At 40.4% G+C, this 118294-nt stretch overlaps 11 protein-coding genes and 1 long non-coding RNA gene across 33 annotated transcripts; 6 read left to right on the top strand and 6 right to left on the bottom strand.

Annotated features, from left to right (window-relative positions):
* Positions 1 to 610: 610 nt before the first annotated feature.
* On the bottom strand, positions 611 to 16061 carry trmt44 (tRNA methyltransferase 44 homolog). Its single transcript, XM_044184712.1, has 11 exons — positions 15481 to 16061; positions 15275 to 15392; positions 13423 to 13642; positions 13229 to 13297; positions 12746 to 12853; positions 10987 to 11058; positions 10058 to 10164; positions 9502 to 9685; positions 7528 to 7876; positions 2321 to 2437; positions 611 to 1290 (listed from the first exon to the last, which is right to left on the bottom strand). Exons 1-11 carry the CDS (start codon positions 15815 to 15817, stop codon positions 1058 to 1060), a joined length of 1914 nt encoding a protein of 637 aa, XP_044040647.1. The 5' UTR covers positions 15818 to 16061; the 3' UTR covers positions 611 to 1057.
* Positions 16062 to 18560: 2499 nt separating this feature from the next.
* tnk1 (tyrosine kinase, non-receptor, 1) lies at positions 18561 to 31507 on the top strand. Of its 3 annotated transcripts, XM_044183313.1 has the most exons (15): positions 18561 to 18636; positions 18720 to 18887; positions 21415 to 21593; positions 22381 to 22442; positions 22563 to 22754; positions 24934 to 25086; positions 25218 to 25495; positions 25598 to 25724; positions 25897 to 26043; positions 26203 to 26297; positions 27597 to 27830; positions 28554 to 28618; positions 29125 to 29597; positions 29681 to 29776; positions 30494 to 31507. In XM_044183313.1, the coding sequence occupies exons 3-15, from the start codon at positions 21431 to 21433 to the stop codon at positions 30668 to 30670; spliced, it is 2262 nt and encodes a 753-aa protein (XP_044039248.1). In that variant the 5' UTR covers positions 18561 to 18636; positions 18720 to 18887; positions 21415 to 21430; the 3' UTR covers positions 30671 to 31507. The 3 variants fall into 3 exon arrangements, with proteins under 3 accessions (XP_044039248.1, XP_044039250.1, XP_044039249.1); XM_044183315.1 differs by having other exon boundaries at positions 18589 to 18887; positions 29681 to 29716; XM_044183314.1 differs by having other exon boundaries at positions 18589 to 18887; positions 21419 to 21593.
* A 965-nt stretch (positions 31508 to 32472) lies between these two features.
* On the bottom strand, positions 32473 to 44718 carry LOC122869911 (phospholipid scramblase 2-like). 8 transcript variants are annotated; one of them, XM_044183319.1, is made up of 9 exons: positions 44585 to 44675; positions 42809 to 42840; positions 42015 to 42102; positions 38947 to 39248; positions 38201 to 38243; positions 37768 to 37988; positions 35327 to 35488; positions 34598 to 34759; positions 32473 to 34456 (listed from the first exon to the last, which is right to left on the bottom strand). In XM_044183319.1, the coding sequence occupies exons 3-9, from the start codon at positions 42025 to 42027 to the stop codon at positions 34397 to 34399; spliced, it is 963 nt and encodes a 320-aa protein (XP_044039254.1). In that variant the 5' UTR covers positions 42028 to 42102; positions 42809 to 42840; positions 44585 to 44675; the 3' UTR covers positions 32473 to 34396. The 8 variants fall into 8 exon arrangements, with proteins under 8 accessions (XP_044039254.1, XP_044039253.1, XP_044039257.1 ...); XM_044183318.1 differs by lacking the exon at positions 44585 to 44675 and adding an exon at positions 44234 to 44379; XM_044183322.1 differs by lacking the exon at positions 44585 to 44675 and adding an exon at positions 44234 to 44379 and having other exon boundaries at positions 42015 to 42112.
* An 8081-nt stretch (positions 44719 to 52799) lies between these two features.
* Positions 52800 to 57510, bottom strand: phf23b (PHD finger protein 23b). 2 transcript variants are annotated; one of them, XM_044184994.1, is made up of 5 exons: positions 56948 to 57510; positions 55653 to 55684; positions 55441 to 55533; positions 54723 to 55338; positions 52800 to 54543 (listed from the first exon to the last, which is right to left on the bottom strand). In XM_044184994.1, the coding sequence occupies exons 1-5, from the start codon at positions 56973 to 56975 to the stop codon at positions 54350 to 54352; spliced, it is 963 nt and encodes a 320-aa protein (XP_044040929.1). In that variant the 5' UTR covers positions 56976 to 57510; the 3' UTR covers positions 52800 to 54349. The 2 variants fall into 2 exon arrangements, with proteins under 2 accessions (XP_044040929.1, XP_044040928.1); XM_044184993.1 differs by lacking the exon at positions 56948 to 57510 and adding an exon at positions 55786 to 56800.
* Positions 57511 to 57595: 85 nt separating this feature from the next.
* elp5 (elongator acetyltransferase complex subunit 5) lies at positions 57596 to 60233 on the top strand. The gene is made up of 8 exons (XM_044184995.1): positions 57596 to 58003; positions 58118 to 58178; positions 58315 to 58395; positions 58758 to 58969; positions 59256 to 59431; positions 59515 to 59610; positions 59720 to 59820; positions 59943 to 60233. Exons 1-8 carry the CDS (start codon positions 57949 to 57951, stop codon positions 60049 to 60051), a joined length of 891 nt encoding a protein of 296 aa, XP_044040930.1. The 5' UTR covers positions 57596 to 57948; the 3' UTR covers positions 60052 to 60233.
* Positions 60234 to 61159: 926 nt separating this feature from the next.
* LOC122870650 (CTD nuclear envelope phosphatase 1A) lies at positions 61160 to 71926 on the top strand. 3 transcript variants are annotated; one of them, XM_044184997.1, is made up of 8 exons: positions 61161 to 61944; positions 64776 to 64842; positions 67402 to 67520; positions 67628 to 67699; positions 67988 to 68104; positions 68220 to 68331; positions 69243 to 69327; positions 70696 to 71926. In XM_044184997.1, exons 1-8 carry the CDS (start codon positions 61840 to 61842, stop codon positions 70724 to 70726), a joined length of 708 nt encoding a protein of 235 aa, XP_044040932.1. In that variant the 5' UTR covers positions 61161 to 61839; the 3' UTR covers positions 70727 to 71926. The 3 variants fall into 3 exon arrangements, with proteins under 3 accessions (XP_044040933.1, XP_044040932.1, XP_044040931.1); XM_044184996.1 differs by having other exon boundaries at positions 61163 to 61944; positions 70666 to 71926; XM_044184998.1 differs by lacking the exon at positions 70696 to 71926 and having other exon boundaries at positions 61160 to 61944; positions 69045 to 69319.
* On the bottom strand, positions 71419 to 75334 carry LOC122870654. Its single transcript, XR_006376638.1, has 2 exons — positions 75083 to 75334; positions 71419 to 73576 (listed from the first exon to the last, which is right to left on the bottom strand). It is a non-coding gene; the product is annotated as an uncharacterized LOC122870654 (long non-coding RNA).
* Positions 75335 to 75480: 146 nt separating this feature from the next.
* LOC122870653 (gamma-aminobutyric acid receptor-associated protein) lies at positions 75481 to 78777 on the top strand. Its single transcript, XM_044185004.1, has 4 exons — positions 75481 to 75719; positions 77322 to 77400; positions 77507 to 77625; positions 77775 to 78777. Exons 1-4 carry the CDS (start codon positions 75630 to 75632, stop codon positions 77853 to 77855), a joined length of 369 nt encoding a protein of 122 aa, XP_044040939.1. The 5' UTR covers positions 75481 to 75629; the 3' UTR covers positions 77856 to 78777.
* A 602-nt stretch (positions 78778 to 79379) lies between these two features.
* Positions 79380 to 86590, top strand: gps2 (G protein pathway suppressor 2). 6 transcript variants are annotated; one of them, XM_044184986.1, is made up of 12 exons: positions 79380 to 79568; positions 80019 to 80136; positions 82040 to 82210; positions 82748 to 82857; positions 83036 to 83151; positions 83284 to 83363; positions 83480 to 83559; positions 83820 to 83991; positions 84298 to 84381; positions 84565 to 84641; positions 85000 to 85095; positions 85775 to 86590. In XM_044184986.1, exons 2-12 carry the CDS (start codon positions 80043 to 80045, stop codon positions 85865 to 85867), a joined length of 1173 nt encoding a protein of 390 aa, XP_044040921.1. In that variant the 5' UTR covers positions 79380 to 79568; positions 80019 to 80042; the 3' UTR covers positions 85868 to 86590. The 6 variants fall into 6 exon arrangements, with proteins under 6 accessions (XP_044040921.1, XP_044040923.1, XP_044040927.1 ...); XM_044184985.1 differs by lacking the exon at positions 79380 to 79568 and adding an exon at positions 79623 to 79926; XM_044184987.1 differs by lacking the exon at positions 79380 to 79568 and adding an exon at positions 79628 to 79926 and having other exon boundaries at positions 83036 to 83148.
* A 246-nt stretch (positions 86591 to 86836) lies between these two features.
* LOC122870651 (eukaryotic translation initiation factor 5A-1) lies at positions 86837 to 95075 on the bottom strand. Of its 4 annotated transcripts, XM_044185000.1 has the most exons (6): positions 94691 to 95075; positions 92540 to 92715; positions 91857 to 91961; positions 89647 to 89778; positions 88362 to 88434; positions 86837 to 87399 (listed from the first exon to the last, which is right to left on the bottom strand). In XM_044185000.1, the coding sequence occupies exons 2-5, from the start codon at positions 92705 to 92707 to the stop codon at positions 88372 to 88374; spliced, it is 468 nt and encodes a 155-aa protein (XP_044040935.1). In that variant the 5' UTR covers positions 92708 to 92715; positions 94691 to 95075; the 3' UTR covers positions 86837 to 87399; positions 88362 to 88371. The 4 variants fall into 4 exon arrangements, with proteins under 4 accessions (XP_044040935.1, XP_044040934.1, XP_044040937.1 ...); XM_044184999.1 differs by having other exon boundaries at positions 86837 to 88434; positions 92540 to 92712; XM_044185002.1 differs by lacking the exon at positions 94691 to 95075 and adding an exon at positions 94128 to 94240 and having other exon boundaries at positions 86837 to 88434.
* A 4030-nt stretch (positions 95076 to 99105) lies between these two features.
* Positions 99106 to 103468, top strand: LOC122870555 (Y-box-binding protein 2-A-like). The gene is made up of 10 exons (XM_044184826.1): positions 99106 to 99282; positions 100337 to 100400; positions 100538 to 100571; positions 100651 to 100740; positions 100841 to 101083; positions 101339 to 101427; positions 101525 to 101726; positions 102115 to 102246; positions 102343 to 102419; positions 102831 to 103468. The coding sequence occupies exons 1-9, from the start codon at positions 99204 to 99206 to the stop codon at positions 102385 to 102387; spliced, it is 978 nt and encodes a 325-aa protein (XP_044040761.1). The 5' UTR covers positions 99106 to 99203; the 3' UTR covers positions 102388 to 102419; positions 102831 to 103468.
* Positions 103469 to 105396: 1928 nt separating this feature from the next.
* On the bottom strand, positions 105397 to 116132 carry LOC122870058 (solute carrier family 2, facilitated glucose transporter member 4-like). 2 transcript variants are annotated; one of them, XM_044183742.1, is made up of 11 exons: positions 115898 to 116126; positions 113766 to 113861; positions 111364 to 111524; positions 109802 to 109926; positions 109568 to 109683; positions 109149 to 109311; positions 108120 to 108307; positions 107866 to 107970; positions 106771 to 106872; positions 106477 to 106680; positions 105397 to 106311 (listed from the first exon to the last, which is right to left on the bottom strand). In XM_044183742.1, the coding sequence occupies exons 1-11, from the start codon at positions 115928 to 115930 to the stop codon at positions 106087 to 106089; spliced, it is 1518 nt and encodes a 505-aa protein (XP_044039677.1). In that variant the 5' UTR covers positions 115931 to 116126; the 3' UTR covers positions 105397 to 106086. The 2 variants fall into 2 exon arrangements, with proteins under 2 accessions (XP_044039677.1, XP_044039676.1); XM_044183741.1 differs by having other exon boundaries at positions 106477 to 106872; positions 115898 to 116132.
* Between the last annotated feature and the right edge of the window lie 2162 nt (positions 116133 to 118294).

Raw genomic sequence — 118294 nt, forward strand, 5'->3', positions numbered from 1 at the left:
TATCCTTTAGTGTCAGAAAACTGCACACAGCGCATTGTCGAGCAACCTGTGAGATAGGTAAAATGTGATGAACAATATTCTCAGTCTTCTTTGTCAGACTTTGTTCATCTGTATGTGTTTGCAAAATTGAATAGATTTAAATTATCTGTCCTTTATTGCATCAATGGTCTGATTGTCGTCGCACACATAAACAAAGAAACTCAGAGGAGGCGCTTCTTATCACCCTGCTGCCGTCCCTGGGTGGGCCTTAGTGTCTTTGACATTTGAGCCACAGGGTGATGGCAAACTGTGCTAGAGAGACACAGCAGTGAGCACCCGTCCAGAGGGAACGACATGCAGCTCACCCCTCAACTCCTGCCAACAAATCATTCATATCGCTAACATTTACTTTGTTCAAACGCCGTCCAGTCTTTATCCACCGCCCTGTCTGTGAACCTCAAAGTACCTGTCTGAGGTGAATTAACTGACTAAGCGAAGCATATAGGAGCTTTTAAAGTTTTGCTGCAGTGGAGTAAAAAGTTGACAAATACCCTGAGCGCTCAACAAACCCCTCACCAGGATGAAAAAAATCCATGATAGACTTGATAATCTTTAAATAAATAAAAAGATGTAGCTTGAAATACACTTTAATATACAGTAAGTATACAGTTTCCTGAGATTTACAAAAGTCCATTTCTTAAATAAATACAAAGAAAGACAAAATAATCCTTTGAAATTAAAGTAACCCAGAGGTCCAACAGTGAAGCCTAAAGCTGCACCAGGAAGCATCACATTTTGGCAGCCTCACACAGAAGAGAGAGAGAGAGAGGATACTGTGAAATTTCGAGACCTCAATTCCCAGAAATGATGTAACGTCGCATCAATAAAACTCACACTGCTTGGACCTGAACTTCCTACTCTTTGTGGCTGCACGGCTGGATGTGGGGGCTTTTCACAGCAGGTTCAACCACTGATGGACAGAGTGAATACTGTTAATAAGAAAAGTAGTTCCTCAATTTAAAAAAAAAATCAACTAAACAAATGAGTTCAATTAAAGTGTACAGGAGGAATGAGCCATTCAAAAGGCATAATTTTTTATCTTCTTCAGAGGTCTGGTCGAGGGTCGGAGGTCATCAGGTCCATGAGCGAAGCCGCAGTGTTCAGCCGGCAGGGGGCAGCGCTGAGGGTGGTGGTCGTGAAACCAGCAGGGACGAGTTTTCAGGGCACCAGGGACAACGGGCTTCCTCTTGGGATCCACCCTGGAGGACTTCCTGTCCCGCCAGTCTCTTATGTACACCCTCCCTCCTTCCACTGAAAGAGAAGGAACGACAGGAAGATACAAGACCTCTTCAGAATAAAGTGCTCCTTCCAAAAGTTATATAACGTAATATAATATAATAAATCTGTTCCTACAGAGCTGCGAAGTGGAGGAGTTATTTCAGGGATGGCCTGAAGTAAACAATCTGTTTATTTTCTGCACATCACAGACAATAACAGGTGACTGGCAGTTGGAGCGCTCTAAGGCTTGAAACTCTCCTGGTTGAATCATCAGTACAAAATATGAGCAACTGTGATAGAAAATATCTTAGTTTTATGGGGGGGGAGGTGGGCATTTTCTGCCTTTATTAGATTGGAGACAGTAAAGAGATGGCAGGAAATTAGGGTACAAGTATATGTACATAAAAACTTAAAGGGGAAGTCCACTACAACTCCCAAGGTGCATTTCAGCAACAAATGGATGGATGTTTTTTGATAAATTTCGGAAAATGAGAATTTAAGTGGTAAAAAATAAATTCCGAAACCAGCAGGTTCTCCCATTTCACTCTATAAATCTTTGTCTAATTGAAGCAATTAAAAACTGTTTTCAAATTCCATCAGAGAAATTTGTTAAACATGAGAAGCAGAAGTTAGCAAAAAGGGCACTTTAGAAAGAAAAGTGAATATCAGTAATTATTAGGATTATCTCCTTGATGACATTTAACCCTGTTGTCTTTTATCTCAAATCCTTAAAGTCTTTTCTGTTTCTCATTTACTTTTGTATCTAGTCCAGTGGCACTGATGTGAAGGGATAGTGCCAATGTAAAAAATGAATAAACTAGTTTTTCTAATGAGCGTAAAAGTTCATTCTTGCGCTTGAAATTGTAGTCATCTCCATGACAACTGAACAAACTCATGAGATGAAAGCTAGTAAGTGAACTTTGAACTTTATGAATCTAGTTTTCCTAATATTTTGCCCATTCAGTGAAAAGTTACCCTTAACTACATTTGGGAAAACACCCCCGCCCCAATTTCATGTGGACTAACTATGAGGAGGTATATAGATGTGTAGTGGTCCAGCTACCTCTAAAAACTTGGTGGTTGTTCTTGAGCAGCGTCTGAAGGCCTCCACACTCCTTCTTCAGAAGCCGCAGGGTTTCCTGCTCCAACAGCCCAGCGACCTCGCTCACAGAGAGGCTTCCTGAAGAGGAGCGAGGAGGGGAAGAAGAAGAGCAAAGAACAGTGACAAAGGAGCAGGAGGAGGTCTATTGACATTACATTTGTCAATATATTAACACACTGCTTCAGGCATGCACAGAAAGAATTTTTATCCACCATTACAGAGTAAGAAAGAAGCATTCGATGCAGTCGATGTCACCAGTTATTTTGAGAGAGGCAGTCTTGACTGCAGTCTAACATCCTCTCCGTGAAAATGTTTCAGGAGTGAAAGGGTGATCAATGCTATATACAGAACATTTTACAGAGAGACGGGGGGGGGGACACCTCAGTCACTGTCTTTCAGCGTTAGTCAGGGCTGTGAAGTGTGCTCAATTAAAGCTGCTCCAACAAGCTGTCAGAGCAACCACCATGCATTTCACCGCTGCATCTCCCACCGGCCGTTCGAGAGCGTGAGTCATTGTCGTCACTCCCCCACTGGGACAGTAATTTTAGATGCCAAAGAGCAAAAAAAAAAAAAAAAAAAAAGGAGAAAGGGGGATATTGAAATACACAAAATCCTATGCTACAAGTTTAGCAAATAGTAAGCGGATAAATGACGCAACCCTTTGTGTTCACAGCGCCCCGCCTTTAGGCTGCATTTCATGAGATTTTCTGTATTTCTGGCTTTGCCCTTTTTCCCCCAGAAGAGAATTCAATCAGGACTGACCTTTGGTTTGTACAAATGACAATCCTCCTCCTCTTCCTCCTCATATTGGAGAGGGACACACCACAGGATTTCTAATGCTCCTTTGTGCCATTGCATAACAATGTTTGACCTAAATCTGCAGACATCTTAATGCGATCTCCATCATACTTTTACACTAAATCTCTGGTGCCACATCAGGCAATCCCATAGAGATAATTGAATAGAAGAGAATTTCACTGTGAAATATGTTGTCTTTGCCTCTGAACCAAGTACAGTTGTATTTCTTTACTATTTTAGAGCTAATATATAAAAGTTTAATCTATCATTTTACAGTAAATCTACAACTGAATTTAGAGCTATGATGGTTTTCAGTTTTCTAAAACTTGTTTTTCTGCCACTGAAATTTGTGAGAAAACATATTGTCCACCCAAATACATCCTAAATTTAGCTGGTCAAATGCTGAGTTAATACCTAAAATATGCAACACACTCCCACATTCACAGACACTCGCAGGGCCAAACACAGTCCTCTGCTGCAGAGTGTGAAGCTGGGCAGACTGCCGTCCTACAGCCCAGACGCCAGGGAGCTTCAGGCCTTAATATAATATCAATACACTGTTTAGAGCTGCTCTTTACTGCCTACAATGTTAATGGGGATTAATGGGATAAGGTCAGTATTGACAGCGTAGACTCAACTTGGACTAAGACCAACGTAGACGATTATTAATGGCATGGCTTAGTGTACAGTTCAAAACGCTAAGATGGCCAGCGATTGATTGCTTGTTGTGGATGATTGTTTTTGCTGCTTAGGCCATTTCAGAATCAGGCTGAGTGGAGTAAATTAGCTCTAAAATTGCTGAGTGGTAAATAAAACATTTGAAAGGATAATTTTCAGTTACCAAGAGCACAGATGTAACACAGGATTTGTTTTTGTTTTATTGTCCATCAAAACCTGAAAATGCTCAAAAATAGTTTACAATACTTGCCTAACCTGCAAGTCAGAACTATCCAAAGGGGTCACGAGATGATTAATTGGGAAAGAAGACGAAAAAAAAAATTCTGCCACACAAAATTGTTTCGACGTTTCTCAAATCTTTCCTTTCTCAAATCTTTCTTTTGTGAGATACTGGATAGTTTTACCTCTTCAGGACTGTTAAAAACTATTAAAACAACACCAATCTGATGCAAGCCAAAAATCCCACTCATAATAATAATGTTAATAATAATACTCATTATTAGAGGTAGAGCTGGTCATACACTGATCGGAAGATTGGCGCTTCGATCCCTTCCCTGGGATGACTGGCGGCCATCCCTGCATGGCCAAGATACTGAGCCCTTGCTCCCGAAGACTGTGCCGTCGGTGTGTGAGTGTGTGTGAATGTGCATGTTGTCATGTAGTGTAAAGCACTTTGAGTGGTCGGAAGACTAGAAAGGCGCTATATAAATGCAGTATTTACCATTCATTCAATCCATTCATAATAACAGAAATCGGGGCGCCCTGGTAGTTCACCTGGAAGAGCGTGCGCACCATGTACTAAGGCTGAGCCCTTACCACAGCGGCTGCATGTTAAAAAAAATATAATTGCAGCCATCTCCTGACTAATTCTACTGCCTCTAAATAAATGGCTCTATAAAGTGAAAACAGGAACAAAACAAATAACACAATTGATTAGGATGTAGGGCTGCTACATAATGAGGCAATTACTTTCTAGATTATTCTAGCATTCAGGTTGGGCTATAAAATGTCAGGAAATAGTGAAAAATGCCAATTGCAATTTCCCAAGCCCAAGTTCACATTAAAATTGCTTATTTTGTCAAACCAACAATCCAAAACACAAAACTATTCAGTTGAAAAATCACTGAAGACTAAGGCCAGCAGCAAATATTCAAGTTTGAGAAGCTGAAACCAGAGATTCTTTTCCATTTTTTCATAAAACTGACTTGACAAGGAACAGTTCACCCCAAAATGAAAAAAAAATATTTTTCCTCTTGCCTGTAGTGCTAATTATCCATCTAGATTGGTTTGGTGTGAGCTGCAGAGTTTTGAAGATATTGGCCACACAACAGATTTGTTTAATGTAGGAACTATTTACTTCCTACCGATAGTTCCTACATGAAACTGCTCACAACCAAGGTCTGTCGATTATCTTGAATAACCAGGTCTTGATTTCTGGAAAGAGACGTTGCTGTGGAGTTTTTGGCGCTTTGAGCACCACAAGCCGAGTGCCATATAGTCCCATTATATTAAAAAAAAATGCAGACATCTCTACAGATATCTCCAAAACTCGGCAACTCACACCAAAACAATCTAGATGGATAAATAGCACTACAGGTAAGAGGAAGAAAATGTATTTTTAATTTTGGGGTTAACTGTCCCTTTCAACAATTGTTGCCAATTAACTTTCTGTTGATCGACTAATCGATAAATCGTCTAATCATTGTGGCTCTAATATTATGAACAATGTGTAATCCTACGCACAAGTGCGGGTTAGTGTAGTTCAAATCAGTGAAGACTGCAGGTGTGGAGGATGAGGATGAGGATTCTGGGAAGTACAACTTACTGCTGGGTCTTCTGGAGGGTTGTGGGCCTAAATTTCTATTTGTGTTCACTAGAAACTGACTTTCATTCTCAGCATGACTACATAACTACATGAGCCCAGTCAGCAGTACAGCATGCATGAATTAGTAACTTGACTCAAAGCTACAGTGGCCAGTCAGTGCTTCTGTATGAAACAAATATTTTTTTGGTCAAATAGGACAAATCTACAGGCTCATAAAGGTGACAAGCTGTTCTTTTTTTATACATTGCAGAAACCTGTTTGTTCCTGTTAGTTTAGTAGCTAAACGTGTGTTTTTGAGATCTGTTTGTACTTGCAATGAGAGACTTAACAAAGAGTTTAGGAGCAACTGACAAATGTCTTCAACTAAATTTGGACTTACACTAAACGCAGGAGGCTATAAAACCAAAATTCTACATGAGTATCACTTTCAATATCAAAAACTAATAGAATAAAATATCAATCCTCATACTCTTTGAAGATGGATTAAAAATTGAGAGAAACTGAATCTCAAAGCCCTTTCGATGACTCTGAGGCCCTCCTGGATCTCTTCAATATAGGCTGGCTCACCCTGAATTTACCCTTTGTTCTTACACAGTACATAACTGGTAGGAATACCTCAATACAAATGCATACTCATGCATAAATCATAGATGATGGTGCATTATTCATCCAGTCATCTCTATACAGAGTCACAGACTCCCTTTATTCGCTCTCCCTCAAATTTTCTACCTCTAATTTCAGCACTGACATCCTGACAGAGAATTTTCTGTTTTAATCATAGCAGTCCTCCTCTCCTTATCTCATTCATATTGTGCGTGTCTGTGTGGCAGCGGAGGTGTAGAGGTGTTGACAAAGGTGCTGCATGGGCGGTGTGTGTGATTGAAACTGTGTGTATATGTGTGTGATGCGTTTGTGGCACTCTTCTGTACCATGCGGAGCAGGAAGTGGCTGGCAGAGGGTGAGATACAGAGTTCAAAGTGGCGTCGCTCTGTGTCACGAAGGCCTTACCGACCGATGCCGACAGGGGACAGGGTGTTGACGAGAGAGGTGGAGGGTTAGCTAGGATGATGGAGGGGGGGGTCAGATGAGAGGTTCAGGGTGCAGAAGCTGCCTACGTGCCATGAAGCACCTAGAAATATAATTTAAAAAGGTACTGATGAAAATTGTGAGGAGTGATTCATCTGTGTTGTGTTGGAGGTATTCAGGTTACATTTATAGCTTCCCAACAAAGGCAAACAGAGTAACTACATATTTAGTCTGAATGGAGTAGTAAATAGTTTTTGATTGGCATACGCTTATTTGCTTTCTGGCGGAGAGATAGATGAGAAGATCAATATCACTCTCATATCTGTCCACTAAATACACGGCTACAGCCAGCAGCCTGTTAGCTTAGCTTAGCACAAAGACTAGAAACAGGGAAACAGCCTGACTTTGTCCAAAGGTAACAAAATCCACTTGCCAGCAACTCTAAAGCTCACTTATTAAAAACGTTATATTTCATTTGTTTGAGTTCCAAAAAACAAAGTGTAAAAACAATGTCAACTGTTGGACAGAGCCAAGCTAAGTGAGCTTTTTCCCCATTTTGCAGTTTGTAAGCCAGCCTGAAAACTTTGACCCTTTTTTTCTCAACTCCTTCCATAGCTACCGATCTCTTCCTTTGCAGTATAGCTAACAAATATTACAAAGTAATTCATTCAGAAACTCCCAAAGTGCACAATAATAGACAGGATCAGTGAGCTTCACAGATAATGTGTCCTACTCTGGATTTAATCTGAACCTGTTCATCACTTCAGTGGCAGCTCATGTCCAGGGAGACTTGTGTGTTTTGTTTGTTTATCTCTGGTGTTTTATGGGTGTTGCGGTTTACCTCCTCGGTTCCAGTCACTGGAGGACCCCACGCCATCATCCTCAGTCATTCCCAGAAGAACGTTAGCAACCTGCAGGACAACACCGTCAACAAAGTCCCGCGGGAGAGCAGCACAGTTTCGAACCGTTTCAACCTTGTCTCTGGGCTGGAACCCGGCTCCCCAGCTGCTCCCGGGGGTCCTGTCAGTGTCTTTGTTCCCATGGCAACAGTCCCCGTCATTTCTGATGTCTGACCCTTGAACTGTGACCCCAGAGGGGGTCTGGCGGCTCTGGACGTACTGAGCTCTTCGCTGCTCGGCCTCAGCCTCGGCAGAGGGCTGGTAGTTTCTTGACTTTCCCACCAGACACACCTGCAGAAAGAGGAGCTGAATGTCAGGGTGACTACCATGGGTGCCGACAGCCAAAACTGTAAAACCAGAAACTCAAAAGTAGAAATGACAATACAAATCCTCTATATGTGTGTCACTATGGACAAAACAAACAGCATTATGCCAACATAAATCATTTTGGATATATGTACTGATTTTGGGAAAAACTATTTCTAAGCTTTTGCTTTTATGAACAAACTGATTATGACTGATAACAGTACATAAAAAGCCCAGTAAATACTTGTTCTTTTTATGTGTTTATGTCTATTGAAGTCATTAATGGCTGCCAGCTGTGAAAGAAATGTCCCTTTGGGGATGATAAAGACTTGATTTATTTCTGTCCGTCTTTACAAAATGAGGCTCAGGTGGAGAAAAGGCAGGGAAAGACACAGTGAAGAAAAGACTGGAAAAATCAGAGGCAAAAAAGAGATGACATGCAACAAAAGTCAAGTATGAGGTAAATGTGCATTAGCTAAAAAAAAAACCCAGCGTACTGCCTTAAGTTTTTAGTACTGTGAAAAGTTACAAAAGTATGAACGTGTAGTATATATATATATATATATATATATATATATATATATATATATATATATATATATATAAACAGATTAGACTCATCTTTTTTGTTATTGTGTGCATTTTCTAAAAGAAAATGTCCTAAAATGTATCCAGGTACAACGCATGGTGTTTTCTACCTTCAAAGCAGTCTGACAGGCAAACAATGTAATAAATCCTTGTAAAATCTAACAATCAAAATAATCCATTTGGTTTATTGTGTTAAAAGGGGCACTCCACCAATTTTATACATGAAGTTGACTTTATTCGTCAGGTAAAGTACTACTCATCCTGTGAACAGTTGTATAATGTCTTCTGTGGCTCTGGAGGGAGCTTACCAAAGTCTAAGAAAATAACCCTAAAATTGTCATCAAGGTTATCTCTGTTTCGGCATGAGGCTTCAAATTTATAGGAAAAAGTCAGTGTTACAAACTGGGGGTGTGGAGTTTAAAAGAAGTTTGAAGTCTAATGACACTATCAAGTTGCATTATGGGAAGTGTAGGATCCAGGACTTTTTGCAGCGTTACGCATAATAGGGACTAAAAGGTCAGGATATATTGGGCTCTGCAACTTCAATTTTAACCATTCTTTTTTAATTCTGTCTCTCACAAGCCCCTCAACTTTATGGAAGAGCAATACTAAATTGCTGGAGTACACTGTTAAAATAGGATTTCTGTCTTTATTTCTTTTTGATATTAATTTATTTGATAGTTGACAGTAGAGATGGACAGGAAACATGGAGAAAGAGTGAGTGAGAGGACATTCAACAAAGGTCCCCACCCAGAATCAAACCATGGCAGTTGCAATTACATTATATGTGCCTTAGACACATGGACGGCTGGATTTAAAGGAGTTATTCGTATGTTCTCATTTTTATGAACAAAGTAACTAGTCAGGAATATCTTAAATAGTGCTCGGTAACTTGTTTTGGAGCATAGATTAAAAGAAAAAAAGATTTTAAAAGATGTAAATCACACAATATGACACATTTTAATACAGTCAAGCACATAAGCTACGGAGTACAGTTCTGACTCTGGACTACGTAAGCCTACCCGTTTGGTGGACGGTATTCTCAGGCAGTCCTCTTCAGTGTTGAAGCCACTGACTTGGCTGATCTCAGTGATGAAGTCGATGTATTCCTTATACTGAGACTTCTTACACTGCCGTCTCTGGTATTTTCCATAGAAATCGAAAAAACAGCAGGGGAGGACGAAGTACTGGCAGGAGTAAGAAGACCTGCAGAGAGAGCAAAATGCTAATTCTTACCCAGTGCCAAAGAAAATGATGATAAATCTTCAGAGGTAAATGTACTGAGATAAAGTTCCCCAATTGTTTTTTAAGTTATTTTAAGATTCTGAAACTGTTTAAAAGACAGGAAACATGGAAACTATCCATTACAAGAGATTATCATCTGTAGTCACATTAGAGAAAAGATTTCTCAGACTGAGGCTCAACGTCGCCATCAGGTGGTCGTTTTAGAAAATACACATTGACAGGATCAAACACACATATTCACACATCATCCCTCTGACCATAATGTTATTCCAAATTGGAGAGATCAGCTGGCACTTGAGCTGCTGAGTGAGATTGTGTCTGCTGATGACTCGCCTGGCTGCTATAACGGGGATCCACGGTGTGAGCTCGTCTGAGTGGTTCCCAATCAGCCAGTCCGTACCCGGGAATAAGAAGCTCTCACTGGGAGTAATTGCCTTTTCCTGAAATAGCCAAGGCCCAAAAAGCACAAGAGCTCCTTAGAGGAGAGAAGATGCACGCCGGCATGATTTGATACTGAATCACTTTATGGAAATTGTCTAAAAAGGGAAACTTTTTATATCTCCTCAAACTTTTAATATATCACAGAACACCTGTCAATGTCGTATGTATGAACACTTTGGGCTGGTTGGTTGTGTGGATTCAACTACTTTCTCAGTTGGTGGAATCAGGAACACATTTTTCTTGACAAAACGATGACTTTTGGATGATCAAAATAACACAATGCCAGCAAATCCAGCTGAGAATTTATATAAAACCTTTCATATTTGGCTCATTTCAACAGGCAGGCCCATCACCACCATCACAAATGATGCGAGTTAAGAGCACTGAGGCCTGTGAGGTTCAGAGAGAGCTTCCAAATGAAGGTTCAGGCTCCAGAAAGATTGGTCTGCCGCTTTCTGCAAAAATCAGTCAATAATAGATGACCTGAAATGGAAGCAGTCAGCAGCTTGTTGTCAAATGAATAACTGAGGCCGGGAGGCAGACAAGAGAGTGCCATGTTTTTGGGGCAGGTTTCCCTGCAAATGTGTGTATGTTTACATGAATTTGTCTGAAGCCAGCGTTAGTCCCATGTGCAGCGGTAGTGTTTTCTTTTTGTAGCTAGCAGCAATCATTACAACCAGTGAGGGGGCGACGCCAGCTGAAAAAAAACACCTCCAGCCTGTGATATGGATTCCACTTTTCATGTGAAAAGATTATAACACTAATTAAAAACCTAAATATGGTTACAAAGAATCCGCCTTCTTCATGCTCAGCTCGCTCACCTCTAGCAGAGTCTGGGGGCCGTACATGTCCCAGATCTTCCTCCTCCGAACATCGATGCCCTTTCCAGGATGCTGCAACACAAGATGGCGTGACGGTGAGCGGCTAATCACTCTCAGCCACATTCACACTCTGACTGTCGACCGCTGTGTGTAATTTCAATTACACCTGTACTAGTTTGTGATTGGCCATTAAGGCGACATGGTACTGTAGATTTAATACATTCAGAGACATGAATCCCCTCACCTTACAGCCCCATGTCATTGATTAAGCTGCCAGTGAAGACTTGGCTAACTGAAAGACCTCTGATTTGAGGGGCCAGAGTTTAACAAGACAGTTTTTCTAGATTTTATAGTGGTCACTTTAACCAAAGGTAAATTCAACAGCAATTTATTATAAATCTGGTTAATGCATCTTATTAGAGTGCATTTTGTTTTAGCCAATTAAGCTAGTAGCATCGCTCTGGGATGGCAGTGAGCTGCAAGAGCTGCAACAATTATTCGATTGGTTGATCGAAAAAGAAAATGAATCAGCAACTATTTTGATAATCGATTCGTTGTTTCAGTCATTTTTCAAGCAAAACAAGCCAAATATATGCTGGGTCCAGGTCATGAAATATGAGGATTTGCTGCTTGTTCTTCATGCATTATCATTGTATTATCATATATAATAGTAAATTAAATATGTTTTGGTTTTGGACTGTTGGTCAGACAAAACAAACAATTTAGGGACACCACTTTGGACTCTGGCAAGTTGTGATGGGCATTCACTACTTTTTGAGGTTTCATAGACTAAGCGATTTACCGATTAATCAAGAAAATAAGCATCAGATTAATCAATAATGAAAATACTTGTTAGTTGCAGCCCTAGTCCAGACTAAAATATTTCAACAGCTTTCGGATGGATTACGATGAAATTTGGTACAAACATTCATGTTCACCTCAGGATCAATTGTAAGAACTTTGACGAACCCTTAACTTTTCCTCTAGCCCCATCATCAGGTCAAATTTTTAATTTGTTTAATACTTTGTAATACATTGTGACCAAATACCTGCAAAACGAATAACATTCCTATCAGCCTCAGTTGGTTTTCTGCTAGTTAGCAAATGTTAGCATGCAAACACGTTAAACTAACATGGTTGACATGGTAAACATTATACCTGCTAAACATTAGCATGTCTAGTTAAAATAAACGTCTTTTTGTTAATGATTTCAAGTAATTTACACAGTGAATTCTACTTTGACCAACAAACAACTTCTTCTTTTGTCAAACTGTTCAAATCTGACTGTTTGAATTATTATGGCCTGTGTTAACCTGTTAGGTATGATACAATCTGTTTGGTGCTCTGTTTGTTTTTAGCTAAGCGACTGCATCCCCTTTCAAACGCACATTATTAAAAGATTTTGTCGTTCAAAACACATTAAGGCACTGCTTCTGACTGTCCTCAGCTCAGTTTTAGATTCTAACTAGGTTCAGTCTGTTGCGGATTGGAAGTGTTACATTCAGTTCAGTACAAAACTAGGCCCCTATAATATAGTTAGAGTTATTTTCTGTGGCTTTTGGTAATCTTTTAACCAGGACAGGACGCAACATACTGCGTATCACAGATGAGATTAAAATAACTGTCATCAGTGAGGGGAGCGCCAATGCAAAAAACAACAAGAGACTGAGCTTGAAGATTCAGTGTTAACGGTTCATACATTCAGAAACTAATCATCTCTAGAGGAGGGAGGCCAGCATTCAAGCAGCACCTAACTTACCCCTTCATTGGCCAGTATGTGAACCAGGAGGCCGTTTCCACAGCCCAGGTCCACAAAGGACTGTCGGGCAGCCAGGCCTTTCTCTGCCCGCTCCTCAGCCCACAGCACCTGCAGTACAGTGACAGGGACTCAATACTACTGTTTGTTCATGAGCACTTCACCTGCTGCTGCTGAAACCCTTTCACCTGCCTCTGGCTTTAAATTGATTTACTGGGTCAAAGCCATTTTCCACACTCAAACTGATTGACCCGACTATACGTGACAGATAAAAATGAGTTTCACCTTCACGCACATGTACGGACATGTTTGTACACTTGGCAGTGGTCACACACAATTAAAGTAAGTGCAAAAAAAAGACATATGAGGCATGAGGACTAATCTTCATTTCACATATCGATCTTCAAGACCCAATTCAAGCATCACTGATCAATCAATCGTTGATTTTGGTATTACAGCAACAATAACAACCAGGTTTGAACTCACAAGGAGATACGTAGCAATGGCAACATCCTCATAGACAAACTTCTCAGGATCTGTAACCTCAGGCCAAACCTAGAGAGCATATGAAAAAAAATGTCAGTACTCAGTAATAAAGATCAATACCCAACCTAAATATTAATAGCATTAAACCAGTAGTTTGAATATAAAACAACAGCCTGACACTGAGAGGACTCCACCTTGACCATGGCCTTGTACTTCTCCTTCAGCTGCTGGTACATGAGGCTGTACTTCTCCACCGGCAGCAGAGACAAGGTGCTCCTGAACTCGCTGCTCTTGCACTCGGTGGCCCAGCGCACCAGCTTAGGCAGCAGATCAGTGGACAGCCAGGGCAGCTTCGGGTACGCCACGCCATCAGAGAACCACGAATCTGGAGTCAACGCATGCAGCTCCAAGGCCCTGCAGATAAAGGCAGAGTCATGGCAGTTTATTTTTTACTTTTAATGTTTGCTCATTTTTATGTCATAATATACCAACCAGGCAAAGTGAGCAACTGAGCTCTAGGAGCCCAGAAAGCTCCAGGCTTACTGTGCGTCAACTGGTTTGTGCTCATCTAAATGACAATTTGTTTGGGAATATGTGCTACTAAAGCACAGTACTGACAAGATAAGGGCCCCTAATCTTAGAGGGCCTCTCTTTAGGAGTCCCTGTCTCAAAATCAAGTAGTAGGATCCTCAGTAGTTTAGTTTTGTGATGTTGCATATTTCTAAATTAATGTGCTTAATCAAATTGCCAAATATGAACCCCGTAGTATTCTAGCAGAGTGAGAGGAATGGGATTAATAGAGGCCCAGCAGCAAATGTTTGCGATAATACAGATCCTGTTCTCCAATAACCAGAGTATCTAAGTTATAATTGTTACACTGTTATATAATGATAAAGTCTTCTTGTGCTCCAACAAGCACACTTTAAATGCTGATATCTCAACATATATCACAAACACATTAATACATACTGTACATCACTACTACTACTGTTAATATAAACAACATAGCACCTCTATCACATGTTAGGGTTGTGCACAAGATTGTATGCAGTTTAAACATTCCTCAATCTTATTTTACTGTGATAGCAGAATACGTTTTGCTCTGCATGTGTCAGCGTTCCTCCATGTTGAACTGCACTGAATATCTGCCCCACGGGTTTTCTTAAAAATGAAATAAAGATAAGTGCATTACTCAGTGTGCAGGTAGATTATCTCCATTAGTAATCCTTTATTTTAGTCCACGTGAAGACATAAAGTACTTTACTGCCAATACTAACATTGAGAAGAGCATTCAAAGACTTTCTTCTTTGTTATTGATTAAACTTGTATTTATATGAGAAGAAACAAGAAACATTTGGTAACGCTTCAGCCCACACGTGCAGCGTAATTACACCGGAGTTACAGTCTAATCTTTTGTACTAACGGTGTACCAGTACAGTACGTACCAATACATATATGTAGGTACTGGGGAACAAGATGTGAAGTGGAATAAGGGGATAACAATTCGGGATCTTACAAAGAACTTATATACTGATACTGTAGTTATTTTTTAACTACTGAGTACCTATTCTATTATTACAGGGTATGTATGACCTACTGAGCAATAATCTGGATTGGGAGGAACTTAGAGAGAATTTATAGTTCCAGTATATGCGGTGGTAGTTCTCCCCTTGCTACATAATATAGCTGATTTTGTTTTGTTTTCCTTGCTCTTGAAGGCTGCTTTGCAATCTATATTATATTAATCAGACAATGAACGCCTGCCTCCATCTTGCTAAATGTTGGTCGACTGTGAAAAATGCTGGAAATAAAATTTTATCGTTCTATCCCTGAAAATAGTCTGATGTGTTGTATTTTATAATGTTACCAAAAAAAACAAAGAAAAATAATGACCCTATGTAAATATTTTCAAAAATAAGGTTTACAGACAAAAAATTGAGAAATATTATCTTGTCAGTATTTCTATGTTCTTGCATGCAGTCATGTTGACCTCCAGGCACTTAATATTTGGACTTTCACAGCTGGATAGATTATGCTCATTCTCACCATTCCTCACAGTCCTGATGGAGGAGCTGAAACTGATAAATGTTGCCCCTCTTTAGAGACACCTGCCCTTCTGAATCCTCTTCAAATGGAAGAAAGGTCACTTGTTGTCTGCCAAAGTCTTAAACACACAGGACACAAAACATTTTTTTAAACCTATTATAAGAGAACAGAGTTTGGTAGAGCATTTCATTAAAGTGCACTCTCACCTTTGAGTATAACCTCTTTATGCAGGTTTGTCCCGTAAGAGTTTACTTTAGGGATAATTGTCCTGACACTAGAAGACCAGGGTTTTTCCTTTTCGTGCGTCTGTCCCGGTGAAACCCGGCTGGTCAGGAAGGACACGACATCATGAGAGAGTTCAGGATCATCCAGCAGGAAAGGCAGAGCCTCTCTGCCCACATCTTTACTCTCCGTCTCCTTAACTCCGCAAAGACGCTTGTTTACGACGTGAGGTTTCTTTATCCACACGTCTACGGCTGACCAAAAGCCTTCGGGAAGAGTTTTACATTCTCCTGGAAACTTTATATCGAAGAGTTTTGGCATAATTGAGTCTCAGACACGACTAGAAGCCATGTGTTTACAAACGGAGAAAGGACTTCCGGGGACGTTTATTTTGTATTCAAGATAAATAGCGTGCTTTAAGATAAAACTTCCTTGTAAAATTAGTTCGCATAATTTTCCAAATCACACCCTATCTTAAAAAACAAATGTTGAGCCTTATTTTAAACATTAGCCTATGAAGAGAAGATAAATGTTGTCGCTATATGATGACGTTTCCACAGCAGACAAATATCGTTATTACAGTAGAGGGCGCTGTTGTTCTTTGTCTAGATTTAATCAGCAGCCAATATCTGAAAAACATTGATCTTTTATGAAAAAAGGACAGATCTTATTTTACTACTCTTTAACTTCTTTTTCTAACCAATAAACGAATTACCAACAACATTACGTGGTTATTATTATTGTGATCATGATTATTATTACTTTTTTAGAATGCTCCATCATTGATGTCTCGGCTGCTACTCTTCAGAGTCCAAATCAATAGTAATAACATTAATAATATCTATCAATAATTAAGTAACATGTAAACTGAAATTAATGAATGAAAAATGTCCTTTATAATATTCACATTATTTCACATTATTTTCACATTATACGTGATTATATCTCTTATACATACATTTTTATTTATTATATTTATTCAGTTTATTTCTCAGGGACAGTGCATATTAATAAACATTTACTGTAAATATGCCAGAATTAGCCAAAAGGCTAGTTTTCATCCGTAGTCCCTAGCCATGGGTGAGATTTAGTTTAGTAAATATACACTAATACAAATGTATGTAAATAAAAGCATGTATTCTACTATCTGCGTCCCTTATTTCTTTTTCGTTCATTTCACAATGTCCACGGTTCATTTCTGACTGTTTGGTCAGTTCTCCTAAAACCAGACTGTAGATATTCACAGAGTGACATCCCATTCCTTTGACATTGTTGGTTCATACTGTATCTCATGAAAAATGTTAATACTATGTCATATTTCTCTCTCCTCATTCTCAGTATTGTCTCTGCTCAATTCAAACAATTATTACTGCTTTTTCCCAGCAGTGATTCATTGGCCTTGTCCACCTCCGGCCAGGCCTGTCTCTCAGACCCATGAAATAAGACAGGCAGAGCTTCCCACACGGAAAATGACGCTAAAGGAACTTCAGAGATTTAAGACAGCAGAAGGAGTGTAAGCATTCATCCCACACACTCCTTGTTAGCCCTGGAAACTCAACAGCTCATCAAATCCTGGAAATGGTTGTTGTCTAAATACCTGTCAGGTGGGTTAAGGATGAGTTACTTTAGATGGGAATTGTTCTGACGCTTTAATACGTCACCTAGTTGTCATTTGTGTTTCTTATTATTTGTATTGTTTGTTAAGCTCTTGGCTGTAGCATTATCAAAAACAATTTGTGACAAAAACAATAAGATCTCATACGCAAACAAACTGAAGTACATAAAAGAAGTGTAAAGAGATCTCCACAGCAGCTCCTGTTTGCAGGGTCCTCTGAGCGGCTGCTCCACTGAAATCTATTGTGTGTGTAATTCAGGGAGGCAGGCAGGGAGGAGCAACTATGGGAGATACTGTACCAGGAAGTGCAAAGTGCAGGCAGGTCCTCCACAGTGCTGCCAGGTTTGCATGCAAATTAACAGACACATGGGAGGCTAAAAAATCCTGTCGAACTTGCTTGGCCACAGCAGGTATGAAGGAGAGAAAGACTGAGACAGGAAACCATTTGAGTTTCTTTATTTAACTCATAGCTCATGGCAAGTTTCGTTTGAGTCCAAACATAAAAGTTTAACAATGGAGAGACTTAACAGTGTTGTTTATAGTAATTATTTAAACCTCAGCCATGACTAATAGGAAGTTTTACATCATGGTGCCAGTTAAAAAGATGTTGTTGTCCTCTGATCACTTAAGACAAACACAACGTATCATAACAAATAAGGCTGCATAATCATAGGATAATTAACTTGTTTTAATTGCTTTAAAATTTCCATTTCATTACACTCAGTTTCCAGTTATTATGTATACCTAGCTAAAACTAATGCTGTCTAAAACAACAACCCTGCAATAAATCCTACCTGAAGGTTAATGTTCAGTTTTTGTTGAAACTGTTTTATATAGGAGTTGATTCAACTTTATAGTTGTTTTAGAGGCTGCTGTTTGTGATAATTTTGACACCCATTGATATGAAAAATATTAATTCAACAGCATCACGATACAGCCTCCAAAATCATCATAAACTTGAATTAACTGTATCAAACAAAGTCTAAACATTGTAACCTTTGTGAAGGAAGGATTTATTGCTGGGTTGTTGTATTTAGTCAAATTAAAACTAAACCTAGTGTACTCAGCTAGCTGTACCCAATAAACTCAACTAGTTTTAGCTAATAGGTGTACCCAATAAACTAGCAGTTTAGTTGTATTAGTTTTAGCTAAGTACAGCAAGCTAAAACTCCTGTTCTAGCTAGGTGTAACTAATAAACTACTTTTAGCTATGCAGCAGCAACTGAATTTATTAACTATAACTTGAATCCACTTGATATGACTGTGTAAAATGTATGTGTACAAATATGCATGTTTGTGTTTAACTGCACTGTTCAGTTAAACATTGCCACATGGTTATTGATAATTGGTGACCTATTGCTGTGCTGATGACTTATGACATTTGGTAAAGTTAATTACCTGTGCTGATAATTTGCCGTCTGGAGTTTTTTTTTTTTTTTTTTTTTTCAGGTGAGAAAAGTCAGGAAGGGGTGTGGTCAGGTGTGAACCTGTGAAGAGGCGGAGAAAAGAGTCCGAAAACACACAGGTAGATGACAAAAGCGCTGGAAGTGACATGTAACATAAAAATATAGACTGCATCTTTGCCGATAACCTGCCTGAATCTATCAGATGGTGAATTGTTTCGAGGCACTTAAGGAGTCGGAGTTGTGATTTGTGGAAAAGCCCTCCTTCGACGTCGCTGGAGGTTTCAGTGCCAACATGGATCCCTTGTCTCGGGGCGTGTTTTGTTAAGAAATAGCTGTCAACTACGGGAGTACTGAGCAATTTTGATTAACGGTAAGTATCGGAGGTTTTATCGGTCTGTGACCGGGTTTATAGGGACGCTGCAGTCTGGGGAAATACCTAATGTCCGAACGTTTTATGAAATAATCAGGTTTCACAAAGTTCCTAATGAGAAAATTAGCAAATGTAGCCTATTCTTTAAAACATTGACCAAAAAATGGTCATTAAATCATGTGCTTTTGACCGTAATGTTCCGTCCTTTTACAGAATAATTGAGAATGGCAAATATCCCAAATTACCATATTGTGTCTCTTTACAAACTGGTACTCAAGTACTGTACTTAATTGCAATTTTAAGGTACGTGTACTTTACTTGAGGTTAAATTTTATGCTACTTTTCTACTTGACTACATTTCAGAGGGAAATATTGTACTTTTTTTCTCTCTGCATCTATTTGGCAGCTATAGTTATTAGTTACTTTTCAGATTCAGGTTTTATATACAAAACTTGGGATCCGTTAATAAAGTCTGGTGCATTATTATAGATTAAACTGCCCAACAGTTTATAAAGTGGTTCATAGACCTTCAACACGAAATGCTGCTTAGACAGTAATCCACCAATGATAATAATCCAATAACATAACACTGAGAGGGGCTGTTGAATGAAGTGTACTTTTAGTTTTTATACATAAGTATTTTGCTGATAATAGTTATGTAATTTTCTTAAGTTAGATTTTGAATGCAGGCAGTATTTTACATTGTAGTACTGCTACTTTGGCTTAAGTAAAATGTCTGAATACTCCTTCCACTACTGCTCTTGACTGCACTCATGTTGTCTGTACGTATTTGATAATAGATCAGAATATTAGCGTGATATAATATTATAGTTTATCTGCAAATGAAGCTTTGTCAGAGCCGCTCTGTCAACTGAGGGTGTCAATCTTGATTTCAATCTTGATTTGTTCTTGGGCTCAGCCAGGGGAGGCAGGCATCACCAGTGTAAACAAATGCTCTCCTACAGAAGTGCTGGATCAACAATGCTGTTACTGCAAATAATGGCTTGCAAGATAGGCCAGTTTAACCAGTGACCGTTCAGCCACATTACGTTTTTAACTAAATAGTTGGACACTTGGTCACACAGAGGTTGTTGGGGGGTTTTTTTCAGTAGCTGGGCAGGTTAAAGATTCATCACTCTGTACATAGAGAATCTGTGTGTGTGTGTGTGAGTGTTTTTTCTTTTGAATTTGAATGTGACCTGCAGAATATTTGCCTCATGCTCGCTCAAGTTAGGTGCAAATTAAATGGGAGTTGTCCCTGGTAATGAATGCAAGCCCAGACTAGTGCCCTCTTGCTTTCTTCTGGTTTTTGAAGCATCAGATGGCTGTACGAATGAGCAGGCTGATTACTGAAGACAATGTAGCTCTGCTACGTGTTTAGTGTAGATGTAAATTTTTTTCCAGGGTAGCTGACAGAGGAATGTTAAAGGCCTTCCCTGACTCATACCTGCTGGGCCCAGTGTGCTGATAAGCAGGTGATTTATGGCTGTACAGCCCTCTAGTAACATTAAGAGCAGAAGCCAGAGATTATATCCAACAAAAGAAGAATTTTCTGTGTTTTAACTTTTTGTTTTGTAGCAATAAGAAAGTTATGCAAACGTGTTATTGCACTCATGGCTCAGGACACTGTAACTGCTTATTTGTCAAGCTTAAAGATATCAAAGAAATGCAAATTAGAAAGCAGATGCACGCCCCAATCAGCCTCATAAGAGCTGATTCAAAGTCACGCTGCTGTCAACACTCAGCATGACTTCAGCAGTTACATAAATACTGTGTGAACAAGATCCAGTCCGACGGGTCCCCATAAACCACACACAAGCTTATGTTTCCAACTCTCAGTATTTCACATTGCTTCAGGACTCCCTGCAGGATCAAAACGAGTCACAACCCAGTAAACAGCACTGATACTGGAACTACTAAAAGAAAATCTTTTATGTCTGTTTCCTGTCCCCTCATCCACCTGTTCCTCTTTGCGTGCCTTCACTTCTATGCTTCTTCTGTCATCTTTCACCATTCCCCATATCTGTTTTTACGCTCATTTGGGTAGCTATCTGCCTGTTTGGAAGTGCGAACATATGCAAATGACACTACTGTCTTGTTCTCTTGGTTCTAAAAAGCTGAATGATGTACTCTTCTGCCACACTCTTGTGCCAGAATGTTGATACAGCAAACATGACAGTTCATTAGTTGCCTTCCCTTCTCATAGGACAAGTTGGCACACAGCTAAAAGCTGAGCGATCCCCCTGCGGCATCTCACGCAAAGGGCTTTTTGTTAGGTCTCCATGGTAACCTAACAAGGCCCAAGTGGGAGTGAAGTCACCGTTAAACAGGCTGTTTAATGAGATGAGGAAGACCCAGACAGAGCACTGGTTCATAATTGTGTCTTTGGGTTTTGTCTTACGTCCCCAGACTGGAAAACAAATAAGAGGTTTAATGAGATTTAATGTATAGGAAAACTGAACAAAAAAACACACACACACAAAAGGTCCCTGCACTGTCTTACAACCTTTGACCTTTGACCCTAAAGACAGGTTGGCCGGGTCATGCTGATGGACCAGGACACTCAGTGGCTGTACCAACTCCTGGCTGAGGTCCAGTTGGAGAAGTTCTACCTGCGCGTCAGAGATGGCCTCAACATCACCCGCATCGAGCACTTCAACTATGTAAAGGAGAGCGACCTGGAGCAGATAGGAATCAGCAAACCTGGTGAGCCTGATCGTCTCCTTTGATCATTGTTGTTCTGCATGATTACGACTCAATCTGGTAGATTAGATTTGTTAAATTACAGTTTTTGGGAGCGGTTAGTACAGTGTGCAGATCTTTTGTCTGACTTCTGCCTTTATATTAGAATCCCACCCTTTTCCTGCAAAGCATTGAAGTATTTTTCTTTGACACACTGAAGACTCAAGGGCGTGTATAAAAATTTCATCCAATGAAATGTGATCATATCTTTTGGGGCGAGTCAGCACCACAACGTAAAACCTTTGCCTGTAGGCAAGCAGCAGTCTGATTTATTTTTACAAAAATTATTGTTATTCGTTATAAAACTAATTCTAAAATGTCAGAAAACATTTTTCAGAGATCAAGGTGACACCTTTTAAAAGGCTTGTTTTGTCCGGCCAACAGTCCCAAATTGAAAGATATTCAATTTACAGTGATATGAAATAGAACAAGCAGCAAAGCCTCACATTTGAGAATCTGGAATCGGAGAATATTTGACTTTTTCATTAATAATTGACTTAATTGAAACAAAACGAAAAATTATTGTCAAATAAATTGTCCCTTTTTTAATACAATTTTAGTGAAGTAACGACAGTAGAAATGTTGTGCCGAAGGATACATTGCAGTAATTGTCAATTGTTGGTTAATACATTTTTACAAAACAATACCATTTATTGTAGATTTAAAGGCTGTAAATAAAACTGAGATTTTGAAATCAGACAGATATGTCCTGTTGGGTATTATTCCATTTTCTTTTTTTCTTTTCCTCCAGCACAGAGAAGATTATGGGATGCTCTGAAATGCTACAAAACTTCACGATCACGAATATCCAAGGTCTGAAACATGTAGTTACATTAACTTGATCATTGAGTTCATATCTATTGTGTGAGAACTACATGTAATCCGGCATGGCAGTCACTAATACGTTTTTTATTAATTTATTGATGCACACAGGTGTTAAGCGGTCACAGTCTGAATGGGGGGGAGCAGTGGAGCGGAGGCAGCTCAGCTCAGGGTCAGGACAGCGGTGGCCGGGCTCTTCCTTGTCTGATCCAGGACAGCGAGCTGCTTCTGGGAGAGAAGCTGGGCTCCGGGTCCTTCGGGGTGGTCAAGAAGGCAGAGTGGCACACGCCCACTGGGAGAGTGGTAAGGGACGGTTTTACAAGTTGTTTTTTTTTTCTCATAAATGTTGTATATCATCAAATCAAATACATTTATCTAGGGACAAAGTGATCGCTGCTTCTATTTTACTTTACTGTGCCTTTTGTGATTTTAAACCCACCTTGAAAACACATTGTTGGTATAAGTGTATGTGCAGGATCAATATGGTGTTGACAAAGTAGCAAGATGGAACTTAAAGCTGCCATAATAAATATTTTTATATTAACAACAGGTCAATTGACTACATGTATGTGAGAGGGGTCACTTATAGTAACCAACCCACAATAATTATCACCCAACTTTGCACGTCCCCTCAGCTCTACGGAGCATTTTAGCCTCTTTCAGTTAATTGTTTTGGTTTTACTGCCCACAACTTTACTGTTTTGGTTCACTTTCACTTCTTTTTCAGCCGCAGCCGGCAGCTGTTTGCACAGTACACTACCTGCTCTGCACCAAACAGCAGACAGAAAAAGTTAGTGATTAGCTGGTGAACATAGTAGAGCATTTAGCAGCTAGAGAGCCCGACATTTCCCTCAGAGGGGTGTACTACAATGTGAGTTTAGTGGCTTAGCCAGCTATGTTGAGCCTGAAGTCAGAGTTTTCGGTGTCACAAAGGTGGCTCTCTTTTAACGTGGCTAGATCACCATGGTAACTTGTCCTGAACACATAACCTGCTCCGTAGGAGGTTATGTTTAGAATTTCACCTTGGATGGGCTGTAAAAAGCGCCACCCTTTCACAAATTATTTTCCTGACAATATTCTCTCTGACCGCTACAGATTCTCAGCTGAGGGAATACGTTAGATATGCAAACCTGTTGAGCCGTACGTTAGTAATGCAACCGAACGAAGCCGCGCAGTTATAGTCGGCCTATCGCAAACTTTATGCATCGCGTTGTCATGGGACCCTACATGCATTCAGTTGGTGATGCAGAAAATTTGTAATATTAACACACAACACATACACTAACAAATGTTACACAGCAGATCATCCATGCGCTAAAAAGAATGATGGCTCAGCAACTACAGACCACTTTGGATTAGGCTATGTTATTATGCTTGGTCCTGATTAGCTGCCAAGTCCGTTTTACACTGCTGGTAATGCAGCTCATAGAGTATTGATTAGTCTATTGGTATTGATCAAAGATAATATTCAATCAATAAAATTAATTTCACTTTGATTTAGCCATGAAGTGATTTACACGTATCCTTCATTCTGGAACAGTGTCAGACCTGAATGCACTTCTTGAGTATAATGTTTAAATCTGGTGTATCACGTTTAAAGTTTCAGAGCGACCGTGCAGCTGCCACGTTAGAAATGAACGGGAGGCACTGAGAGTGCACTAAGTGGAAAAATAAATACATTAACTTATTTGCAACAACAGTTTTTATAGGCATATTCTTCATAGCTCTCCATTACAACGAAAAGAGGAACAGTCTTGACTGAAGTAGGTGGCACACGATCGGTATAATCCAGGCAGCGATTACGTTTCCCTCAAAACGTATATACTGTTGCAAATTAGTCAAATGACACTTAAACGCCCTCTTTTATGGGAACGCGCACAGAGCCTCAAGCCTCAAGCCTGGGTTAACAAATTAAGTTGATAACTACCGTCATGACAAAGGTTATCTCTGATTGGAGCTTTAGGGTTTGTTGAGCCAGCTCACGCAAAGAAAGCCGGGCTATGTCGAACTTGCTTCGTAGTACACCTCTCAGGAGTTGGAGGAGACCAAAACAGAGCTAATACGAGAGTGAATACTGGACTTACATTCATCAGGTGGCCAGTAACACGACTCCATATACATGCCATGTTGCTCATATTTCTCAACTGTTTGCTAACAACTTCGCCATGTCAACTTTTTAAGGTGATAATGTCTTTGTTGTATTCAGTTATTGCAGGTTTAAAGTTCTATGTAAGTTTATATCATAAGTTTCCTCCATTATCCGTTGCTCGTACTTCTTAATAGGGATAGTGAAGAATGACAAGTCAGCACTGGTGAAGAATTGCTGTCATAGGGTTTTATTGTCCCTTTACACTCCACACTATCTGGTTTGGGACTGCCCTTTACATGTCGCACCCTCCATGATAACAAACAGAGGCTGAGGGTTTAGAGGCAGGATTGGTATTGAGTCTCTGTCTCTCTCTTTTTTTTTTTCTCCTCTCAGTTGCCTGTAGCAGTAAAGTCACTAAGGAGCAGCATGTCCAGGCAGACAGACACACTGACAGACTTCCTCCAAGAGGTGACCACCATGCAGTCACTGGACCACACCAACATCATCCGACTTTATGGCGTGGTGCTCACACAGCCCCTCAAGATGGTAAGATGTTTTGTTGTCTTTTGATGTTAGAAAATGGAGAGCAGGGATTAATTAGGGATAAGATATGGCTCTTCAAACTAAGATGTGTTTAGGAGATGGAATACGCAATGACCTATTGTTCCTTCCTCTAGGTAACAGAGCTGGCCCCATTGGGCTCACTATACGACACCCTGCGCTCACGTCAGTATGAGTACCCTCTGGTCCGCCTCTGGCTCTTTGCTACCCAGATCGTGGCGGGTATGGAGTACCTCGAGACCAGGAGATTCATCCACAGGGACCTGGCTGCCAGAAACGTACTGCTGGCAACCAGGGAGATGGTGAAGATTGGGGACTTTGGCCTGATGAGAGGCCTGAGCCAAGAGAAGGACCACTACGTCATGACAGCACACAGAAGGATCCCGTTTGCATGGTGAGGGCTGTTGGGAAAAGTTAAGGTGGAGGAGGAAATAATATTTAAAATTCTCACTAATTACTCCTTTCCTTGTGGTCCATCTCCCTGTTTCTCCTCCAGGTGTGCTCCAGAGAGTCTTCGTGTCGGCTCCTTCTCCCATTCCTCAGACGTGTGGATGTTTGGCGTCACCCTGTGGGAGATGTTCACCTACTGTGAGGAGCCCTGGTTCGGTCTGTCAGGCAGACAGGTACACGCTGCGTCTGAACATTTGTGCTATGCTTTCAGTGTTTGTATCCGTGCCAATCAGCGTATTTGTCTTCATGTTTGGAATGTGTGTCCCCGCCCTGATGCCATTTGTTTCTGTGATATGCTCTGTGACTCAGTTTTAATATCTCTGACATTCACGCTCTTAACTCCAGATTTTGTGGCGTGTGGAACGGGAGGGTGAGCGTTTGGAGAAACCGCAAGATTGCCCCCAAGAACTGTACGCTGTCATGAGGAAGTGCTGGGCCTGCAATCCTGTTGATAGACCCAGCTTCGCCCAGCTCACCACAATGGTGGCAGAGGTCTGCAACATAAGTTGAAGCTTTTATTGACCCCGGTGATTAAATCAGAGGATAGACTATCGATCAAGCCTTATCAGTATTTCTTAAAATGCTGCGGAAATGCAGGATTTTTCAATAAATCTTTGGATTTTGTTTCCTCACTTCTGTCTGCCTTTGCAGGCTAAACCAGTTGAGATGCAAGCAACAAGAGACTTTGCTGAACCCAGAAAACTTGCACTTGTGGCCAACGACCTTGTGACCGTCATAGACCATGGGTGGGTGAGAGAAAGGAGGGTGGAACTAAAAGAGTAAACGTTGACCAACACAATGGGCCTTTTGTTAAGATGAAATAGAGGTTTAAATGCGCATTCCAGCTGTGATCTTAGTCCCCAAACGCATTCTGCTTTGTTTTTGTTGGAACAAGTCTAGCAGCTATGACGCTGTCTTCAGTGTTTTCTTTCCATAATAGATCCATGGTCAAGATGATATTTGTTGTGTCACCGTTTGCAGTATTTTTCATTTCTCATTATACATTTGTGATCTAGACACACTTTAAAGAAAACACAAGATTTGTATCAAGCATCAAAAAATGCACCTAAATCCATAAAAATGTACATAAAATAGATATTTTCTTCCTTGTGAATTAGCATCTACAGGTAATGCATTGAAACCCTTAAATGATATTAAAGTCACAAAGTGTTAAGCGCTCTCTCCAAAAAGTTGAATGCCAGTAAGATGTACAAAATCAGTGTAAGAATACATCATGCGTTAAGTCTGATGGTATTATTAATGCTTGTCAATCGCATAACTGGAAACAAAATTAGTGAAATTCACACTGCAAATCCTACTGTGTGATAGACTCATCCACAATTCGAAGATTTCCATCCCAACCATTTATATTTTGCATTTTTTTTATGAAATGAATAATATATTTTGTTTTTTAGCATAAAGTTCATTCTGGACCTTTGGGAACAGTATGTGTGATCTAAGTTTAAAGGCCCACTGACTAGCTTTTCAGAGCTTACCGGCGCATCTTCTTCAGCAAATGTAGCTTCAGGTGTTATTTAGATTTAGATTAGAACTTATTCACCTTTCTCTGCTCTTTACAGACAGTAAAACAGTAAAGATTAGAGAGAAAATAAGAGGCTGGTAACACTAACTACTTGCCTGTATCCTGTCAGTAACCAGACAGTTTCTGTAAGTTAAAGCGAGACTATGTAACTTTCAAAAGAGATAACACATTCTTCCTCTTAAAAGTTTAATTCATAAGCAATCAAACGCATCATTGACCAATTTAATAAAAGTTTTGCTTTTGCCTCTGCAGTCTGGTATACCAGTAGCATATGGTGGCTAATGTTTGCTAACTTAAACAGTAGTTATTTCTGTATAACAGACTTGACAGAGCCAGTTCACTGACTTTATGACTCATCCCTACTTGTGCTACTGTTACACAATGTGTTAGCATTGACCATTATGCTGTTGCTCAGCTAAAGTTACATGCTGTAGTCTCAATTTAAACAATGGAAGCTCTTTGGTTTCTAATCGACTGAAATGTTCGTCCTCTCTCTGTGCAGTCTGGAGCTGTGTGAATGGAGGGGCCAGAACCACAGGACGCTGGCGGTCGGCTGGTTTCCTGCGAGCCTCACTGTGCCGTCACTCCCTCCTGCTGCCACTGCCGGCAACTCCGGGCCCAACCCTGCTTCTAGCACCACTTACATCTCAGCCCCACTAAAGGGCAGCCTGCACCACACCGGGCACGGAGACATCAAACCTGACCGCTGCTGGGGAACACCTGAGAGCCTGGACGGGTCAGTGATACTACTCATTCATTCCTCTCTATCTTACCAAGGCTCTTTGGTATATTTGCTTCTTCCATGATAATATCTGCCTGTGTGATGGTTAAGTGATTAATCTGGGAAGAAGCTCTTGCTCTTCGCTTCTGAAGGAAAACAAAACCTCACATTTACCATTGTCGTTTTTAGTGCGTAGAATTGTCTGCTGTCAAAAATAAGTATGCAACAAACTGAAACTTGCAGTAAAGTGACTCAGGAATTAATAGTTTACTGACTGAGCTAAATCGAAGTGATAAAGCAGTCAGGATGTGTGACAGTGACTTGAATTACCTGCTGCTAAAACTAAACCATCAAACACAGGGAACTGGCCCAGAGATACAAAGTTCATCTCTATTGGCTGTTTTTAACAATATCATAGTGTTGTAGGGTAGGCGTCTCTTTTATTGCCTTGTGGCCTTTGCAGCTTTTCTCCTAATTTGTTGACCTTTATAGAATACTACAAAACAAAGGAAAAGAGTTGTTAGTTGTGATTTTCCAAATGACAAGTTCCCCATATTTTAAATTATGCCTATATCATGTAGAAAACCATGTAAACTTCCATCTCAGGTCCCTGAATCACTGACTTTTATCACAGAATGGTAACCGCAGTGCAGCACAGAGTTTTCACCTGCTGTCAGTCAATACAGTCTGTAAGCCGATGCTGTTCGACTAATGTGTTCACTATTCTGACCTGTGCAGCAGTGGCAGCTGGAGGTTGGGCCCTGCCAGGGAAAAAGAGGGCTCCAATCTGCAGAAAATGGCAGGTAGGAACTAAAAATACAAACCAGCTGCAGAATGTAGTGAGTTAAGCTGCACGATATACTTTATATCAGGATAATGTTAACATCATATGACTAGATATCTGGGATTTTGAATATTATAATATTGTACTTTCTTTGTACTATTATTCTTTACATATGTTAAATATTGTCTTTCCCTGATCTGAAGGCTGCATTACAGGGACATTTCTTAACATCTGTAAAATTTATTTCTTTATAAATTCTATTTTAAAATGCACCTTATCCTTACCCAGGAAGTAGCTCAATTTATGTAGCCATTCATTCTCTCATAATTTGCTCATCCCCAGTCTGCCCTCTAGTGGCTATCCTAGCGGTGCCTCCACACTGAACTAGGATCACTTGCTCTATTAAATTGTGCAGGCTGCATCACACCGAGATATATTTTATTCCCTCATTAATTTCACTTGACAGACTAATGTAATGTTTAACTGTACATTGTGCATTAAAAAGGCCTCTTCCTGTGTCGTCAGGTATGTCTCAGAGCCTGGAGTCAGTTTTGAACGGACACCGGTCTCGGGCTCAGTCTGTAGGGCTGGTCAGAGTAGATCAGCAGGGCAGACTCATTCCCCCTGTGATGGCAGCTCATAGTGCGGTGCTGCAGCAGGACCCACGACGGTTCAGCGAGGCCAGCATCGTCCCGCCTCCGCGGCCACCGCTCCCCAACCTGAAACATTTGAACATGAAACACCAGAGGAGGCCCATAATCCAGCCGGTCCCAGGCACCGTGTGGCCTCCGCAGGTGGTCGTGTCCCCTCCGGCGCAGACGCAGCCTCAGCCTCAACACGGAGGCTCCAACCTGTCAAAAATGGCCCACATGGCACGCTCAACCCCACAGCTGGATGAATACACGGACAACAGAGAGAGAGATCGAGAGAGGGAACGAATCAGAGATCGAGAGAAGTCCCCTCATGTGCAGAACACGAGAGATAGTCTCACCACACAGGTAAGAGACTGATTTATTATTGTTTTCTCTTTCTGTTTGAAAACTTGTTTGATGGATTAAAATACAAGCTTCTTTGCTCTCAGGTTATGGAAGCAGTACATGGAGTGACCATTGAAGAGGTTTGTATTGCACTTCAACGTAATGACTGGAACCCAGTGCGAGCTGAACAACAACTCAAGGTCAGACCATGAAGTGACTGTAGACAGAATTGGGAACAAAAACACCATATCTACCTGTATATGTTGCAAAGGGTCATATTTTAGTTTGTAAAAGTGTAGAAAAGTGTGACTTAGAAGCAAGTGGTTTGTCTCAATGTCATAAAAAGGCATTAAGACAAGATTTAAAAGAAACACAAAGCAATATAAGAAGACCCATAAATAGCATTGAAAAAATAAATAATAATAAACAAAATAATAATATGCTTAAATGAAATATAAAACAGAATAAACCAAAGAATAGAAAATTACAGGGCAATGAGAGATAATCGTCCCAGGTTTAACTTGATAAAATGTCAAACAGATCTCTAGCACATCTTTAATGTAGACCTGTCTGATCTAAAAATGAGGCCCAGTGCAGCTTTAATCAGTCATCACTATGCATTTGCTAAAAATATTTTTGTACACTTCTTGAAGGAACACTGAGTCACATTTCAGAAAATTGCAGTATGTGATGCAATAAACAGCGAAGCATGTTACACTGTTTTGCATTTGAATGCAGGTGGTAAACACCTGCTTTAAGGTGTCGACAGAGGTGTAACTAATCAAATAACCTGCAGTTTTCTAACCTCAAGTTTTCTTTGTCTCTTGTTTTGTCTGGTTCTGCATAAATGCTCGGTGTTCATGGATTTTGTACTTTGCCTCTTCTGATCCCTGTCTTCTTGTTTTGTGTCTTTTCAGCTGGAGCAGCTGTACTCGCTGAGCCTCTGCTCCAGAGAGGACTGCATGAGGATCCTCTCCAGATACCAGTGGAACCTGCAGGTGGCCAGCCGCTACCTGATCCGATGGTCACGCGACGACAGGCCCGGCTCCGGCGAGAGGGAGCGACCTCCAATCAGCACAGAAAGACGAGTCTGAAGTGATTTTCTGGCTGATTTTACCTTTATTGATGCATGGATAGTTGACTTTTTCAGCAACACCTTGCTTCACATTGACACTGGAAGCTGCCCTATACACCTTGATATGGGAACAGACAGGAGGTCCAGTGCGTATGAAAGTAGAAGAACGAAGATGGCTGGATGTAAAAAGGAAAAATATTTTGAAACAGACTGTTTCTGACTACTGTTTTTATATTTTTAATGAGACACCGCACATTGTGTGTTTTTTGCTAACAGTTTTTGTATCTTAATGAATTTGTATATATTAGATATTGTTGTTTTATTGAATAAAATTGATGATCTGGCCTTAATGCTGAGCTGCCATGTGATAATATGAGCAGTTTATTCAGTTGGTTCATTGCAAAAGTGCACCATGATTAGTGTCTGCACTTTATACTGTAACTACCAATGGCAGGTTCTCAATAGACTTAATTTTCTTTCTCCTTTCTGGATTTTAAAATCCATGTAACAGTGTCGCAGACACATTATGTCATCTGATTATGTCAAAGTTTACAGGTCTTGAGGAGTAGCCTACTACTGCATATTGAAAAGACTTTTGAGTCAGCGTCGGTAGAGGCCTGAAGACTGCTAATTTGAAAATGAAAAATGATTTGGGGATGTGAAGTTAACTTACCAGACCTCTGCAGCCCGCTCCTCATCGCTGCTTGAGGCTAATGGCTAGAGGCTACATTAGCCGCTACTAGCATAACACACCTGAAACACAGACTAAACTGTTATTGGTTGAGTTGCATCGTGGGTAATGTAGGTGCCAGGTTTTGATAAGAAAATGTGTGAAATAAAAAAGACGATATCTCTGCTTCTGCTGCTATATCGATTTTGTTGAGTCCGACAATGTTATAAGAGCACAATGCTAACTCTTATAAACCTTTTTGTATTCACAGTACCCACAATGATGAGCTTGCTTATGACTGTATAACACACTCTTTAATTTAATAGGAACTTTTGTGTTTTTGATGCCTGCTGGTCTTCAGGAAGATTCTGTCTTAAAATGTATTATATTTAAATTCTAAGCCTGACTGCAGGATCAAAGCTTTGTGAGCCTTCAATTTCTATTTTAGGAGAGGCAATGGTCTCAACCCAATTACTCACACTTTGAATGTACAGTATTCTGTTGGTTTGATCATTTCCATGTTTACATTACACAGCATGTTTGTTGTCTTCTTCTTAATCTGATGCAATTTAAGAAGACAGACATCATGTAAATAGACACACTAGTGTGAATATTTACACAGCAGCAGCATGCACTTGTATGAGTTGCTAAGCCACTGAACTGTTGATTCCTGTAAAGTAAGAACAATAGGATTACATATGAGAAGACGAAGAAGTTATTTCCCGGAGCATAGAGGCATGGATGGACATGTGCTGACATGTTCCTGTAAATGCTATGCTTGTATTTCCCACGTTTCCAGGAGGTGGAGTGGTGTGATATTCAGTATGTGACTAGGGAAGAGAGGTTTTGTCTCCTTTTGTTGCATCTGAAGTAGGGCATGGATATAATCGTTCTGTTAACTGGATGCAGATAGATAAAGGAAGGTGATATTGACGCCAATAAAGTGCATATTGTTAACCAGTAACTAAAACCAAGCCAAGGACTTTGGCTCATTTTGTTCCAGAGAATGAGAGACTGGATGTCCCTCTGAAGCAGAGATCATTTTTCCCAAAGTGAAACCAGATGTTCCACATTTAGACTTTAGGTTTCCAAGGGCCTTCCCCAAAACTTTCCTGGACAATCACTGGGGCAGAAGAACACAAGACAAGACGTAATATGGCATTTGTTTATTTCTTAACTACAGGGTATTTTTTTGTTTCTGTAAAAAAATGTAATTCACAATCACGAGACACAAGAGTTACAAAAAAATGGAACGAAATAGTTTTGAAAAAAAACAGTAAACTGATTTTAAAAAGCAAGTTTCGCAGATTAACATCAATAAACAAATAATTGCATTAAATGTACTGTACATCCTTTGGCTACTTTCTCTTTCCTTATCAGAGGTCAGATTGCACAAAGGCTGGTGGTAGCAATAAGACATTTAGTTACTGACAGTGTAATAGAGAGTCTGGATTAGAGAGCACTAGTGGCAACCAAGCATCACAGTAGGCACACCCATGTTATCTCACAAGAACGATAAAAACAAGAAGGATTATTAAATACAGAGCAGAGAGTTGCATTCAACAGCAACAGGCAACATTAACCTCCCATTTTTTTTTATTAATTCTGAAACAGCGATCAAATGAGCTTAACAGACCAAATTTCACATGACAAGTTCACATTCAGGACTCTTTCTGCTACAAAAACTACAGAAAGTTTGTGTTTTCTTAAACCCATCACTGGTGTTTCTCAACCACTCTGAGGTGAGGTTAACATTCACTAACCTCAACTTTCTTTCTATTCCTGCTTCACTCAGATTTTTCCTCCTATTCAACCTACATTCTCTGTGTAATCATTACACTGGCACATGTTCAACACCATGGAATCTGGAGAAATTGGAGGGCGAGGTTTGGCTGTGGCGTCAGTCTCCATGGCAACCACTAAACAACAGAGGGAGCATGAGAGCATTTACACTGTAGCCTGTGCTACAGTTTTGTTAGATTAGGTACACTAGGCTATAAGACACGGAGGGCTTCGAGGAAGATAAAGGCAGCTGAGAGAGAGACAGAGCACTTTGGTAAATACTGTCAACTCTGTCAACTTCGACTAAAAGACATTACACACTCCTCTTCCTAACACAACCACCACTTTCCTATATAAGCTAAATAATGCCTGTTTACTAGAGTCTAGAGCCATGCTAGCGGCTCTGTCGGGCTGTACTTAGGCACAGCGGTGCTTTGAGCTAAATACTAATGTCAGTATGCTAACATGCTCACAATGGCAATGCTAACACGCAGATGTTTAACAGCTATGTTTACCATGTTAACCATCTTAGTTTAGCTTGTTTGCATGCTAACATTTGCTAATTAGCACTAAACACAAAGCACAGCTGAGGTTTTACAGGAATTTGGTCACAAAGTACTGGACAAATCAAACTTTTGTGATGGCGCTAGATGAAAGGTTAAAGGTACGATTCATGGCTAAAAAAAAACAAAGCAATGAATACAGTTTCTAAATCCACACCAGTATTGCATTAAGTATTGCACTTATACTAGATCTATTGGGATTTCTAAAAGTGTGATAATCATCGATAAACATACAGCATAAATATGAAATGTTAATGCCAGTGTAGCATAAAGCACATTCAAACGTGTGTTCACTCTTATTTCTGTGTGTGGGCACTGAAAAAGGCATTGAGGGTCAGGCTGACTTTCTTTGGCAGGGATTAAATCTCAATTTGAGGTACATTCACTCACTTAAAATAGATAAAATGTCTACAGACTGTCTGGAGTGTAAGGAACATTGGCAACATGGCAGCTGGTATCGGTCAGCGAGTTTGGATAGATTATAAAAAAAAAAATAAAAAAAAAAACAACAATCCTTGGTGGACATCTGGAATCAAGAGTTCATTAACTCATATTGACCTGTGTGTATAAAAGGATGGCACCATATTGGCTGGAATCTGGTGAAGGACAGATTTAAAAAAAAAAAAAAAAAAAAAAACTTATGGAAAAATGCAGTACATGAACAGAGAATGCATAACTGGAAAAAAATCTTTGCTCTCATGCTGTTGTTTTCCCCTCCTTTTTTCCTCTGTTATGAAAACACCGTGCTGCGTTGGTTGGCCTCCCCAACCTTCTCGAAGAACATGAAATCCTGCAAAGTGACAACAAAGAAGAAAATGAATTCATCCCCTGATTAGTTTGAGGCAGCAAGTACAGAAAAAATTAAATTGGTGTTATTCAGAGAAAAACTCAGGAAAAAAAAAAAAAAATATATATATATATATGGTCTTACAATGAGGAAGCAGGCTCCCATGAGCACAGCTTTCATCTTCACGTCCATGTCCAGTGGGAATTGGATGCCAAAGTTGTCCGTGTCTGTGAAGACTTCCTTCAAAAGGCCACTCCACTGCTTGCTGATGCGACCAATGGGCTTGTCACTATCTTTGCCCTTCAGCTGCAGAGCAATAACAATAACAATGTCTATAAGAGGTTTTAGAAAGTATACTATACTGTGATGTTACCGTGTTAGAGAGGAGAGACAGAGGGAAACAGTCTATCCAGATATTGAGGTGTTTCCAAAAAATGTTTATTTACTTTCTTGTCGAGAGTTAGATGAGAAGATTGATACCACTCATGTCTGTAGGATAAATATGAAGCTACAGCCAGCAGGCAGTTAGCTTAGCTTAGCATAAAGACTGGAAACAGGGGGACACAGCTAGACTTACTCTGTCCAAAGGTAACAAAATCTGTCTCCCAGCACCTCTAAAGCTCACTAATTAAAATGTTTCCAGTCTTTGTACTAAGCTAAGCTAACCGACTGTTGGCTGTAGCTTCATATTTAATGGACAGATATGAGAGTGGTATTGACCTTCTCATCTAACTCTCGGCAACAAAGCAAATAAGTGTATTTCCTAAAAAGCTGAGCCATTCCTTTAAGGAAGTTCTTGGCTGGTTGAACCACATGAAATGTACCAAAAGGAGTTTAGTTTCACCCACAAACACAACAATCCTCTGACCTCACCTCAAAATTGACATCCCCACAGCAGTTGCAGGCAAAGCAGGGCCCCTCCAGCTTCATCACAGTCTCCTTGTTGGCTCCCTGGATGGAAAACCGCGGCAGGAAAGGGTGCCAGTCCTGTTTGACGTAGCCTATGGTGGTGCCCGGCGGTGCTTGGACCTCCATCTGTAGGTCACATAACATCGTTACATACACATACTAACATGACACAAAATTAGAAAGTTATCTTAGGGGTCTTAAAATCTGTCCTCATGCCTTGACACTGACAGCTATAAATAAAACATCACGGGGTTAGCATGTCACACAGGACAGCAGGAATGATAAGTGAGTCTCTGACCACTCCATTGTGGCACCACATAACAAAGGTAACGCGTCTCACATGGCTCCTGTCTGGCCAGTAAACAGAACTGCAGTATGTGAGAGGCTAGCAGCTTGGGTTGGGGCCAATGGGAACCTACTGTAGCCAGATTGCCAATGATGTGATTAAACAGAGAGAGAATGGTGGCATGGCAAAGGATTGGGGGAGTCTAGGAGATAGTTTGGACAGACAAAGGGCCATTCATAGTCTTAACAAACCCCTGCTTGAGTAGACTGGTGCACAAAGACATCGAAGCGCCACTCAGCAACTCAGCAGTAAGACCAGGCGAAGGGAGGAAAGACAGAAGCCTCTAAATATGAGCCACTGAGAGCTGTTCAACTGCAGATTTTTATGCTAATAAGTTTCTCCCCTCTAAATGAAAGTGGCTGAATCTGTGAAATTTTACTGGTATCTAGACACGCAAATAGTTTTAGATTTATTTGGCCAGATATTGAGATATCCATCATCTCTCTGCAGAAACAATGAGCCCGTTACTCTGGATAAATCAGTGAACACCATTTCAACAGTTTTCATAGGGACTACTTGTTCACTAGAAAGTACTTCTAGTTCAAACTGATTATCCAGAATAACCAGGACATTGTTTCTGGAGAGACATGTTGCTGCTGCTGAATTTTCGAGCAAACATTGTATTGAGGTGGCGGAAGCAATCTCTGCTATCTCAAAATCTGGACAAATAAAACCAAGACTCTTTAAGAGAGGCTCAGTAATGTCCTAAAACAGCTGGGCACTGTAGTTATTAGGAGACATTACTCAAATAAGAGTAAATGGTGCATTTGTTGGGGACTATTTTCAGCTGCGGATTAATACACATTTAAAGCTCTAATGACTATTTACAGGACGGTGTATGTGGAACTGACCCAAAATAAATATTGCCCATGTTATCCTTTAACTTGATATTATTCTGTTTTTGCTGTCAAGTCTTTTTTATTGCTGCTTCATAAGATTTTAATTTAGCACTTCCATTTTTTTCCACTTTGGTTGTTTTTATTGTTTCCTGTTTTGTTTTTTTTGGGCGGGGGAGCACTTTAACTTTCTTTCCAAAAGCAATGCCCAAAAATGATTATTGTTGTTGTTACGTCTTAAGCAGTAAAGCTAATCTGTGAATCAACTGCTTTAGCAAGTAATATTTCATTCTTCTCCATCAGAAACAATCAATATGGTTAAATATTAATAACATTAATAATCGCACACATTATCTTGGAACGCTTAGGGCAAATATTATAACAGATATCAGCGTGTTTATCCTTAGCTGGGGTGAGTACTCAGGGCTATTTGTTATAGGTGTGGTAAATCAATTTAATATGAGGCTATTAAAAACTGCTTTTGACACTTAATGACTCATTTACACACCAGTTTAGAGCGGTGGTACTGCTTAAGAGTTCTGTTTTCAGTTTTCTTCAATTTTAGTGGCAGCCTGGATGTTTCATATCGTCTCATAAGAAGCAAGCCTTCATTTAAACATGATAATATACATTCACGTCAATATACGTCCTCTAAACATGTTTTTAAATGTGTGAAATTTCTGCTCTTCTCTGTTTATATTATTGTAAAATAAATATGGCTGGGATATTTGCCACCCTGCTTTCACCACAGCTCATCTCTATAACATAACTCTTGAATCAGCTTTAAAATTCTACTTTTAGTCTTTAAAGCACATGATGATTTGCCTCCCGAATACATTTCCCTGACTACAGTCCCTCTGACCCTCATGTGTGGGTTTTCTAACTGTACTGTGAATAAGATCTAGATCTGTTGAAGGTGGTTTTTTTGTTAGTTTTGGTTTCTGACGACCTGAGATCTGTCACAACTCTTTCTACATTTAAAAAACAAACTGAAAACTTTTCTTTTTTCTCAGGCTTGTGACTGGTTAGTGTAAATGTGTGTCCGCATGTGTCTGTGGTTTGTCTGTGGGGGAGATGTGGGTGAGTGTTTATCCCTAGCTGGGGTGAGTACTCAGGGCGATTTGGTGTAGGTGTGGTAAATCAATTTAATACGAGGCTATTAAAAACTGCTTTTGACACTTACTGACTCATTTACACACCTACACCCATCCACACACACACACCTCTTGCAGGCAGCAGGGACACCAGCAGGAGACGCAGCGGAAAGGCCGTATGAGACGGATGACCTCCCTGTCCAGGTTGTCCTTGATCTTCATGTCAAAGCTGCGCAGCGAGCCGCAGCAGTTCCTGGTGCAGCAATCGTTCTTCTCTTTGGCCTTGTAGATCTTTTGGCCCAGACTGTTCTTTATCTCATACTGGTTGTTGGTCTCAAACCCGATGAATGCTGGGCAGAGTTGGAAGGAGAGGAGGGAAAGGAAAACGAGTGGAAATGGTGAACAACAATGTGTAGATAAGTAAAGAATTCCAGGGGCATTATGATTTATATTGAGAGGTTTAAAGCTCACCGGTGCACCAAAAACTGACAAACTGCAGCTGGTTATTTGCTGTTTAGTGCCAAGTGTAAATATGACTGGATGAACAAAGAGCACGCCGTACCTTCTAGGAGTTCCACTTTTTGGTGGATCAGGATCTGGTCAATCTAAAAACACGAGAGAAAGAAATGTGAGATGGATCACTGCAAAATATATCCATCCTCAAGTCTAAAAGTGTTATTCCTCTGAAAACAAGGGGACACGAAGGTAAAGTTTCACTTGTTTGCAATGCAAAGCAATTCCCTCCTTGAATTTTCATGAAAACCACTGACTATCTTGATACTATTTGCATTACATGAAGAGTTATTTGCTGGAGGGCCATAAAAGCGAGTCAGTTTGTTTGTTACTGTTTTTAGAGAGAACAATGTTGGATATGATCTTTACAAGTTTAAAGGCTGTGATGACTCATACTACATTGTTTTAAATTGAAAAAGTGCACAAACTAAAGCCAGATTACATCTTTTTCCTTCCCTACCTGACTATCCACTGTAACTGGCTCCAATTTCTGATGCAAAGCAGACACGTTTACTCTGTAATGGATTGGACTTAAGCTCTAAAGAAGTACAATAAACTAAAAGGCTGCTACACGGAACACCCTCAAGGGATCTCAAGTGTAGCTTCTTATCATTAATCTCTGCCAATAAATAATTGTCCATCTTAGTACAAGATAAAGACATTATGAAATGTTAAAACAGGTGGAATAGCTTTTGAAATCGCCTGACAGCACAGCCTGACTTTCCTCTCATGCTATGGAATTTCAAGACCCAAAGCAATTTTTTTGCAGATCTTCCTTTGATATCTCCGTCCTACCTGTGTGAGGTACTCGAGCCCCAGTGGGACCCCAACAGGAACCGCAGCTGGAGCCCCGACCGGGGCCGGGGAGATCGCTCCAGGAGGGCCGCCATACTCCGGTCCTGGAACTGGGCTTGGGCCCACCGGACCAGGCTGATACATGACAGGAGCTGGGCCTGGATTGTAGCCCATGTTGAAGCCTGGTGGTGGGGCTTGACTGGGCTCTCCGTACCCCCCCGGAGCATATGGATATGGGGCTACGGAGTGGCCACCCGGCTGAGGCATGGGGTAGGGTGCCTGGTTTGGAGAGCCTGGGTAACCTGGGAAAAACGACATTAGTTCAAACATCATCTTCCACAGCTTTATTCTTTTATTAAGACTGTTCATTATAATATAATCACACAGGTTTTCTTCACAGTACAAAACCAGATGACATTCAAACTGGAAGCAATAACTCAAAATAAATTCATTCATTCATTCATTCATTCATTCATTCACAGTGACGTCAACAGAAGAAGTTATGATCTGTGTGTGTGTCTGGCTGATGGCAGCTGCTCTGTGCTCGTAGGTGTGTGACAGAGTGTGTGTGTTTACTGTGGATCATCCTGCTTTTCCCTGCTGGGACAGCAGAGCCAATAAGCTACTTATTAGTCAAGCCACAGAGCAGATTGAAAGCTCTTACCTTGGAAGCAAATAAACAGCCAGTACTAGACTATGATATACAGTAATAGCCCTTGTGGTTTTCACTTTTTCTTTGTCATGTTTTCATGGTAAATACTCTCTATTAACAGTACAATTACCACATAACAGTATTTATTTGAGCATGACTTCAACAGCTGCAGATTCGCATCTGACCAGAGCAAATTACACTAATCACCGAGGTTTTCAACGGGCAGTTTAGAGCGGTGGTACTGCTTAAGAGTTGTGATTTCTTCAGTTTTAGTGGCAGCCTGGATGCTTCATATCGTCTCATAAGAAGCAAGTCTTCATTTAAACATGATAATATTCACATTCACGTCAATATGCGTCCTCTAAACATGTTTTTAAAAAAGCTAATAAAAGACTTTGTTTGGTTCAAGAGAGTCCAAAGCAATTAGAGAATACTGAATTACTCACTCAATACACAGTCATTCGAACGTGGTTTAAAAGAGCCACAAATAATATGTGGATCACACAGAAAAGAGCTTAAATGGCAACCTAAAAGAAGTGGGTGCAACAGAGAAGTGCATGAGGATGTCTGTATTTAATTAAGTGGAAGGTTGACTGTCATGTGTTCACTCACTAACAGATGTCTGCAATGTAGTATGTCTTTCTCCTCAGCCAGTATCAACGACATCTCTCATTTCAGATTGTTCATCCAAAACAATTCACAGGATGTTCTCACTTTACCAGAAGAGGTACCAACAACGGCTTCAACGCGGCTCTTTGTGTTTTCTTTGTTAAATGGATCCTTTTAAAATAAGAGGAAGCAGGGGCGCTTCTCCTGCATTGAACTTTAGTTGGGTGCCCTGCCTCAAAAAATTAACTACAATACGTTTGTTTCCCCAAAACTAATTGAGGAAAAAGGCGATATTCAAGCAGTTAAAAAACAAGAAAAATGTCACCTAATGTCTTGATAATGCTGCTGAATATTTTATTCAGCTAATAGGCTGGCAAAACCACTGATACGTTTCACTGTTTCTGAACAAACACAGTGCATATTTTAACCGCTGTCATCTGTAATTAGCGTAACACTGAAATGATTCGTCAATTCATTGATTAGTCAGAAAATTAATCGACTACAACTTTGATAATCGATTAACAGTTTAAGTCATTTTTCAAGCAAAAATGCCACTCACTCTCTGTTACCAGCTTCTCAAATGTGTGAAATTTCTGCTCTTCTTCTATAACATAACTCTTGAATCAGCTTTAAAATTCTACTTTTAGTCTTTAAATCACATGATGGTTTGCCTCCTGAGTACATTTCACTCACTACAGTCCCTCTGATCCTCATGTCCGGGTTTTCTAACTGTACTGTGAATGAGATCTAGATCTGTTGAAGGTGGTTTTTTGTTACTTTTGGTTTCTGACGACATGAGATCTGTCACAACTCTTTCTACATTCAAAACACAAACTGAAAACTTTTTTTCTCAGGCTTGTGACTGGTTAGTGTAAATGTGTGTCCGCATGTGTCTGTGGGGGAGATGTGGGTTTGTTTCCTGTGGGTGGCTGTATGCACTTAGATGTAAAGCTCATTGAGTAAACAAAATGTTCACGCGTTGCTTATAATAGAAACATAGTGTCATTAACCCCATGTCATTAGTGTTGAGTCAAGACGGATCTGTGTGGCATGTACAGGTGTCATATTTGCGTCAAAGCTGACCAAACTGGTTTTTGTTAGGATGACAGGACAGTCTGAAAACAGGTTTAAGCATATCAGATGAACAGTATAAAATCTCAAAACAGGTGGACTAAAGTCAGAAAGCAACCGATGCAACTTCTGCCTCTCGAACAACGGCCAAAAAGAGGACGTGAGTAACGTGTGTGGTGAACTTTGAGGCTTGTTGTTGCTCCACCTCCTTCTACATTTTTTTCTCTACTTGCAGGAAACAAAATCCAAAAATTTGAACCAGCGTGTTTGCAGGAAGGCTGCCCTCATGTACACAGACAGTCACAACGGGGCCTTTCACCTACTAAACTGCTCTGCCTAAACTTGGCGGAGTATGCTGGACCAATGAGTTTTCACCTCCGTTTTTATGCAAGCATTCAAGGAATTTCTTTCAAATTTCACCACCTTGGGGAGGACAAAATTTCTCAAGGGTACTGAAGCATTCTGGGGGCAGGACAGTGTTTCGATTCACTCCACAATGATATTCAGGGGAAAGTTTGCTACAGGAAAGTCTAATGGAAGCCTAATAATTTCACAATGGCAGCAAAATATGATATAATGGAGGAAGCTGATGTGAAAGGAAGTGGTAAAGCCATTAAATTAAACTGTTGTGAAATATGAAGTGGAAAAAAAAAACCTCACATCACAGCTCTTAATTAGTCTAATCTAAATCAGTTTTTCCCCCCCACTTTCCTAGTTGCTGCGTTAAGCCACTTACCAGGAACAGACATGGCAAGGAGATGGTTGAAGCTTTAATGGGCACGGAGTGAAAGGAGGTCACACTTCCTGGTCCACTCCCAGGGTTTCTATGGGAAACCGGAGGAATGACAGGGAAAGAGAGGGAGGGAGCGGTTGATAAAAAAAACAGAAGGAAGGGAGGGGGTTTCACACAAAGTGACGATAACAAAAAGAGTCCAACATCAACATTTAGCCTCTTTCAGTCACAACTTCTCTGTGCCTTGTTTGTCATCACATCACAACGTGTTAATAAGTATATGCTTACAACCGTCATAATACAGTCCAAAGTTCCAGTTTGCCCTTTAACAAGAAAAATCATGTGATACAGTAGAAACTAAAGGGCGGCAAACAGGCTTTTTTTGTTATTTTCTTTGTTCTTGCCTGTTTGAGAGCTGAGATGCATGAAAACATAAGTGGGTGTGACACGTTTTAGGAGAGGCAGGTCATATCTTTCCACTGGATCCCACTCAGCCATGTCCTCTGCTGCTCTACATGCTTTTATTTTGCTACCATTACCATTAGAAATTACTAGATAAAGCTGAATTTCGGGTTTAGACAAGGTTGAAGCATTTACAAATGCCTCATAAGGTCAGATCAGGAGTTTATTTTTATAAAAAACAACACTTTTTTATAACTTTTCACAGCATAGCCTTCCTACATAGCCCTGGCTTTATCTCTCTGCCACAAAGTCTGTCTGGTAAAAGCCTGACAAAACCCTCTAATCCTTGCCATTTTAACAAGACAGAAAACATGTAAATGACGCAGAAATCTCACCTCTCTGGTAGCTGGTTTCTTCTCGGTCCCAGCTAGAAAGGTGACAGTAAAAATAGATGAATTTAAAGTGGAGGGAGAAAAGCCCGATCCACGAAGCCAAGGAGACGCTTTCTATCGTCTTCTTCCTAACCTGTTTCTCATTGCTGCGCTGCTGCTGTCCCTCCCATTTCTTGTATTCTCCTCCCCTTTCAGGCTCATACGGCTTTAATAAGACTACCATGTCCTGTCATGTCATGCAAATGAAAACATGTTATTACCAGTGCCTGCAGCAGCAGCAGCAGGGAGAGGGCCTGATAAACACGGTGTTAGCAACAACCACCAGAGGGCGCCAATACCTCAGTAATGACAGGCACTGCATCCCAAAAGGCTGCTAGCTGTTAGCTCTGCTAGCTCGCCCCCTCCCAGTATATTTTAAAATGCAGCAGAGGATATCATGGGATCAAGAGGAGGAGTGCAGTCCGGTGGTGCTTCTACAGCCGTCAGGCCGGACCATTGCGCCAAAACTGAAAAATAGCGTGAACTCTTGTGAATGATGCAACTCGATCTGCACATATTTGAAACTGAGCGCCGTGTGTTTCACCGCGTCCCACTCAAAGGCAGGGCGAGGAGGGCCGGCCACATCTGATTAGAGGGCGTGAACCCTTTTTATATATATATATATATATATATATATATATATATATATATATATATGTCTTGACGTAAATTAGTCCCGAAAGGTTGGCTGACTCTCTGCCAGCTGCGGGGTTCAGGGTGATTTACAACAGCAGATGGCGTGCTGAGCCATTTTCGACCCATGAAATGCAGATTTTCATAGATTTAGTAAGAATGTCAATATTAAACACCAGCAATGATGTGTTTCATCACAGTACAGTCATGTCATTTAGTTTACAGCTCAAAAACACGTTCAAGTGTTAAAAAGGTAATATTATGCAGAAAAATATATATTTTTATTAGTTAACATTTTAGAAGCTGCTGGCCATGTGTTTTGTACGTGAAATCTTGTAGTAACCAACAAATGTAGCTTACATAAATGTGTTTTTTTAAGTGTAATAAAAATGACAGTATTTCCCTCTGTAATGAAGTAGATTGGCATAAAATGGAAATACAAGTTAGTGTAAGTACAAGTAGGCCAACCTAAAAACTACTATACTGTAAGCCCTACTCACCAGTAGGCTAATGATGGGTAGAAGTTGTAGTTACTTAAATGTACTCAAATTAAATGTTATTTTCCACTACTGACTCCAAGTAAATAAAATTTAACAAACCAACCAAGTTTTTTAAGTCCTTAAAAGTCATTAAGTTAGCGACTAGCTAGTTCACATGAAAGTCAAACATCTAGCAGCTAACTAGCTTAACAACCTAGATATTTTTTCTCAGAAGTTGGTGGAACAGAGTTAAAAGGACAGTGAATATTTGACTTACATTCGTCTTGTGGCCAGAAACACGACTTCAAATAAATGTTAATCTTGCTCTGTGCCTGCTAGATGTGTAAATAGGCAACTGTTTGCTAACACATTAGCCTTCAACGTTACCGTGTGTGTCTTGAGTTCTGATCTGCCCCCTAGTGGCCACAAATTGATTATGCAGCTTTAAATACATCCAAGTGAATAAAAAAGTTTATGTAAAAAATAAATCATAGTAAACTTTTTTTTATTCACTGCATGCTATTTTGTGGTTGTTAGACCTTCACAGAGGATGTTGACTTGTCAAACACACACAGCAGTGGATTATATATTATATTGAGATATTTTACTTAAGTAAAACTAGCCATACCTGTGTGTAAACTACTCCATTACAAGTTAAATGTCACGACACGCCAGGCTCCACCACCTCACAACCAAAGCAACTCCCTCACCAGAATTCTATTCAGACACCTGTTGCCAATCACACACCTGATCCTCATCTGCATCGCCTCAGCTCCAGTACAAAAACTCCCCACTCACCTCAGTCACTGTCCGGTCTCGTTTCAACAAGGACACTGCTCTCTGCCCTGCAAGACAGCGGTTCGGACGCCAGCTTTGAAAAGTGTGTTTCCCTCCTCTACTGAGTTCCTGTGTGTGTGTGTGTGTGTGTGTGTGTGTGTGTGTGTGTGTGTGTGTGTGTGTGTGTGTGTGTGTGTGTGTGTGTGTTTCCAGGTAACCATCATCTCCCAATCTACTCACTGCCTGTTTTACCTCGTTTGCAATAAAACCTTCTACGTCTCCATCTCGGTGTCTCCGGCTATTCTGTCCGTATCATTAAAGTACTTAATTCATCATTTTACCTTGGAAGAAGTACTACTTTTTATTCACCTTTATTAATTCAGGGGGAGTTTCACAACATTCACGTCTGGAAGCAGCCCAGTACAACCAGTCCGATCTGCTGGCCACTGAGCAGCTCCACTGGAGCGGTGGGGGTTAAGGGCCTTGCTCAAGGGCACTTCAGTGGTGGTAATGAGAGAGGGGCAAGTGCTGCTTTTTCACTTTCCCACCCGGATTTATCCTGCCGGTCCGGGGGATTGAACTGACCACCTTCCGACTACATGCATTACTGGCAACTGTCAGTGTTCAAATCTCTAATTTGCAAACTTGCCAGTAAGTATAACTGATAAATGTAGTCGAGTAAAAAGTACAATAATTCCCTCTGAAATGTAGTGGATAAGACCTATAAAGTATAGGATGAATATTGGGACATATTGGATTGAATCCTTCTCTACACATTGAATATTAAATATTGTTGCCCGATGACTGATTAACTGAACAACTAATATCTAGTTTGATGTTATAGTTTTGATAAAGAGAGAGAACTAGCTCCAGCCAGTGTTGTAAGATTTTTTCTTATAAGTACTTTGTGTCTTGCAGTACAATTTTGTACTTATTACTTGAGTAAATATATTTAGGTAATTTCTAGCATCATGAAGCATGTGACTAATACGTCCACTGAAGAGACGAAAAATGGCAGCATGTGAAAACAGATTGTAACCTTACTCAAATTCAGACAAGAAACAAACATAAATGCCATATATCCATCATATTTTCCATATTTGTTTCATGATTTCTTTCCCACCATTCGATGTTGGACTGGCGCTCTTTTATTTACGACATCTTCTTCTGCAGTGGTATAATAACATCTGACTGGAGAATTAGCGCCATCTACTGCTTATCTCGACGAAGCAACTCCAAATATTCATGCCGGTAGAGGATGGAAATACGCATTAAAGGTCCAGTTTGCAGGATCTAGTGGCATCTTGTGGTGGAATAGCATTTTGCAACCATTTGAATACCGCTTCAGCCTTTCAAGCGTGTAGGAGAAACTCGCGAAAAAACGCGAAAGGGCCTTTCTAGAGCCAGTCATTGGTTTGTCCGTTCTGGGCTACTGTAGAAACATGGCAATGCAACATGGCGACCTCCGTGAAAAGGGACCCGCTCCCCCTGTAGATAAAAACGGCTTATTGTAAGGTAATGAAAACAGCTATTCTTATTTTCAGGTGATTAGACACTCCTTACTTAACATACTTATAAATATTATATTCCATTTCTGACAATAGCTCCTCCTAAGTGTTACACACTGGATCTTAATTTGCATTTTATTTTGCAGATTTTCTGATAATTCGGTTAAAATTTGCACTTCATTTAGACGAAAACCTAGCCAATGTTTCTGTGAAGAACACAAATGGCTAAACTGACATGAAATCTCTGGACAAATTCAATCTGACAAACATTTTGTTGATTGATCATTTACATTTTTTTCCATGTTAATCTTTTCTAAAGTTGCTCACATTCGTGAAGGGAACAGTCTCTGTTGAGTCTATATTTGGCACCTGCTGCAGTGCCTGGTACTTATAGGGCACTGGTCCGGGGCGGGGTATGAGAGAAGTCATTCAGGCACGCATACACGCACACACACACACGCACACACACACGCACACACACACACACTCAGGACACATTATCCATGAATCAGTGAATCATGTCCATGCACACAGACAGAGATAGGTGGATGAAGCTGTGATGGCCTCAGATTTTCGCACACAGACACACACTTTCATATTACTATACTTTTGAGGACCCTCAATCACTGTATTCATTTCTAAACCTTAACTGTAACTAAAACTAATAATCCTAAACAAACTTTCACCTACATCATACAGCAAATAACCTGAAAAACCTAAACCCTTGTTTAAAAAATATTCTACTTCTTTGTAGTATACTAATATACATTCATGCTCATTCATGATTAATGTACTTAGTGTCTTTTAAACATACTAATATTGTATTTAATGCATTAACGATACATAATGAGTACAATGTAACATACATGACTACACTTGACTATGCTATTTTGTGACACCATTAACTTGTATTTAAGTTCTCTTTTTTTTTTTACTAATGGTTAACTTTTTACCATGAACCTTGTTGTGTATACTTAATTATCTTCTGGAGAACTATTAATATACATTTAATACACCAGAAATACTTGTTTAATATATCTCAAACCTGTAAATATCACACATGAAATAGTAATTTGAGAATGCTGAAGTTAGATTTCAGGTCTGTGTATACTAAGTACTAAACTTGTATTTAAATACAATTATAAATTAATGGTGCCTTAAAAAGTGTAGCCAAGTGCAGTTAGAGGAATAGTTTGACATTGCTTATTTGCTTTCTTGTTAGATGAGAAAATCAATACCACTCTCATGTTTGTACCCTAAATATGAAGCTACAGCTAGCAGATGGTTAGCTTAGCTTAGCTAAAAGAAGTCACTGCTCCAGGCCAAGAAATAGTCTAGCACATAACCTCCCGTAAAACCACAATTTGTCGTTTGCACACTTCGATTTTTGGAAACAAATGAGATATAACATGTTCATTAGTGAGCTTTAGAGGTGCTGGTAGGATTTTGTTACCTTTGGGGAGAGCAAGGTTAGCTGTTTCCCCCTGTTTCCAGTCTTTATGCTAAGCTAACCAGCTGCTGGCTGTATAGCTTCATTTTTATCATACAGACATGAGAGTGGTATCATTATTAGCACACTTTAAATACTGTGTATACAGTATATTTTACATAAATTACACTGGCATCCATTTAACTTAATCTTAACCTTTACCTTAGCCTTAGTCTTACCTGAGCCTAATCCTACCCTTAAACTGAAGCCCAAACCCTAAGCTAACCCCTTACAGAAGCGAGGGCCAACAAAATGTCCCCATTTTGAAGGATTCTCCTCAAGTTTACATACGCAGGAGGACATTTGGTCTTGTATTGCAATAAAAGAACCCACAGTCACACACCCAGTCAGAGGCCCCTAATCAGGCCTGTCCCTGATAATGGAGGTAATCAGTGCAGCCTATCTGGCCTCTGCCCCGGCTGACATGCTGCCAGCCTTGTCTTGGTTTATTTATACACGCCTGATCTGTCAGCACTAGCTCTATGTTTGGTGGGCCTCAGCCTCCCAAAATAGAAATAATTAGGACAGGGCAGGAAAAGAGGAAAAGTGAAAACGTGTCTGAACGCGCATACGCTCCGAGCAAACACCCCCCCACCCCTTCATCTGCCAATCTCTCCATCCATCCCTGCTACACTGTCTCCTCTCTGTTTTGTTTTGTTTTGTGTAGACAGAGGCAGCAGGCAGGCATGCAGGCGGAGGAGGGGTGGAGACTGTTGTGTGTGGTCTGGATTGGGTGGCAATCCGCCTGTGAAGTCGGGCGAAGCAGAGTGATCAAGTTTTCCAGATTACCACACACACTGGGGTCCTGATACTATCTCTGATCTCCCTGTGCTTCTCTTTCAAATCCCAAACACACTGAATCAGTGCAGATATGAATATTGGATTAATTGATTAGTTAACTGACTTCAATTTTGGATGTCAATTGTGTAGGTTTATCATTTGTATTATTTTAGTTAATCAAAAATGAGTTGTTATTTTTTTCTTTAGAGGACAAGGCGACCATTTATAAACAAAATACAAGAAACTCCTCAATGACAGATAAGGTTGGGCAATGATTAAATCTCATTGTATATAGATTTTTATATTATAGTATAAAATATAACGTATTTTTTGATCATTATTGAGCCCTAAACATCTTGTTTTCTTAAAACAAATGTTAAAAATCTGCCAGTGTAGCATTTCAGCCTGTTTCCAATAAAAATCAACTTTAATTTTGTGGAAATGAGGGTCAGCATCTTTTTTTCCCCCACAATATTTTTATTAAACACCATGAAATACAGCCTTTTACATTCATACAATATATAACACATCGATCAATTGCTGCATTGACACAAAACCAAGAAAGAAAGGAAAAAACTCAAAACAAGAATGCTCCTCCTGTTTTAATGAATGGTAATCTATACAAAATGGAGTATATTAATTACAATAGATACAAAATATAAAGAGTATTTAGAATAAAAATAAAAATCCTATAAGCTCAGAAACTGCATTGTCAACAGAAATTAGTCATTCACTTGATCATCTGTTCAGTCTAAATCCTTAACATAATTAATGAAGGGCCTCCATATATTCTCAGATATATGCTGTTTAGCCTTTGATATGTAGTTTATCTTTTCTAATGGAAGGCTTATCCACCGAGTAGTGCTTGTTCTATGAATCTTTTTCCATTACAGTACAATGCGCTTTTTGGCGTAAAGCAAGCTGAGGTCCATAAATGCTTGTTCGTTTTTATTATAATTATGTTTCTCTGGATATAAGCCCAAGAGAAAAAGCTTAGGGTCCAGTAAGAATTGTTTAGAAATAATCTTCTCCATTATAACTCTTCCCAGAACGTTTTAATCTTTCTGTGTTGCCAAATATGTGTATATGTCTGGTGTGTTTTTGTTACATTGATTTAATTCCACCAGTGTCCCACATGCCCGCATTAACCATTTGTACTGTATTAGTTTAAGGCGTGTATTTATAGAGTTTGTATAAGTATCAGCTTGAAAGACAACAGAATAAAGCTACTCTCTGCACTAGAACCATGAAAAGTGACAAACAAATGGGATTTCTTTCAGGTTCATGTTGCAGTTATCTCACAGCACTGGCTGATTTAGTCTCTTGTTTTCACTTGACTTTTGTGACTTTATGCAAATTTTACTAAATTCAAGCTGTCCAACTTATTGACTCTGAGCCCACTGTAACTAAAACTGAGCAAAATGAGTTATTAGGTTTTTGTTTTACATGTTTCAGAAGGTTTTGATGTACAGGTGGTTTCATTTGTTGCAAACAAAAATCTGATGATTTTAGAAGTTATTTTGCAATATGATCATATCGTACAATGCAAAAAATCTCCATCAAATAATTTCTGTTTTCTTAAAAGAAGTGAAAGTTGTGTTCAACCTGCTTCCAAATTTTGAGAATGTTTGAGAATTTTGTAGAGATGAGTGTTGTTGAAGGAAGACAATTTCGGGCAACTCCCAGCACTGGAATGACGAAAAATGACAATTGATTTTAGCAAACTGTTATTTTGCAGAACAAGCAAGATTTTTGACCTTGTTTTGTGAAAATAAGACTTTTAGGACCCAGTAATAGACAAAAATGACTTGATAAGATGGATGTTTTAGCAATGGGTCGTTGTTTTACAGAATTGTGTTGTCCAAATGAATAATTCAGTGAATAAAACAATGAATAAATTCAATTTTAAAGCAAGCAAAATTTGTCATTAGGTTTTTGTTTTACATGAAGAGCTTTATCAGATGTAATGCATAACAGTGGAACCCAGCTCATTGTAATGAACATAAATTGAGTATTTTAGACGTACTTTTGCACACATTTACCATGTCGTGAAACATATCAACATTAGTAAAAAAAAATCTTTTATTGATTGAGTGATATTGATTTCATCCATGTCGCCCAGAACAAATAACAGAACAACTGCCTCTATAGCTCTATACGAACTCTATAACCAGCTGAAACCAGTCTGAGGGTAATGTATCACCCCAAGACAAGCCTGTAAACAGCAGACTACAACATCCTCAACAAAGGCCTTATCTCGCTCCCATCTTTCCCCATGTCGGCTGCAGGGAAAATGGAAGAGGGCGTGTGGGTGGGACAATGTGGATGTGTGTATGTATGCAGTGTGTCAAGGCATGTTGTCAGTACTTAAAATCTCTTCGGAGTGGCTGTAGAGGTTTGACACTAATGATGACGATGCCAGGCGGCAAGGCGGCAGATGTAATTGGCATGTCTGAAGCCACATAGTCACACACACACTCACTTAGCCTAAACAGCCCTCGATGCCAGTCCCATAATATAAACCCACCCTAGATGCACGGCTACAAATACCCTCCACACTGGTCAGCAGCTCAGAAGACGCAGAGCTGCAACTATCATCATCACCTTTGAGGACAGAAATCCACAGAGAAGATTTAAGGTAAGCATGGGGTTTTTCAAATTCAATAGCTGGCGTGTTACTGTTACTGACTCTGGCTACTCTTGTTCAGATGCGTTGCTCCGGGTGTGTGCTACCTTTCCTGGCCGTGTACCTGTTGCTGGAGGAGATATCTGCTGCTGTATTGCCAAGCAGAATCAGAAACAAAAGGGTAGGCCTTTACGCACAACATCCTTGTCACCTTTCGGAGAAATTGAATCACCTGCAGGCATTCAATCCTCTGCAGTCTGTTTGTCTTTTTATAATGTGATTATTGTCCTCAGGAAGTCAACTGGCAGGACCAAGAGCTCTTCCACCGCCTGCCTGATCGCTCAGACCAGGGAGACCTCTCTGTGGGCGAAGCCGAGGAGATGGGCAGGGATGCAGACGGCCGCCCCTCTCATTCAGAGACCTTCCTCGCCCCAACAGAGCACCTTTCTCCCCAACGCCAGAACCAGAACCAGAACCAGTACCAGTACCAGCGTAAAGCCAATGAAAAGAGGTGAGGACAAAATGAACCACGTATCATAGTTTGAATGGCTTCAAACTTGTGTGAGGCAGTTTTGTAGAACTCAAAGCAGAAATAAAGTTTTACAATATGTGACTTGTGAATGTGCCTAATGAAAAAGCCAGGGTAATTGGAAATGTAATTCACTTACATCTTCAGTAATTTAAATAACTCTTAACTCTTGTTTTATGTCAGCCATCATTTAAATCAGTGTAATAGAAATTCTTTATTTGATCTATAGCAACAAATCTTGTTTCCTGTAATTACAAAATATTTTTGAACATAACTAAGACTAACTGGAAGACGTTTTGGCTGTTGTTGCTTTTGTGTATTTTTGTGCTTTTAAATAAAATACACGTAAAGTTTAAAGTTTGTAATGAGTGGTGCAGAGTGAATGTAGAGTATTTAAAGTATAAATTATGCATTTTTAGTCATGTCACATAAGTAAAGTGTTTTGGGCTGAGCTCGTCTTCCCTGTGTTACTGTGTCCACAGGAGGAAGGTAGCTCCTCTGGACTCCATTGGCGGCTTTCACATGTCCAGTTTCCGAAACCGAAAGGTGAGTTACAAGAAGAAAAAAACCCATCACTGACTTCTAAAGGCCAGCTGCTCTATACACAGTGTTTACACACAAAGGTCTGGAGCAGTAAAGTAATGGTACAAGTGTGGTTTAAATGTTACAGTTTCAATAACAGACCTGAGTGTCCAGGTCTCCAGGTTTCAACTTGCATGACATTAGCTTGCCTTTGTCGAGTCACTAGAGCGTAACTGGTTTAGCAGTGAAGAAGACAATGCTTTTGTCAGACGAAAAACTGAGCATTTGTATGTTTGTGTTACAGGACAACCCTGACACCCACTGGGAAGAACACAGGGAATAAAGAGCAACAACTGAGCTCCTCATATTTTGTCAGCCGCCAACCCATGTGTGAACTTTGTATGATATGTTCCATATTTATTCATTAACTGCTATTTAACTCACTGCCATACTAACAGGAGAGATGCCTGTCGACCCACTCCCTCTAGTGGTAGAAGACGCAAACATGACAAACACTGCTGTGTGCCAAAAGCTAATTAAATGTGACAAAATAACTGTTTCAAACGTCTTCCCCCCCATGTCCTTTCTATATAAATGAATACCACCTTACCGTTATGTTCCCAAAGACTTTTATTTTTCAAGCTACGATTAAAGAAAACAATATCAGACCGCAGAAAATATAGATTTTGCTTGGGTATTTTCTCTCTTCACTTTCACATATGTACAGTTGTCAAAGAACAGGATATGTACACAGAATAGAAGTTGTAGAGAGAGTGCAACTGCTACTGGAGACTTACCAAGACACTCCCACCAACAAAAGGAAAAGCACATGGTAAAACCAAACAACATAAACAAATGCCACAATCTACGTGGCGTCAACTTATTTTCTGTACACTACAGCTTTGTTCTCGATGTGAGACAATCTTATGTCCATTCTCTGATGCGGGCGCATCCCTAATCCCGCTCCTCAGAAAGCTAAGAAATAAACAAATTACATGAAAAAACAGAAAAACGAATATTTTACAACCATTCATTAACGAGCCTTAGAGCCACTTTGACATAGTAAAGCACTGCCAATCCATTCGTCGTACAGCAACATTAACCCCTCATTTCAGATGAGTTTTTAAACATGAAAAAAAAAAAAACAAAAAAAAACACACATGAAACAAAAACATCAAAATTTAACAGCTTTCAATGTTAAATGTTGTTCATGTTAAATGGCTATCAATGATTGGTTAACAAGCCAGACAGGGAGAAACATTAAGCGCTCAACCATGAATGTACACAGCTACATGCCAAGTACAGTTTTAATCAGCCGTAGCTCATCATATTCCAAATACCACCCATATAATGCAGTAGAAACGGCATTTGGGTCTATTTTTTTTTTTTAAAAGTGCACTGCCGAAAGAGTTGTCTGTATGCAATTTGAAATGTAGCAATTTAGATGCAAAATAGTAAACATTTTCAGATTGTATGAATTCAAAGATCACTTAATCTAGAGTAAGATCTCTACATTTTAAAGTTCAGTGATTATCACTGACAACCCAAAACAAAAAGGCAAACTCAAAAATGAAGACGAAAACTAAAATGAGCTGCCCACCTATCATTATGACATACTTCTAAACAAATAACAGGAGTGACATTTTCCATCCCTTAAGCTATACATTTTGTCAATGTGTAAAACTTGCATTGATTTAAACTTTAGAGGAAATGGCTAGCAAACTGAAAATGGTACTCCTTAAGACAATAAAGGAAACTTTCACTGATTTGACAATATCCTCAAGAAATATTTTACAAGTCAAAATGCACCTTCAGTGAATATGTGAAAGCGTGAAAATGTATGTGCACATCGCCAGCGCGGTATACAACAATAAAGCCAATTAATGAAGGAATTAATTAGTAACAAATAAATGATTCTCCACTGTCACTTCTATCCAGTTCTTCACAGTAGCCAAAGGAAAAAACAAAGTAAGTAAAACAAAACAAAAAAAGTGAGGGATAAATAACAGTTGTGATTGTCAAAAGAAATCCTACAAAGTGACAATACAGTTGCCATTCAGGTGATAATTTAGGCTGTTTTGGCTGTAGGCATCAAAGAAAAAAGTGTCAGAGGACAGCAAAAACAAGGTGGGTGCTCCTCGTCCCTCCCATCCTCTTAATCTCTAGGTGTCTTTTTTGTGTCCTGACCGCCGCACGTCCCTGCACTTGTGGCAGTAAAAGATGTCGGGAACGTTGGACTTCTTGATCTTCGCACACGACAAGTGCACCCATATGCCGCACTGGTTGCACTCGATCATTGGCCGTCCTGCGAATGGCTTCCCACAGTAACAGGTGATCAAGTCCCATGAATCATCCCCTGTGTTCATAAAGAGAACAGAGTTATAGGATATTAAAGCGTCAATCGGTGCATATTGAGAATTGGACAAAAAACAAGTTACCAGAAATTAGACAGCTTTGTGTTAAACATTTCCTTGTTAGATGCAGACAGATCAACTTAATAAATGTGAATTATTTCGAAGGATAAGCATGTCATACCTGACTCCACCATAATGTCTTCATCTGCAATCCAGGTCTCACCCTCACTGGAGCTCATCTCTGCTTCCCTGATGGAGTCGTCTGGCTGCATCTTCTCCAGGTCCTGCATGCTTGGGGTGGAGCCCCCGTGCACCGTCAGCTCCTCTCTGAGGGGTCGTACCTCTGTATGTATATGCCGTGCCTCAGAGTCTGTCTCACTTTGAGCAGCTGAACTTTTGAGCTTCTTAGCTTTTTGCGGTTTTGAATTTTTGCTGCGTTTAATGCGGGCTCTTTTCTCGCCTTCACTACTGCCGCTATCTGCCGCCGTCATGGCAGAACCCAGTGACAACTTTTTCAGTTTTTTGTCCTTCTTGCGCTCTGCCTTAGTGCTGGCCTGGCTCTCATACAGGGAGTCTTTAAGGCGCATCTTGTCCAGCAGAGTGCTATCAGAGTGCATGCGGCGAATATTTTTGCCCTTATTTGCTCGAGCTTTACGGACAAATGTATGGATGGTGTGGATGTCAGAGCTTCCATCTGCCCAAGTATTGCCCATGGAGCTGCTACCTCCACCACCTCCATCTGCTGACAACCCTGAACTGTGTGCAGAGCTGGATGATGTTGGGGACCATGAACTTTCCTACAAAATAAGAGAAAAACATTTTGGTATTGCTTCACAACCTAAGCAAGGCAGACAAGACAGTCATTTCTAATATCCACAGTGACATTCATAGCAGCTTACCTCTTTTGGACTGGGGATGTAGCCAGCATACGCCAGGACAAAGCTGCAGAACTTGTTGAAGTCCTCAACCGTCCTCTTTTTCCTCTCTGGGGGCTACAGAAAGCACACACCTTTGTTTAAGAGAGTGAAGCTAATCTAAACAAGCTCCAACAACTGAAAAGGTACAGAATGAACTACTCAGAGTATTCAAAGTAACACTACTAAGTACTTACCAGAGGTTCCGTTTTGCACGTTAACAGTGAATCTGATGGAGGAAAAAAAAAAGACAATTCTGTAAGTCACAACAGTGAACCAGTATTGATTCGCTTTTATATTTTCACGGAAACAGCTTATACACAGAATTACCAAGCACACAGTTGTCTACGGGTGTGATGACACATGTGGACAACGCTAGCATTAGCTTGCTAACACGGCTCAATAACTTAATCAGGGTTATTAGTGTTGAGCTTATTTAAGAGCCGTGTTTGTTTAGTTACGTTAAATTGACCGACAGAGTTTACTGATGACCGTTTGAGCGGAAAATAAGCAAGTCAGTCATCGGATGTTAACGTTAGTTGACTGCCAACAACCGCAACCGGTGTCACTTGGTCACTATCTGAACTTTATACAAAGTCTGGGTGTTTTGGCATCAGCCATTAATAACTATTAGTCGATTTAATATCGACGTTATAACAAATAGTTGATTTACTAAAAGCGTAGCTAACAAAGCTCAGTTTGTTGGCTGCCAAGCTTTAAACTTGTCAGTTTGTATTGTCTAGATGCTACCTGCTAACGTTAGCTGACACTTAGAGGAGAAGCTAACAACACGCTATGCCGTTTGCAGCGATAACGGCTAATAGGGTTTCGACTAGTAAGGGTTAATGTCCGATATATTTAACGAGTTTTATTAAAACTTGACAATGCTAACGGCTCATTTTGATTCTTGTAAGAGTTAACTTGTGCTAACAATTAGCCACTCAAGCAAGCTACTCACGCTAGCTTTCTTGAAATCGAAGTGGAAGGCATATTAGCCAAGTTAGCAAGGTGTAACGTTTAATCGTTGAAGTTTGTGCTAATGTTAAAATTAGTGTTTTTCGTGTCTGACAAGTGAGCTAATTGAACTTAAAACTGACAATTTAGAAAGTGTTTTCAGTGAGGTGGTAGGGTAACATTAGCTATTAACGTTAAGCTAGACGGATCGGCGCGTTAACTAACAAGCAAGCTAACTTATCTGTGCAATAAATACGTTAACTATATTAATCGTAACAAAACATAAGAGAACCGATATTCACTTTAAACACAACTTTCATGGCATTTTGACGCCAAACATAAATTGGTCAAGAGCAAGTCGTGTTATTAATACAGCATACGCAACCAAACGTAACATTAGCGTTGCACATAACTTACGTTAGGTTAACGGTAGCAATCGTAATGTCCGCAAAACACCGCAGATTTCAACAGTGAACAGATCCACATCACACGGGAACAGTTTGTTTAATTGCTCGCCGTTGATACTGGTGAAACATACCTTGGTGCTCAGACATTATGTCAAGCATTGTCGCCTAACCGACAAGGCCTCGATCCAAACAGAAGCAGCAGGCGAGCTAGCCGGAGAGTAGCGGCCGTCGCGCTGTGCCTTCCCCCGGCGTGGCTGCACCTTACCGCCGGGCAACTTTAGCAGCAGCAAGCCAAGGGCGCGGAAGACCGAAGAGACTCTTTCTAAAAAACACTCCACAGTAGGTCGAAGTTGTAATATTCCCTCGCTGGGAATCCGTTGCAACAGCTAACGTTAACGTACCAGAGGCAAACCGCCTCTGAACTGTCGCCACTAACGTTATTAGCCCAACAAAATACTAACGTTAATTCCTCTATCGCTTAACGTCCTGCACTTATAGATCCCTTTTCTTCGTCACTGCATTTATATAACCATCGGAATTGAAATGTGGAAGAACTGTAAAAACTTCTTAGATAAACGCGAGTGCTAATTAACGTAAGTCCATAATGGGAACTTCTCCAATGAAGTTTTTTCGTTTTCTTTGCTGTATGCACACAAAACGACTGGAGTTTTGACTTTATGCCGTGGTCTTCTCCGTGCGCGGCAGAAACCTCTTGAGGCTGCCAGCGCAGTGTTTCCTGTGGTGTATGTTGGGTAACGTAGTTCTTTTAGCACTCATTCACCCCAACATAAGCAATGGTCGGAAATGTTGTTGAACTACATTTCCCACATACGATCGACATTAAAGTGACGGGACCTCTGGGATATGACGTTTTTTTTAAACATTCTACCTAGCGAAACATGCTGGACCTGGGTTGGGCAAATAAACCTTTATGTTTTGTGAAATATAAGTTTCTGCGACTTTAGATGTCGCCATTCTGAACTTTGAAGGATCTCGTTCTTCTGTCGTTAAATTACTTGGTTGTCCGATTTTTTATTATGGGATTCACGTTTAAGTAGATGGTGAATCAGAAGCATGCTAACTAGCTGAAGCTACCTGGACCTTCTACAATTTACTTTTATAAGTTAGTATCATGTTGCCTGAATTATTGCAAGGCACTGATGCTGGAGGGTTTCTAATAATACAAGGTAAATGCTTTAAATGTTATTGAATTTAAGTCTAAATTGCGAACAATAACAACTGCTATCTATGTGAACCGAAGCAATAACATAAAGTCATGTAATTCATACTTGCATTGGTAGATTCTGCTAGTTATTCTGGTCGACACCTGCTGAAGAGCTTCATCAATGCTGCATTGAACAGGTATTTAAAGAAATGCGTATGGTGATTGTTTGGTTATATATGTATTAATTATTAATGTTTCTAAGTTATGTATTTCCCACACACAAAAAAAAAAAACAATTATAAAAACCTGTCTTGACCTATGTTATGAATGTAGGGAGGAAGCTGTCCATGTCCTTGGCTTTGAAGTCAGTGAGGAAGAGCTGACAGATGGACTGAAAGGATCACCAATTAAGAGGTAACTAAGATTAGTGCTGAAACGATAAGTCCATCCACAGAAAGTCGGTAAATAATACAAGTAATTTATCAAGCAAAATGCAAGATTCACTGGTTCCAATTTTTACAGTGTGAGCATGAATTTCTTTGGGTTTTAGACCGTTCATCAAACAAAATAAGACATTTAAATATACATCATCTTGAATTGTTGAAACTTTTGATGTGCATTTTATTTGACATTTTATAGACTAAATGATGGAAAAAGCAATCAATATAATACTGAATATTGAAAATGATAGTTTGCTGCAGCCCTTTTATTGGGCAGCTTATTTAACCTACTGTGTAACCAAACTTACCATTAATCATATGTTATTGTCACTTCAGGTTACACTTTCACAATGCTTATACAGACCCCCTTGGCTGGGAAGATCACCCAGCTTTCACAGTTCACCAGTTCTGTTTGGAGGAACTTACACATCTGATGAAGCAAACATCACACCCTAAACCAGCTACCTTAGTGATCGACTCCCTTTCATGGATTTTGAGACACCTCAGACCTCCTGCTGTCTGCAAGACTCTTCAGCAACTTAGAAAAGGTGATAAATGATCTTCTTAATGTCTGTGTTTCAGCGCAATGTCACAGGGATTTTTGTAATGAATGAAGGTATGACATCCAGGCTGTGAGAGCAATTGTAAAACTTTTGTCTTTAATGATCTTTTAAGAGAAATCAAGTGCAACCAAATATTTATTAAAATATTTGCTAAGTGCACCATCCTATTGTCAAACAGGCTATCTTGGCTAACTTATTTTAGAGTAAACTGGAACTTTAAGAGCATTTAGTAATTCCAGTCTTTAAGGGTCTTTTTCTGTGTTTTCATTAGGGGGAGCTGTGAGAGCTATAATCGGCCTGCTCCATGCAGATATGCATCAGAGGGGGACTGTGGGAAGTCTATGCCACTTGGCTACTTCGGTCATCACTGTAGTGCCTGGGATGAAGGGAGACGAAGCAGTGGCAAAGATAACAAAGCGCTCAAAATCGGGGAAAGTTATGCAAGATGTAAGGAATGCTTTCTTTTGGATGACTATTTTGTGTTCCTACACTATTAAAAATTATTGATAAGTTTGTTTTTTTGTCCTCAGGAGGAGATTTTCAGCATCAAAGAGGATCTTACAGTCATAGTACAGGGCAAGCCCAGCCAACTTGGACCAAAACAGACTGACCCTGAGGAACAGGAGGTGCAATATAACACATGCTCAATACCTTCACACCATACGCAAGATCAACTGAATAAAGATCGGGCTCAGATATGGCAGGACTGAAAGTTTCCTTTTTGTGTTTCTATAGACGGACCCAACAGCCAACTTGACCTTCAACCTTCGACTATCTGATACAGAGCGCAAGGCCAAGGAGAGACTTGCACTTCCCTTTGTCTTCAGCAAAGAGAAGTGAGACATGTTTCCACAATTGTCATGTTTTTCGTCTGTGGGTTTTTGTTTTTTCTCAGTGATTACATTTCTTTTTTGTTTACAAACAACCTAAAAATGCTTGCCCCTTTTTTCTCTTACAGGAAAACAGCACTGCTCCACTCAGGCCCAGGTTCAGGACGAATTCTGTATGAGCCTGATGCCAACGATGACTATGACCAGGAGGACCCTGATGATGATCTTGATGTGTAGGGTTAAGACATAAAACCCACTGAAGGCTCGGAAGATCCAGGTTTTGTTTCCTCCTTGCCATTCAAGACACTGAGTCGTTTTCAGTAGTGCAAATTCAAAGCCATGCCACCAATTCATGGAGCTTTGAAGACAATATTTCTGTAAAAAAATCTGTATTATGTTTATTAAATGGTTGTATCCAAGAGTTTTTCCTAATATTATTGATTGCCTTATGTTTTTTAATGCTATGAGGGAGGTCACAAGATGATTAAAGTGATAAGAAAGAAAAACGGATATTATACCAAATAATGTTTATTGTTTCTGACTTTTTGCTTGAGTTTTGCACTTTTCTTGTAAAATACACGATACGTCTTCCTTTTCCAGAGCCTCTAAAAATCCTACAGCACAAATTAAACAATCTGAGAGGGAAAAATTACTGCTCACAACTGTCCATATCGCTGTCATTGCCAAACATAATCACTCTAAAATAAATTCAGACCTCTATACCATCAAGTGGAAGTAATATTCAAGAGATTAATTTATATGATTACAGTCTTTACATAATCTGTCTTTCTACTGTAAATTATGTTGAATATTTGGGTGTATTGCTCAAGGTCTATTTACACCAAATGATAATTAGTTCCCTGTTAAACCATTTGCTATTATAAATAACATCACTAAATCATTAGTGCTATTTGCATGGCGGTGTCAGAGGGGATTGTTTATTAGTTTCCTCACAGTTTGAAGTAATTAATTGGGTGTAGTAAGCTTTTTTTTCGCATTAACTGGCAGTTGGCAAGCCCATGTGCCTACTGACAACTGTAAAAGCTCCCCTGCCAAATATTAAAATATATACAGTGTCTATAAAAAGTATTCACCCACGCCCAGTGAAATTTTCATGTTGTATTGTTTTACAACTTTGAATTGAATCACAGTGGCATAATTAGGCTTATTGACACTAATCAAGCCACTGTCAAAATGACAGCAAAACGTGATGTATACACACAAATGTATTACCAAAAAACAACCACTAAGAGAGTAGCTGAAAAATTACAGAAAAAAATAAAACTGATAGTTAAACAGGTTAATTTTAACAGACTTTTATCAGGCTCACACTCTTGCTCGTCCACGTCTGTTTATTTTTTTCCCACGTGGACGTGCTGCGCGCCCCCAGAGGATTCCTCGCGGAAGTGACGGCAAGGCGGCGATGGCGGCTCGCAGTTTCATTCCGGATTTCCACTGGACTACAAACTGATTTTAACCGGACCGGTTATACTTTGGGGAACTTTTGTAAAGCTGCCTCTCTTCAGACGCCGCACAGAGTGAAGTCGCATTGAACCGGTGCTTGACAACGAGAGGCCCCACAGCTTTTTTGGGGTATTTTTGTCCAAGGTTCAAGGTGGTCACCCTGTCGAGCTAGCGGTAGCTTGGTGGCTACTAGCTAACGTTACTTGGTGCACAACTAGCTCCTGAGCTAGCTTGTCAACGAGCTGCGCGCTAATGTCCATACAGTCGTCGTGCAGCAGCTTTTCTTGTGACTACGACCACGTTTGTCTTTCACAGTTACAATGAAAGTGTACTCTATTTGATGCTAATTGTGCCACAAGTGTGCAGAGCGAGGTACTCACACGTTTGCTTGGCCTCTTGTTAATTTGAATTGCTAGTTTGGCGGCTGTGGCTAAAGACGGATTTTGACTATCACTAGCAAGCAAGTTCCTTCAGTAATTGGCCTAACAACTTCGGGCAAAAGCGTGCTATCAACTGAGAGTTGAAGTTGAGTTGCTGTGGGGTCTTTGAGTGCTCATCAACATGCTGAAGACCCGGCAGTGTTTACTTGGCATCCGCACTTTTCTCGGCGTAACGTCGAGAATATGGGGCTTCATCATGTACATCCTCAGGAAGCACCTACGAACGGTGAGAAGGGCTTTGAAAGATATATGGCACTTGGTCCTGTTGTGTTTCTGTGACAAGTGAGCAAAGACTTTACGTTGCCATGGCTCCCATGTACCTAAACATAATTTTTCAAATCACGTCCACCTAGGGATGCTCAGTTGGCTCTCGACAGCTAAAATACCTGGGTTTCTCACCTGTGCTGTACATTTCTGTCACCTTATGTGCATCCATCAGGATGATGTTGCCAAAAATCTGTAAATGTGTGAACAAATCCCACTGTCTGAGTAGCCTCAACCTCCAATTTAGGCTCAATAACACCAGTGTCAAATTTATTGCTATATCATCCAGCATAAAGCTGGCCAGGAGTATCAAAAAACATCTTTTTTTTAGTTAGTAGATTAACCATTTAGCCTAGAAAATGTCAGAAAATAGTGAAGTGTTTGTCAGTTTTTTCCCAGAGCCCAAGGGGAAGTCTTTAACTAGTTAATTTTGCCAGACTAACAGAACCAAAGGAAATTCAAAAAAATATTCAAGCAACAATTATATAAAACAGACAGAACCAGCACATCCATTTTTTTTTTGATAAATGAATGAAACGATGAACAATTTATTGATTATCAAACTTGTTGCAGGTTAATTTTTGGTTGGTCAACCAATTGGTTAATAGACTAATTGGTTCAGCTCTTAAATAGTGTGTCTAGGTGTCTGTTTTTGTGTGATGAGATAGTGTGAATGACTGGCTCATTCAACTACAGTGCGAAGAGGAAACCTCCCACATCCAAACACTAAATTTGAGGAGCAGCCAGTGCAAGCCTGCAGGTCATCTTGAATTGCTTACAAATGCTTCCACAATAAACATGGCATTTTAACATGACCAAAGCAGTCTGCCTGTAACTTAGACATACACGCAGGTGTTGAGTTGTTAATAGACATGCATATGTGGTGTAGTGTGAGTGGATTTCGACTGTAGCTCCATATCAAGCTAACAATGCTTGGAGGAGTGCCCTGTGTGTTGTAATCATCTTGCTGTTCGAGGTTTGTCGGCAGTTTATTGTGTGGCAGTAACACTCGCGGGTTGTCAACAGGCCCTGAGAGTGAGTGAGTTCAGTCCATGTTATGGCTGAAGTGAGAGGGATTATGTCAGTACAGAGAGCGTACTGTTCTCTCTCCCTCCCTCTGTTTCTCTCATTCTCACTCACAGTTTAGCACTGTTGTTTACTTTACATGATGCACTGGAACAATGTCATGATCCAGCGACTGCTTATGTTGGAAGCAATGTAACGTAGGTGATCCTATAGATGGCAATCAAGGAAACCGTGACAGGTGATTTGATGAAAAATATTTGAGGTGAGGACCTAATCCATTTAATACATTTAAAACAAGGGTATTAATATAAGTGAGTGCCCCAGTTTGTTATAACTATAATAACCCCTTTTATAAATCTAATAATTCCCTTGGTAACTCCTGCTTCTGTTGTCTGCGAATAAGGTAGGGCTCAAGGTGTTTCCGTTCGAGAAGACCACAATGCACTAAGTGACCTGATTCAGAACTTTGGATCAATAAAAGCTCTACGGGATTATGAATATTAGGACCAGGTCATAATCCCATGCACGCTACTCTGTGTCAACAGATGACGAGATGGTTTATTAATCTTACCGACGACAATGTTGCCTAGTGGTTCTGCTTATTATCTCCTACATGAGACAATAACAGTGTAGCCAAGTGTGGAGTTAGTGCTAAAACATTTAGCTAATCAACACAAAACTCCCAACCAGTATCCTGGTTATACCTATACAAATGCAAGGGCTAGCTGCTTTTCTCCATCACATATCATTATAAACTGAAGAGTTTTGCTTGCTGTTGGTCACGCTAAGAGAGCAAGATTAATTGAAATGTTAGTTGTAGTCCTAGTCTGAAGGCAAAGGATTCAGTCCGAGTTTGCAGGCCTCGGGTCCAGATGGACGCTCTTGGAGGTGCGGAGAGCTGAGTCAAGGGTGAGGTCCCCCTGTGGTGCTCAGCAGCTGCTGGCACCAATAGGCTTCCCCCGAGCTTCCTCTGCCAGGCAGCAGTGGGAGGGGACACAGAGGGAGGCCCTGTCCGAGGCTTAGGTACCAAGCGGCCCTGGCTCAGTCAAAGTCACCCTCCAAGTCTCTCTTTCTGTGTGTGCCCCATGCTTCGCTGACACCCACCGACAGCTGGGGGGATAAAAATAGCCCTGTGAAGAAAAGTGCAGAGCCCCTGGGCAAGAGCGGCACTGGAAAGGATCCTCTCTAGTCGCTCTGACCAGAGCAGAACAAAGAAGTCAGAGAGGAGGAGTCATGGGGTGGACAACTGAGTTCATTTCAGTATGGTGTCCTCCACTGTTCTGAGTCGATTTCACTTGTCTAAAGGCTCAAATATAAGTTTTGGGATTTCAAGACTTGAAGGTTTTTAAGACCTTCATGGAGAACCTTGCTTCTGATCTAAATCATCCCTTCCTCAGTTGAGTTTAAATCATGATAGTCTTTTCAAATTGGATTATGGATTGCAACAATTAAGATGACGTAAAGCCACTTTTCTTTATGCCCCAAAGGATTTCCAAAGCACCAATACTGGCCTTTTGTGTAAAATCACAAAATTAAGACAGACACTTTTAGAATGCAGTAGGAAATGAAAAGATCGGAGCCTTCAGTGTACTTCAGTGAGGGGGGTGGACTACATTTCTGATACAAAGTTAAAAAACAAAACAAAACACCCATTTGATATCTATCAATGGTGCAACTCATTATGGCTCAGTGTATTGTATATGGTTTGTATGTGTTCTGATCTGTTAAGGTTTGTTTGACTGTTTCATTTGCCTCGTTCATTTGCAGATAATCCAGTATCAGACGGTGCGATACGACACTTTGCCTCTGTCACCTATCTCCAGAAACAGACTCAGTGAGTACATCATTGTTTTCATGATATGACTGCTCAGCAAAAGTTTCGGGGCCCTTGTGTAAGACAGTCAAGAATTGTAAACATAGTTAGCAAATACTGTGCTCTCTTAATGCATGATTTTACCTGGACACATTTGTTTTTGTTTTATGATACTAGATAGAGCGGAGACACTATCACAACATATTTGTAATATGGAAGTTTAAGTAGAACCCATCTGTCCAGGACGAAGTGATTGTGCCGAAAAGAAAAGCAACATAACAACACACAGCTGCGTGCACAGCCACACAGCTTGACCACTTTCTCAGGACCTTCCTCACCTCACCAGAGGAAATGAACATCATCAGTATTTGTGGGCAGACATATTTGACAGGACTGCTATAATATGCCTTCTCCATGTGAGGAAACGTGGATGAGCTGTCAGCTGTCATTGGTGTGTCATGACTTTGGGTCATAGCTGTATATATTTATTAAGGTGGATCAGGTGGCAAGATGCAAACCACAGTTAGCCTGTATTGTCTTTCTCAGTAGTTTCAGTAAACCTGTTGTGCTACTTTGGTCAGTTATTGTGTGCTCCTGTGACTTTTTAATAGCATACCAACAAAGAATGGCTTTGCATGTAAGGCAGTTGGCTATTCCACAACAGTAGAGTGGGATGACATTCTTACATCATTACAATTAAATGCCAAACAAGTAGAAAGACTACATCAGCACTTAAAAGGAAATGGCCGTCTGTTGCACATCTATAAATGTGCAGTGTGAAATGAGATCAATATACCTATCAATAAAGCAAAGGCAGACACCTCCAAAACCACAGCTAACTAATAACATTCATGCTTGATATTTAATAAGCTAGTGTAAAATACAGAGAATGTAGTACCAATACTGCATAATGTAAATATTTGACATGATAAATTATACTGCACACCAAGCCTTTACAAATAAAGAGGCAACAGACAGACCGTAGTGTTTCTCAAGACCTGTAACCAGAATGTTAAAATTAAAAGACCACTGAGCTAGGGAAACAGCCATTGTCCTTAAAAAGCATTTGAGTTAAACAGTGAATCATGAGAGCTGGTAATGTCAGAAAAACACCCAACATGATGGCATGGTGCCCATGGTGTGGTGTGGAAGTTGGGAGGAAATGCAAACGTTACAGGCAGCACTTTCACTAGCATCGACTGGTGTGTGCGCTATGAATGAGCTTCCCATCTGCCTATAGAGAGTTCATTCAAAAGCACAGTCTTGACTTAGAGGAAGGATTGTATTTCAGTTCCACTTTACTGGCCTCTCACTCACTACAGTGACCTCAGCTGGAGATCCTGGTCCAGTCTCCAATGACTGAGTGATTCCTTTACATTCGGTTAGCTGCGAATGGATGGTATTTCTGCTGGTACAACACTGTGGACAGAATTAAAGTAACTGTAGCTCACATTGCTCTCTCATACCTAACAACAGGCTTTTAAGAGGTGATTTCAAGAGCAGCCTTCTCTTGAACACAGCATATTCTTGTGCATACTTTGCGTATTATGGTGCCACTATCTGGTGGCAGTACACTTAGTTGACAGACTATTGTTTTAAAGTTTGTTGTTATAATTGTTTGTTTTTAATTTATGTACTGCATGGAAAGCAGTATGGATACTATGTCTTGTCTTATAAATTAAGTAAATTGATTTTAATTAGCTGTGGTGGACCCCAACAGCTGACAATGTCATAAGGAAATCCATCAAGTATTTTAATTGCTCAGTCAGCTCCCAGATGTAAGGTGTACTTGCAAATAGAGTACACCATCGTGAATCCAAACAGAGATAAACCAGTTGAAAAATGTAATGGCCCCAGGAGTGAACGTGGGTGTCAGAACCTTAATTATCCATTATTATCTTCATTGACAAATTACAGTGTATTACCTAAGCCCATAATATCCACCTAGTTGAAGCTTACTTTTGTTCAGGTCATGTAAATGAGAAACTGGGTTTCTGTAATCAGGCTGAGAAGTTGGAGATAACCAATTTCCACAGCTAGATTTCTCCTGGAGAAAGCTAAATTTTGGTCATGTATGCACGTATCTGTGTTTCTGATGAGCATTTTACACGTGCGCTTGTGCATGACAAAGACTTGACACAGCAAAAGAATCTCAGCAGTGCAACTTGAATAAAGGAAAGAGCATTATACATAGTGATGTCCTTGTATTTTAAATAATTGAAAGTCCATCTAAAAGTGAGACTGACATTAAGTAGCCTCCTTAAGTCTTAACTAAACAGTTGACTATTTGTAAAATCCAGACATACTGTAGCTGTAAGAAAAAAAGTGCAGTGTCTTCTTTCGTCACTAATAAACTTAAAATAAGCTGTTAGGGATAAGGGAGACATCTGTTTACTGGTCTGCTGCATCTATATGCAGATATTACAGTAACCATGTTACTACATTGCATGTAAACGTGATTTCCTGTGTAACCTCATTTCTCCCAGTAAACTGGTCTCTTGTGTGCGTGTAAATGTACTGAACAAAGTATCACAAGTGTCTATTATTATTGTATGTATAATATTGTATGATAAACTCCAGATGCAGTAAAGAGGAAGATTCTGGTTCTGGATCTGGACGAGACGCTGATCCACTCTCACCATGATGGGGTCCTCAGACCCACAGTGAGACCTGGCACGCCGCCAGACTTCATCCTCAAAGTACGAGCATTCAGACACACATGTACATGTTTGAACACATATGCATTCAAGCCCTAAACACTGTCTATCTAAATGAACGGGGTTGTTCCGCTTCTTTCTCTATGCAGGTCGTCATTGACAAGCACCCAGTCAGATTCTTCGTACATAAAAGGCCACATGTTGATTTCTTTTTAGAAGTGGTGAGTGTCAGTCAGTGTGATCAGTTTCACTGTTTGTGTGTTTGAATCCGAGATTAACATGGAAGGGAACAGTAAAGCACACTGTGAACTTGAAACATCATTGCTCGGGTCACCTTTTATCCTGTCTGTCATCTCTGCCATCACTCTGCATTGTACTGCACTCTCACACTACCTGATGTCATACAACTATATTTGTTTTGGATAACGGTCCTTTGTGACTTACTAAGCACTTTCTGTAACTTGTGTACTCATACTATTGTGTGCTCTATACTCTGTGTATGTACACAGGTGAGCCAGTGGTATGAGCTGGTGGTTTTCACAGCCAGTATGGAGATCTACGGCTCAGCAGTGGCAGACAAGCTGGACAACAACAGGAACATCCTGAAACGCAGATACTACAGACAGGTACTGCTCTAAACTCTACTTAAACAGCATGTATTAAAGCTGATACTGCTAAGGCTCTTTGGTCTCTCTCCTTTTTGATGGCGTCTGACTTTTGTGTTTTTCTTTCTTCTGCCAGCATTGTACATTGGATCTAGGTAGTTATATTAAAGACCTGTCTGTAGTACACGATGACCTGTCCAGTATTGTCATCCTGGACAACTCACCTGGTGCTTATCGTAGCCATCCAGGTAAGACTTTCTGCCTCATGGAGTCGCCTACAACTGCTGTACATCAGCCTGACTCACTGTTTTTCTGTCTGAATCTTAACGTTTTACGCTCACATCCAAGTAAATTAATGGCTAGATAAATGTAAAATATTTGAAATGCAGCATTTGTAGTTTATTTATTGTACCATACAAATAATTGCACAAATGTCAGTTGTTCCCGAACATGCAGGGAGGTTGCATGTGTAGAGATATTTAAGTTGAAAAGACCTTTTTTTCAGAGCAGAAGCTTTGTCACAGTACCAAACACAGGTACAACTAATCAGCTAATTAGTTGCTGATTGCAGTAATTGCTAGAGCAAAGCATCGTTAATGTTATTAGTTCCACCTGTGATTTTGCTTCTTTGACAAGTCAATAATCTGTTTTGAAAAAGGTCGTTGATTGTGATTCATTTGGAAATGATTGGAAACGTTTTTATATTTCCAAAAAAGTTTAGGAACCACTGACTAACGTGGACTTAATATCTCAATTTTTAGTAATGTAAATTGTGTTCTTAAACAGAGACAGATTCTGCCTTATTTATTGTAGTTTTTGTAATTTTTTTGTTAGTCCCTGGGTGGGGAGTGTTAGTTATAGCTTAAAGTTATTCAGACTGGTAACAGGTTGAGGTGTATATTTAGCTGCTTATATTCTCTGTGCATTCATACAAAATGAAGTGAGGCTTCATCCTATACAGATCAACCTTGATGAGGCAGGAAGAGGACAAATAACTGAGCAGCTTATTCTCACTACAAGGCTTGTATTGTAAATGCTGTAACAGTACATTGCATCTGCAGCTCCTCTAACACTCAGTGGCCTCTTTAACAGAGCAGCATAAAATCACAACCATGTTCATATCTCTGACACGACTGACTGGCTGTTTTCTGCCCTCCAGACAATGCAATACCCATCAAGTCCTGGTTCAGCGACCCTAGTGACACAGCACTTCTTAACTTGCTGCCTATGCTGGATGCACTAAGGTAAAAGGCATAAAAAAGTTGGCATGAAAGCAAATAGCCAATGCAAACACTAACTCTTGTGCATACTCTCTGTAGTTAAATGGGCTATAGTCATTTATGAGGTGCAAGCTAATTGCTGCAACTGGCGTACATGATTTTAGTTGTTGGTACATTACATGTTAACACCTATCAAATTCTAATTTGGCTACAGTTAACCTCGACTGCACCTAACACCTTATTGATATCATTCTAAATAAGACTATTTCGATAAAGCTGTTGACAAAAGTTGTATTCCCATTTACATGGTGTGGTCCACAGACTGATTAATGACTACACTACATGAAACCTTACCTGTCAAAAGACTGTGCTATGAGATGTTCTTGGGAATAGTTCAGTATTTTGGGAAATAGGCTTATTTGCTTTCTTTCTGAGAGTAAGATGAGAAGATTGGAAAAAAAAAAAAAAAACTCATGTCAGAGGGTAAAGAACAAAGACGGAGTTAGCCTAGTTTAGCATAAAGACTGGAAGCAGAAGGAAATGCCTAGCCTGGCTTTGTCCAAAGTTAAATACACCACCTATGTAGTGAAAGCAGCACGTTAGCAGAGCAGCAGCAGCTTCAGTCCTCCGACTGTGTCTACACAGGATGCATTAAGGCACAGTTTTGAGTGTAGGTCATGCGCGTTTTGGCAACCCTCAGAGCCAAACACACACTCAATGTAGTGTAAAACGGAAGAAGATAGACTTGAAGCTTAAAAATACGCTTCAGGTTGCGTTAACGAACATAGAGCATATCTGTTCCGTCACATGCTTTTGAGAGACTACAGAAAAACGCGTCTGAAATGCTTTCTGTGTAGACATGTCGTAATGCTCACTAATACTAACACATTGTATCTAATTTGTTTAATCCATACATAATCTGAGACGGTGCAACTTCTGTGCAGCTGGAGGGATTGATTAACTGTTGTTTGTCAAGTAAGTTATAGCACATAACCCGCCCTAAAATCACAGTTTTGCATTTATATTTTTGTACTGTTTATGTATAGACTAAGCAAAGGAGATACAAAGTGTTTATTAATAAGCTTTAGAGGTTTAAGTCGGCATAATTTTATACTTTGAAAAGAGCCAGGCTAGCTGTTGCAACCTGTTTCTAGTCTTTGTGTTGTGCTATGCTAAACACATCTGACTCCAACTTCACACTTAAAAGCAAAGAGATGAGATGGATATCAATCTTCTCATCTCACTCTCAGAAAGAAAGCAAATGTGTACATTTCATGTTGAACTATTTCTTTAAAGGCTAAGATATAGTTAAGCGTACAGTGTCAAGTAGTTTAATTGTCTCTCTCTCTCTCCCTTTCCTAGGTTCACTGCTGATGTCCGCTCCGTCCTCAGTCGAAACCTCCACCAGCACCGGCTCTGGTGATTGGCTGAATCAAGAGGGGTGGGGCTTGTTGACCAGCCCCGTCCTCTCTGCAGGCTTCCATCCTGCCCTCCGTTCCCACACAGACGACCCACCAGCCCTCTCTGAGCCTTTCAGACGTGTCCTGAGGAGATGAGGGTTGGGGTGACCGCCTAACACGGGATGAACAGTACGGGATCACCAGAGCCCAGAAACTACTGGGGAGGGAGGGGGAGCCAGCTTGTATTTTTTTTCTTCTTGATTCTTTATTTGTTTTTGTTTTTTCCAAAACGGAGCCTCTCTGCCTTATCGCTCCTGATACTGACTGTGCGTATGGAGGTGAGCTTGTGTACATGAGTTGGAGTATGCTTGCTGAGTTCGTTAGTCCTTTTTAAACTTTTTTGACAATTGGGAGGGGGGAAAAAGGAGGATCAGCAAAGCTACTAAGACAATTCTACATTATTTCTTCTTCTTCTCCATCATCACCAGACATTGCACTTAAGCAGACAACTCATCAATTTACTGTCTTAACGTCTCGGAGCAACTGAGTACGGGAAAATAGAAAACCGCCCCTTTTTTAGATCAACATCATACCCCCACGGTGATTCATTGATTCCTGAGGTATGTTTTTGTTTTGTTTTTTCCCTAAACAAGAATGGATCAACTTAAACAGTGTAATTGATGGACTTTTGCTTGCAACATCCCATCCACAGGCATTTTTCTGGACAAATAGCCAAGCAGCCTGATTTTTTTTTTTCAGCCATAACCATCACTCTTTCCCCAAAGCTCCTCATGGGACTCAGTGATAAAGACGACTGTAAAGTTGTGAGAAAAAAAGAATGGCTTGTAACGATATGTGGACTGCCGTGCCGCCTTTCCATATGATTGTTTATCTGTTATAATATATGATGACATGACTTCTGCATACCATGACATTTCGCTCTCCCCCTTTTGCCATTTGATGCCATCCTGATTTCATCTAATAGGAATTGCACTTAATTTTTCCCCTTCTGTTTTTGTTGCAGTTGGTTTTGTATTTGATTCAAATTTGCAACCTCCCCCTTTCAGTTTTTACCCGCTCCGCTTACTGTATGGGTTCAACTATTAGACCCTCCGTCTTTAAATGCCTTCTGAACAATGTCATCCTTGTCAAGGCTCACAGCGGCTTCTTATTGACTGTCTCCAGGTCTGTGTTACTAATAAAACAGTTGTCAGTATCGACCAGTTACTATGCAGCTTGTTTTTCTTTTAATGCGATTCATACTGTAATCTTTGTCATACTTGAGGCATAACATTTAGCAGCTTGTCAACTAACCAACTTTGCTGGGGTGGGAAAGAGCTCAAATCTATTCACACAGTTTCTGCTTGAGGCAAAACATTTTTTTACTAATAATCTGCTGCCATCATGTGGTGTGACAGGAAACTGCATTGGTCCACTTAATGTTCCTGCTCCAGAGACATACAAAATGTAATTTTGGGTTCAGGCTTTTCCAAAAATGCTCTTTGGCATCAAATTAGAAATTGTCTCTCTTACTGACTCTATCTACATGAACGCACTCTTGGACTACAAATGAAGGCAACTGGCGACATTTGTGCTGGTTTAAGAGCTCTATTGTGTCTTATGTAATTTTTGTGTATATATGTTGATACACACTCAGCTGCCAGTTTATTAGGTACACCTAGCTAAAACTAATCTAATACAACAGTCCTGCAATAAAATCCTACTATCGTGGTTGAAGGTTATATTGAAAGAGATGTTGATTAAACTGTGTGGTCATTTTAGAGGCTGAAGCCTGTGGTGCTGTTGAATTGTATTGAGTTATACGGAGTTTATGATATTTTGTCCACCCCGTTTATATCATGCTAAATAACAGAAACACCTCTGTATAAAGCAATACAGCTCAGCAGCACCACAAACTGTTGAATCAACACCTCTAAAGCAGTTTCAACAATAACTGAGCATTAAAACCTTCATGAAGGGTGGATTTATTGCAGGACTGTTTTGTATTAGAGTGTATTACTTATAGCTAGGTGTACCTATTAAACTGGCAACTGAGTCTATACACCTGTTGTAGTAAATGTAGGCAAATGTCACTTTTTAAGGATAAAGTGTTTATTACATTTTTTAAACTGAATTTTGTTGTGGACTCGCCACAACAATGTGATTTTTCAGCCCTCTCAGTCATAGCATACAGGTAAGTTTCTAAATGTAGATATCAGCTATTGGTTTTTTTTCTTCAAAATTTAAATATTAGACTGTGTTCCTTAATTTTACTCATTCTAGTGCAGGGGTAGGCAGCTGTACTATGGCGGGCCCAAAGTATACCGGCATATACTGTATTAGCTGCTGTTTCCCAACACCTCTACCTCCTCTTCCTCATGATGGTTTTGAAGTAAAACCAAAAGCTTGAAACAGCAAATGTATATCTGTCATTGTTTAGAGTAACTTTACTCTTGTAGGAGTTCTAAGCAGCTATCAAGTTAAATTTCACCTCCTCAGTTGCGTTTGTCAACAGTTCCTGGGAAAGGGGACTGCTGTCTCTCTTTCACCTCTCCCTACACCTTCCCCGTGCACATTACTGGGAAAGCTAACAGCGTGAGGATTGTAATCTCTTCTAATCAAGCACATTGCCTGGTGTGAGTCCTACAGCCTTTTTTTTTTTTTTTTTTTTTTAACAAATGCTTTTATCCAGAGTGACAGGTGAAGCAATAATTTAGAGTAGTATGAAAACAAGTGCCACAACATTAATCAAGACTGGTAAAGTACTTTGGATTTGTCACTGACGATGAGCTTTTGTGGGAGAAGTCATGTGGCAGGTCTTAGGAGGACATAGTAGGTACCTAGGCCTCAGTGCTCCTCTGTTACGTGGAACTCTGAAGAGACAAAAGGAGGAGAGGAGGGAGCAAAGGAAACATATGTTATACTCCATCAAAAATAGACATCTGCCATTTATGATGTAACTCTGTCAGAACTGAATTAAGTCCCACGATGAGCCTCATAGTATCAAGTTTTATTGTAAAGCTTGGACCTGGAAAACAATCCCGTCCACAAGTGACTCAGCACTTTATGTACTGTGCTAGAGCAGAGTAAAACCTACAAAGTCCCTGACATGGAAGAGATAAGATGAGCCTGTATGTATGTTGAAAGCTTTACTGTGATCAAAAAGGGTACAAGTTTACCAGATTAATGTTTGGAAGAAACAAGTATTCTGGGGAGGGGGTATCACCTAAAATGATCAGTTAACATTCTGGTTTGAAGAGAAAGGGTTGTCTCCATTGTTAAAGAGAAGTGTGTAAACACATGAGGGACTCTTTAGATGAATACAGACTGTCTGGTTATGACGTACAGTACACAGAACAAACCACCATAAGATTATGAAGCACAGAGGGGAGTTTAGGCGCAGATGTCACATGAGCAAGTAGAGTGAGTCATAGAGCTGTGGGACACTTGCGCAATAGACAGGTTATCAACTTTTCCTGTGAGCGTTACAGGAAACGGGCATATGAACGTCAAACTGTGACTCCCAGACTTAATTTACTTAGTAAATAAGTAAAGTAAGTACATATTATATGTCAGATAAAATATTTGTTTTATTTTCAGTTGTATGATTTTTGTAATCTCTGAATAGACAGGTGCTTTAGAGTTAAAAATCAAGTAACTGATTTGGTGAGTAGTGGTTCCTCATAAATTCCCAAAACTAGTACAGCAGTTATCTTCAAACCAGTATCCACCATCATTACACACCATTAAAGCTATATATTTTAAAAAAAAAAAAGTTAGTGACTTACTAGAAAATGAACCCCTTTTGATAAAATATAAGTTTTTTTAGGGGGGGGGGGGGTTATTTGATCTAATTACATAGTGTACATTTTTTGATTAAGGGAATTCATTCAGCGGTTTAGATCTGTGAGTCAAAGCTTACTTCATTAGATCGCAGCCTGAGTACATATATTGCATTTAATGGGTCACAAGGTAAAAAAAGGCCAGGCTGGACTACCAACTGGGAAAAGTGGGCAACTACCCTAGAATTTGAGGGGCTCCACAATGCTCCTGTGTGATTATAGGGGTCCATCAGCTCATTTTTGTCTAAGGGACCCCAACCAAGTTAATCTGGCCATGTGAAAGGGGAGGGAATTATACCCTTTGGGGTGTCAGCTTCAGGTGCAGAGCAGCGCTACTGAAGCTAGAAGGGATTGTTGCTCAATGACACTGCGGCAGGGTAGATTTTTTTCTCCTTTTTTTTTTCTATATATTAATGAAATCACTGATCTTGTTATTACTTGTTTGATGTGGCAACAGTGGTAATTGCGAAACTTCAAGTCAATGTAGTCATTATTAAGCACTATGCTTGGATAATGAGTGAATAAACAATAACTCACAATATATCCCATTTTGCCGAGGACCTGCTGAATGTCTTTGGGCCCAGATTTAGAGCAGCGTTGACCTACACAGCCAATAATATCGCATGTTTTTGAGTTTCCTCTCTTGCTGCTAACTGCTGGGCCTCGGTCATATGACAAGGACAGCTGCCTCTTCACTGCCCTGCCCCACGTCTTTACGCGCAGCGGTTGATCAAAATAAAATAGTCCCGCAGAAAATTGCATCATAGATTTTAAACCACTTAAAAATAACGAATTTCGAGGCAAGCCATTTTACTTTAATAAACAACGATTATCACACACGATTAACATTAACGTGGTCTGGGATAGCGCGAAGTCTACCCTGCGAACTAGCCTCTCTGCTACGTCATATTGTTATTGTATCCCTCCGCCTCAGTCGCACTAGGAAAACAGCTGTGACGAGCTCAAAGCTAGTTAGCATCGTTTGTTTTTGTCGTGTGTGTCAGCGATTTGAGCCGTTCCTTGAGCAAACCGCGATCGTACAACCTAGGAGTGACCGACGTGTTGTCTGTCATCTCTTTTAACGATGAAGTTTCAGTACAAAGAAGAGCACCCTTTTGAGAAAAGGCGGTCCGAGGGCGAGAAAATAAGGAAGAAGTATCCGGACAGGGTACCAGTAAGTAGCTAACGTTAGCTTGGTAGCTTCATCTAGCGTAATGTTGTTAGCAATTTGACGGGTAGCTAGGTTAAAGCTAAACCAGTTTCAATGCTAGCGCTGTTTAGCTAATTATTTGTGATACGCACATAAAAATAACTATATTTATGTGGTTCAGTTGTAGCTACACATCATTTTCCATAATTATTTCCACAGTTGATCACCACGTTAGTAAACAGCACACCCGTTAGCAAGCAGAGATGGAGGTTAACCAAAAAGGATTTCGGCCGCATTGAACAGGCCAGTTCGTGATAGCTTCGTGTAATCCTTCCGGGTGTGCATTTATGTTAAGCTAGTATTTGTAAATCATAAAGACAGGTCCTTTGTAACAAAATAATGTAATGCCTCGCAGGTAAAAACTAATGTGGTGAAAGACATACAGTCTACACCCCACGGGAAGCTGGGTGTAGTTTGCTGTTTGCTGTATGTTGAAACGCTAACAGCAGCGCACCTTAAAATAGTTTGTGTCAACAAATAGGACACTTGTTTACGTCGCTCTTGTAGATAGATTGTATGGTCAACAGACGTTGGCCTTTTGCCACTCAAACTGACTTAACAAGACTGAAGGGGTCAAAACTGTCAGCAGATTCATGTGCTCCGGGCTCTGTAATGCATGACGAGGTTGATTTTTCCTTACAGTAGCAATCTAGTTTGTCTGCCTTTCATTTTAAAGCAGTTCTCAGTCATAGATTGTGACACACTTAATGGGTTGCTGCAGCTAACGACTTATTTCCATTATCGAGTAATCTGCCAATTATTTCTCAATTAATCAAACACTCATTTGGATTTTAAAATGTCAGGAAATGGTAAAAAAAAAAAAAAACAGCCCATAGCAAGCTCCCAGAGCCCAAGATGACATTTTCAAATGTCGTTTTGTCTGATCAGTAGTCCAAAACCTACGGATACTCATTTTACTATCACTAAAGACTAAGGAAACCAGAAAATATTCACATTTGAGAAACTGGAACCACTACATTTTTTATATGTAACTATACAATTAATGTAAAAAAAAAAAAAAAAATGTTGCTGACAGTTATTTAAAGTCTGCAATGCTGTGCTGCTGCTTGGTGTGGGCAGGTAGTATTTTACAAGTCCTGTTTATTGACTGAAGAGACTTCAAAATAGTTTCATTTTGCGCTCCCTCCAGTTCTCTGTACCAAATCCTAGGTCTGAATTGTAATCATATAAATATATCGGTTTCTTTATAACTGACTAACTACTAAATACTAGGGTAGGTTTTCTAAATATAAATGGAGAAAAAAAAAAATTCTCCAAAGGGACAAATAAAGTAATAATAATAATAATAATAATTACTATTATTATTATTATTATTATTATTAAATAAATAAATATAAATGAAACACCACATCTGGGTTAAATGTATTTCAGTCCTCGCTTGACTGACAATCAAGTGCATTCTCAGATCCCTTTTCTGAGAAAGGTGAAACACTATTAATGTCCTTCTCATTCAATACACACAGTCTTTGTTCAGTGGAAAATGTACTAGATTAATTTGCATAGGACATGTTGTGCAATGTTTCTTTTTCTTTTTTTCCCCCCCAGGTAATTGTGGAGAAAGCCCCCAAAGCCAGGATAGGAGATCTGGACAAGAAGAAATACCTTGTCCCCTCCGACCTGACAGGTAAACATTGTATTATGTGGCAAGTTCCTGGACAATATTTAAAACACACTAGTATGTTACAGCAACATCTAAAATTTTGGGAATCTTGTATACTCTCTTTTATCAGTGGGCCAGTTTTACTTCCTCATCCGGAAAAGAATCCACTTGCGAGCTGAGGATGCTCTCTTCTTCTTTGTAAACAATGTCATTCCACCCACCTCAGCTACCATGGGACTGTTGTACCAGGCAAGAGTTGTGCTCATTTTCTACCTCACTGAGCTGATCTCAGTCTTTATCAGCGTATTGCGTTGTTTTTTTCTACTAATACTAAAGTGAGCCTCCCTTTACGTTTTTAATGTCATACTAACATCTTTTTTTCTTACTGTCTTTCTCAGGAGCATCATGAAGAGGACTTTTTCCTCTACATTGCCTACAGTGATGAGAGTGTGTATGGGAGCAGCCAAAGGGAAATATGATCCCACTACCATCCCCCTCCAACCACTACCCACCTTTCTGAGACCTCCACCATTCATTCATTTAAATATTAAAACCAGCTCAGCAGCCTAGAGTTCCCAGAGTAAATATGTCAAATGCACTTTCACCACCCATACATTACCCCTCTCCCATCCATTTATGTCTTTATTATTCTGCAGTCTGAATTGTATTTGCCTCCACTTAGCTTTTCACTAGCGACTTGGGTTAAGTGGTCTCATGGCCAGTTATTTTTCTAGTGTCATAATTGATCATACTTTACTGAGAACACTGCGAAAGAATAACGAAATAATGTTAGAACTAGGCCTTAATTATAGTTACCCCAGGTTTAAGGGAAGAAAGGCATAGTATGTGAGTTCAAAGCCGCTCTTACTGACAATGAAGATAGTTATTGATTGTCCACTTTTGTTGGCTTGCAGAAGTGTGTTTTGTGTTCAGGGTAGGAATTTAAAAGCATCTAGCAGTTTAAGACAGGTTATTTTGTTTCTGACAGAGTAAAGGATAACTGTTTTGCAGCAGTTCTTTTCCTAGAAAAAACTGAAATGGCTAGGTAATTATTATTATTTTAAATTCACCAGGCACTGAAGTCTTGAGAATGAGAATTTAGTGTGCTGCCCTGCATCAGACCTTAGCAAGGAGTATAATATAATTCAGACTAAACAATCATCCTCTGCTTTCAGTGGTAAGACTATTATGTTGACTGCTACTATGATTATTGTTATTATTGTTAATTTTAGATGGCTTAATTTCTAAAGGTATTGTAAAGCTGAGTGCAATTTTCTCTTTTTGTAAGTTTGTCTCCTTTTTTTAAAAACAAAAAGTAAGATTTGAACTCTGTATACAGCTGCATAACTGGCTCTTTCTCTCCACTCGTGACCATACATGATAAAATGTGATGAAAAGCTATCTGTGTTTCTTGTCTTTGTTACAGGATGACAAATAAATAAATAAATGCATGATCATCTTTTTTTTATTTTTTCCCCCTGAGTGACCAGATAGACCAAACATTCTCCAGTCATTACAGTCTACATTTGTTTTAGAGGGTGTTAAAATCTGTACAACATACAACACCCTGAACTGATTATATAGTTCAGCCTTTGTTCCTGTATTTGCATGGGTCGCCTTGTATCAGCTACTGTGGCTGCTCAAATAATGCGTACCTTTCCAAGTTGTGCAAAGCCACTTGTATTTTTTATGTTTTGTTTTTTTCCCGAGAAGCTGGTCTGGCTAAACATAAGATCTACTTTTGTCCTTATTTCAATCATTACAAAAACTATTTACAGTGGTAAGACGGAGCAACAATTGGGGTAAAGAAATCAGGCACCAGATATAAGCATATGCTGTAGGGAGTAAAAGGGTCAAGGCAAAGTAAATAAGTTCATCAAGAACAAAATAATTAAATATAAATGTACAGGAGGCAACCAAAGGACTTTGACATACATGTCAGTATACAGTTTTTCTTTAAATCTTAGATATAATTTTCAGACAGAACGCAATTCAGAGGGAAAGCCCGGATGTCGTCCTTGGCACCGGAAGTGCAACATTATCACCCGGGCTGAAAAGCTCTCCGTCTGTTTATATTTTGGTAGAAGTTTTGAATTTATCTTGGTTAACTGCTCTAGACGCGGTCAAGTCGTCTCAAATTGAAAACCGCATGACGGTTAGGTTCTTATTAAACGACTCACAAAGCAATAAAAGTAAGATATTTATGACTTTATCACTCCGCGACAGTAAAGTAACGTTAACTAGGAAAGATGCAAAAAAATACGTTAGTGCTAAGCAGTTAGCTAGCTAACTCCAGTTAACGTTTGTGCTCGGGCATGTTTAAAAATAATATTGTTGCCGCTGTTTTGCAAGTTTAAGCTCCATAAATCTTCATATTATCTTAAATTATACCGCGGCCGTTGATGTATTACACTGAATTGTACTCTGTTTAACGGCATGAGTCTGTTTAACGGCAGTTAAAGCTAACAATGCTAACTTAACTGTTAGCAGAATAGCAGCTAGGCCTTTAACCGTTTCATCCGTAGTTTTTTTGTACGTTACTTGTTACAGGTGAGATGTACATAATTGATGCCGTTAAGTATACGCAGGGTATTCCTTGTAACCTTTTACAACTGTTAAACTGAACATTTTATCCACACCAGCTGGCCCCTCCACTGCCTGTCACCATGCCCGCCCTGCTGGAGAGACCCAAGCTCTCCAACGCGATGGCCAGAGCCCTCCACAAACACATCATGAGGGAGAGGGAGCGCAAGAGACAAGGTGCGCAGTCACTGTATGTGTGTCTGTGTTTGAAAACTTGCTTAGCCGAGTGGGTACTGTCACAACTGAAGAGGTATACATTCTGTACTTGTATCGAATTGTAATTGGGACTGCAAATAATACGTTTCACTGTAGAACATTGTGTTTGTTTTTCCTGAGTTCCCATTTGGCATTTAGTCTATTAAATGTAAAAAAAAATAACGACAGCTGTTTCCCTCTGCAATAAGGACTCTGAATTCTGCCTGCCAATTTAATAATATACCCCAGCATCTATTTGCTATTTTAAATATGCGGTTTTCTCTACCCACCCAGAAATACTATGATTATTATATATTGTTTGATATGTTATATTGATGTCTGTCATTACATTTATTTAGCCGACTTACAAAATTGCATTCAACCAGGTGGATACAATCCAAAACTCATGCAAGAATTCTTGCAACAAGAATCATGCAAGTACATCAACTTAATCAAATATGCTGAACTGCTACATTTAGAAATCCCCCTAGTAGTGAGGGAGTAGCAAGCTGGTTTCGCGGTAGCAGAGTGTAGTGAATGGGCTGGGGTGAATGGTTTGACCATGTCCTGAATGTAGGATTGGCCTGAGCCATTCGCAGCATGTACCAGTGTCTTTAATTGGATTCAAGCAGCCACCGGTAGCCAGTGCAGGGTGCGGAGGAGCGGTGGAGTGTGGGAGAACCTGGGTAGATTGAAGACCATACAGGCTGCTGCATTCTGGGTCAGCTGCAGAGGTCAGATGGCACATGCAGGCAGGACAGCCATGAGCGAGTTGCAGTGGTCTAGGCGCGAGATGACAAGAACCTGGACCAGAACATTTGCTGCCTCCTGGGTGATGAAGGGACATATCCTCCTGATGTTGTGTAGAACCAATCTGCAGGACAGTGAAGGACAGTTGGTCATCCAGTATCACACCCAGGTTCCTTGCAGTTCAAAGCGAGGAGACCACAGAGTTCTCAACGACAACGGAGAGTTCGTGGGCGGGAGATGCCTTCCCTGGAAGGAAGAGCAGCTCAGTCTTATTGAGGTTAAGCTTAAGGTGGTGTGTAGACATCCACTAAGAGATGTCAGCCAGACATGCAGAGATTCGTGCTGCCACCTGGGTTTCAGACCGGGGAAAAGATAGCATTAGTTGAGTGTCATCTACATAGCTGTGGTAGGAAAAGCCATGAGAGTGAATATTAGAGCCAAGTGACTTGGTAAAAAGAAAAGAGGAGGGGGGCCCAGTAGTGAGGCTACAAGGTTCAGACACAGATTCTCTCCAAATTACCCTGTAAGTGTGGGCCTTAAGGTAGGATGTGAACAGGGAGAGAGCTTGAGACTCCCACTTCTTGGACGGTGGAGAGAAGGATCAAACACTGTTGAAAGGTCCAGCAGGATGACAACGGAGGAGAGGGAGGCTGCGCTAGCAGTGTGGAGTTCCTCTGTGATGGCAGGGAGGGCAGTCTCAGTGGAGTGGCCTGCCTTGAAATCAAACTGGTGGGGGTCAACAAGGGTGTTCTGGCTGAGATATGCAGAAAGTTGAGTGAAGACTGCACGCTCAGTTGTTTTAGAAAGAATAGATACATGTCTGTAATTCTTTACTTCAGAAGGGTCGAGTGTGGGTTTCTTTTAAAAGAGAGTTCAGCAGGTGGATGGTGAAATGAGGAGCATATGTCATCTATCTTTTTTACAAAATAGTTAACAAAGTTGCTCGGTACAAGGGAGGAAGGATCAAGGAGGGTAGAGAAGATAGAAACGTTTTTTGGGTTTGTAGAAAGAAGATTGAATTTTGGATTGAAAGAAAGAGATTTTAGCTGCAGATGAGGAGACGGAGGAAGGGGAAAGAAGAGATTGATAGCAAGGAGGTCCTGAGAGCCCTTGGATTTCCAATATTCTCTTTCAGTTGCCCGTAGGCTGGTTCTGTCAGCACGCACTGAGTCAGACAACCACGGAGCTGGAGGGGTCGGGCGAGCCTGCCGAGAGGTGAGAGGACACAGAGAGTCCAGAGAAGACGACAAAGTAAAGAGGAGAGTGTCCGTGGCAGAGTCGGGAGGCATGAGTGAGAATGAGTCAGGTGAGGGGAGAGCTGATCGGACAGATGAGAGGAGGAAGACGGGGAGCGAAGGTTGCGGCGGATAGGGACAGTATGTGTAGAAGAGAGGGGGAGAGAGTAGGATATGAAGAAGTGGTCAGAGACATGAAGAGGAGTTACAGAAAGGTTAGTGATAGAGCAGTTCCTGGTGAATATAAGGTTGGTTACCAGTTATGTGCAATGCTGCAGGCAACTTCACAACCTAAAACATTCACTTTGGGATGTTATGTAACCAAAAAGGAAAAGGCTTCATAAACAGGCTTTATTGTAGGCCTTGTATTGGATTAAATTAGATTAAGATTTGTAGAGTATTAACTGTACTCTACTAACATACATATTAACAGTTTACTCTCTGAAGGCCCCGCAGAATGAGAATATTCACTTTTATTTTTAAGTAGATTTGATTTCTAATAATACTTACTCATTCTACATTGTTGTTCTACGTTGTTGCTTTTTGTTTTTAAGTAAGGGATTTGAATGTGTTTACCACCACTGAATGACATGAATATAATTTTTCAGAGGAGGAAGAGGTGGATAAAATGATGGAGCAGAAGATGAAGGAGGAGGAAGAGCGAAAGAGGACAAAAGAAATAGAGGAGAGGATGTCTTTGGAGGAAACCAAAGAGCAGGTTGGAAACGTGATAAAAACACAAACTGCTTACAAGTTTGACTTCTCTACTGCAATCTGTGCTTCCAACTCCATGTGGCTTTGCCGTCTTACTGTGGGTTGGGACAAATAATATAGGGCTTAATAAATGGCAACATGTTTTCTTATACTATGATTCCCAACCCCAATCTAAACCTCAGGTAATGAAGATGGGAGAAAAGCTTCAGGGACTCCAAGAAGAGAAACACCAGCTCTTCTTACAGCTCAAAAAAGTACTTCATGAAGAGGAAAAGAGGCGCAGAAAGGAGCAGAGGTAGTAAGGATGCCATGGCTTTTGTTTTCTAATTCAGTACACAAAAGGTATGACAGAATTTTATTATTAAGCCCAGAAGTATATCTAAGTATTTTTGGTATTCAGTTGCATTTCTGTGCCTTCTGTCCTTTCTAGTGATATCACAACATTGACGTCAGCCAGCTACCAATCCAGCCTGCCCATGCATGCAGGGCAACACCTCCTCAGCATTCAAGGTAAGGCAGTTTTCAAGTATTATGTATCGCCTAACCTCATCTGGGTTATCTGGAAAATTTAAATGGTCCTTTTGACATTATTAATATTAGAACTGATCCTTCTCTTTGCCTCTCAGGCAGCCCAGTCAGCCACAGTCGACCTGGTGCGCTGCTTGGAGAACGTAGCAAACAGCTGTTCCCAGCTGCTGTGATTCCAGTGAGTAAAGGGGTGCTTCACTCGAAGAACTGATGTCTTTTCATAAAATATCATTGTCTCAACACAGATACTTCTCCATAGGTCATATGTTTGAGTATGGAGCATAATTTGTTCATTCAGTCCTGTATGTATAGAAATTGTCTCTGATTTTTCTGATAATCGCCAGTTACAGTTACACCAATTAATCCATGTGCTTTAGGAGGAGCAAATTTAGACACCAGTATTGCGTATTCCACTGTTTACCCCTCCTCCTCCTCCAGGCACGTCACTATCAGACGCCTGGGTTCAGCTCGGGCTCAGCAGAGCACGGACAGTTCAGCGGGGGCCAGGGGGTCCATGAGCCCTATGGGGTGGCTCAGGCCCAGCATCCCTCCACCTATGCCCCTGGACCATCTGTACCTGTCAGTTTTGCAAGCAGCTCTCAGATCAGAGGTAAAGGACATGTGTGTTTACGTGGCAGTGATCACACAGCGTCTGTAAAATAAGAAAACATGCACGCAGTTACGTGCTCACTGAAATAACTTCATTTCTGTAATATAGTACATACAGTCCTGATAAAAGAAATACGATTTCTCTCCAGGTTTTGTTATCTGTAAATTAATTCCCTAGTTCAGTAGTCTTTTAATCAGGCTTACATTGTCCTTTGTGCTTGTGGCATACTCATATCAATTATTTTAAGCACATAAAAGTGGGATGTAGTGGTTGTAGTAAGAATAAGTTGCTTTCATTCTCCAACAGGTGCGTCTGCGTTTCAGGCCATGCAGTACCTCCCCCACCAGCAGCCTGGCTACCCCGTCCACAGTCACTTCACCTCCCAGCCTGGTCAGTTCCTCCGTTGTCATCGTCCTTGTGTTCCCACTGCTGTTCTTTCTCAGAGACTTCTCAATAACAGTCAACCACAGCCGAAATAAAATGCAGAGTATCATAAAATAACTTGAATGTAGGCACTGTATTTGATGTAAATGATTGTTTGATTATAAATGGTAATCTCTGTATCTCATGCAGGATACATTCCTGGAGCAGGAATACCCCTCCAGAAGCAGCTGGAACATGCCAACCAACAGTCAGGCTTTACTGATGCAGTAAGAACATTTGAAATGTAGCTTTAGGATAGTCTTGCTGAAGACCCATAAACATACACTGAAATGTATCAACTTTGTTTTATATTTATGAAGTATCAACAGTTTACTGATGTATGAGTTTAATTCATAAGCTTTCATAAACTAAATAAACAATTTTATGTATTGGATAATGTATTCTAAAAAGAGGGACTGTTTAAAAATGCTGCAGTCCCACAAATAATAATCTATATCTAATATGTAAGTGTCAGACAGTACATAAAAAATAAGTTTGGGCCCAAACATGCCTGACTGTCTAAATGGTGGATGCCATCACTTCCTTATCTGATTACACTTTTTTTGTATCTCGTTGTTCTCACAGGGTGCTTTAAGGCCCATGCATCCACCAGCCATGCATCCAGCTGCTCCAGGACTGCTGCCCACACCATCGATGGCGGTCCAGATTCCCACTGCAAAGGTGAATCCCCAAAACACAAACACACACACACACACAGAAGAGTGTTCTGTTCCTTTAATGAGCCTGTGACAGGTGTGTGTATGTTTAGTCTTGCAAGCAGTATAGCGACATAGCCTTTCCTCTGGCGCCACCCTGAGGCCTCCCTTAAGGCAGAATGGCAAAATCGTCTCTTATTTTTCCATCCAACAGTTTAGTTTTCTGGTGCATCATGAGCATTACAGCCTCACAGGGCTGCTGCCATGGCTGTAGACATGCAGGTTGTCTGCACATGATCACCAGCTTGAGCCACAGTTTTCCAATCTAGAGGGCAATGATGCCGAAACTCGCAACGGTGTTTCCTTCGGTGTTGCATACCGCTCAGATTTTTGTCGAAGTTTTAAATAATTTTTTACCTGTGTTTACACCTTTCAAAGTGCATCCGATCAGATTATAATGTATTGCCTTAGAGTTGCTCCCAATCATTGTTTGTGCTGTGCTTACCTGTGTAGTTTCAGAGAAGTTCCCCTTACTCCCTCTAAATACTTTCTATACTGTCATGTGTTTCTGTTCATGATGTACACTCCATTTACTGTAAAAAATAAAAGTAAAAATCCTGACATTTTTTGTCTGAGAGAATAAGTTTCTCACTAAACACTGACAGTTGTCATTTTATCATGTTGTTACATGTTTCCATCAACAGTCCCCATTCCAGAGCTCTCCCCAGGGTGCTCCTCGCCACAGCTTCCTCCCCCACAGCCAGAGCGGGCAGAGGTTCTACCACCATGGCAAGTAACTCACAGCCACCTTCACCGTCGCCGAGATTTCACAGCTTAAGATTCTGGAGAACATTCTGGACGAGGAATGGATCAACTTCTTCAAACAAAGTCATTAGGCTGGATTATGGCATATGATTTTATTTTTTATTTCCTGTATAGCATCTTGTTTTGACTCGGTTGATGAGTTATCTGCAGTCATGCTTATGTGCTTTTGTAAACAGCCAACTTGGATTTTTACTTAACTTCAAATGATGTTAATTTGTAAAATAGATTATTATTTTAGCTACACTCTAAAGTCATTCTGGAGGTGCTTCTGTGCACCGAAATGTTAATATCTTGTGTAAACCAAGACTGCATGAACCAGAGCTTTTTCTTTGTATACTAACATTCATAATTCCAACATCAGAGTGTAGCGGTAAATATTCAGCAGCACCTAGTAGTTAGAGTACGTGGATTAAATCAACATGTTTCCACTGAGGTCACACGCACACTCATGAACACTACTGTAGCTGAAACACATTTGACTTAACTGACTCTGTTTCACTATGCTGCTGACTTCTTGCTGATCACATTGGACCCATTAGAGTTGGTTACCACAAATCAAGTCAAGATGACCATTTTTCTGACACAATTACAGGGGATTTCCAGTGTTATTGTCCTCTTCTACAGCATAAATTAAGTTTAAATCTCTGCTGTTTCAAAGCTTTCATGTTGCTCAATAAAACGATAAGCAAACGCCACGTCCAACAGTTTGTGTCATCTTTATTGTTTCCGCCATTGAGACATTCTGCAGATACCAAACAATTTATCTGCCTCCTGAATCCTCACTCAAAGTTTGAGAGCACGCCAAATAATACTCCACTCATTTCACCAAACAGCTCCGTGTGAAGGGCTGCTCGGAGGGCCTCTGCAAAGGAGTGGTTTGAAGTTAAATTGACACCTTTTGACACTTTTAACTCCTTGAGACAAGAAACTGAACCTTGGTGTGCCATGTTGGTAACCTTTGTTTAATAGACAAGTTTCAGGTGATAAAATAAACAACAGAGGGAAAGGCTTGTTCAGACGAAATCGCTAAAAGAAAACTGCTGTACAGAAAAGATGTATTCAATCCTGTACGGCACACACGCTGAGCAAGCCTCAACAGAACAATGCAGATCCAGAGTTGAAGCCCTTCATAAAACGGGAACATATATAAAAAACAAAACAGTTGTGACATTATCACCACCTTTTTTTCCCTTCATCGATGGTAGCTACTGAACATTTGTAGACCTACTCAATCATTAGCGAGAAACCTTCCTGTACATCTCTCTACACCTGTACGTCCACACTCCAATGTGGTTTTATTATGTGTATATACATAGAGAATGTTTGTTTACCGTTTCCAATTATTTATTCAAGTTCTCAAAGGAGGGTCAGAAAACAGAGTGAGGGAGAGAGAGAGTATGAAAAACAAAGACAAAAAGAAAGAGGAAAACGAAAAAGAGGCAGAATAGCATTGACGAGGCAACATCCCCTCCTTTTCCCCAGGTCCAGTGCATCTGGTTTGCCCCTGAAACAGAATTACAAGGGGGAGGAATGAGAAGAAAGAGGAAAGAAAAGTCAGAGGAGGAAGATGCTTAAGAAAAAAAATGAACACAAGAGAAACATATTTTAATGAGACAGTGTTTGTACTAGCCTCTGCAGAGGAAACATTGCACAACCAACAGTTTTAAACAGATTTTTTTTTTGGGACACTACAGCCCACAAGTCTGCAAGTGAGAAAGTGCATAAAACAGTTTGACCCGACAATTACAACAATGCTACAAGCTGTTTCTTAGTGATGTAGGGAATACAGGAAGCAACTGGCCGTAAGATGAAGTGCAACCCACAGAAAAATAACAAACATTGCTCAAAAATACAATATGAACCATAAGCTTTCATTTAAATTTGATAGTGCTACATAAAAATAATACACATGCTTATAATAGTGTTAACATGAAACAAAAAGTACATTAAGGGGGTAGGCAAATCCTTAGTGGCACACTCCTCATCACTTCATGCAGGCTTCAAATTTTGAATACGCTCATCGAATTAATTACATTTCGTCAATTATAAATCTTTAAATTTCAGCTCATCACTAATATGTCCTGTTTACACAAGTATATACACAAAAAACGTCAATATGCAATGCAATAATACGGAAAAACATGGATATTTCCAGTATAGTGAATATGCATAATTGTGAATAACATTTTAAAATGACGCGTCCGCCTCGGACCTTGTTGGCTGGAGTTGCCTTCCCCTTGGTCCACTGATGAACAATAAATTGTAAATGTACATGACGTCACACACACTTGCACTGGCATGGCACATGCTGGTGGCTTGTGGTGCAACACCCAAACACACACGCATACATAATTTTACATAACACACACTCCTCTTCAGGCAGGCTTGGGTCAGGCGGTAGTTTGGGGGGGTGTGTGTGTGTCAGAGGATAGCTGCATGTCTATACAGCTGTAGCTCTGTATTTACCTGCAGTGGCTTATTTACCCAAGGCTTTGATGCCAATTGCAGCTTCTTCATCCATTGCATTTAGAACGGTGATCTGAAAGAGCACAGCGGAGTCAAAACAAGGGGTTTGACTAAGATAGTTTCTTCCTGCTTACTCCATTCGATCACTTCAGCTGTTAAAAGTTGAGTGCTAAAAGTTTTTGTTTGGTTTCTGTCCAACACCAGCTTCAATATTGTAACCCAGGGGTCTTAAACTTCCAGATCAAGGACCAAATCTGACCCACGAGCCAATTTCACAATTTTTAAACACGTATTTTTCCCAGTTTGATATTTCCCCAAAGCAGCAAAATCTGATCATAAAAATAAACTGTCTTTGACATTTGACATAAAACACTTGTAGGAGGACTAACTGCATTCTGAGTTACTACGCAGTACACCTGACACCAAAATGTGGCTTTCTAAACCTAAAAAAAAAAAAAAAAAAAAAAAAGACCTGGAGCACAAGCATTTTTAAAAGAAGTGGAGTTTTAATGTGACTGCTTCCTGTCTCATCTGCAAGAAGAAAGCTGCCTTTCTCCAGGAAAACAATCTCATGTGGCATCACTCCACTAAACATGCAAAGCGGTACGCTCGGCACGGTAGCGGGAAAGACAAGTTCAGCAAGAACAACCTGGTAATTTGATTTTGAGCCCTTTGTCTTAATCCCAGATCAACTGCATTACTGTGGTTACAATTTCAAAGTGAAGCTGAGAAAGTGTTGCCTGAAGTCCACTTTTATCATGTAGACAAGAGAGGCTTCAATCATCATTAGAGCTGAAACCATTAGTCAGTTAATTGATTAGTTGATGTACATACAATTATTCAATGTGAGAATTTGATGCTTTCTCTGTTTTAAATCATTTTTAAATGTAATATTTTGGGGTTTTGGACTGCTGGTCAGACAAAACAAGCAATTTGACGACAATTAATTTGAAAAGTAATCAACAGATTAATCAGTAATGAAAAGTGAGTTTGTTAGTCGTTAGTTGTGTCCCTAATCACCACCATATCTATCACATCAGTTATGCTAATGAGGCCATCAATAAAGCAAATATTTTTGTGGTAACATCTCAGATCATTTACCCTATATCAGCTAGCTGCAGTGTAACCATGACGATTCTTAATGTTTGAGTATTTCATAATCGGTTTCATGATGCTCTCAACAGCATCTGACAGGCACCGCCATGACAGCGTCGTGTGTCCCGCCTAGTTTCGGAACAGACAAAATGCGGTAGAGACGAGTGTGAGGTGAGGTGGCAGTACTGACCAGGATCTCCTCTCCGGCTTCGTGCTTGCTCTCTATCTCTTTGCCCAGGTCTCCTTCAGGAATCTTCAGGTCCTCTCTCACCTCCCCACTGTCCTGGAGCAGGGACAGGTAGCCATCTTGGATCCCAATCAGCTGGGAGACGGGCAACAAAAGAAAAGAGTAAGCGGACACAGCATTTTGATACACGCAGGCGTTATCTTTTTCCTCCTTCTGTTCTTTACACTGAACTAACTGGTGGTTACTAAGTAGGCATGTGTGATTCATACTTTTAATGTGGCATACATAAAGTTTATTCCATGCACAAACATTTCGGTTTGAATGATTTACATTATGCATTGCCCAGCATCATTAAAAACTGTTTCCACTAGGGTATGGGAGCACTGAGACTGTATGATTTCACCTCTACAGGAAACACTAAACCATTTGCTTTTCAATTTGGCAAGCTTTGGCCATTCAACTACACAGAGCGTGTTTTAATCAAACCGGTTTGATCAGTAGTGTAACATATCAGGCTTTCAGTCTCTCCACAAATAGAGTGTAATCAAGAGGAAGCCGGCCTGCTTAGACATTTCTAAAATATAAAATTCATTTGTATCATTTGTAATAAATTACATGAGGAGTTTGAGATGAGATGAAATTAAAGAAGGAAGTAATTAAACCTGTATTAACTGATTTTTAGCTAATTTTTAACTATTTAGCTGTAAAATTCTCCACTATGTTGACCACATAGCCACTAACTTTGTCTGTCTCGGTGCTGAGCAGGTAGCACACTGTGCATTTATCTGAGCTTTTTTGCTGCCTACATCTGGAGACGACGCTGATGAGAGCTGTGAGACTGAACCAAAACAGTAAAACCAAAACAAGGAGCTGAAAGACACTAAACAGCTCCATAGCGCTGAGGAGAACTGCAGTGTTGGGTGATCGTTCTCCGTGGGGTTGTCACTACAAGTAGTCATTTAATCCACTGTTAATATAGAAATATTGATTTGTTCTATTCAAGTGTCCCAGTAAGCCGTGACAGTGTGACAGTGAGCCAGCACCAGGACCCTGAAACTGAAGCAGCTAAATGGAATTCAGCCATCATTCATTTCATTATTTACACCTGTGATTTTCCGACTGTGACATGTTAAAACGTCTTCTGTGAAAAAGGCCTGCTGTCTTCCAAGTTTGACTTTTCACATGTGACTGTCCAGTTTGCTGCTTGAAATGAACAATCAATAACTTTATCAGCTGTCACTAATTTCATTTACCATAACTGGTGAGTATCTGTCTCTTGGTGTCTGTATTGTTTAAGCTCACACAAAGAAATGTTCTTAGAAAAAGATACACCACTCTCAGTCGTTTTCCAATGACATACATGAGCTCATGAAAAGTACTGTAATGTTGTTCATCAGCTGATTCTCAATTCATCAACGCTCTTACTGCTGCTTACAAGCACATGACTGCACCTGAAGAGACTTTCAGTTTGATTCATGCTCTGAACTGCATGCTTATATAATGATGAATTTGACAAAAATAAAGCCACATGTGCTGCACCAGATTGAATTTGTGCTTCAGTATGATTTCAAAGAATTAGCAGCATTTCCCCTGACATTAGTACCAGTTGTTTCTCTTTCTTTCTTTGTGTGTTTACGTCGGCAAAGCTGTTCTCACTAAAGAGATTCTTAGTTGACTAATAATCATGGGGCTTTTTCAAATAACTGCTAATTGTCCTCCAGCAGCCGTGTAGAATTATCTCTGAAAATCTTGTGCCTAGTAACGACCACAGCCCTTTTGTGAATAATACTGTGATATTAGAGACGTGGCTATGCACTTAACTCATTCTCCATCGGGAGACCATTACAAAAATCACTCATCACCCCAAATTACTTACTGACTAAGAGGAGGCGGCCCTACTTTTCTGCCACATTTGTTATAATTTGTTAGTAGTTTGTATATTCATTGGCCTTTAGCCTCCTGTGGCTCCAGACCAAGCTTTGAGAAAAGTAACGTCACATAGTCTGACTTTTTACTCAAACTCACCTGGGAGTGTGTGATTTGTTTACCTGGCCAAATGTTCTGAGTACTAGTATGAAACCGACTCACAGTTACAGGTAATGTATTCTTGGGAAGTGGGATGTACTGTATTTTCACAATATACTAGATAACAAGCTACTGTAACAGCAACTGGGGACCTCTACAAGACCTCTTCAGTCCTCTGCCTGTCTCACCTGGTAATCCATCCTCTTGATGTTGGGGACGTCCATGTTGTGGGTGGAAGGGCAGATGTCTTCATACTTCTTACCAGAGAAGATGTCGATACCAACCAAGTGGACCTGCGCGAGCACGAAACACACAGAAGCAATAAACAATCAGCTTTCTAACTGAAGTGTATCTCAAAACAAAACATCCACTAACATTAGCTATATTTTATCAATCAGTATCTATAAAATATTTAATGTCCAATGTGTACAAAAGTACTTGAGTTACGTATTATCTTTTAAAAAAAGGGTAGTTGGCTATCAATAAATATGGCAAGTGTATCATGTTTAAACATAATTTACAATACTTTTCCAAATACTGAATATTTTTTCAGTAATGGAAACATTATTGTTCTTGTACAGACTGAAAGTGTCCATTAATGTGCATTAATATTAATGACTGTGACCTTGTGTTTATTTCATGAGATGAATGGAGAGATAGTAGAGTGATAATTCACTGACACTCGTCCACTGTCTGTATTGTCTCTCACGGGTGAAGTGAGTCCACATTGGGAAAAAAACAGTTGTCTGAACTATTTTACATTTCAGTTATTTGTCTTCATGCAATACAGAACTGCAGAAAAACGCCCTTTAGCTTCATTAGTTTGAGAACGTTTTGTTGCGTGGACGTCAGCACTTCCGGACATACTGACCTTAGCGTGGCCGTGCTTGCCAGTCTTGGAGGTGGACATCTCGACGATCTTGCAGGGACGGCCTTTCAGCACAACAAAGCCATTTTTACGCAGGGCCGAGCACTGCATGGGGTAGGTGGCGGATGCCCCGGCATCACCTGTCTGGAAGTCCAGCTCTGCATCTGCCATGCCTGCTGCTGAGGCCAACACGCAGGAATGCAGACATTAACATATGTTCAGAATTGATTCAGGAAAAAGATTGCAGCCACAGTTACTGTTAGAGCAAAGAGGTATATTGATTTAATATTGTGACATAAGACCAGATGTTGTCCGGTCCGGGATGACGATCCAGTGATGCAGTTTTCCAAACTTTTTAGATTGTTCTGAGCGAAACAAGTACTGATACCAACTTTTAGTGTTTGACAGTTTTCGACCCACTGTGCTGCAGTATCGAAAAAGAATTCAGGAATCAATACCCAGACACAGCCTTTACTTGCTTACTTGACACCTTTTCACAAACCACCAATTTAGATGAAATATTGATTTAACAGCCACACAGAAAATATTGTAAAACGTATTGTAATATATGATCTTATTATTATCTTCTTACCCTTCTGACTGGTGTTTTCTGGGGCTAATTAAACTATTTACTTTCAGGTCAGACCCAACGTTATTGTGGTACACACACTTGTATACTTGGATTTATATATCAGAGTAAGTAGTATTTATGCAAGTTAAATCCATGAAGAAAGACGAGCAGCCAGTGCTGCCTGGTGAATATCTGTAAATATCTCAGCAGAACAACATGGAAATGTGAGAGTTGGCTGGTGATAGCAATTAAAATTGGGGGCGCGGAGGAAATGACACTTTCATTCAGTGCTGAGCAAACAAGCAGACCAGACAGACAGGGCTAAATAAAGCAACAGAAACATGGCACCTGTTAGCCAAACCAAGCCCAGTCCTACTGTGCGAAGTAATCATTTCAATTATCACCAACTTATAATTGGAGTTTAATATCCAGCTGCAATTTTAGTCATCAGTGCTCGTGGCAAACTATGCGTCGTTTGCTAACCAAACTTTTTAAATAGCCGTGATGTCCCCGTTGTGCCACGAGTACAAGTCAGCTGCAAAAAGTTTAGCAACTAACTCACAATGTTCAAAAATATAAACATATTCCTGAACAATATAATTCAGAAAAACAAGTGAAAGACCTAAGTTATGGGCTTTGCTGCTCAATTAGGGTGGCTGCTCACCGGGATAAACGTTAAACCTGGGCCGCTAATCCGCGCTAATGACCCATGAATCAAATTTCAAGCAGGCGTGACTTATTTAACTACCTCTCATGTTGTAAACTGAACATAAAGCATTAAATACTAGAGCGAAATGCAGCGGTGGGTGACAGCCCGGGGCAGTGTGCTGTGCAGCGTGTCCGCAGTGTTGAAAAGGAGAGGCTGACTGCGGCCTAACGTTAGCGCGTGCAGAACACACCACGGCCCGCCGTCGGTAACGTATAATAACGGCCGGTGTCCCCGCATCCATGCGCACTGACTGCACTCAGGCCGAGGCCCGCCGGATAAAGCAATTCAAGTTCACAAGGCGAAATGACAACCTTTACGGCACTTAAGCCAGACGCGACATTAATGTAGACCTCCCGGTGAACGACCCTCATTTCTTTAACCCTGCGCTGGCCGTTAACACGCCCCCAGATGTGGAAAGTGATGACTTTTGTCCCGCTTGTGTACGATAATGACTAAGCTAATACTCGCGAGGGCTACGGCGTGCACCAGCACAGTGAGGAGACTGTATCAGTTAGTTTAATCACGGTGTGTGCAGAGTTAGAGCATGTGGCATGTGTGTGTGAGCAATAAAAGTCCTCCTGAGTGTCAAATTCAGTCAAGTCTCGCAGGATTTGCAAACTTAAAACTGAAAAAGGCGAACGACTCATCGGGTATTTTTCCATTTTAGCCAACGTTAACGAGTCAGAATGGTTTATGAAGCTCCCGTTAGGATGTGATAAGTTAGCTAGATCTGCTGGTGGCCCACTGGTAAACCATGGGGGCGTTTAAAGGGAATATATCATAATACAGCTTCAGACAGACATGTGCATAGGATAACTCATCTGCTCAGGCGCAAACACGCCCCGTCTATTGGATGTTTTGATAAGGAACTTACCCTTGTGATAATGGCTCTCTTCTCTGGTGTTATTTATCAGTCTTTCTCCCTTTAATTCCTCCTCCTCTTTGCCTCCCTGTATCCGTGCTAACGGGTCGTCTGGCCGGTGTCTGTCTCCTCTGCTGCTGCTCGTTTGCAATGTCGCTCCCTTTTTCTTTAGCTATCAGCTATCTCCTTTATTATTCCTCTTTCATTCCTGTCGTTCCCGCTCTCCTCTCTTCTCCCTCTGGTTTGTAATCCAGATTGCGGTTTACCTCGCGCAGAGGTACACAACAGCCGCCGGGCCGAGAAGAATCAGAGCCCTGCCTGCTCCTGTGTCTGTACTGTCTGTAACGTTAGCCTACACTCCACCTTCTCTGTCTCTCCCTCATCCAGCTCCTCACCACTGTCAGAACATTAAAACAAAACATCTAAACACACAACTTCCCGTTGGAACTGTCAGAATAAAATCCCCTCGTTAGTAAAACGACGTTATTACAATGTTTTTATGGAGTACGTCATGACAGCCTTAAAATCTAATTTTTATTACAAAAGCATCATTTGACCCCCTAAAAGAAACCCTCAAGGTTTAATTACTAGCTTTTTCTAGAGCTTTCTACTGCATCTCATGGTTTTCATCACAGGATGGAGTTAGAACACCTATCATGGAGATAGCAGTTGTCATCCCCTGATGTAAGCTTGCACAGTCAGTAGTGTGTTACACTGAGCTCGAGTTCAGAATGTATATAAATGCAATACTATTCTAGAATGTAGACGTTACATTGTATTTCAGAATGTATAATAAAATGTAACTGCAATACTATTCTAGAATGTAAACGTTACATTGTATTTCAGAATGTATAATACAATGTAACTGCAATACAACGTCTGCAGTGTGTTCTAGAATGTAGAACAGAACCTGGCTGATGCTGGATTTTTGAGGCTGATACCAATGTTGACATTAGAGAGTTAAACAGTTGTATCCGGCTGTCGATTAATGGCAGATATATATGTTTAATACAAACGTACAAACAGAAACAAACATTCTTGATAAGGATCCCTTATTATTAAAGAACTGTGACCAAGATATGTAGTGTACAGCTAAAAAATAAACTTATCAGCACTCTCTTGTGGACCAGTTATGTAACAGGGACACTGTTACATAACAAATTACCTATCTTTACATGTCTTTGGCATTTCTGTACAGCAGTTTCCTGTCAGCCGACATACACAATGATAGCAATAGAGCTGTAATGAGCAGAACGTGGCTGATAATATCGACCACGCCACTATATTAGTCATGCTCTGATGTAAAGTGTGATGTGAAGTGGATGACAGGGAGCTCCCACAATCAGGCGCACATCAGATTTGCATTATATTGTCAGAAAGCTTCTTATGATTGTGCCCTACTTCTCATACTTTTTAACATGTTTATACTTTATTTAGTTTATGTAAAAAAGCTGTTTATGCATTTATGCTAGAATGATGTTTATGCATGTAGTCAGTAGTTCAGGGGCTATTGCCATTTAATTTGGGCATACCCTTTTAGGCGTTTGGGTTCAAAAGTAGAAATGAAACTAAATAAAAATCAGCATAATATTAATTGCTTAGCGTGGAATATGGGTGTTTTCTCGTGTTTTTTTAACTGATAAACATCTGTTTAATTTGTTATCCTGCCAATAACTAAAATACTTGAGACTATTTATTCTTTCCCATTACTGGCATAATTACACACTTTTACATTGAAGGCGAAGTTGCACCTTTTCCGGTCTTCTCTTGGCTAACTTCAAGTGGCTTGATGCTTCTTTCATCCCAATTCCCATGAAACAAACCTCGGCAATTTGGCAAGTTCTGCGCATGCGTGGCTTTTCATTCTAGTGCAGGATGGACCACTCCGCTCTTCTGGAGTTTTTTACTTCTCATGGAGCTCTTACTGTACATAAACGCCGCAACCAGTGTATGTGCTGATCTAGCCACGCGTTTTGCAGATATTTATCATAGGTTTCTTTAATGAAAATAGTGGAAACAATTGGCTAAAAAGATTTTAATTCCACACTGTCATCATCATGAGCCACTATTTTAATTTTTTTAAAGCATTTGGGAATTGTTAAACACTTTAACATTTTCACTTTATTATATTGTTTGTACCCCAAATAAAAAGTGGCAAGCCGAGTTTTCCATATTATGCCAAACAGACTCCAGTGCCTTTACTTGCATATTGAAGTAAAACATTTCTCATCCAGATGCAGTGAACTGAAAGCACAAGGCCTGTATCAGGGTGTGTACAGGACCTTCCATTAACTAAACACAAGATTAATAATTTACCCTGCATCTTTGAAAAATGTCTGAATCCACAGTATCAATGCTGCCATCCTGTCAGTGTGCTCATCCGCTGGCGGTAATTCCCTCTGCTGCTAATAATTACACTTCTAATTAGAGCCTTTTTTCTGTCCAGAGACCCATGGCTTCTGTGCACAGTGAATGGTTTCATTGAACTTGGCAGTTCTTAGAGCTGCTGGGTTAAATTTAGTGCTGTGAAACTGGAGTCCTATGACCTATGTGCTGAGGGCTGTAGTTAAAGGCGTAGTTACTGTAACCCCAAAATGAACATTCACTTATTGCTTTCTTAACCCTGTGTCAGATTAAACTTCTCTGTTCATATGGGGCCACCAAACCCACAGCAAGCTAGCCCTCAGAGCATAATACCAGCCCTCAAAAGTTAAAGTGGCTATGTATTTACAGGTCAAAATAATCATAAAATGTCCTTTCCAGACCTTTCCAGACAGCTTACCCAGCAATCAAATCCAATATGGAAGATTCATTTTAGGATGAACGTTTTCTTCAGTGCAGAGGAGCAGAAACCCACAGCTGGACTGAGACAAGGGAATTAGTTCCTAATCAATATTGGCTGTAATTACTCAGCAATGTAACAAAGTATTGTTACAATAAACTGATTACTTTGTAAATAATAAGTAAAAAAAAAAAAATCTCACACTAATAATAGGTAAGTCCATCATATATAATAGGCTACTAAAATGAAAGTTGTCCCCATTCCCTGACTGATTTTCATCAAAATTAATGTCATCATCATCACTAAATGCATCATGTTGGACCAAGTCACACAGTTCTTCCCAGTATTGTTTTATTTCCTTCATTGTTTAAACATTCCCTTACTTGCGGTTTCATTTGAAGAGGAATTTGTTTTCTCTTTCACTTGACAGGAGTAGTACCATGTAGTACTGTATGTATGCTGTCATACAATCATATTTTAATGTAATTTTATAATATAGTGTGTTTATTGTGGGCTAATGGGGATCCTTGCAGTAATACACTATATAGGCCCTATACTAGGCCTATAGACTTGCAGAAATATATTTTGATATTGTATTTTTGATTTTAAGGAGGTTGTGATCACATAGCCTATTTATGTCATATTTTATATCAAATAAAGCATAAGATATGACAAAAAAAAAAACCCAGTGTCTACTTGGGGCACCTTGCCACAGGTTTCAGATGAGTTGTTAGCAGTTCCACCAAAGAGACACTTCCCCTCTGAACCTCTAAGATGTTTTCATTTAAATAGCAGTTTGAGGCCCAGAGAGGTCAAAGTATCCAATATTTCACAAAATATTTTTCCTACCACATTAATCATCTCACAACTCCTAAGATTAATCTCGGGAACCACTGAACTAAACTACCTAACTACTACTACTTTCTACTAGAGAAAGTATAGATAAAAGTAAAGATACCTACCTGGATCAGCTACAACAGCATGCTACTTATGCACTTATGCACTGATGCAATAATATTGTATATATGATAATTCATCACGGGCCAGGTACGTTTTCCTTTTGACACTTTCAGTACATTTTGCTGATAATACTTGTGTACTTTTACAAGTCATTTTGAATGCTGGACTTTTACTAGTAATGGAGTATTTTTACATTGTGTACTGGTACTTAAGTACATCTTCCACCATTGAAATGCCACTGTGTTTTCGTCGAAAATAACTGCTTGTCAACTATTGGATAAATCTAAGGGGGCATGGAGGTAGTGATCCAAAAGCAAGGGTCTTGCTGGGAGAAGGAAAGGACAAAAAACAAGTATTGGTTGGACAGGGGATCATATGGCAAGAAATATGGGAGTGAAAAAGAATTTTGCCCAATTGTTAAGTAAAAGTACTAATACCACACTGTGAAAATACTTCACTACAAGTAAAAGTCCTGCATTCAAAACCTTACTTAAGTAAAAAGGTATTATCAGCAAAAAAAAAAAAAAAAAAAAAAAAAAAAACACAGGGCAACTAGAGGCCAGTATAAAAAGTGTACGGAGACAGAAAACGGCCGTTTGGTTTTATGAGAGCTACTGGACTAATTTGAGGAAGACTATATCCAGGAGGAGGCAGTAATGCAACGTGAAGGATGCCAACTGCCGCAAAACCGCAAAGAAGAAGAAGAAGAAGAAGAAAAGTTTCGGGAAGAGCAGGAGGGAGGGGACTCCTCCGGAGTGAAAGTGTAGTAATCCGACAGCGAGCATGACCGACGCCGAGCCGCAGAGCGCTCCACCATCGGCACCTGTGGAAGACAAGCCACAGCCGGAGAGGAAAGTCATAGGTGGGTGTACGAAGTGATTACGGTGCGTTTAGTTCTCCGGGAATCTTTTTAAAAACGACCCCAACTTTCGTGTGAATTCATGTGCGTCTTGAGCTATGAGTGAAATTGTTGTTGCCGCATAAAGTTTATTTGCATTGTTGTCACACTAATGTAAAAATCAGCTTTGTCATGTGTGAAACAGTTTTTTTTAATCTATTGTGTCAACTACAGCAAAGTACCACTTAAGCTAAATCAGCAAATAACGGTCAATCAATCATTTCTGTCTTTGACACAAGGGTGTGTTTTTTTTGGAGCAACACGTGTCCTCTTTTTTTATTTTTATTTTATTATTATTATTATTATTATTATTATTATTATTTATTTTTTTTACACATGGGTTTTGTGGGAAGCCATTATTTATACAAACGAAGTCAAACCTCTGCTGTTGACCAAATATCCGCTTAAGCGCGTGTACTAACAGAAAAATAAAGTAGTTTAATTTAACATAGCTCACTGGCTTTCCTTACATTTAGCCTATTTAGTTTAGCGGCTACCTTTTTTAATATATATATTTTTTGTCTGCACTAAGAAGAAAGACAACATGAAGCCACATTATGTGTGTCTGCTAACAGTGTGAACACATGACCTAAAGTCCCAGCTGTCGCGCGCTCCCACCTGGACGTGTGCGCGCGCCCTCACAGGTGCAACCCATTTTACTGAGAAGTTAACGTTTCCAATTAATCCCGCTGAGGTGATTTCCAAAGGAAACCGCTCACCTCTTGTTCTCACGAAGGAGATGTTTTTTTGCGTGTCTTGTATTGAACCCTTTTCTGACATGAAACTCGTAGCCTTGTTGTTTAGCAGCCCTCCCTCGTGACCTCGTTTCAAAAGTCTTACTGTTAATGATTGACACACAGAGCTCCCATTTCTTGTTGTATGCCAGGCTGCCATTGATACAAGTAAGATAGCAGTATAGTGTGTATTTATTTTATTTTTTTATAATGGCTGTATAACAATGTATCTTATGTGAAATGTTACTGGCATACATTTAATCATGTGCTACCTGTTATTGTAGCCACTTTGGTCCAAGGCACAGTGAAATGGTTCAACGTGCGGAATGGATATGGCTTCATAAACAGGTACTGTGTTTCCTCTACATTACTTACATCACTGCAATTTTAGTGCATCTTCAAGTTTTTTCCAGTACTAATCTTCTAATTGATCTAATTCAAAGCCCCATGAGCCAAGTTTGCTAACCAGGTTTTATTTCTCACAGGAATGACACCAAAGAAGATGTGTTTGTTCATCAGGTAAGGCAAAGGGCATTTCCTTGAATTAAAGTTTATAGGCTCATGGAACCACTCTTTGATGTTACATTTGTCTCGTCAGACTGCTATCAAGAAGAACAATCCTAGGAAGTTCCTCCGCAGTGTGGGAGACGGGGAGGTCGTAGAGTTTGATGTGATTGAAGCCGCCAAGGTAAGGATCAGGGAATCCATTCGATGTTGTGGCATTACCACAACAGTTTATGGTCTGCTGATGGAATTTCTCGTTCCTGCCCCACTTTGGTGTCCCACAGGGCTCAGAAGCGGCCAATGTAACCGGTCCAGGCGGTGTTCCGGTCAAAGGCAGCCGCTACGCACCCAACAAACGCCGCTTCCGTCGACGGTTCTTCCCCCGCAGCCCTCGGCCTGGTGACCAGGGCAAACCAGCTGATGGCGAAGCCCCCGCTGTTGAGGGCGAGGGATCAGGGGAGAACGGTGGAACGAGACCTCAGCAGCGCCGCCGTAGGCCCCGCAGACCACGGCCGGAGGCACAAGATGTAAGCAGAAGGAGCTTAAGAAGAAGCAGAGAACAGTAACAGTTGTTGGCAATCTGTTTCAACTGTATTTACCTGAGATGGAGGGAGGTTTGGGGGCGTAAAGCAAGCAGAACACTGATAAGAACAACTCTGAGAATAGTGGTAATTTGGGAGATTTAAACATTAGGGGAGCCTTTTCTGAAGTTTGAAGCTTTGATTTGTTTAGTGCTCCTCTGTGGCAGATTAGTGTGAGGTGTTGTCTGCTTGATCTGTCAGGGTGAGGCTGGAGAGCAAAAGATCGCAGCAGCGGAGGGCGACCAAACGCAGCGACCGCCACAGCGCAGATTCTGGCGCCCATACCGCAGGTGACACGATGTATATTTTGTTATATAATTTTTCTGCTGCCGAATTACACGAATGCAGAGCTGACTTTTAATATTTCCTCTGTCCTGGGATTCACAGACCGTTCCGCCCTCGCCCACCTTCAGATCAGGCTGCAGACGACCAGCAGGCTGCTCCAGAACAGAGCCAGGAGCAAGGCGAGGTGAAGCAGACGGAGGCCTCCGAGGGCCCCCACACCAACGGAGAAGCAACTGAGGGCCAGAAACCACGCCGCCAGTCTAGACGCCGCAGGCAAAGGAACTCTGAGTCCTCTACCACGAAAGTGAGTGTGATTTATAGTTTGTGGTCGGCTAACTGCATCAAGTGCTCCATGAGTGACAGATGAGCTACTTGGGCCATTTCCCAAATACAACTAAAGACTCAAAGTGCAGAATATCTTTGTGGAACAAATGAGGATTTGCTTTTGAGCTTTTTTGTGGTCTCTATTGGAGTACGGATTACTGGCTGTGTCCGACTTGCCTCAAGTCCAACAAAGTTGCAGCCCTGAAACAAGATGTGATGTCAAAGGTCTGATGTAGGTAACCAGGAAATACTGACCAGAGCGTTCATGAATATAAGCTGGCAAGTGTGTTAGACCATTTTCCTGAAAGTTGTGCTTTGAGGTTTATTATTGCATGCTTAAGACTTTAGTTTGCTTGCTCATATTGCAGAATGATACAGAGAGGTCTCCATCAGAGCCTGGTACCCCGCCTCAGACCTCAAAACTAGCTGACCTTAAATCCACATCCAAGTCACCAAAGGGCTCTCCCAAAACCTCTCCTAAAATGCCCAAATCACCTGAGGTAAGGTCAGCCATCTTCTACTGACTCCCTGATTTGTTCGATCGCCAGTGTTTGTTGGAGTTGACACAAATATCTCTGCTGCCTCCTTCCCCACAGCAGGCAGCAGCCACAACAGTCCCAGCGCCAACAGAGGGACGCTAGTGAGAGGACAGTCATGTGACCCTTGGCAAGAGGTGGGACCCCACACTAAAGTGATCAGGTCTGGGTCAGGCGGGGTGGGAGACATGGGGGTGTAGGGTTGCACTTCTTCTGCCACACTGGCTATCTGTCACAGAAGGCAAGATGACGGACATTATTGGGCAGTTTAGTGAGGTTTTCCTGTAAATGGATTTAAGGTGGAATGATTTTTATGCAGTCTTTAAGGACTTGTCCATTTATGTTTGGACTTAGTCTTTTGTTTAATGAAGGGAACTATTTTGAGTGAAAGCTCGAACTCTAGGGACCTGGACTCGAGATGAATGTAATCCTTTCTTCAGGTTTATGTCTTTTTTGCGTTTAATGTCTTTTTTGTTTCTTTACTGTCTGTCTCTCTCAATCTCCGTGTCTCCCTTGCATTTCTTTATTTTCCGTCTTTGTTTTCGTAGGTCCTAGGGTTGGAGGACTGGACCTATTTCAGAACACATGCACTGCTCCTCCCCCCTCCTGCACTCCCCCATCCTCCAACCCACCTCGTCTCACTGTCATCCCTCATACCCCCTCCCCTCTCGTCTTGTCTTGTGTTGCCCTGTCTAGACACTGACGTTTGGAGAGGGATGAGGTAGGGAAGAAGGGGATACAGGTGGTTGGTGGGTGTGTATTTAGAAATTGAAAGTACATCTTTTTAAAAAGAAAAATGGGAAAGAATGGACAATTTGCTTGGTAGCCCAGTTATTCCAACCCCCCTTTAAAAACTATTTTTCTTTAATTGCCTAGATGGGACACATCAAGTAGTTTATAGAGGAACCAGCCTTGATTTTTATTTAATGTATTTTAATTTGGTTGAAGAGGGGAAAACCAAGCAGGTGTGAGGTTGGTGGTGCATTATGGGAGTCAGTTTAGTTCTGTTACCACCTCAATCAAGTCTTAAAACATAGTACTCCCTTTGTCTCCTCAGTTGAGGATAGACTAATGAAAAGAAACTTTATTTTTTGTTTTACTTATTTGTGTGTTTTTTCTTTGGAGGGGATTATGTGCAATGTCAGTACTTAAAATGCTAATTAATAAATCATGTTTGCAAATATCAGAATTCAGTCTTTCTTGTCTGACGAGTGGGGTGCAGATTAGAAGATACTGCTTTTGGGCTTATTTGTTTTTAAAATTAGATAACTTAATATTTAAACAACACGATTTCTAGTACTAGTTAGAAATTAATGGAACATCAATATTCACATTATACAAATTACAGGTCCTCAATACAAATCTCCAGAAGGTAGTCATACACCATTAAAGAACAGACATCAAACAGCACACATGAGAGATGCTAAGAAAAATACACAAACATAACACTTGTGTAATTTAAAAAAAAAAAAAAAAAAATCTACAAGATCTACTCTTTACAGGCAGCCCTTTTGATTGCACATCTTGCTCTAGTCTAGTATATCGGGCTTCTGTTTACAAAACCAAACGCCTACTGGAGTGCATAAAGAATTTAAACTTTTAAACCCTCATACCCTTAATATCAACAACCAAATAACACACTATATGTACACATGAAGTACTAAAAACAGATATATATATATTTTTTTTTAAAGTAGTGTTTCTGCAGGTTGTGCAATGATCAGAGAAATACTTTGTGATCGCACTTAAGCTGGGAACACGCTATATGATTGAAATGCCAGTGTGGCAAAGAAGACTTTGATGCGCTCTTCTGTTCGAAAGATTTGAAGGGAGTCTGGTTAAATTAGTGGGACACCATGGACAGTTATTGTTGGGGCTGGGTATTGTTAGAAACATTTTTCTACCCTGATCCAATACCTGAGTTTTGGTACTGATACCAAAATTGTACTTTTACAATACTTAAAGGGACAATTCACTCCACAATCAAAAATATATGACCAGTAGTGTCTTACCTGTAGTGATACTGATCCATTAAGATTATTTTGGTGTGAGTTGCCAAGCTTTGGAGATATCAGCTGTAGAGATGTCTGCCTTCTCTCTAATATAATGGAACTATATGGCACTCAGCTTGTGGTGCTCAAATCGCCAAAAAAAAACAAAGATGGACGACGCGTCTCTGCTTGGGTACGGGAGCTGCCATCTTGAGCTGGTGACGTCATTTGGAGCCAGAGTCTGCGCAATAGTGATGGGGGTTGGAGCCGCAGTATCGAGGTCCCGCCCATACACCCGTCAGACTCAATTGCAAGCAGGGCTCAGCTGTCAATCATGATGTGAAACCCCCTTTTTATAGCATCAAATAACTACTTAGAACCAAACTTATCAGAAAAATGAACACTTGAACCTACATCAGCATGATAAGAACTACCTAAAATGACGGAAACCATCTTTGGAATTTTCTTTCTTTATTTTACGTGTACTTTGAGTTTTTAGTTTGGCTCATGTCCCATCGGCTAACATGGAGGGGGCGGGGTTTATAATCTATACTGCAGCCAGCCACCAGGGGGTGATCGAGATGTTTTGGCATCACTTTTGGGGAGCTGTCATGTCGTCCATCTTATTATACATGCAAGCCAGCATGCTTTTCTGGCTATTCTGACCCATAATCCTCTGTGCGGCATGAGTTTAAGCAAGAGGGTCAAAGTTCAAGGTGCAATGTTATGGCGAAGTAGTATGTCCCAATTGTAAGCATACTGCAGAAACAGTACATACTTTCTAAGGGCAGCTGCAGTACGTACTAAAAGTAAAAAGCAAATCTGTATCTGTACTGATACTCGTTTCAGCCGAGTACTCTTCTCAACCCTACCGGTTACTCAAAATAATCTCCAGACAAATCACAACAAATCTGTGGATTATCTTGAGTAAACAGGTAAGAGGAAAAATATGTATTTTTGATTTTGGGGTGAACTGTCCCTTTTTTAAATTTGAATAAAAACATGTTTTTTTTTCTACAAAATCCTTTTCTTAAACTAACAGAAGTCAAACATCCCAAATGTTACATGTTGTCCAAACCCAAGCAGCTGTGCAAGAACGTTGCCTAAATAAATTAATCTAAAATTGGTAGTCATAATTTTAATCTGGAACTGTCTGATCAAAGAAGTAAACAAGATTGCATTTTATGCCAGTTTTTGTTACAATTTTCAATACTTTTTTACAGTTTTTTTTGTTTTGTTTTTTTACGTGTAGTTCAATAGTAAAAATTTGAATGCCGTATGGTAGTCTCTTACTTAAATCTGTCAGTTAAACGTGTTTCAATCGATTGGATTTACACTTCTAGAGCGTTCCCAGCAAGCACACTTGACTGTATATCCTGTTTTTTACCTCCAAACTCTGAAAACTTTGGATGTCTTTGTATATAAAGTGCAGGAATTCCAAAGTCTCTCCACCTCCGTCTGTCAATATTGCAACTGAGTGTATCACTGTGGAATAAAATCCTACCACACTGGCAGTCAATGCGTCAACAGTCCAAACACTTTGTTCTCAGGTGCATCTTATTCCGTGAAACTATAGTAGTCAACTCTTAATTCATAGGTTTTTAGCCTTTGTCGTAACCATTAACCTCATATTGTAGTGGTACCAACAAAGGACAATCCCAAAACACACGTTTAACACTGCTTTGGCACCACAATATATATGAATACAACAACTAACCTCAATATACATGTCAGAAAATAAAAGTTTGGAGTCCCACATACACAGTTCATCCCAAACTGTACTCAGTTTCATCTCTCTTCAGGCAGGGACTCTTTAGTTGATGCTTTCCTCCCCCAAGTAGTCCAGCTCGGTGCTGGACTTGTCCAGGTCCATGTCCAAGTCCATGTCTATCATTCCTCCCGTCGAGTGCTGGTGAAAGTTTGCTGCGATCTGTTCAAAGGTCTTGCCCCGCGTCTCTGGCACCCGGAAGAATGTGAAGATGAGAAAGAAAAGGAGGAGTGCCGCGAAGATCAGGAAGACGTATGGCCCACAAAGGTCCTGGGTAAGGATGGGATCAGATTGAACAACATGAGTCGGAGCAGACCTCGGACATTTGTAGAAAATGTAAGAGCTACACTTGAATGAGGCAGAGAAAATCATCTGTGGGCTACTCATCATTGCGTAGGACATCCACAACATCTACTGAAGTAAAAAAATACTCACAGCAACATATTGGAAGCACATGCCGATGATGAAGTTGGCAGTCCAGTTGGAGAAGCCGGCCACAGCCATGGCAGCCGGCCTTGGACCCTGAGAGAACAGCTCAGCTACAAAGAACCAGGGGATGGGACCCGGACCGACCTCAAAGAAGGCCACGAAGCCAAAGATGGACAGCATGCAGATATAGCTCATCCAAGGAACACTGTCCTGAGAGGTGGGAGAAAAAAAGGCTTCAGAGTTTTGTTTTGAGAAAATATCGATAACAGTACATGATCCCTGCATCTTTGGGAGACTGACCAATAAAGCAAGAGCCATGGTCATGATGATGGCACAGATGCACATCCCACCAAGTCCTAGCATGTGGAGCGTCCGTCGACCCATCCTCTCTATCAGGAAGAGCTGTTAATAATAAGAAAACAGGGAAACCGAGAGGTTGTTATCCTCAGTTGGCAATTAGAGCTAAAACTTACATATTCTAATTTAGTTGCTAAAGTTAGCTATTCACCTAGTTTGTCCTGAAATATGATTCTGTCAAAAAATATGATTCATTTTCAAAACAAGACTAAGAGTCTACAGCCATGCTAGCAGCTCTGTGAGGTTGAACTTGCGGTGCTTTGAGACAAATGCTAACTTCAGCATGCTAGCATGCTAACAATGACAATGCTTACATACTTTTGTTTAGCAGGTATACGTAATGTTTACCACATTTAGTGTCTTAGTTTAGTGTGTTAGCATGCTAACATTTGCTAATTAGCACCATACACCAACTACAGCTGAGGCTGATGGGAATGTCATTAGTTATAGTTTTAAAACTTTGACTTTGTGGCGCTAGATGAAATGTCAGGGGATCAACCAAGTTATTACAGTTCAACTTGAGGAGGACATGAATGTCTGTACCATATTTCATGGCTGACAATGTCAACCTCATGGTGGCGCTAGAGGAAAAGTCTGGATCATCAGTGTCGATAGGATTCGTCCTCTGGGAGCCTTTAATTTCTGTACACAATTTCACAGAAATAACTAATAGCTATTGAGTTTTTTTAGTGGTGGACAGACCGACATTGTCATCCCAAGATCCACGCTGCTAGCATGGCTAAAGAGCACGCATCTTGACTCATTTAATGACATTGAAACATCTTGACCTGCCAAACCAAACTTTGGATGAATATTTTTAGAGGCAGGCACAAGAAAAAGGGCTACCAACCTGCCGTGTTATCTTATTTGCTCTTTGATAACAATGTTAAACAGTAATAGAGACACAGTGCTACAAGTGAGAGGGACAGTAATCTTTAGCATACTAAATTAAAAAAAGATCGAACATTTAATCTTTTATAAGGAAGGAGGAGTACATCAAAAAGCCGAGATGAAGGCATGTTGTTTTTTGTTACTGACCGAGACCACAGTGAAGGCACAGTTTACCACGCCTGCTCCTATGGTGGCATAGATTGGACTCTGGACTCCTGCCTTCATGAAGATACTGGTGGAGTAGTAGAAAATCTGGCCAGAGGGGTAAACAGATTAAGATTATGTCAATATTATACTGCACTGATTCACTTTTTTAAAGATTATCCTTTTGGAGACTTTATGCTGTGTGTAATGCTGTCATTGGACACTGAATACGTTTATAAAGGAGCCCCCTGACTCACTGCATTGATCCCAGACAGCTGCTGGGAGAGCTGCAGCAGGATGGAAATGATGATAGGCTGGCGGTAGAGTGGAGAACGAAAGAGTTCCGGGATAGACACCTTCCTCTCCATGTCCATCCTCCTCTTCTCCTCCTTCATCTCTGCCAGCATGTCGCCCACCTCCTGCCTGCCCGTCAGCCTCCTCAGGCCTGAACAAAGGAGACGTTTAATGAGTGAGAATTGAGAGGTGTGTATGTTATATTAGAGTTTCGGCCACTATTTCTTTAAGGACAAATGCTTGAAGCCACAGAGGCTCTAGGGGGCTCTATAGGGCCAACTTAAGATCTTATGTACACTATAGAGACACTGTTCTAGTACAATCAGCCCCATAAATGTTACGTAAGGTGGCCCTAAAGTACTTTAGTACAAATAGCAAGGTACTGTACAGTAAGTGATTAGACAGTGTAGTAAACCTGACCAACAAACACACAGTAAGTTGACCCAAGTTCACTTCAGCATTTCAGCTTTCTCTCACAAAATTTAAATTACTGTGGTCATATTTCAACAGCAACAAAAATACAGAAAACATCAATAAAATGTCCAACTATTGTAGCCAAATCCACAGAAACAAGCAATCAGGAATAATGACAAAATAATGAGATTTATGTTGTACTTGTGGACCTGCAAAATGTTGCATAAGCTGACTGGTGACATTTTATAGATATCTTGAAAATATGTTATTTTATTATAGTTTTGAAGGAGGCTGTTGTATTTCTGTGTGGTGGTCCAGTTTAGCTTTGACTGAAGATGATAATGACTGTCCATTCCATTCATGATCATAATTTCCCATCACATATTTAGGTTTAAAATTTAGCTACACAAAAATAAACCACAAATAAAATGATGTTGAAAGTGACAGCAACCTATATATATATATATATAAAATAAAAAAAAGTTGGCCTCTCCAGATTGAGTAAATAAAAAAAAGCTTAACTCAAGACCGAGACCTTAAAGATGACCTAAGACCGGCCTGGAGTCAGCCCCGCTCACCTCTCTTGGCCTGGTGCTCCTGGCAGCGGATGATGTAGAGGAAGCGGGGGCTCTCGGGGCAGAAAGGCAGAAGTGCCATCTGAAGTACAGTCGGCACAACAGTTAAACCCAACAGAACTGGCCACAAGTCCTCGCTTCCCAGTAACACCTCCAGACCCAGGATCTGCACAGAAAGAGGGGTCAGATGTGAGGGCATACGATTTAAAAAGATGCTAAAAACATTTATAGTAAACGCGGTGGTTTACTATTAAAGTTCTGATCACCTTAAGACATTTTCTCACAAATAAGCTGCATGTTTGAAGATTCAGGATCTTTTTGAGAAAAATGGCCTGATGATTTTCAAATTTTAACTTTCAATCTTTGTTCATACAGAAAGGTTTTATGATCTGTAACATCAATATCATAGTGTGCTGTCTTACCTGCGCTATGAGAATACCAGTGACTATAGCCAGTTGGTGCATCGTGCCCAGTGCCCCTCGCAGACTTGTAGGAGCTATCTCACCCACATACATCGGTGTCAGGCTTGATGCCAAACCTGCACAGAGGAAAGTTGGATGAGAGACAGAAACTTTATATCAGGTGTGAAGGAGCTTTCAAATACATTCCTGTGAATTTCCTGTGATTTTAAAAGAACACAACAGTGGACCACTCACCACAGTAGACACCGATGATAAAGCGTCCGAGGATCATCATTTCAAAAGAGCGGCAGAGCTTGGACAACCCCATCAGACTTCCACCCATGAAGGCAAACAAGTTGTTTATGAGCATGGCTTTCCTCCTGGAAAAAACACAGACAAGTATCTTTGTAGTAATTCAGTTCTCAATTGTACACAGATTGTATTGCTGAGAGGCTGTTTGTTAAAATAACACACATTCTTATAAAATCGCAATAATCATAACATTACTGTTGGTACTGTAAGTGATAGGGCAACACAATGCTTTTACAGACTGGGATGATGACTTTGAGAAAACAACATATAGAACACTAAAACCCTACAATCACATACTGTACTTTGATAGGTAGGCTATGATGCGTGAATACCCTGAGAAAAATGTAAAGATGTATTCAGGGTGAGTATATCTGACAGGGATACATTTTATTTCACAGATTTTTACTGAAACAGTTTTTTGTCTAGCTCTATTGTAGCTTGGATGTGCCAGTGATATTTTAGCCTCCAGAGGTCAGTGTCGTACAATAACGTTGAAGGCTTTAATTTGCATAATCCCTGAAAGTACTAGTTATAACCTTAAAGAAAACTTAAATATGGCACATTTACTAACCTCACCCATGCAGTTTGGCATCATTCCATTTTGTATAAAGTTATTTTTAGACCATGATTATTACAAGTCATGCCAAAAGGTTCTTCTTCCAGTGCTGTGCAGCAAAATGACTAGAGCATATGTAACAGAGGCAGGCGTTTGGTTCAAACCAGGTGCCACCTATACTGAAAAGCTCAACAATCAACATTTAGATTTTAAAGATCCCTCCAGACATGTTTTAAGACATATAATAATTATCTGCTTTGAATAATGATTTGAGTCTGTTTTTCAGCAAAAGAAAAAAGGTGAAATGTGAAAACAGTCTTCTGGTGTCAAACTCTGCACGTAAATGATCCTGCACAGTGAAGGTCAGACATCCAAGCGAAGTAACAATAAGCTTTTTTAGGAAGACCTTGTACTGAGCGCACCAGAGCTGAACGCTGCCACCCCTCGACCCCCACCTCCTCCACACACCCCTCCTGATACAGTGCTGCCAGCCCTTTTAAGATCCACTTTCAGTAGGTGGAAGCTGTGAAGCTTGGGCACTGAAATATTTTATCATTTGCTTGATTGTCCAAGCCTAAGATAGCGTGGATTCAGGAAGACTTTTGTAATTTGGTTAACTATACAGTATGTATGCTGTATAATATGCTGATTATTATTATTATTCATCTCTATTCAACTTGACTTGATTGTAGAAAGTATTTCAGAAAGCTAGAAGACCCGTTTTGCTTTACTGGGCAGCATATTAAAGAGTGCAACCACTGACATGGCTGGAAACAGGCACTGGAACCTAAACTTTATTGTAATATAGTAAATCTATTGTAGTCTGGAGCATAAGAAAGGATTTCAAAGGTTTTGAGTTCATGCAACATGACACAGGCAAGATATAAACTCCCAATTCTAGTAGAAATACCTAAATTAGAGTGTGTGGCATCCTGGTGTGTTTCCCTACCTGCCCAGCCACTCGGAGATGAAGCCCACACAGAAGGAGGACAGCATGCCGCCGATGGAGAAGATGGCCACGGACAGGGACCAGAGGGAGGTGAGGGTCCCTGTGGGGATAGGCTCTCCATACCGATGCACCCATGTTGCGTTATAGTCCTCCTCAATCATCTGCACAGGGCACAGAGGTCACAGCACGAGACATGTTAAGCAACAGACCGTATATTTAAGAATATAGAAGAAATAAGGTAAGTTTAGGTGTTAAGTTTGTCATAGTTAAAGAAACAAGTTTAGAGATTTAGAATCTCTGGGATAGCCCACACAGCTTGTGACCCTAATAACAGGAATTTAAAATCAGCCTTTGTAAATAGACAAGGATAAGGATACAGTACAAGAATGCTAAAACTGTCATGTAAGATACCAGAAAAAACTAAAAACAAACTAGAATTACTGCCCCACAGTTCACAAAATGTGGTGCTTTTGTTTTCTCCTGGCCTTTTTAGATGCGAAGCCTCTCTATGAGCTGTAGGTGAAACTCACTCACAGGATCACGATTAGCTAGGCGCGCTCCAATACGTTGTTTGCAGTCACATGACTCCGATGACGCTTGAAATTCAGAATGAGGCAGGAAGTGAAAGGCAGAATGGACGAGATAGAGGAAAGCCCGTACTGTGCTAGTTATTGTTTACTCATTCTGTCGTCCCAGTCAACATGTGTGTGAAATCTGGAATCGCCCAATTCATTCTTACATTATGGCTAAAAACCTATTTTGAGATCACAATGACCTTTGACCTTTGAGTCGAAAGTGTCACCTGTTCACTATCCGACCAACTGTGAAATATGGTCACAATCTCCCTTCTGTTCCTGAGTCTCGGTGTTGAATAATGGCCAAAAAAGTGTTTTCCAGGACATTATGATGTCACAGTAAATCTGACCTTTGACCTTTTGGGTAAAAAATAGATCACAAAATCACTACATCTGTGTAAAATTTTGTCACCATCATCAATGCTTGATAACATAATACCTCCGGCCACAGCTATAGGAAGATTTACTCTTTTTCAGGATACAGAATTTAACACGTTCGATTCACACCAGGGTCTCAAGCTTCAATACTTTTAGGTATCAGCCAGAATGTGTCAGTAGCACAGAGTCTTTAAAGCTGACAAGTACTGATATGGAAAGCTGGCATGGTCAGTTTTTAGTATGGCTCTCTACAGTCTACAGAGGATTATGTAGAAAAACGTGTATATTTATCAAATTAGGTTAATTGAAAAAATTATTTTTGTATCAAACTTCAGATATTGTGTGTGCGCTAACACTGAAAATCATATCCAGCCCTTTTCACACTTAAGTTGACCAATGCCAGAGTTTTACTATTTACTATTTATATATGTAAAGGAGTTATCAGTAAAAACAAATCCATATGGAGGATGCACAGTGCAGAAATTAAAGAATAATCTACAGGTAATAAACTATAAATTGAGGGTTTACAACCTTAATGAAAAGGTAGAGCAGTTTATTCTGTATATTAAAAACAACCAACACTTTCTAAAACAACTCTATTGTAATGGCCAACAAAACTGTGTCAAAATGTCACAACTTCTCTTTGAAACTACCTTGTTCTGCAATGCATTTCTTTATTGACTTGCATATTCAAGTCCTGACTAAAGAGCAGCATACGGTACATACACGGTATAGGCAGTCATAAATAATAAAGTACTATATGCATTTCTCACATGCAGTACCCGAGCGTGCCTTCATGCTGGAACGCCAGATGTGGCTGCAATATGAGCAGGAACATATTTTAGGGCCAGAGCAAGTCAGGTTTTCAAAAAATCATGTGCCTATCTATATGTACTGTGCATACAGTGTTTGTATTTGAAGGCTCTGTAAGTACATGTAGCACCCTGTTGCCCTGTGACAGAAAACTAATTATATAACCCCCCCCCCCATAAAACAGACAGAAATATCCTCCCTTTCCCATCACACCAGAGTTAGACATGTTATGGCACTGCTGTGTTTCCGTACAATAAAGACCTTGCTCTCCTGTCCCCCCTCTGTCATTTTAAGTGTTAATCTGACTCCCTTGCATTTATCTCCTTTGCATCAGATGATTTCAACGCATCACGTGCCTGGGACTGTTTCCCTCTTCCAAGTTTATTTTCTAAACACCATCGGCACCGTTTGAGGCAGCGCGATGGGATGTTGTGGCGTCAAACACACCGCACTTATAAAATCAGGAAAATATGAGAAACAGCTTAGTTGACGTCTGCTTGAATGTCACTGACTTACATCAGCACTTTTATTAACACACGTCCATTTTTTTAAACAGACCGACACCAGTTTGGCACTTTCATAGGGTTTTATTGGCTAGTTCTGAATGCCATCCTTGTGGTCGGTGAGTCATTTTACCTTCTGAGGTGCATTGATGACACCGATGTTGTATCCAAACTCCAGAGATCCCAGGACAGCAGTGAAGACTGAGAGCGCAAAGGTTCCAGTCACTGTCTGGAGTAGAAACACACACAAACAAACACATATAGAGAGGCAAAAAAACATTAAAAACGGTATTATTTTCAGAACAGTGAGTGATGCTTAGAAGCTTTTGTGTAAAGATAATAATAGCAAATAATGAGAGAGCTGAAGCGGGCACAGGGATTGGTTTCAGCCATACTCCACAAACATCAACTATATATAACTGTGATCCTGATGAGACAGTCTCTTCAGTGCTGCCCATGACTTCAGAGGCTGCTATACTTTTGACGCCTGAACTTTAACTTCCCTTCAGTTCCCCCATCAGGCTACAGGCACCTGTCTCCACGGTGACAGATGAGATGAGCTTGGATGAGGTCTTCCACTCTAACGAAGTGTGTTAAAGTCTCAAAGAGCCATTTCATAACTGGCAGATTTGTTACCTAGCAGCTCCATGCGAAAGACATAACTCTGTAAAACAGAAGAACGTGGCGATTTTCATGGGGATTTTATTTACTTTTAGAGGATTTATGAAGTCTTTCAAGTCCTGCTGGATAAACAAAAAAGAAAACACACCCATCATGCTAACAAGGCTTCCTGAAAAGTTGACATTGTGGTGATGTGGGCCATCTAACTAACAACAATACGCTGTGACTTCAAACTAAAATTTAGAAATGAAGTTTCATCTTCAGTTTGAACAGAATAATGTCTTTAATATGGAAAAACCAGTTCATACACCTGGCAAGTGTGCAATATTTGAAAATGCATAATAATACAATATGTGTAATTAGATAATGATAAAAAAGTGTCTAAAAGAAAGCAAGAGAATCTATAAGCCGTCTGTTGAATTGTATTCTATTGTAATCTATGGGTCGTTCAGCAAAGTTTGAGTTTGCATGTAGTTTGAGTCTGTGTGTGTAGTTAGTGTGCGTCTGTAACACTGCGTTATGACCTTGCTATGCTGAGCCTCTAGATAAATGCTGTTTAGTATTCATGAACCAAAACAAAAGGGTGTGTGTCTGTGTGTGTGTAGGTGTGTGTGCACGTGTCCTGGCAGCCAGTTATGCTCTATTACACTTCATGTTAACTGCATTTCAGTAAAAACTGCCTTACATAGTTGAGTGCTCAGTAGTTCATTTACTTTTCACTTATCGTGAATGAATCTGTACCTGCTTTTAATAACTGTAAGATATAATAAAGGGCCATGTCAAATCACAAGCAACATTTTTCAGGGATTTATTTTACATTGTAGTGTTCACACAGTCTGTCGCCTCTTTATTGGCGATGAAGCAGCTTCAGGAGTCGTTGTCTTTGTGGCATCCCAGATAACAGTCCACTCTCTCTTGTTTCAAGATTATGGAGAGATTAAACTGTCCAGAATCAGAGGAGTAACACTTAAAACTGATTCGCACAACACAAGCATTGTTGATCAGGGTAGTGAAAAGGAACCAGTCAAATTAGGTGGCCTGTAACAAACCCACAGCACTTAACTCTGACCTGTAAACTCAGATATTTGGCTGGTCAAGGGCACTGCTCAGGACTAAATAAGGGCCAAAGCTCATTCACATCAAGGCTGATGTTGGTTTTCCTCCCCACTGAAAGTGACACTTTTTTTTTGTAGTTACTGATTGTTGCAAAGGCCATTATTATTGATTATCAGTATTATTCATTTTTCATTATCTTAAACTCTACATAAAGGATTTTGCTTTACATATTTTCAACGAATATGCTTCACGACATATTTTAGAGCTGGGAGAAATTAGAAAAATCTTTTATATCATATTAATTTTCAGATCATTTTTTGCCTGCCCAATCAACGAGATTGTGCTTATTTATTGGATTATACGAGACGCATGCCTTTTCTCTCACAGGTTTTGTGTATGACGGAGATAAACCCGTGCGTAAAATATATCCAAATAAATACACACCAAGCAGTGAATGCGCACGGAGTAAGACTAAAATAACGGCTTGTCGTACAGAACACAATTCATTACATCACTTTTGTGAGTAAAAAACAAGCCCAGCTACATTTATGAATTGTGAAAAGCTCTCATGAAAAAATGAAAAATTACCTCCCCTCCAAGTTGCTGAAACCCGGCCGGCATGACTTTGGCAGCTCCAGGCACCCAGTAGCAGTAGATGGCAGATGCGTCTGGTGCCAAATAGAGACAAGTGAAACTCCCCCAAAAGGACAACAAGCCCCGACCTTAATCTTTAGCACTTTAGCACCAAAAAAAAAAAAAAAAGCGCACGGAAAAGTAAACTCCAAAAGAGAAGTGTCCTGTACTGTAGGGTGTCCTCTCTTCTTTAAACTTTGTGTTGTGTCCCTCCTGCTGGGATATGTGACACCCGCACACCCACGTGCACGCCTCTCTCTGTATCGAGAAGGGAAGGGAGGAGGAGAAGGAGGAGGAGGGGGGTGGGTGAGGCTACTCCAGTCCAGAGAGGCCTGTGGGCTGATCTTGAGGTCCTGGCAGAGGTCGAGACGCAAGCAGGAAGCTCCTTTGACCTTAACTACTATTGGCTGAAGGCAGAGAGAGCATGTGTAAGGAAAGAAGACCATGCTGTGCAACCAAAAGCTGGGGGGATCTTACAGACAAAGGGGTCTGGTTTTTATTATGGTGTGCAAGATGAAGCAAAGTGAGAGAGCTTTGATTACATTTTAAGATTCCTGTTTTAATAAACAATAATGTATCAATCTCTGGAGCTTCTGAGTGGGAGGTGTGCTGAGGGCCAAATTTGGTCTTAGGGCCCACTTTTATGAGCCTTGTTACATAATGTCGATTGGCCTTTTAAAGAATTATAAACTCTCTAGTGTCGCTGCAAAAAACTGAACCCCATGCATCTTTTCTTTGCTCATGAGGTGCAATATTTGCAATATTATGTAAAATAATAAAATAAAATAAAATAATCCGATCATCTTTAGAAGGTAAAATAATGGCGGTTACATGGTTGCACAGGTGTTGGACCTTAGATGAAGAGTCAGGGTCCATCACGCCACCAGCTATGACTCAGCATTTCTCATGGGCGGCAAAGAGGGGCTCGTCTTTGACGGCCTAGCTGTCATTGTCTTCCCAACAGCCATAAATCCCTTTCTATTTCAGATCACATGCCAAAGGGGTCACACACCATAGCTCACTCCGTTCCACAAACCCTCCCCCTCTGTTGCACACAACAAAGCTTAATCCTCCTCCAGCAGGCAACAGGTGGACCCTAAATTTAGGCTGTGCCACCTGAGTTAGCAGTGTAGGTGTGTTTAGGAGAAGTTTGGCGATGGAGCGGAGTGTCCAAGGCGGGGATTAAGGGGTGTGTTGTGGGAGTGTTGCACTAGGCGGGAAAAGCACAGATCTGCCAAAGAGCTCAGTGGAAAAATATCTGCTCTAGATCTTTCAATCAAATGATTTAACTTTTCCCACCCCCTGCAGACACACCCCCACCTCACGCTACTCTCTCCTTGAAGCTGGCCGCCTTTGCCTTTTCCTTTTCCTGCCCTCATACGCACATTGAGAAAGAGAGGACGAACCTGACACCCCTCAACCAAAGCCAGGGCCCCCAAGCACAGTCATGTGTGTGTGTGTGTGACTCTGACTAAATGTACAGAAACATTACACCATCAGAACAGTGGCGTAGAGCCCCTACCAACATAGTTTAAGGGTTCATGTGCGCAACCAGGGGCAGACAGAAAAGATAGTATTACATTTCCAAAAAGTGTCACATGAATTCATACAGAGAGAACAATGAGAGACCTACAAGTACAAACTTGTAGAAAATGGTATGAATAGTCAGTCAGTGTGTGTTTTACTGTTATCTGAAACAGAAAGTCCCCCCCACACACACACACACACCATGTGACTGCCCTCTATTACTCACTCAAATGATATGAAGAAACAGCCCTTGTAAATACTGCTCCTTCTTGTCGTGACATGTGTGTGTGTGTGCGTCGGTGGGATTAGCTGGTTCAAAATGGCAGGTGTTGCACTGTATGGTTAGTGTCGGTGTGTGACAGTCATTTTCTGGGAGAAAATTATGAATTCATGTGTTCAAAAACCTCACAAACATCAGTGATGAGGGTTGTCGTATAGATGTCATATATGTGTTAAAGTGTCACACCTATGGGCCTATCAACCAGCTACACCAAAAATAATGTAAAACTATGTGACACGATGCAGTGAAATGGTGAAAAATCAGACTCGACAACAGATTACCAACCATGATTTCACAAAGTTCAAAAAGAGCAGGAGACAGTTCACAAAAGTACCATTTTACTTGAATGACAAAATTATAATTAGCAATAAAAACTTTCAAATTCAACTTTCAACTTTTATTTGTCCCCAAAGGGCAATTGTTTTTGCAGCAAGACATAGATACAAGATGATAAAATACAAAAAGCACTGAATGTTGCGGACTCGGTGGAAACAACAGTGGTCCCTGGTTGATCTTCCTTATCATAGGATTAAAAATGTGAGCAA

Source organism: Siniperca chuatsi, linkage group LG22, assembly GCF_020085105.1.
Source record: "Siniperca chuatsi isolate FFG_IHB_CAS linkage group LG22, ASM2008510v1, whole genome shotgun sequence".
Classification (NCBI taxonomy): domain Eukaryota; kingdom Metazoa; phylum Chordata; class Actinopteri; order Centrarchiformes; family Sinipercidae; genus Siniperca; species Siniperca chuatsi.

Bases quoted from the DNA above. Each gene is read 5' to 3' on its own strand.
- trmt44 (XM_044184712.1), bottom strand. From the start codon at position 15,817: ATGCCAAAACTCTTCGATATAAAGTTTCCAGGAGAATGTAAAACTCTT. The intron at 13,643-15,274 runs GTGAGAATGAGC...CTTTATCTGCAG, and splicing joins CATCAGGACTGTGAGGAATG to GGCCTTGGAGCTGCATGCGT. The intron at 10,165-10,986 runs GTGAGCGAGCTG...TGGCTATTTCAG, and splicing joins GCCCCCAGACTCTGCTAGAG to GAAAAGGCAATTACTCCCAG.
- tnk1 (XM_044183313.1), top strand. From the start codon at position 21,431: ATGCTGATGGACCAGGACACTCAGTGGCTGTACCAACTCCTGGCTGAG. The intron at 22,443-22,562 runs GTCTGAAACATG...TGATGCACACAG, and splicing joins CACGATCACGAATATCCAAG to GTGTTAAGCGGTCACAGTCT. The intron at 22,755-24,933 runs GTAAGGGACGGT...TTCTCCTCTCAG, and splicing joins ACACGCCCACTGGGAGAGTG to TTGCCTGTAGCAGTAAAGTC.
- LOC122869911 (XM_044183317.1), bottom strand. From the start codon at position 39,279: ATGATGTTTGAACTAATGTCGTTTTTCCCAGGTTACCCAGGCTCTCCA. The intron at 35,489-37,767 runs GTGTGTGTGTGT...TGTGACCTACAG, and splicing joins GTCCCTGCTGCCTGCAAGAG to ATGGAGGTCCAAGCACCGCC. The intron at 34,457-34,597 runs GTAAGACCATAT...GTCACTTTGCAG, and splicing joins TGGGAGCCTGCTTCCTCATT to GATTTCATGTTCTTCGAGAA.
- phf23b (XM_044184993.1), bottom strand. From the start codon at position 55,837: ATGCTAGCGTTGTCCACATGTGTCATCACACCCGTAGACAACTGTGTG. The intron at 55,685-55,785 runs GTAATTCTGTGT...TTCCTCCATCAG, and splicing joins CGTAGACAACTGTGTGCTTG to ATTCACTGTTAACGTGCAAA. The intron at 54,544-54,722 runs GTATGACATGCT...TTATGAACACAG, and splicing joins AGACATTATGGTGGAGTCAG to GGGATGATTCATGGGACTTG.
- elp5 (XM_044184995.1), top strand. From the start codon at position 57,949: ATGTTGCCTGAATTATTGCAAGGCACTGATGCTGGAGGGTTTCTAATA. The intron at 58,970-59,255 runs GTGATAAATGAT...TGTTTTCATTAG, and splicing joins TCTTCAGCAACTTAGAAAAG to GGGGAGCTGTGAGAGCTATA. The intron at 59,432-59,514 runs GTAAGGAATGCT...TTTTGTCCTCAG, and splicing joins CGGGGAAAGTTATGCAAGAT to GAGGAGATTTTCAGCATCAA.
- LOC122870650 (XM_044184996.1), top strand. From the start codon at position 61,840: ATGCTGAAGACCCGGCAGTGTTTACTTGGCATCCGCACTTTTCTCGGC. The intron at 67,521-67,627 runs GTACGAGCATTC...TTCTCTATGCAG, and splicing joins CGCCAGACTTCATCCTCAAA to GTCGTCATTGACAAGCACCC. The intron at 67,700-67,987 runs GTGAGTGTCAGT...GTATGTACACAG, and splicing joins TTGATTTCTTTTTAGAAGTG to GTGAGCCAGTGGTATGAGCT.
- LOC122870653 (XM_044185004.1), top strand. From the start codon at position 75,630: ATGAAGTTTCAGTACAAAGAAGAGCACCCTTTTGAGAAAAGGCGGTCC. The intron at 75,720-77,321 runs GTAAGTAGCTAA...TTTCCCCCCCAG, and splicing joins AGTATCCGGACAGGGTACCA to GTAATTGTGGAGAAAGCCCC. The intron at 77,626-77,774 runs GCAAGAGTTGTG...TGTCTTTCTCAG, and splicing joins CCATGGGACTGTTGTACCAG to GAGCATCATGAAGAGGACTT.
- gps2 (XM_044184986.1), top strand. From the start codon at position 80,043: ATGCCCGCCCTGCTGGAGAGACCCAAGCTCTCCAACGCGATGGCCAGA. The intron at 82,211-82,747 runs GTGAGGGGAGAG...ATAATTTTTCAG, and splicing joins CATGAGTGAGAATGAGTCAG to AGGAGGAAGAGGTGGATAAA. The intron at 85,096-85,774 runs GTGAATCCCCAA...TTCCATCAACAG, and splicing joins TCCAGATTCCCACTGCAAAG to TCCCCATTCCAGAGCTCTCC.
- LOC122870651 (XM_044184999.1), bottom strand. From the start codon at position 92,707: ATGGCAGATGCAGAGCTGGACTTCCAGACAGGTGATGCCGGGGCATCC. The intron at 91,962-92,539 runs GTCAGTATGTCC...GTGCTCGCGCAG, and splicing joins GCAAGCACGGCCACGCTAAG to GTCCACTTGGTTGGTATCGA. The intron at 89,779-91,856 runs GTGAGACAGGCA...CCCGTCTCCCAG, and splicing joins TCAAGAGGATGGATTACCAG to CTGATTGGGATCCAAGATGG.
- LOC122870555 (XM_044184826.1), top strand. From the start codon at position 99,204: ATGACCGACGCCGAGCCGCAGAGCGCTCCACCATCGGCACCTGTGGAA. The intron at 100,401-100,537 runs GTACTGTGTTTC...TATTTCTCACAG, and splicing joins GGATATGGCTTCATAAACAG to GAATGACACCAAAGAAGATG. The intron at 102,247-102,342 runs GTAAGGTCAGCC...CCTTCCCCACAG, and splicing joins AAATGCCCAAATCACCTGAG to CAGGCAGCAGCCACAACAGT.
- LOC122870058 (XM_044183741.1), bottom strand. From the start codon at position 115,930: ATGCCGGCCGGGTTTCAGCAACTTGGAGGGGAG. The intron at 113,862-115,897 runs GTAATTTTTCAT...TTTCTACTCCAG, and splicing joins TTCAGCAACTTGGAGGGGAG to ACAGTGACTGGAACCTTTGC. The intron at 109,684-109,801 runs GTGAGTGGTCCA...TCCTCTGTGCAG, and splicing joins TATCATCGGTGTCTACTGTG to GTTTGGCATCAAGCCTGACA.